Here is a 135199-nt window from a genome sequence, read left to right on the forward strand (position 1 = left end):
ACTGGAACTTTGACCAACACCCCTTGGCTGAAAGGTGGGAGCAGGATAAGGTGTTGGTCTAACAAAATGACACTCAGTGCGGTCAACAAAGCCAGGGTTCCTCGGCTGCCAAGCCCTCTGAACACAAGCACTCTCTTTCTCGGTCTCCTCAAGCTTCTTCGAATTCTACACCACCTGGGCATAGCTCTCAAGAGGGAGAACGGTGAAATATGCCTTGATTGCAGGCCGAAGACCTTTGAAGAACTTTTTCGCCTTAGCTTTATCAAGCTTGATAGAATCGGGGGTGAAGAAAAAGAGCTCTTCAAACTTCGCTGGTAGTCCCAAGCCAGACATCAAACCTTGAACAAGTGCCATGAACTCAGCCTCCTTGGTGTCCTTCACTGCCTCTGGGAAATAATTCTTACAGAAAGCCTCTTTGAACAAATTCCACGAGACAACACCGGCATACAAATCCTCAAGGATGGGCCGGGTAGAAGTCCACCATGCATCGGCTTCGTGCTGAAGCTTTTGCTCGGCAAATAGAACTTTTTGAGCATCTGAACATTGCAAATTCCTGAAGGCTTTCTCTAATTCCTGCAGCCATTTGTTGGGAAAAAGAGTATCCTTTGTGACACCTATGAAGGAAGGTACTTTCAATTTCAAGAAGCTTTCCATCAACCGGGTATGTGGGGTCCCAGTGAACCTCTCCGCATATGGGGCTGCTGTAGTAGGGTTCCCATGCGCGCCGTGGCGAGTCTCGTTATGGAGTGTCATGAAGCCAGACATCATTTGGTTAAACTGATTGCCCTGCTGCTGCATCATGTTACTTATGACACTGGCAATGTCTCGGAAGCTTCCAATATCTGGAGCACTAGGAATGTCATTGGTGGTATGACTATTCTCCTGAGTCTGCTGGTCAGAACCACCAATGGGCACTTCTTCATTTTTGGTACTTCTGGAGCCAATGAGACGATTTCTTAGGACAACCATTCTGCAAAACCAAAAGATAACAACACTAAAATTCGAAGATTCGTCAACAACCACTTGACCATATGATTAGAATGCTTATATCATACTTAGAATCATCAATATAGTAAGCAAACAATCAAACATTGGTCAAGAATCCAAAATTTCCACAAAAAACCAACCTTTCAAAATCAGTCAACAGCTAGTCAACTGGTCAGTCGACCAAGCTGTAACAGCATACAAAAATTGGTTTTAAAGCCTTATTTCACACCTCAAACTCATTTCTAACTCATTTCTCTTGAAAGAGGGCTCTGGAGAACAAACTTGCAAGAGTTTTTCAAGAAATTCCAAGTGGTTTAGAGCTTCAACAACACCAATACAACATACATTGATCATCAAAACAACGTAAACACTATTCATCATCTTCTCAAGTTGTGCTCTTCACTTAGATTTCTTGAAATACCAAGTTAAACTTGTTGTTCTAGGTTAGAAACATGATCATGCATGCTTTGCAACATATTCTCATAGTTTCCTTGCAAAAACAAACCTTAAACATCAAGTATAAACAAAAACCCAAACTTGCTTTTGCTAATGCAACTGAAATCCCCAAATTTAGTAAAATTTGATAACTCTCAAACCGCTAGGAATTTTAACACCAAATCAGTTGGTACATGCTAGAAACAATATGCCAGATGTACTCATGCAATTCGTTTCAATCAATTTTGACATTTCCAAATATCCAATTTTGGACCTAAATGCAAAAATCCCTCTTTCTAGCTTGCTGAATTTTTTGCTTTAGACCGGGATTTCAATGGTTTTTCTTCAAATAAACTTTGTAAGAATGCAATTCCAAGTATTATGCACATGCTACTATGTTCAATTTGAATTTCCCCCAAAATCAAAATTTTTCAAAAAATTACGAAAATGCCCTTCTTGCTAAACTTCTTTGGTAATTCTCTGACATTCGACTTGTTTCATCTTTTCTACAGATATTGACACCATTGCAAGGATAGGGAAGAGGACGAGGTCGGGGACAAGGTAGGCTAGTAGGAGCCAAGAGAGATGCGGGTCAGGTTCCTGTGCAGTCACGAGTGGAGATTATAGATCGACACCATTTCGTTACTCCACTGGCGGAGTTTCTGTGAAATCCCCTAGATTTCTACCCCTTTAACCTGTGGCTTCAAAACCGAGAAAATCGGGCCTAGAGTTGATGAAAAATGTGGGCCATTCAAGTGGATCCCGAAGGGTTGGAAATGGAACTAATGTTGGTGGATGACCCTTGTGATGACTCATCAACTCTTCTAAAGTTTAAGTGAAGAGAAAAGATTAATCGTGATGGTGTAAAAAGGGTGATTTTGGAACGTCCGTAGATCGGCGATGGAGAATCCGATTGATGCGAATAAGATATCAAATCGAAGACCGTCGAAATACCTTTCCAACAAGACAAAAATCACCAAAATCAGAGTCCATTTGAGGGGTCAACCAGGGTCCAGTTGAACGGCAGGTCGACCACCCCAACCCCCCACCCATTTTCCAGCTTCGGGGCAGAATCGGGTTTTTCATGTTTAAAACCCTATTTTGAATTTCTAACCTCTCATACTCACATTTTAGAAGGCTAGTACGACGCTGAGGCTAAAGGAGGGGGAGAAACCAAGGGAAAGGAAGGTTTCTAACTTTCGGAAGCGTGCCAACACCCGGATCTTTGCGGAATCGTTAGGAAAGGTAAGATTCATCAAACCCTCTTCTTTGGGCTTGGTTTTAGGAGTAGTTCTTCGCAATAAATGTTGGATTTGGGTAGTTGTTGCATGTTAGGTCTATTAAATGCTTGCAAATAGTTTTATTTATGTTTCCCTTTAGTTTGTGAGTGGTTTGTGCGGATCGTTGCAAACGATTTCGCGTTTTGACTCTTAGAGACACTCCCGGGCGACTCGCGAGAGCCAAATTTGGGGCTTTTTGATCCAGAACAAATTGGATCAAATTGAAGGTACCCTTAGGACCCTATTTCTGCCAATTAGACATTTCCAAAGTTTCGATTCTATTCGACTTTGAATCGATGGCGAAATAATGATTTTCGCCGAACCTAGGTTGAGAACGGTGGGTTCGAACCTAGTGGGTGGATTAGGCTTTTGTTGGGTGATTTTGGGAACTCTTTTAAAACCCAATTAACTTCTAATTTATATCTATTGATCTTCTTAAATTATTAGGTTTATTTTGATTATAATCACCAACTCGTGAGTGTGACTTTGTGGAACTTTGGAGAGCTTATGCTAACTAGAAAGGTGAGGAATATAACCTTATCTTGCATGTTTAATCATGTTAATTAAATTTCATTATTGATATCTTGCCTTGCTTTAGTATTTATTTTCTTGTGTTCATGTGTGGGACTTTGGACGAATGAAAGGTAAGAGAGTTTTTCAATATTCTTTGAAAATAATATGAGAATGTATGAGATGGATGAGATTGAATGGAGTGAGTTTTTCTTTTATTTTCAAATCCTAAATTTTTGATGTGAAGATATATGGATGATGTTGGATTAAATTAGTCTTTTTATTTTATGTTTCAAACTAGGGTTGTGGGTTCGTCCATTACCTTAGTGAATTTACATGAATATGTATCTAAAGCTAAGTACATGAATGCTAAGTGTCTAGAAGTGTTTGGCTAGGTAACCTCACGAGTACTACTACCCTTCCGACAGGGGTATTGAATCCGGTTAACCCGCGATGTTAGTGGCTGGGTCTTGAGGGTCAAGCAGGCCCACTATCATCATAAAGAGGTAGGGTTGCATATAATAGATAAGGGCTCCTGGGTGCTCAAGACCGGTGAAATGATCCGTGAGAGGACATGGAGAGCATCCTGTCCATTATATGTGGATGACCACTGGGTTAAGGAATGGGATCCAACAGATGCCTCCCGTTGAGGATTCCATTCATAGGTGGGAAGGTATCGAACCAAAAGAGCACTAGGCATGAGGGGAGATATCCGGACCATATGTAGTACGAGACCGTATGACTTTGCACTGGGCTAGGATTATCCTTGACACGCGCCAAATCTCATACCAAACGGTGATGTGAGAGAGTGGTGACCTATACCCCAACCATGGCTTGATAGGACTTTACCCAACAACAGCGGAGAACCCAATCGACGTCTCTTGTTGAGGGAGAGTGACTGAAACCGCCCAAAGGAAATTGGTGTATAAACTTAATGTGTGTCTACCATAGAGACCTCATGATAGAGTTAGGAGCATAATATCATAATCATTCATATATCATATCAATAATTATATTGTCGATACTTATGCTATATGTGTGGTGTGGAATCTTGTGAATGAGTGCACGGTGTGATGTGGAAATCTTGTGGATGAATGCATGATATGATGTTGAGTTGACCTCACTGAAATCTGTTGAACTCATTCCTCTTTATATGTCTATTTCTATTAGAATATATTGTAGGTTATGAGGACTCCTTCCAAGCGGAGGATTCGTCACCGACAGACTTTCTTGAAGGAGTGACTGAAGAAGATGTAAGTTCGCATGGAGCTTCATGCCCGTGCAAGTACCGTTCTTATGAGGTTGGATTCCATTAGGGAATCAGTTTAGTTTAATTTTTGCTGCAACAAACTATGCTGCCTTCAAACTCTGATGTCCATTTTGATTAAAACTTTAGATAATGGATGACTGTAACCTTTTGATCATTCAGATTTGATAATTGTATACTTGAACTTGATTTATTCTTGTCCTTTTAATTATGCTATATTATGTGTTGTATGGAATTGTCACTGAACCTAGGTCTTGCGGTGTATCACCCCGACGGGTATTCGGGTATGGCCGGATCTTTTAGGTGGGGTGTGACAGTTTTTTTTTTTTTTTTTTTTTTTTTTTGAGGTATACTTTGGACACTGCTGTATTGAGTACGGGTGACTACTGCAGTTATGAGAGTTGAGCACATTCAGTATTAGACGAAGATTTGATACGATGCGATGGACACACTTGTTTACAGAGGATTTACAAGTGTATCCCGAGTTAGTACGGCTGTTTTACAACAATTTGACATCGTTTGAGGAGGGTCAGGGAGGAGATCAGCTTCAGTTAGTGGTAGAGAGTCAAATCAGAGGGACATGGATCAGATTCACGACACGAACACTGGCAGAGATTTTCAAGGTACCTCATTACCCGCATGCATGTGTATGGATATTAGCAGGTGAGGAGTTTAGTAGGCATTTACTGTCACATCCACCCAGCCGGTACCCTATCTGGCATACCGGGATGTGATCCACGCCCAGCAGATCCATAGTTCGGGGACCACATAATCCACATCAACGATAATACAATCATGAACAGATAATAATCATAAACTAACAATGAATGATCATGGAATTCAAAAATAAGGTGTCAGACATAATCAGAGTGCGGAAATAAATATCAAATCGGATAACTTAAGAAGGGGGCGGAATCCACTCCTTCACCAAACGGAAGTGAGGTCAAAATTTAGTTAAGTACAAGTCTCAAGTTATGAAGATAAATTAAAGTTATTACAATTCTTCTAAGTTTAACTGTCACAAAAAGAAGTAGTAACTACTCAAAGTCTCCTCCACAATGGATATGTCCTCCTCAAAAGTGAGGACCATGGAGATCCAACATGACTGCTCCCATACAACTCCGGGGCTAACCCCGCACGCGGTGATCTTCTTCGGTATGGTCACCGAAGTCTTCGTGTAGCTAGCCTCCGGATAGTAGTATGAGGTATCCGGGTCCGTCTCAAGGGGTACCATCGGAGTAATCACCGAGAATAGCCTAACAAAATATTGCACGAGAAAAGGAATGAGTTCAAAAGAACCAGCAAGGAAGTTATCCCTACACACATAAACCACAAGATAATCATAAAATGATGCGAGATGATATGAGGCATATAATGCAATATGACTTTATTCTAAGTATGCTGGTCATCTATGGTAGACATGCTTTAAGTCATAGCACCATACTCTTTAGGTAGTCTCAGTCACTCATCAGGGTGAATTGGGTCCGCATCCCTCTCGGACAAATCCATGGTTGGGGGTTTCGGTCACCGCTCTCTCACATCACCGTTTGGTCTAAGTATTGGCGCATGTCGGGGTATAGCCTAGCCCAATGCAAGTCATCTACTTAATCATATCATGCCAGTTCCGAGATACTTCCATTCCTCCCCTCTCGGGATCCTTTCCGGTATCCTTCACACTAGAGTCACGGATATTACTCACCGGACTCATCAACCCTATTGGTCATCCACAAATGGTAAACGGGAAGCTCTCACGTCCCTCTCACGGATCATTTCACCGGTCTTGAGTGCCCGTGAGCCCAAGTCTAGCCATTTGTAACCCTACCAATAAATGGCCCCTTCGGGTAACGTAATGCAATTTATGTCCTCTCACGGAGTGGATACCGGTCTTGAGCGCCCACAAATCCACACTACTACCACGGGTTGTTCGGTCTCAATGCCCTTCGAATCGGGTCCGATATGATAGGGACATCCTAGCCATACATCTAGACAAATCCTATGCATGTCATTCAATAACCGGGAAAGCGTCAATGGAAACCTCGGAGAACATCCCATACTATTCCCTCCGATGTCCAAGGACGAAGCACAGTAGGGTACCCCTCAATCCCAAGTTATACAAGCAATCACATGCCCAAGTTCATCATATCAGTTCACAAGATACAACGCCATAATAAACATTCGATTCATGACATTGACATAAGTCATCATATATTGAAATTGATAAACATGATACAACATTGAAGTAATATAATGTAAACACAAAGCTACCGTAAAATACATATGTAGCAAGTCTAACATGATAAGGATATGAATTAGAAACTATATTTACTAGGATAGGAATACCAAGTCAAGACTTCCATATCCTAGGTAATTACATCGATAACTATCCTTACCGAATCGGAGAAGAGAATGGTCCAAGATCACAAGCAGGGCCCAAATAGTCTTAAAGTCCTAAACAAGCAATATGAAAGGTTAGAGAAGAAATCGGAACAATCGGAGATCAAACGAAATGGGCAAAAGTTGAAAAACTAGTCGATACATTGGTCGATAGTAACCAATAGTATGACCAATTCAAGACAACAAGCCGGCTTTCGGACGGGCTCGATGACATAAACTGGAGGATAGCTAGGCACAACATGGGGACACTAAATCAAGAAACCATAATCCAATGGTCCAGGAAATCCCCAAATTGACATATTAAGGTTAAGAGTGAGATCATAGCAGGCTATAACTCAAGCAAAAGGAAAAACAGGGGAAGGTAGGGAATCGAAAGAACATGAGCACATATGCAAGGTATAGATTAAGAAATCACGAGCCATCTGGGTAAAAAAGCAAGTTGGTAAGCAATAAATCAGGAAAGTGAGTCAATGATCATGAGGTGAATCAATCATAGTCAATCGGGAAAACATCAGTATGGGGAGAAGGCAGGCAAGGGATGCAAGGGCAGCACCTTGACCATGGTCCCAACAATAAAATAGAGAAAAGATGAGTGAGAAAGGATTAGGAGAGAGAGTCATACCAAAGTGGAACAAGAAGGTAGGAATAAGTGGTTGGCAATGATTGATGAAGAAGAGCCACCACTACCAAGGAGGAGCGGGAGGCTCTCTCAGCCAGTAAAGACCGAGGATAGGGCTCCAGTCTCGAGGAATAAATAAATAGAAAAGAATATCTAAGAACAAAGGGCTCAGAGACGGGATACATTGGTCGATGGTAACCAAAGTATGACCAAAAAAACGATACAGAAAGTACAGCAACAGGTGCGGACGGAGGGCAACAAGGTCAAAGCAGGGGCCTACAGCACCAAGAGGTCTAGCAGGAGTACCGGATAACACCGGAGTCCGGCAAAGTGCAGAGAACAACAAAGGAAGAAACACGAACAAACACAAGACCAACCCCCACCACACGGTCGACCACAAACAAACAAGACCGGGGAGAAAAGCTGGATTAATTTCCCATGAGTAAGCACACCGAGATGATCGTCGATGCTATCATCCACGGATCAATGGTGAGATGACTCCGTGGGTTATGGGCCGGATTGTGGGTAGGAACATCATATCGAGGGCAGGACATCATCATAAGGTGTCCGTGATAGATGCCTTGGTCATTTATCGGATCTACATGGGATTCGAGATAGATTTGGCCTACATCATACAAAATGTCATGATCGAGATCGTCGAGAACCCGAGTACTAGGAATCTTTTTTTTGGGCACCTATTGACACGCATCTTTAGGTACTTTGGGGTTAGGCTGGATGACACAGAGGTGACTACCACTAAGGATATGGGTTACCCCATCGGCACGAGGACCATTGGACTGATGCAGCTAGATGATGCTATGAGATCACCAGGTCCAGAGGATGAGTCGGAGTCAGAGTACGAGGATGATGCTATACTAGTGGATGAGGGACAAGATGATCCAGATTCAGATGATTAGGCTGGAGATGATTCGAAGATGTGTGATGCTAGTCCGGATGATCATGGGATTCTTGCACCACACTTCGAGGTCGGAGGTCCATCACATGTAGCTCCTGAGACACCGGACTTGTATGCCCATATGCTTTCCATGACTTCCATGCTAGAGAGGATGGAGGTTAGGCAGGAGCAGATGCTTGGGATGCATGAGAGTATGGAGGTGAGACAGGCACAGATAAGAGTCGAGACAGGAGCAGATGCAATCTCCGGTTCGCCAGATTTTCGATGATGTCAGGGCACTTAGAGATTAGAGGCAGTGATCTCCTAGATAGATAGATTGTACTAGGATTTCAGTTTACGCTTTTCAGATGTAACTCATTGTAAAACTTTCTTAACTTAATGAAGTTCACTTTGTTTCGCATTATTATTGTGTATTATGCACTTTCATTTTATTGCATTAAGTGATGTTTGTTAAATCAAAATTATGGTATATTATTCAATAAACAACTTATGCTTCATTAATTAAGTTTCTAGTCCAAGTTATCTATTATTCACATCTAAGAATTCAAGAGTCACATTTGGATCTATGACTCAGGAATGTTCCGTTATTGTTTCTGTGGTTGGGGTTTCACTTGAACTTGGACTCTAATACCACTCTATCACATCCACCCAGCCGGTACCCTACCTGGCATACCCAAGTATGTGATCCACAGCCCTGAAGATCAAGTATCGAGGAACCATGCCTCCCACATACACGATAACACAACCATGAACAATATAATCAAAGTAATGCCATATAAACAATAAGATCAAGACAAGATTAAAAGAGATAAAATAATCAGAGTGTGGAAGTAAAAGATACCAATGTCTATATAATCGAAAAAGAAGAGAGTGAGCGGAAATCACTCCCTAAGTTGCAGCGGAAAGTAGTTCGAAAATCATAAGGGTTTACAAACCAGATTTCAAAAGATAGAATAAAGAGTTAAACATCTAAATTAAGGTTTCTTTAGTTTTATACAAAATGTCATCATAAGTGTAAACAAAAGACACTAGGCACGGTCGCTCCCACTCCAGGGTAGAGCTAATCCTGGAACGTAGCATAATCACCCGCGGGATCTTCAGAGTAATCTCCGTAGTAGCAAACACCCGGAGGGTAGTATGCTCCATCAATGGTCTCCTCATAGTGGGGGCCATCAAATTCTTTGACACCTGTAGGATAGTCTAACAAAACATTGCACAAAAGGAGTGAGTTCAAAAGAACTCAGCAAGGCAAGTTATTCCATAATAACACAGATACATGATACAAAACATAGCATGATGCAAGATGATATGAAACAGATGATGCAAATATGAATCTAACTCTATGTATGCTAGTCTCTATGGTAGACATTCTTTAAGTCATAGCACCATACTTTTCTTGGGTAGGTCCGGTCACTCGACTCCAGTAGGCAATGGATCCTGCATCCCTCGGGACAATCCATGGCTAGGGTTTAAGTCACCACTCTCTCACATCACCATCTGGTATAAGTATTGGCGCATGTCAGGGTAAAGCCTAGCCCAATGAAAGTCATCTACTCAGTCATATGAAGTCAGATCCAGGAACTTCCATTCCTCGTCCCTGGCGATCTTTTCTGGTATCCTTCACACTAGAGTCAGCATAGTCCCTGACTACGGACTCATCAACCTTATTGGTCATCCACAAATAATATACGGGAAGCTCTCACGTCCTCTCACAGGTTGGTTATCGGTCTTGAGTGCCCGTGAGCCCAAGTCTAGCTATTTGCAACCCTAACAATAAATGGCCTCTAACGAGTACCACAATGTGATCTATGTCCTCTCACGGGTTGGTTACCGGTGTTGAGCACCCACAAATCCACATTACCACCACGGGTCGTTCGGTCTCAATGCCCTTCCGATTAGAGTCTGATACAACAAGGACATCCTAGCCAACACCGCTAGAAAAGTCCTACATATGACATCCAATAATCCGAGAAAGCGTCAATGGGCATCGTCGGAAACATCCCCTACTATTCCCTTCGATGTCCAAGGACAAAAATGTCAAAAGGACATTCCCCAATCCCAAATCATACTTATCCAATCACATTCTCAATTCCATCATACCATACATAAATGATATTTCATCATATGAAAAGAGATATAATGTAACATGATCAATCACATACTTAATTAACAAGAATAAATAATCATGATAATCAAAATGATATATAACATGGTACTACTGTCTTGAAGTATATACAACAGTCATATGATGTTAAGACTATAACAAGGAATGTAAATCTGCTAAGTTTCCAACATAGCGGCAAGATTCACATAATTTGTGTAATTATGATAATAACCGTCCTTACCTTAAATCGAATTGAAGCTAATCCAAAGATCAGTTAGTAGTCCCAAGTTCGGTACTTGCACCCTAGACAATCATATGTGCAATATCAGGAGAAGAATCAAGCAAATCGGAGGTCAAACGGATCAAATCGCAAAAATCATCAATCTGGGTTCAACTAGTCGACTGGCTTGGTTGACTAACTCAGTCAACCTAGCAGTCGACCAAGTGAACAGTGTCGGGGCCGAATAGTGATTTTTGGTCTGAAACCTATCTTCCGGAGCTTGGATCACTCCGAAATTTGGAGGGAATGTTAGGAATAGTAAATGGAGACTATCTAGCAAAGAATTATCATCAATCAATGGTCTAATTAACAATCCCCAATTTGAAACCCTAACATCTATATGCTAAACATCGTGTTCTATAATGAAATCGATTGCAATTGTAAGGAACTCTAGGGAATCAGCTAAGGGAATGATAAGAAATAGATTAGAATCATATACTAATAAGAAATCAGACTTAGCATACCATACAAATCAGTTTAGGATAAGAAATCAAGTTGCTATGAAGAGAATCATGGAAATGCAAGGTTGAGAATCAAAATGGGAGCATAGCATAGATGGATTGAAAGGGGTTTAAGCAAATGAAAAGGGGGAAACATATGAAGAGGTGGTTGCAAGGTTGCAACACCATCTTCATGGTTTCAATAGCAAGAAAGAAAAGAGGTGACAGTAGAATAGAGAGAGAATGAGAGAATACATACCTTGGTGAAGAGATTTGAGTAAAGAGAAAATGATTCTTGAAGGAATGCTTCACAACTACCAAGGAGATGTCTGGGGAGGCTCTCTCCATGTTCTTAGGAGGCTAAATGAATAGAATAGGGTTCTTACTACGAGGTGCCCTTATGTAGGCATAAAATAATCAAGAAAAATTGTAATTTTCGCATTTAATAAACTGTTGGTCGACTGGCCCAGTCGACCAAGCAAGAACAGCAACTTGGATCAGGGAATTGGAAGGCGAGATCAACTCAAATTCACTTGGGCTTTCTCCTATAAGTCAATCAACAAGTCTAGGTCAGAGTATTACCTTCGAAACAAGTCCAGAAGTGCATTCATTACTTCAACTAATCTTCCCCTCTTCTAGGTGCAGCTTCTCACTAAACACTGATAGTGCATCCAAGTAAGTGGCACCACCATCAATGTCCATAGGTTCAGAATCAAGCACCATGTCTTCAACTGAGAGGGCCCACAACTTTTTCTTCCAACACCTTGGGTCTTCAGACCTACAAACATCAAGGATTCCGAGTCAGGGTCAGGGTTAGGCTAGGGCTGGATTTCACATGATGAGTTCGTAGTCCGGGACTATGTTGACTCTAATGTGAAGGATACCGGAAAGGATCGCCCGGGGTGAGAAATAGACGTATCTGGATCTGAGTTGATATAACCAAGTAGATGACTTGCATTTGGCTAGGCTTTACCCTGACATGCGCCAATACTTAGACCAAGTGGTGATGTGAGAGAGAGGTGACCTAAACCCCAGCCATGGAATGTCCAAGAGGGATGCAAGACCCAACTACCACCGGTAGAGCCCAAGATGCCTAGATGGCTGAAGTGAATGACCTTCCCAGAGAAGTATGGTGCTATGACTTAAAGCATGTTCGCCTATAAAGACCAACATACATAGAGTTAGACTCATACATGCACTGTCCGTCTCATATCATATTGCTTCATGCTATGCTCTGCTATTATGTTATTTATATTGTTATGGAATAACTTGGCTTGCTAAGTTCTCTTGAACTTACTCCTTTTGTGCAAATATCCTTTATTAGATTATCCTACAGGTATAGATGATTATGAGGGCCAATACGAGGAAGCGCAAGCTGAAGAAGTGAACTACACGCAAGATGTTGGCAGTTGTGAAGATCTCAGTGATGATCCCTTGTCACATCCCGCCCAAATACACCCAGCCTATACCCTATCTGGGTTACCCGGGGGAGTGATCCACATCCCAAAAGATCAAGTTTAGGAACGATCATATCCATTTAGCACAATAACATAATCAAAAGCAAGAACAAATCATTGTATTCTAATAAGTTAATAGCAAAAGTCAAGAAAGGATCACAGAAGGATCACTAAAGAATATCAGAGTGCGGAATAACAAGATACCAAATCAAAAGACAACTGTAGAGTATAGCGGAAATATACCCCACAACATATGCGGAAGGTAGATCGAAATCTAAAGCAAGCTCTAAGCTAATACAAGTAAAATAAAAGTCTAGAAGAAACAAGAGGATCTAATCCACATCTTCAGTCTTCATCCTCTTCACTTTAGGGTCATGCTCTTGAAGCTTCAGATCAGCATCTAGTGCACGATCCCATCGGCGAATAAGACGATGACGGCTGCCATCAATGGGAGTCGTCAGTGCAGCCCAAATCCGAGTGTTGGCTGCCTCGCTGTTCATTACCTTGTCTAAGGACATCCGGAGCTATACCATGTACGGAAAGGTTCTCCGTGCTGGTGTACGGGTTCTCTTTCGTACCTGCAATGTCATCTAAAAACAAGTCCCCCGAAGGGTAAGCTCAAAAGAACTTAGCAAGTAATCCAAACACAATAAGCATCTTCACATGCATTCACAAACAAACATATATGCAATGATATGAAACATTATATGCAAATATGCTTCTAACTCTATATATGTATGCTGGTCTCTATTGGCAGACATGCTTTAAGTCATAGCACCATACTTCTTTGGGTAGGTCTCAATTCACTCATCCTCAGTTGGCAATGGGTCAGTACACCTTACGGACAACCTTGGCTGGGGTTTAAGTCACCGCTCTCTCACATAACCGTTTGGTCTAAGTATTGGCGCATGTTAGGATATAGCCTAGCCCAATACAAGTCTTCTACTTAGTCATATCAACTCAGATCCAGATACGTCCATTCCTCGCCCCTTGCGATCCTTTCCGGTATCCTTCACACTAGAGTCAGCATAGTCCCAGACTACAGACTCATCAACCCTATAGGTCATCCACATATAGTAAACGGGAAGCTCTCATGTCCTCTCACGGGTTGGTTACCGGTCTTAAGCGCCCATGAGCCCAAGTCTATCCATATGCAACCCTACCCATAAATGGCCCCCACAATGTGATTCATGTCCCCTCACGGGTTGGTTACCGGTCTTGAGCGCCCATGAATCCCCATTGCTACCACGGGTCGTTCGGTCTCAATACCCTTCCGGATCGGGTCTGATATAACAGGGAATATCCTAGCCAAACACTGCTAGACAAGTCCTAGGTATGACAACCAATAATCCGGGAAAATGTCAAAGGGCAACATTGGAAATATCCCATACTATCCCTAATGATGTCCAAGGACAGAAATGTCAAAAGGACATTCCCCAATCCCAAATCATACCTAAACAATCACAATCATAATTCAGTCATATCATCCACGACAGATATCTCATCAAATAGAAGAGTATAATAAGACAAGATTAAATGAATAAGAAACATACATGAATAAGTATTCATTCATGATCAAGTACATAAAGTAAATAAGGAAATAAGATCCTGTTGTACTTAGAGCATTCGTATCATAATGGAAACTAACATAACAGTAGCTAAATCATGCATTCATGTCATAATACATAAAGACATGTAAATAGGCATATTGTGAGTTGGAATACTCACCTCGTAATCCGAACTTATAGTCTTCAAATAAGAGATCAGAGAACCGATCCAAAATCACCTAAACAAGCTTGACAAAACATGTATAGGTCATAAGAAGTGATTCCAAAAGATTGGAGTAGAAATGGATCAAAAATAGAGTTGCTGTCACTGTGGGTTGATTGGCTGGGTTGAGTGCTCCAGTCGACCCAGGCAATCTGCCCAAGAGCAAATCCGAAAATAAAAAGAGAATCTTGATCCGAAACCTATGCTACACAAACCGGAATGCGACGAAACTTGGAGAGATTGTCTAACACAGTAGTCTAAGACTAAAAAACATAATTTAGACATCAAACCACCATTAAAACCATTACTTACTAATTTAGAATCATAGTTTCTATTTTGAAAAACAAGACTTTCTAATTTGGAAAACAACATGGTTTTCATTGAAAACAAACTATGAATGAAAGAGATGAACTAGAGATGATGAGACCTCATTCTAGTATATGAACACAGTAAATCAAGAGTAAGAATGATCATAGAGATGCATCTAATATGCTAGAAGAAATCGAAATAAGAACATGATCATAGTTTAAGAAGAAATCATGAAAATCATGTAGAGAATGAATATGAAATCATAGCATATAGAATGAGAAGAGATTGTAGAAGATATGATTGCAGAGATGCAATATCTTCCTCATAATCTCAGATCAGAGAAGAGAATGATCCTAGTAAGAATGAATCAATAGCATAATAGATTGAATACTAACCTTTGATTGAAGAACAAGAGAGAGAAAGCTTGAGAGTTGAATGTAGATCTTCTTCCACACCAAAGGAGGCTTGGAGATGAGTTCCCTTCGTTCTCTAGGTGTTTTGGAGGCCAGGGATACTAAAAACACGAAGTTATGAGGTATATATAGCAATATAACCCTATTTAGATGATTCTGCTGGAATTATGTTTGCTTGGGTCAAGTGGGTGGGTAGCATGGCCCAATCGACCCAGCTAGTCGACCCAGGCTGACAGATAGCCTAAAACAGGGATTTGAGGGCCTTTCTCTTATTGGAATCAAACGAAACTTTCTACACAACAACTATAACTTACCTAGCATAGGAAAATGGCTTTAAATCATATCTAACCATGCTCTAAGGTCATCAACCAATCTTCTCTTCATCAAGGTGCATTCTCTTTTCTAAATCAACCAAGCTCTTCAAGTAGGGAATTCCATCATCAACTTTGTCACATCCACCCAGCCGGTACCCCATTTGGAATACCCGGGATGTGATCCACAGTCCAAGGATCAATGATCTGAGGTCCATGCCTCCCACATTCACGGTAACATAATCATGAACAGTAATAATCAATGGTAAAAACAATTAATACTAAGTATCATGAATAAGATAAGATTAAATAAATCAGAGTGCGGAAGACCATAACAGTAAAGTATGAACATAATCATAAAGGTAAGAGAAGGTATGATAACCACTCTCTCAAAGCAGCGGAAAAGAAGTGTGATAACATTAATTACATGTCCAAGTATCAAAAGATAATCCCAAAGATAAGTTAGTTACAAGACCAAAGGTTCCATAAATACACCAGAGAAATGGGGCACTAAGCTAGGGTTTCTTCTATACTAATGGTAGTCTCCTCAACAGTACGGATGAAGTAAACCCAACGCTGCCGCTCCCGCACAACTGTGGGGCTAACCCTGGTGCAGATAGTAATCCTCCTCGGCTCCAATATACGGATCCTCACCAACGCCACTACCCGGAGGGTAGTATGTGGAATTATAGTCCGCCTCAAAGGAGGTGCCATCGTAGTCCTTAGTACCTGGAATATAATCTAAAAACATTTGCACAAAAAGGAATGAGTTCGAAGAACTCAGCAAGGCAGTTATTCCATAATTAGAAATCATACACATTCAGAACATAGTATAATGCAATGCGATATGGAACATATGATGCAAATATGAGTCTAACTCTATAAATGCTAGTCTCTAGGGTAGACATGCTTTAAGTCATAGCACCGTACTTCTCTGGGTCGTCAGTCACTCTCCCATTTCCATATCTTGGGAATGCCTGGGGAAGATCGGTAAAGTCATCAAAAAGCCGTGGTAAGTGGATCAGTCACCGCTCTCTCACATCACCATTTGGTCAAGTACTGGCGCATGTCATAGTAAAGCCTAGCCCAATGCAAGTCATCTACTCAGTCAATCAAGTCAGATTCAGATACATCCATTCCTCGCCCCCGGCGATCCTTTTCGGTATCCTTCACACTAGAGTCAACGAAATCCCGGGTTCCGGACTCATCAACCCTATTGGTCATCTACATATAGTAAACGGGAAGCTCTCATGTCCTCTTACGGATTGGTTACCGGTCTTGAGCGCCCGTGAGCCCAAGTCTATCCATATGCAACTCTACCAATAAATGGCCCCTTTGAGGTATCCGTAGCATGGTTTATGTCCCCTACCGGATTGGTTACCGGCCTAGAGCATCCATCCAACCATACACTACCACGGGTTGTTCGGTCTCAATGCCCTTCCGATTCGGGTCTGACACGACAAGGATAAACCTAGCCAACCAACTAGACAGTCCTATGTATGTCATCCAATAACCCGGGAGAGTGTCGATAGGCACCATCGGAGAACATCCCATACTATTCCCTCCGATGCCTAAGGACAGAAGTGTCAATAGAACACTCCCCAATCCCAAGTCAATACCTAAGAAATCACATATTCAAGTTCATCATCTTTCATGCATCCAATACATCTTATCATAAAGGTTAAAACATGATATTGAAATGAATCATCATAGACATAAGTAAACAAGAATAGTAATGTAACATGACAAGAGTATAAAGATGTCAATACTACTGTTCTAACACATATATAACAGTCTTATAAAGATTTAAAAGTAGTCAAAAGGTTCCATTCATAAACAAGAACATAAATCATAAGTTGATGATCTATATGTTTATGGAGATAACCATCCTTACCTTGGGTTGGATTGATGATGAATTGAGAGTACCAAGAAATAGTCCAAAATAATTGTTAAGGCCCTAAACAAACATCAATAATAAGTTAGAGAAGAAACTAGGAAGATTGGATATCAATTGGATCAAAATTGGCCAAGGTTGTTGTCAGCAACAACTTTGGTCGATGGTATCGACCAAAATTTCCTTCAGGACTGAATGATGGATTTTGGGTGTTTTCATCCTAACTTGGTTTTCCGGTGTTCGGATCAATCTAAAACTTGGGGAAACACTTAACAACAGTAGTAGGACACTATAAGTCAAGAAAATTACCCAATCCAATGGTCCAAACAAAAATCCCCAATTTGAGATAACAAGTTCAAGTGATAAACATCATGGCATGAGTTGGAATTGATTGCATTGATGAGGAATGGCATGTAATAGTTAGAGGAACTAATAGAAATCCAATTGGAATCATATAGAAGTAATAAACATGAACATAGCATGCCCTACAACTCAGTTTGGTATAAAATGACATGATGTTAATAGAAAAATAGAGGAATACATAAGCTAGGCATGAGGTGTAGGCATAGCACCAATGGATGGCTAAGAAACTCATAGGTTAATCATGTGTAAACACTTGGAGTGGTGGTTGCAAGGTTGCGGCACCATTTCCAATGTCTCACCAGCAAGAAAGGAAAAGAAAAGAGTAGAAAATGGTAGGGTAGAGAGTGGAATGGTGATTCATACCTTAGTGTGGAAGAAGTAAACAAGAATCAATAATAAACAATGAGTTTTTGATGATGTGCCCTTCACATTAGCCAAGGAGGTGCCTTGGGAAGCTCTCCCCACGATTTCAGGTGAGAAAAATGATTGCACAAGGGTCAAGGCTCGAGGTCATAATAAATAGAATAGGAATATTCCATGGAATCTTTAACTTGGCAGACTGGGAAACTTTGGACGATGGTATCAACCAAAAGGATCGACCAAAATATTTCTCAGCAGAAAAACAGGTTTAGTTCAGCAACTTCAAGTAGGGATTCGAAAGGCTATACAAGGTCAATTTGAGTGAGGTTTTCTTCCACAATTCAATCAAGAAGTCTAGTTTCGGGGAATACCTTAGGATTGTGCACAGGAGGTCAATAGGTACATCAACGAGATTAATCTTCTCCGATGCGCAAACTTTCCTTAAACACTGATAATGCATTTAAGCAAGGGGTATCATCATCAATGTCCATAGGCTCAGTCTCCGAATCATGATCATCAATTAGAATGGTCCATAGGTCTCTTCTACCACCGCTTCGGGTCTTCGGACCTGAATACAACAGTGGATCCGGGTTAGGGTCAGGGTTAGAATAGGGCTGGATATTACAAATTTTCTATAGGTTTTGGAACCACAAAAAAGGGGGGGCCCAACTTGACTTCCCAGGAAAAAAAAAAAAAAACAAAAAAAATAAAAGGGTTCAAGGTAAAGTTAAAAAAAAAAAAAGAGAGTCTTCTTCATCCAAAACAAATAGGGTGTCTAATTTAGGTTTTGGGCTGGATTTCACATCCCTCATGTGATCACGCTATGTACCATGATTAGCCCTACTGTGGAGTGGGAGCGTCCGAGCTTAATTTCTGAAGTCTATGTTTATGAAGACGTTCTTTATAAAGTAGAATAGACTCTAGTTAAGTTTGATTACTTCTTTCTTTCTTTTCTTTTGGAACCGGTTGTAAGCTTCTTTTGATCTTTGAACTACATTTCCACTGTATCCGTGGAGTGAGATTCCGTCTCACCCTACATTTTGATTATATGTATATATTGGTATCATTTCCGCACTCTAATGTTATTTCGTTACTTTGCTTTGATCTACTAATTAATATTGATGACATTGATTTAGACTTGTTCTAGATTATATTATTGTGAATGTGGGAGGTTGATTTCCTCGATACTGATCTTCGGGGCTGTGGATCACACACTCGGGTATGTGATATGGAGAGTTTATGATCAGGGGGGGCTACCCGTGCCCGGCCCGGGCCCGGGGGGGGGGGGCGGGCGGGACCCGCGGCCGCGCGGGCCCCCGGGCGATGGGGTGGGGGAGGAAGAAAAAGCCGGCGCCCCGCCCATTCATTGTGGGACCCCGATGACAAAGCAGACTCAAACTGACGGCTGCAGATAATCATCATCAAAGGGATAACTATCGCATAACCTAACGGTTATCTCAGGAGTCCTCTACTAGCCCAAACTAGTAGAAGTCTATCGCTCAACGGATCTTACTAATGAGATCCAACGACTACCCGAAGAAGGCTCGAGTGCATCCAACGAAGGAGATTCGAAGGTACACTCTATATAAACCTCACTACCATACAAGGTGAGGGACGGATCAATCGATCAAGGAGAATACTATCTCGAGACTCGAGTTTAGATACATACCGATAGACCTAAACTATCGCGTCCTCCGCTATCTAGATCACCTTTCCCGTTTCTTCATTCATTAGCTCGTGTTTCTAGCAGAGCCGTTTGTGATTAAGTTCATCAACCGACTTAGCCTTCGGAGGTGGACTCCCGACCCCGCCGGTCGGGCCACATCCGATGCTTTGCGTTTTGCAGACATCACGTGGAGATCCAAGGGCCGAGCAGATTTTGGACGCATCATTTGGCGCCGTCTGTGGGAAAGACTTGAAAAAGCCATGGTGACTAGATCAGCAGCAGCAGCGCACAACGCAATTCCGGTGTTCGGGATACACCCGGGGTGAATAATCCGGATATTCCCCAGAAAGCCAAAATCCTATCGAAGTGGATAAAGGGCAGTGGAGGACGTAATCTTCCTCATGATACAATCCAAGATCAATTGGATCAGGTAAAGATTCAACTCTTGGAGGTGAGCCAAGCACTCCGCTTGCTCACCGACGAGTGGTTTTACCACAAGAACCTGATCAACACGACTCAGGGAGACGTGCATTGCCACGTGACCAAAGAATGGCTGAAGATCGGAATGTCGATCAGAATTTCCGTGAAGAAGACCGAGGACTTCGGAGGACTGATGATCAACCAAGGCGAGGCGATCGGTTCGATAGACCGCAAGAGAGTACAACCGACTCAAATACAAGGTTGGATTCTGGGGTAAGAACTCATTCACCCACTGTCAGAAGAACCGTTCATGATGATCGAGGAGTTCGTGACGAGAGAAACATTCGTGAAGGATGGGCTGTTCGTGATGATAGAGTAGCACGTGATGATCGTGTTAATCGAGGTCGTGATCGTATTGCTGAAGATCACCCGACCGAGATTGGTCAAGAATTGGCCAACATCAATGAGAAGTTAGGGCAATTGGCTAAGGGAAGAATAATCGAGGATATTTACTCGTCATTTGGAAGACTCCTTTTGCTGAGCCAATTGCGGGATATTGGTTTCCCCATAACTTCCGTTTGCCTACCTTCTCAACATTCGATGGCTCCGGAGATCCAACAGCCCACATTGGTTATTACCAATGCACCATGGCAGTTTTGTGTAATTCGATGAAATTTTATGCTGGTTTTCGGATCATCTCTAATCGGAGCGGCACAAAAGTGGTTTTCTAACCTCCCCGGGAAGGATCAGAACTTTGATGAATTGGCACGCCAATTCATAGGACGATTCCAGAGTGGGATACAGGTCAAGAAAACGGAAGAAACCTTGTTTATCGTCAAACAGGAAAGAGCGAATCGATCGGAGAATTTTCGAAAAGATTCAACAAAGTGACGATGGAGATAGAAAACTTGGATGAACAGTAGCCGTAACCGCTCTATTCACAGGACTCACAAATCGGAAGCTCCCGGAGTTATTACTACAGGATATACCCACGACTTATGCCGAGTTGGTACAGAGATGCCGAAGCAGCTGAAGTCATGGAGATTCTAGATGCGCGCCAAGGAGATAATAAAGTCTCCAATAAGGAACAAAAGGCTCCCCGAAGCGTGTAAGCCAAAGAAGAATGTTCGTGATCGGGTTGGAAGATCCCAACCTTGGCGCCAAAGATCCCCCGGCAGAAGTGAGTACACTCCATTGAATGCTCCTCGGGCCGATATTTTGAATATCCTCAAAAGAAAAAATATTTTGAAGTGGCCGCCTAAAATTCTTTTGAAACCCGGAGAGCAGCAGGATCGGGAAAAGTATTGCCGATTCCACAAGGACTATGGTCATTACACTAATGATTGTCGTCATCTCAAGGCGTATATTGAGAGATTGATATCTCGGGGACATCCGTCCAGCTTTGTTAGCAGGAGAAGGGAGGAGCCACGCGGGCCACGTGCGGCTGCCTCCTAAAAGGAATCGTTCGGTTAGTTCGTAACGATCAAGGGAGGCCCCGAAGTCCAAAAAAGGCAAGGAGGTGATTGAAGCTCGCTACTCGGTCACCGATCCTTACCATCTTCGGGGGTCCAGAGCCCGAATCATTCCGGAGTTTAAAAACCAAATCCAAATTTGTTGGAGCCGGAGAGGCGCAGAAGCGGAAGAAGCTGAATGGTGAAGATTCTATCACCTTTAGCGAAGAAGATGAGAGAGATGTTTGTTTACCTCATGATGATGCTATAGTCATCAAGGTAGAGATTGCACGGCGGGAAGTACATAGAGTATTGATTGATACAGTGGTCTCGCAGCTGACCTAATTTCTTACGAAGTGTATCAAAAATTGAAGGTGGATCAAGATTTGATGAAACCTTCATCAACACACCTATATGGCTTTGCAGGTGGTCATCGCAGAGAGCGAAGGATCGGTTCAGCTTGGATCTTTCCATTGGAAGTTTTCCCAAAGAAACAACTGTCCGAATCAATTTTCTCGGGTGGTTCGAGAACTACCAGCCTATAATATGATTCTTGGGCGACCATCTTTATCCAAAATAGGTGCTATTGTTTCGACAAAGCACCCGAAGATAAAATTCCCGATCGATATGGGAATCGGTCAAGTCTCCTCCGACTCGTAAGATCTCGGCAAGTTGTTATGTTGCCTATTTAAAAGACAAGGAGGGTCCGAAGAAGGTTACCGCCCCCCCCATAGAAGTTCGAGATGATCGGGAAGAGACGGAGATGCAAAGGCCCGAACCAAAGGAGAAACGGAGCAAATCCAGCCGTGTACCGAGGATGCGAAAAAGATTACTTATGTCGGGTCCGAACAGCTGGAAGAGTTTAAAGATGAATTGAAGTTATTTCTTCAACAGAATAAGGATGTATTCGCATGGTCCGCCGAGGACATGCCGGGATCGATCGGGCCATTGCAGAGCACAAACTCGGATAGACCCTAAGGCGAAACCAAGGTGATACAGTAAAAGAAGAAATTTCTCTATTGAAAAGTATGAAGCCGTTCGGAACGAAGTTGAAAAACTTAAAAATTCTGGTTTCATAGAACCAATCGAGTGCCCAACTTGGTTGGCCAACGTGGTGATGGTGAAAAAGGCGAATGGGAAGTGGAGGATGTGTACAGACTACACGGATCTAAACAAAGCTTGCCCAAAAGATTGCTACCCGTTGCCTCGGATTGACCTCTTGATAGATGCTACTCGCAGGGTATGAAACTTTAAGTTTCATGGATGCCTACTCGGGTATAATCGGATCCTTATGAATAAGGAAGATGAGAAGTATACGGCTTTTATGACTGATCGTGAAAGCTATTATTACAAGGTCATGCCTTTTGGCCTCAAGAATGCAGGAGCAACATATCGAGGGCCGTCAACAAGATTTTCAAAGAGCCGATAGGAAAGAACGTTGAAGCATATGTTGACGACATGCCGGTGAAAAGCTTTACAAAAGCAAATCACATTGCAGATTTGATCGAGGTTTTCTCAAGATCGAGGAAACATCAAATGAAGTTGAACCCCGAAAAATGTGCCTTTGGAGTCTCCTCGGCAAATTCTTGGGTTTCATGGTATCACAGAGGGGAATTGAGGCAAATCCCGCCAAAATACAAGCTCGATTGATATGGAGGCTCCCAAAACCGTTCGGGATGTACAATGTTTGACAGGAGAGTTGTCGCCTTAAATCGATTTATCTCCAAGTCCTGGAGAAAATGTTTGCCTTTCTTCAAGGCACTTAAAGACCCGAAGGGCAGTAAGGAAGCAAAGTGGACCGAAGAGTGCCGTAAAGCTTTTGAGGAATTAAAAGAAGCACTTGGACAACCACCGATCCCGTCTGTGCCAGAGAAGGGGGAAATATTACAGCTATATCTAGCGACATCCCTTTCCGCGGTCGTGCAAGCAAAGATTTGTTCGGGAGAAAGATAAGAAACAAAGTGGCCGATTTACTATGTAAGCCACGTGTTGCTGGATGCGGAGACGAGATATTCGCAGATTGAGAAGCTGTGCTCTGCTCTCATGATGGCCGCCAGAAGCTAAGGCCATATTTTCGAGCTCATCCAATTGAGGTATTTACAACTTTTCCTCTTAGTAAAGTTCTTAACAAACCCGATTTGTCCGGAAGGATGGTATCCTGGTCGGTTGAGCTAAGTGAGTTCCAAGTGAGCTTTAAGCCCAGGATCTGCAATCAAGGCTCGTGCATTAGCCGACTTTGTAGTAGAAACTACTGCACCAGTGGAACCCACTATTGAGGATCCCATTATACCAACCACTTGGGAGGTATATGTCGATGGTTCGAGTAATAAAGATGGAGCAGGCGCTGGAATTCTATTAAAAAGTCCAGCAGGATTTATTATTCGATATGCTTTGAGATTCGCATTTGATGCAAGTAATAACGAAGCGGAGTATGAGGCCCTAATAGCAGGACTTCGGTTGTCAAAGGCATTAGCTATTGCAGATGTTACTATTTATAGTGACTCTCAGCTTATAGTCAACCAAGTCCAGGGGGAGTATGGCATTAAAGAACCACGCTTGCAAAAATATCGGGAGATAGTGCAGCATTTCAGTAACCAATTCCGAAATTTGAAGATATCTCAGATTTCGAGGAATGAAAATTCAGTGGCAGATGAGCTATCCCGACTAGCCAATGCCAAGGAAAAGAATCTAGACCCTTCGGTCTACATTGAAGAGGTAACTTTTCCAAGTTATCATGAGAAAGAAATTTCTTATATTGAAGCAGTAACGTTGTCGGATGGATCCAATAATTGAATATCTAAGAGATGACAAGTTACCCGAGGATCCAAGAGAAGCAAGGTTGATCAAGATTCGATCAGCTAGATTTGTCATTCGAATGGGAGACTATATAAAAGATCTTATGCTGGACCCCTTATGAGATGTATAGGCCCCGAGGAGCAAACTCAGCTTTGGCCGAGGTTCATGAAGGAATTTGTGGCGCTCACATGGGTGGCAGAGCCCCGGCCCACAAAATTTTAAGACCGGGGTTATATTGGCCTAAGATCCAAGAAGCCGCTATGGACTACGTTCGTCGATGTAGTAACTCGACAAATTCATGCTACAAGATCGAAGCGCCCGGCGGAAATTATGACTTCAATTCTAAATCCTATTCCCTTTGCAATGTGGGGAATTGATATCATGGGCAAATTCACCAAGGCATCGGGCGGACGGGAATATCTGATAGTAGCAATTGATTACTTCACAAAATGGGTAGAAGCTGCAGAATCGGCGACAATTACCACGAGAAAAAGTGGAGAAATTTGTGCTTGAATCAATCATATATCGCTTTGGGATTCCAAAAATAATTGTCACCGACCATGGTACTCGGGCTCGACCGTCCACAATTTGAGCAATTCTGTGGAACATATATGATCGAGCATCGTATGTCCTCAGTGGCATACCCCCAAAGCAATGGAAGGAATAAAGAGAAGACTCGAAGCTGACAAAGCTTCTTGGGTCGAAGAACTATATAATGTACTGTGGGCTTATAGAACTACGGTTCGAACACCTACAGGAGAAACTCCATTCAGGTTGGCATATGGATCCGAAGCATTGGCACCGGTGGAGATAATGGCGGGGACGTTACGGGATCGTGAGTTCGAGGAAAAAGCAAATGAACAAGGACTCGCTTGATAGTCTTGATTTGTTGGACGAAGTTCGGGCAAAGGCAATAGCACGAACTCAACATTATCAAAGAAGGATAGCGTCTCATTATAATACTCGAGTGAAGAATCGTCGGTACTTAGCCGGAGATTTGGTGTTGAGAAACACCCTAGCTTCCGACCCGCGTCACCAAAGAAAGTTGGACCCTTCCCGGGAAGGACCTTATATGGTTGTGAAACCGGTCGGTTCAGAGCTTACAAGCTGAAGAACATTGATTCCCATAAAGAATTGGATCGTTCGTGGAATGCTAGGCATCTCAAAAAGTTTTATCCTTGAAGATGATTTCAATTTTGTTCGTGATGTAATCATTTTCAACTCAATCAATGCAATTTTTGGTTTTCAACAAACTATCTTTTGATTGGGGGGCATCATACACCACATTCAAGAACACATTCAAGAACAAGATCCAACTATAAGGCATCGGATGAAAATTCGTGTGGGTCCTTCAACACTTCAACACTTATGGAAAATCTTTCGAACTTTCTTAAGTCGGGGCATCGGATGAAAATCCGAGTGAGTTCCTTTTGCAAGGCGTCGGTTTAATACCCGAGTGAGTTCCTTCGAGACTTATTGAATTTTTGAATTATCCTTAAGTATAAGGCATCGGTTTAAAACCCGAGTGAGCCCCCACTTATTGTATTTCTCCGGAAATCCTTAAGTATAAGGCATCGGTTTAAAACCCGAGTGAGTTCCTTCTCAGACTTATTGTATTTCTCCGGAAATCCTTAAGTATAAGGCATCGGTTTAAAACCCGAGTGAGTTCCTTCTCACACTTATTGTATTTCTCCGGAAATCCTTAAGTGTAGGCATTGTTTCGCATAACTAAGACCTAATGCAACGGCGATTCAAGTGGCTAGCAAAGTTCAAGATACAGTAATTTCTTATTTCTTCAGAAGATCCAAAGAGGCCAGTATCAAAACAATTACAAGAGCTGGATATAATCTCTGATCAAAGAAGAAAGTCATTACAGGTGACTGTTAACAAGTTATACAAGATCGACGCGACTTTGCTAGAACAAACATATGAGTCAACCATTGGTGAGGAAAAGAAGAAATGAGGATTACAAAAATATTTCAATATTCATAAAATCCTCTCGCAATTTCATACTCTTTGCCCAACTTGTCCAGAGAAGAATGGTCCTCGACCAAACTCGCATTCGGCACAAGCTCGTCATAATTGACTTCTTCCAGCGGAGAATAAACAGAGAATCTTCCAGATATTGCATAATATCCGGATCGGAAGGTGGAGGATCAATCTTATCCTTGGTCCAGCTGGGAGGAGGAATACCCGTGTTGGTAAATACTTCAGATGGCAAACAAGATTGTAGGGAGTCGTATCAAAATGAGGATCTTTCCTTAATATTGATTCCCATACTTCGTTCTCACCATCCCGGTACGCCCGCAAGTTATAAGCATTCAAGCATATCAACAAAAGGCTTACCGTGTAAATACTTGAAGACGCAGCTCGCGAACATCAGTTGGAAGGGATTCGGGCAAAGGAACGACAGCTTGCCTTTCGGGTAATGTTTCGGATCCTTTAGCTCCCGACTTTCCAACCGTCCGTTCCAGCCGCCGGATCTTCTCCCCGGCATCATCCAAATCTGACCGAAGACGACCAATCATCGAATTCTTTTCTCCCGCCACCTCCCAAGCTAGATTCCGAAGGCGAGCAATCTCAACATCTTTAGCTTCAGTAGATTCCCCGAAGCCTAGAAACTTCATTGCTCAACCCACCGAGTCTAGTAACCGCTTCCACTTGGTTGTGGAAGTTACCAAAGAAGACTCCCGCAAACAACTTTCGAGTTAGCGAGGAGCAGAAAAGTAATTTTTCAAAATCGAGGATAATGAAGAAAGACTTACATCACCAAAGTGACTTCGTAAAGACTTCATCCGGAAGTTTGGAAAGAACTCGCGCTCTCGTAAGTCATTCGAGCAGCAAGACACCATTCCAACGCTTTGTCAAACTCGTTTGACACTAATTCAAGCGAAGGATGAGAAGGATGAGCTACATCAAGAGAAGGATGAGCTGCATCACTTGTCACCCGACGGCGCTTCCTCGGTGGCAAAATCCTCCAACTCGAAGGAGAGGAGGAGGATGCCAAACAAGCACTAGAGTTAGAAATAGGAGCAGCACGACTGGGGCCACACCTTCATCGACGCCAACATAGTTGCCTCGTATGCCCGAAGAGTCTCCTTCGGGGGGGTGCACCGACAAGCTCACCAACACAAGCTCACCAGCAGGATTGCCGCCAAGACCATCGGCAACGGAGTGATCAAGATCTTCCCGGGAAAGACAAGCGGTCACTTCGGGCAAAGAAGGCGCAGGGACGGCATCAACGTAAGCTGCAGGAATCGACTTGAAGATTCACCGCCGCTAGCCGCCTTACGCTTGGAGGATTCACCCACCTGAAACCACCGCACTGGCCCCAATCACCACCGACGGAACGCTATTCTTGCGAGATTTTGCTCTGATAAAGTCTGGGTTGATCTTGGGAGCCACTATAAAAAAAAAAAAAAAACAGCCGTATCGACAGTAAATAAACGACAAAGAACAATGGGGAAACCCTAGTTTTCTAAAGCATCCGATGCACCAACAAACTAAACCCCAAGTATAACTACTGTGCAGTTTACTTTGGGGAGAAGAGGGGAAAGAGATGAGAAATCAAAAAACTCACTTGTTCGTAAATGGATAGAGTCGTTGCCGAAGTACGAGGAATACGGAGGCAGGCCGAAGGACGAAAGGTTGCTTTGGCACTTTAGCAAATCTATCTTGCAGAAGTCAGGATAGATGGAGAGTACCCACGAAGGCTTTAAATAGCCTCAGGTATAAGACGACGGTTGAAGGCTAAGGACAACCGACGACCCAGATCGAAACGACGCTTCGAAATCCGCAAAAAGCAAGATCAACGGTCGAAGGGATGCCACATGGAAACATGTGGAAGCGAGCACCTGATGCAGAGAAACCTCCAATCGTCGCACTGCCATTAAAATAATGGAGGTATTTCCGATTCATTGGAAACAGTGAATGGTACACAAAAGCAGGAAAACGTTTGAACTTCGCAGAAGGGAAACGTGCGGACTTTGCAATAAATGAAGAAGTGGGGAAGATTAACGCATCTTCCCGAAACGCATCTTCACAATATTTCTACAAGATCATTATTCGGCGAGGAATGAAGAGTTAAGTGATAAGTTTTATCATTAATACTTTGATATTCAAGGCAATACTTCGGCAAGAGATGGGGAAATTTTGAGGCCAACATGAATAAAGAAATGTCTATTCATTAAAATGAGGGTACATCTTTACAAAGGAACAACACCCTAAGCCTTTTCTTCATTGTTGCCCGAGGGACCCTGGTCGGGATGACTTTTCTCAGATCCCGAGAAGAGCCTTCCTCAAGAATGTCATCGGCTGAATCCTCTACAGCAACAACTTGAGACTCGGCTTGTGATTTCTCCTCTGGAAGTGCCGGCTCGTCATCTAGATATGCCTCATATTGAGGGTCAGCTGGAAAAGGATCATCTACTCCCCGGGGCCAGTCCTGGGAGATCCATACCAACTTTCCCGAAGACCTCCGGGTGGCATACCTCACGAAAAGGAGCAAGGTCGAAGTCGTGGATCGTTCCAAGGATCCGCTCCCAAACGTCGTTCGCCCCCATGCGATAAGCCCGAATGTTGTAGAAACCTAGCAATTCGGAGAAAGGTACGCTGTTCAGTGTATTTCCGGATGCACTCCTTCCGAAGGTTTGGCTTTATATGCTCAAAGCTTGCTAGGGATTGCCAACTTCGGATGTTCTTCGAGATCCCTACTCTTAATTTCAAGGTTGTCACCAAACAACGTGGCAGCTGCCTTTTGCTTCCCGGCCTCGCGCTCGGCAGCAGAGACACGAATTCTTGAAGCTTCAAGGGCTTCCTTGAGGGAGGTCACTTCTTCCTCATGCTTTTTCTCGCAGCTCCACAAGAGCCGCAAGTCACTGGTCTATTTCAGAATTGGCCTTGGCCAATTTCTCTTCACAAGTTTGCAGCAAGGAGCCGGTGCGACCAACACGGCTCAATGCTTCCATGTGTTGATAAAAAACTCAACACAAAGATTCCCGGGAAGATGGAAGACATCGAAGAAGTCATAAGAAATTATGAAAACATAAATAAGCAAGAAGACCGTTACCTTGTAGATTGACTCACAAGGGAGGTGTCATCCAGGGCTTCAAACTCCCGGCGATCGAAGGAGCAAGACCGAGAGAGCTCCACTCTGCAGCCTTTCTCAGATCCCGAGTGACCCCGTCGGTCATCTTCAGTGGTCCACCGGGGGAGGAAGACTTCCTCACCATCCGTCGAAGCTTTGGATTTTTTGTTGGAGGGAGCATCAATTGTGTCATGCCTCCTCTTGGTTCGGACGGAGGAGGAGACGGTGGCCCTCTCCACCATTGGTTTCTTCCCTTTACCCGAAGCATCAGCCGCAGCCCGATATTCCCGATACCCCCGTAAGAGGGGTCGGGAGAGGGAAGAGAAGCCTCTTGATCTACAGCCAAGACCCCGGGCGATCGTTGCTCGGCTGTCACAACGGCTCTAGCGGCCTTCACCCGCAGCAGCTGTGGTTCTGCTCGGGGAGGCACCGCAAAGAAGAAGGACAAGAATCAGAATTCAAGACATATCACTCACCAAATCAAAGGATGATGGTTAGAAGCTCACAATGAGCCAAGCCCCAAGATCAAGGATGGAGTTATACTCCATTTCATATCCATGTATCTCTTGATACCACGGAATGGATTTGATCTTCCCGATGGCCGCCTCGTCTTCTTTGGATAAGGGAAGGCCCCGGTTACTTTCGGACGAAGAAGTAAACCTCCTCCAGGTGGTCGGGAAGTTAAGATCCGATGGAGGCGCTCGACGTAAAAAAATATCGTTCGCGCCATCTTTTGTGGTTAGAAGGGCAAGTTCCTTTGGCAAGGATGCTGCCCCTCCAATCAAGTTCAGCCCTATTGCGTTTGGAAAGAAAGACCCATCCGGGAGGATGGGAGATAGAAAGAACATGAAAATGTACAAAAAGAGAAAGAGATGGCGTGATGCCAAGCTCAAAACACAAGCCCAAGAAGCCGACGATGAGACGCCAGCTATTGGGGAGGAGCATTCCGGGACAAATGTTCCAGTTGATTCAAAATCATGGAAAATAAAGGATTAAAAAAGGGAAAGCGAACCCCGCTTTCCAAGTGTATCTATGTACAGAGAAAATTCACCCGGAAGGGATGAATCAACCCTCTCATCAGGGTGGGGAGCCCTAACCTGATATGAGGAAGGAAGGTCAAAATCTTGGACAGCGGAAAGAAGAGTTTCTCCATTATAAATGGAGGGAACAGAGCCGTGCCCACCATTGGACCCGGAGGTTTGAGGTTGCCTAGAGGAATCAACGATCTTGGAAGATCCAGACTCGACAAGGACAGGAGAAGTTTCGGTTTTTCTTTCAAAACCTTTTGAGAAACTTCAGCGAACTCCTGCCAGAGGACGGTTAGGGTTTTGTTATCACTATCCGACTGTTCGGGAGTAGGAGAAGCAAAAGCATCATCGCTATCACCAACATGGGGTACTAAAGAAGCCCTATCGTCCGCCATTACTTGTTTCAAGAAACTACAAAAAGAAAAGACCAAGAAACTTACCGATTCAAGGAGACGGAAGCTTGAGAGCAGGAAGGCGCGAAGGCACGACAAAGGTTCAAATTCCAGACAGAAGAATGAAACCTACGAAGACAACGAACCGCTTTTAAAACTCCCGCACGAGTGTTCGGGAATCTGAACGATCGAGATTGATTCAAAATTGACGATCAAGATTCAAAGACGTTTTGAAAGTTTGAACTCACGAATCCGAAATAGGCGTTCGGAAACCGTCGCTTGGATGACGTGAGCCACGACAGATCAACTGCAACAAAGACATGTGGCCTTACACTCACAACGCTCGAGGAAAAGTGACCACCGCATTAAATGTGATATGACATTTAATGAAGCACGCAGAGATCATCACCTGACGACGAACCCAGTTAAAAACCAAGCCCTCGGGATCGACCGAACGCTTGGTCTGGGGGGCTCGTGATATGGAGAGTTTATGATCAGACCGGGTTCATACCTGGTCCGACCCCGACCCCGGTCGAGACGGAGAAAACCGAATCGCTCCCGAGCGAACCGGATCCAGAAGATGGCTTGCTGAAGAAGAAAGATTACTCGTCGCAAGCGTGCCCTAATCTTACTTATGGATTAGGGTAATCACCCTGATGACAGCAGACTCAAACTGACGGCTGCGGATAATCATCATCAAAGGGATAACTATCGCATAACCTAACGGTTATCTCAGGAGTCCTCTACTAGCCCAAACTAGTAGAAGTCTATCGCTCAACGGATCTTACTAATGAGATCCAACGACTACCCGAAGAAGGCTCGAGTGCATCCAACGAAGGAGATTTGAAGGTACACTCTATATAAACCTCACTACCATAAAAGGTGAGGGACGGATCAATCGATCAAGGAGAATACTATCTGAGACTCAGGTTCAGATACATACTGATAGACCTAAACTATCGGCGCCCCGGCAAAAAAAAAATACCTTTCCCGTTTCTTCATTCATTAGCTCTGTGTTTCTAGCAGAGCCGTTTGTGATTAAGTTCATCAACTGACTTAGCCTTCGGAGGTGGACTCCCGACCCCAGCGGTCGGGCCACATCTGACGCTTTCGTTTTGCAGGACATCACGTGGAGATCCAAGGGCTGAGAAAATTTTGGACGCATCAGTATGCCAGGTAGGGTACCGGCTGGGTGGATGTGACACTGAGAGAAAAGTGATTTAAGACATTGATAAGCATGCATTTATCATTATTTATTTGATTTAATTTCTCATACCTAGTTAATTAAAAGAGAGCTAATTGAGTAATTTTGTGTCTTTTTCAAGAATAAGGTGATTTTGGTTATTACAGATAATGTGGAGTAAAGTTAGCAAATATATTAGAGGATTTTAATTAAAATAAAATCACTGGTTTTTCTACCCAAGAAATCATGAATGCTGAGATCCAACTTAATTAATGCAAGGAGAGCACTAATCAACTGAGAGAAAAGTGACTTAAGACATTGATAAGCATGCATTTATCATTATTTATTTGATTTAATTTCCCATACCAAGTTAATTAAAAGAGAGCCAATTGAGTAATTTTGTGTCTTTTTCAAGAATAAGGTGATTTTGGTTATTACAGATAATGTGGAGTAAAGTTGACAAATATATTAGAGGATTTTAATTAAAATAAAATCACTAGATTCAATCTTGCTACCCAAGAAATCATGAATGTCGAGATCCAACTTAATTAATTCAAGGAGAGCACTAATCTGAGCCAAATTGGAGATAGGTGGAGGACCAAGGAACAAAATTGGTAATAAGATCTAAAAATCTGGTAAACAAACCCACCTTGAGTATTTTGGGCATATCTCTATTGTATGAACTCGGATTGTAGTGATTAATGATGCTATGGAAAGATAACGACAATATATACAATATTTTAGTTTGAGTTTTCCCAAAATCCGGAAAACTAAAGGTCGAATTGATGGGTAAAGAGGACGAATTCATTGTATGTGGGAGACAAAAAAGAGTAGTCAGCCATAGAGAAGAGGAAAGGACGGCGAACACGGATCTTGGCTCTCATCTCTCTCATTGCTCAAGAAGAAGACTACATCTCTCTCTTTCTCTCTAAATTTCATCTTTATTTGTTTTATGAATTTTTTGATAATGAGTAGCTAGTTCCTTTTCTTTGGGATGTAGATGAACCAATGCTTATTTCATTAATTTGAAGGTTATATATCTTCTAGTTGATTGTGTTTGAGTTTAGCCAAAGATGTTCTATAACTAAGCGTGCCAAGCTTCAGCGAAGGACGATAGTCTTGCAGAGATAGGGCATATCTAGGAAAGACCATCATATGCTTTGAAGCGTAGAATTATATCAATTAGTGAAAAGCATTGGGGATTCGAAATCCCAAAGATCTTGACGTATTCATAGTTTTTGCATTGATTAACAATTTTATTTCTTTGCGTTTTTCTAAAGTAGAATAAAAACGATTTAGATTTACTTTAATTTAGGTTCTGTTGAATTCAATCTTAGTAACTTAGCATTTTAGTTCCCCGTAGTTCGACCCCGTACTTCTTGCTAGCTAGATTAGTATAGGATTTTATTTTTGATTGGTTAGCGATACGTACTTTCTTCTTGTACTCCATTCTTCATGATCATCTTCATGTCCTTCTTGGCATGATCATCTTCATGTCCTTCTTGGCATGGTCATCTTGACTTAGACTTCATGTCCATCTTGTTATGATCTTGACTTGGGCTTGACTTGAGCATAAGCATATGGCTTTCACTTGGAGTTGGTCCACTTGTTCTCATCTTGAACTAAAACAACATAACTCAATATAGCCATTAATAATTCATGTTTGTGATCATCAAAATCAATGGAGGCTGATGTGGCAAATGCTGACATGGCATTTTCCAACAGTAAGTTTGAGGGGTGTTCTACACCTAGTCCCTTAAGGCCATCTAGTTTGAGTGCAGCTGACCCAACACTCGTTACATAGGCCATCTAGAAAGCTTAAGAGGCAAGACATTGCACGAATTAGAATTGTGTGCATTCAAGAAATAAGTGAATTAATGTGCTTATAAATGTGAAATGTCTAAGAAGGTCAATATTGCTTAGATCCTGAGTTCTTGGTATTGCTTGGTACCTAGATTAGTCTTATTTTAGGGTGAACTAGTGGGCTAAAGATAAGAGGAGACTTCTCGATTGAATTGTTTTCCTAGAGCTAAACTCAAGAGAGGGTGTAAAGAGCTGAAGTGTGAGGTGCCTATATTCCCTTCAATCTTTAATGGAGTGTCTTTGTCTTGGAATCTATCTTTTTACACTTACTATTGCCAAAATGATTAGAAAAGCACTTAAGAATTTTGTGTGTATATTCTCTGCAAACACTCACGAGACAACTCGTCCACTAGGATAACCTAGGGGTTTAAAGGCTTGTTGCACATGCTAAGTGCAACCGTGATTCCTACGAAAGTGAGGATTAGCAAACACTTAAGTGTGGGGGTATTTGATAAGCATGCATTTATCATTATTTATTTCATTTAATTTTTCATACTTAATTAATTAAAAGAGAGCTAATTGAGTCATTTTGTGTCTTTTTCAGGAATAAGGTTATTATAGATAATGTGGAGTAAAGTTGGCAAATATATTAGAGGATTTTAATTAATACAATCAATGGATGCAATCTTGCTACCCAATAAATCATGAATGCTGAGATCCAACTTAATTAATGCAAGGAGAGCACTAATCTGAGCCAAATTGGAAACAAGTGGAGGTCCAAGGAACAAAATTGGTAATAAGATCTGAAAGTCGGGTAAACAGACTCACCTTGAGTATTTTGGACATATCTCTCTCATATGAACTCGGATTGTAGTGATTCAAGATGCTATGGAAAGATAATGACAAAATCTAAAACTTATTGGCTTTGAGTTTTCTCATAATCCGAACGAATAAAGGTCAAATTGATGGGTAAAAGGGACGAATTAATTGTATGCGGGAGACATAAAAGAGTAGCCAGCCACAAAGAAGAGGAGTGGACGGCGAACACGGATCTTGGATCTCATCTCTCTCATTGCTCAAGAAGAAGACCAAATCTCTTTCTCTCTCTCTAAATTTCATCTTTATTTGTTTTATGAACTTTGTGATAATGAGAAGCTAGTTCCTTTTTTTTGGGATGTAGATGAACCAATGCTTGTTTCATTAATTTGAATGTTCTATATCTTCTAGTTGATTGTGTTTGAGTCTAGCTAAAGATGTTCTATAGCTAAGCAAACTAAGTGTGCCAAGCTTCGGCAGAGGACGATAGTCTTGCAAAGATAGGGCATATCTAGGAAAAACCATCATATGCTTTGAAGCATAGAATTATATCAGTTAGTGAAAAGCATTGGGGATTCGAAATCCCAAAGATCTTCATGTATTCATAGTTTTTGCATTGATTAACAATTTTATTTCTTTGTGTTTTTCTTAAGTAGAATAAAAACGATTTAGATTTACTTTAATTTAGGTTCTGTTGAATTCAATCTTAGTAACTTAGCCTTTTAGTTCCCAGTAGTTCGACCCCATACTTTCTGCTAGCTAGATTAGTATAGGATTTTATTTTTGATTGGTTAGCAAAATGATCAGACATTGACAAAAAGAGAATGTAAGGGAAGACGTAACCCCCGATGAAGGCATCGTAATACAACGGGTCAAAGCCCCTCGGGTGCTATTCACCCAATCATCTTCACCAGGGAGACAAACTTCATACCCATCAGGAAAATGAAAGTACGTAAGAAATTTGCTAAGATCGGACAAAGTAAGAGAACACGGGTAAAACTCAGGACCTGAGGTTGCCAGCACGAAATCCACGTGCCAAGGCGTCCATTGCTCGACTTGAGACCGAGCCAAAGAACGGGCATCTAACTTCTTTCATCAAGCTTACGAGGGACGGGACCACGAAACCCAATCGGGCACTGGAAAGGAGGACAGGGAATGGAAACCCTAGACCGGGAAGGACCAGCCTGAGAAGAAGATACAGACCTCGCACGGGAAGAAACACCCGTCGGATCAGCATGAAAAGGAACATATGGGTAGAAATAGAAAGAGTGGCGGACCCATCCTCAGAACCAGAATCACCCCGAGAAACAACGTTAAGATCCTCTACATTCGGGACAGAGGATGGACCCGCCTGTTCACCCAACGCAGCAACGGAACATGCCAACCCAAGGACCTCCTCAAAAACCCTCGGATCGTCATCAACGGGGCTTTCACTAGAGGAACGACCAGATGCATCCTCTGAGATTGCTTGTGCAAGTCCTTCAGACGACCTCCTGCGAGGTTAACAGCTCCCGTCTGGTCGTTGTCACCCTCGCTGGCATAGCCCCCTCGGGTGGGACCTTTTTTCTCTAGATCCTTAGGCACAAGGACATTAGGTGTAAATCTAAAACCATCCCTCAGAAGCATGATCGGGAGCAAACTTACTGATCAAGAAGACAAACAAGAGAACTGAAAGATGAAGACCGATCAGGAACCTAGTCAAGAGCGATGAAAGTGATGTGATCACAAACGACAATGGAAGGGGGTATTTATACCTCCAAAAGAGGGGGAGATAACCTCAATCGAATGGCTAAAAAGCAACGAGATCGACGGTCCAAGTTGTTAGACGTTTGAGCTTCCCCGAAGATGTCATTATGACCAACCACCCTGACAAGTGACGTGGCGACACCAAACTGGGGCTAACGCCTAGGGAAACTCAATAGTCGAATCTGACAATTCTAGTTGGGAGTAATGGGAAAACACACCACAGCAACCCGGGTCCTAACACTCTCTACCCCGTCTGATGATGTCAACCATCGCACGGGCTAGGGGGCTAGTGATACGGGTAGAATGTACCAGATTGTACCACAACCCAACCCGAGTGTTGGGCCAACTATTGGGTCGGGACATGCACCGATCGTGCATCACATATGGAAGGCACCATCCACACTAGGTCAATAAGGCAACATCGTCGTAAATGGAAGGTCAACCCCAGAGACGATTAGGCGGGGCTTCCGCCAGGAGATCCTGTCGGTCCCCAAAAAGGTAACATGCATACTATGTAACGAAGACTCACCCCTTCGGTAAGGCACAAACACTTTCTTAGTGAATTCCTGTGTAGCACTTGCACGGGATCTTAATATGATCACCGACTGACTTAGCCAACGGAGGTGGCTGCCCGGCACCTTAGCCAGCCCGCATCTAGCCTTTCTTGCATGTTTCATCATCCTCGTATCCGGAAAGGCAATCGAGAGTCAGCCCGGCTAAGTCGGAACCTTGATCAGATCTGAGACACAACAGGAAGAAAACCCTGATCATGGCACTTGTATGATTAGAGGCCAAGGAAGAGAAGTTTCAACCCCAAAAAATAGTAGAGCGAGAGTTCATGATGTAAATGTAGTTCCATTACACGATCACATCACCAACTAACAAGGAATTTTCCTTGCCCTCCAATATATGAATACAATGTAACTACTTGAAGAAAATTGTTTGCCACTACCTACAAGGATAAGAATCCAGGAATCTAGCAAGAAACTGTCATACAACTGCCTATGATTGTTGCTTCACCATCCCTCTTTGGTCAGCTTTCACGATGCAACTTAGTCTGGGCCAACTCTGACCGGTTCCTATTCATGGCATTTATTTGATTAGGTTCATTATTGAACCGAGCTAAAGTTAGTAATTTTTTTGGAAACAAACACACACAGACAGTTGTTGGCAGTCTTATTAGAATAGTTGTGTTGTTTTTCCATATATAAGTACCCTCCCCATTGTATCGAACAGGACACACAATTCAAAATACTCAACATTAAACTTACTCTGCAATCGCAGACTTACCTTTTGCCCGTTCATAGTTTTAGTCTTTAGTTCTGAGTCTTAGTGAATGTTAAGGATGGTTCATGTCTGCCAATAAGAAACTCCACGAGTTTTGTAGTCTTCTCTAAAATAATTTTTGAAGTCCCTGATTCGCCAAGGTAGGAGAGAACCCGTCACAGCTGATCCAAAAACCTCGAGTCAACCGAGATTCTAGCACGCCTGGGCATCTAAAATTGTTGATGTGTCCTATTCAAGAGTAAAAACACTCTTTTTGAGGAAATAGGCTTTGAGCAGTTGAGCCCCATACTAATTTTGGAATGAAATCCATTTTGCCCAGGAAAAAAAAAACAATAATAATAAACGACGTTCCCCAACAATCTCTTCAGACCATCCAACCCCAAAGAAATCCATGGAGATTTTACATGAATTAAATCATTGGTTCTCCATGTGTTGCCTATATAAGTGGAAAATAACTTTGCAAATTTCTTCTCATTAATGGTCATTAGTCTGATTACAACAACTCCTCTATTTTCTTCTCATTTGTCTTAAATAGGTAAAGAGGATCATTACTCACTACTACATGCTTCTGTGGGATTTCCACCTGGAAAGAAATCAGTTCATCAACCATAAATTTCATTTTCATTTTGTATCGGGAGGATGTGAGCAGTGGGAAAAAATGGTGAGATGAAATATCAGAACCATTACACAAGCATCAACCTCTTTCTCTCCTATCAGGCATCTTTCATTAGCATTTTCTCTTTTCAGGGGGCAGAGTAATTGATGTGTTCTACAATGGAGCTCTCCCCCAACCCCAGACCCAATGACCCATCACTAGATCATCTGGCATTCAGATGAGATGCCACTGGAAGTGGTTGACAAATTTCCTCATTTCCAGAACGGATTTAACCTGGACACGTGACACCAAAGCACCTTCTTCTGTTATTAGACTTGGTTTAGATAAATCAACGTTTTTACCTACTGCAAATACTCCCCCCTTCGAAACCTTTCAAAGTCAACATTAGTACATAAGTATACATACACAAAGCAAGAGAAAGTAAGTTGCTTTCCAACACGTATCTTGGGATCAGTCAATTGAATACATGAACAATCAGTCACTATAAGCATATAATCTGATGAGGGAAGACAGAAGGGATTAACAATTTTTACCACAATACTCTTTTATTTTTTCTACATTCCACTTCTGTTTGTGGCTCTACTAATACTAGCAGCATTTCCTGCCAACAAATGTTTTGGGTAGGTCAATCACCAGTCAACCGAAGAATATACACACCACCAGCCATGGAGGGGCTTCTGTTGGTCAAAATAAACAAATTTACGGAAATTCACCCCTGCAATACATGTTCCTAGTTCTTGCAAAAAGTTGGCGTAGGAACGAAAATTTCCCTCTTGCCCGTCCAGAGGACTCCATGATTGCACCATTGTGACTAGGTGCTGCAACGTTGGGCTTTTCTGGTTCTGGCTTGGGAGGTGTAAGTGAGAAAACAAATGCGTTTAGCATGCGAACAATCTGGCTGAAGCTGGGTCGAACATTGGGGTCCTCCACCCAACATGATTGTATGATGAAAGCAAGATCTGGAGGTAAGTCATCAGGTAAAGTTGGCCTCACTTGCTGCTCTTCCAAATGACAGAACATAGTCAACTTGTTAGATATGAAAGGATGATGCAACCACACTAACTACTACAAGAGAACTCAGCTCCCAATTGCTCACCTATCACAATCCTCCAATCCCCACCCCCCAACTCTTTTTTCCTTTTTCCCCCCTCCCTATGCCTAAAAAGAAATAAAAAGGAAAAAAAATAGTTCATCTAAACTGGAACCCCTTCTGGAGGCAAGGTGCAGAACAGTGACTGCAAGTTTCCAGTGCATGCGCAGTCACCTACAAGTTTCAAAATGAAAATGGCTCCCATGCTTACAGTCATAAAAGATCCTTCTGTTTTTGGGCTAATTTGCAATAATTTCCAAGCTACAACATGTTAAGAAATAGTGGCAACACTAGGGGTATAATTGTCCTAGTGTCGCATTAGGTAATATGTTGTTTTTAGTGTTGGTTTATTGCATAGTCTGCTGCCAGATTAAGGGGCAATTATGACTTTTGTTACTTAAACATTTCCTGCTACCGCACTTCTTGTTCTCTCTTCCCTCTGGTTCTTAGGCAGGTTATAAGGTTCTATTTTCTAAGATGGTATCAGAGCATTAATCTGATTCCTGGGTTGCTATTTTTCGGTTGCTGTTGTGAGAGCCGTTCAAAGCTTCTAATTTGAAGAAAAAATTCCTATCTGTTGCTGTCTAGGTTCTTAATTATTCAAACAGACTAGACCTTTGTTTTATCAAGCCTAGAAGGATTATGATGGATTAAAGTATTTTCAGGTTGAGTTTGTAATGAACTTGCCCACAGAGGTGTCTTACAAAATTTCTTAGTTTTTAAGGGTCAGAAAATATGAATTGGCCCACTTTTCCTCTCGTTCATTTTGGCTCTATCAACTATATAACACATTATCAGGTTTTGATTGCTTCACCACACTCTGTTTTTTTATCTGATTCTTGAGCCATGGCTAGAATTACTGAATTAGTACTTGTTCTTTTGTTGATGAGGCTTTCGCCTTGGCAAAGAATCAGGCAGTTCAAGAATCTGATGTTGATATTTTTGAATCAACACTGATTCTTTCTCTACTGTTGCTTTTTGTTGTTACTTCACTTGACATCTGATATTGTCAGTTGGTACCTTCATTGCAGTCTAATTCTTTACTTCTCTTTTCTATTTTTCCCTTGCTGCTTGCAAGTGCAGGTTAAAGATACAGGTTTGTTTCGCAAGTTCTGGTTTCACAAAATCTTCTTTCTGAAGTTTCCCAAGGCTTTCGCCTCCAGTTTTCACACCAGAGATGAGAACTCTTCTCTTTGTTGCTTTGAGTCTAGAGGTTTGGAGACGATGGGTTTCTCCTAGTTCTCTAGTTTCTATTTTGTTGGATGCATCTTTCAAGAAGTGTGAGCTGTCACATTACCTAAAGTTACCTGATTTGACTTGCTCTTCCTTCCTTTTTACCTTTAACCTAATTGGTATTTAATATATGGGAATCCCATCTCTAATTATTACACATACCTTTCACGTTATTTACATGTTGCCATTAAAATTTTTCCCCTTCCAAGTTTACCCTTTGTCTTGTGTTTCCTTTTGAGATTTCTCCTAATTACATTCATGCTATTCCCTTTTTAGTTTTGCAATATTTACATAGTTGTCATTCTTTTCTTTATTTACCAACAATCACTTGAAAAAATCTGGTTTATTACAAGTATTGCCATTTGTTGATGAGACTATCTTAGTTGGCCAAGATCTCCATGAAATATTGGTCAACTAAGGTGTGAGAGTTGCCTAGTATAATATATGGTCACCTTCTATTTTGGTGACTTTCTATTTTTCTTGTTACTTTATATTTTCTCATTGATTGATTAACAAGTAATCTCCCTAGATAGTTTGCATTTTTTGTAAATTTGGGAGATTCTATGAAATATGTATTTTTCCCTTTTATTGCAACCCAGTTTAGGAAAGTTCTCTTGAACTGAGGTTGGATTTAGACTAAAAACAAAGTAAATAGGGGAGAGCCAAACATATGCAAACTCTCTCCCCTTCGCGTTCTTCTCCTTCAACTGAGGAGTTTAGAACAACAGGAATAAGAAGACGAGAAGAAGGAGAAGGTGAAAGGGAGAGAGCTTGCATATGGCTGGTTCTCCCCTATTTACTTTATTTATAATCTAAATCCAATCTCAATTTAGGAGAACTTTCCTAAATTGAGCTACAGTAAAAATGAAAAAACATGTTGCATAGGATATCCTAAATCTACAAAGAAGGAAACTATCCTAGGGAGATTACTTGTCGGTCAAGCAACGACAAAAATAAGTGACATGAAAAATAGAACATCACCAAAATAGAAGGTGACCATATATTATACTAAGCAACTCCCACACCTTAGTTAACCAAGATTTTGTGGAGATCCTGGCCAACTAAGATAATCTTGTCAACACCATTACTTCTCTAAGTTGGACCAACTTGCTGATTTTGTAAGCCCATGAGTTATCAAAATGGGTCTGGAACCCCAGATTTAAAAATATTTGATGTGTTTGCTTGGACTCAACCATGGATCAAGTTGGGATTCATGGGTTAATTATTAAGTTGCCACTATCTTACCTTAGTGGACAATGGACCACATCATTTGGAATTTTCTTTTTCTTTGTACTGGGAGATTAAAGATATATCATGTTTTATAAGCTGGCTCATTTGAAGATCCACATATAAATCTATGCGAGGGGGAGATTAAAGACTTACTTTCTATCTACTCAAGAATTCTTTATGGTGAAATACTACACTACCTACTACTCACTTTCATGTGAAGGGCTCTTGTGCGGACATTAAAGCTGCATTTTACCTACCTGTATGGATCTGCAGTTTTTGCCTACTTGTGCAGACATTGGAGCTGCAACTTACCTGCTTTTGTGGACAATGGAGCTGCATTTTAGTTACTTGTGTGGATATGGGAGTTGCACTGTTTACCTACTTGTGCGAGCATTGGAGCTGCACTGTTTACATACTCGTGTGGACATTGGAGCTGCATTTTTATTTACTAGTGGAGTTGCACATTTTATCTTCTTTTGTGGAGATTCCTCCCTATTACAGGCATTATTTGGATAGTGTTTGATGTTATTGTTGCAGCCATACTTTCGGATATGGTTCATCATCAATGCTGCCTATCGTTCACATTGTTGGATGATTTGTTCGACATGTAGATTGTTTATTCAACTTGCTGATGATTATCGCCTAGTGAAGTTCTTTCGGTGTTTATTGGCATATCTACTATTGCTGCTTATGCTGAAGATTGATGAAGTTTATTGATCTATGTTCCTGTTATTCCAAGCTAAAACCCTTGACTTGTATGCTCCAAGTTGAGGAGCATCAAGAAATAGCAGCGACAATAGCAAGATAATTGTCCTAGTGTCGCATTAGGTTAAGTATTGTTTTTCCCTTTGGTTTATTGTATAGTCTGCGACTCTGCGCCAGATGGGGCAATTCTGATTTTTTGTTAATTTAACACATTATAAATAAACCAGGACTGCAATTGGAAAAATAAACACAATCGCAGGCCCTCTTTCCTGCTATTGTACTTCTTCTTCTTCTCTGATTCTTTCTTCCCTCTGGCTTTTAGGCCAGTCATAGGGTTCTACCTCTAACACAACAAAATCTAAAAAGCATGCCTCTGAAAGTTATAATTGGGCATGCAGTCCAGTGCTCTACAAATTTCCCGGTAGGAAGTCTTCACAAAGAGGCTATATGTAAGAACCAATAAAAATAGGACAAATTTTCACAACCCAAATTCCAGTTATAAATGACAGTCAACGATCCATCAATGTTGGCTCATATACAACAGTGCAAATGATTGAGAAAGCTTCTCAGTGTACAAAATAACGACTTGACAGAGCTTCTCGTTGTTGGACAGTATTATTCCAACTCTCCACAACTGTGTCCTTACAGATTACAAGGCACCATAACGGTTTATATCTGAGGTTTCCACATCAATAGTCCTTTTGATATCATAATAAGGAAAAACAATATATGTCATCGCATGCATATATCAGATGTAAAAAAGCATTACTTTTTACCGATCATACGAATTTCAGACAAAAGGAATAATTCAGTTACAGCGTGATGTAATACGAACAAACAATATTCTCAGAATTTTGGGCATATACACCATTATTGACAAGAGTCAATAATTCAAAATGAGCTGGAACACAACATCTACAATATTTGATCCCAAGAACTGAAGAATTCTGGCACATGACCTATATACTCCAAGTACCAGTTGACCCATAATTCAAAATTCCTAGGAGATAGCACAAGACTACCATTCCCACCATTTTACTCTCTAACTAGCTAGAAACATTTTCCTGAAGAATTTGCAATGATCAAAGTTCAGATAAGAGGACCAAGTAAACTGTAACCTACCTATACAAAGGTAATTTCATGCATCAAGTACAAAGGTAAGTTTTATGCATCAAGTAAAGTGAATAATCAGATCAGACTTCCAAATCCTTCAAAAGATCATAGCAATAATTGCAATAACTGATAAGAGGACCAAGTAAACCGCAACCGACCTTCACAAAGGTAGGAAGGAAAACAAAGATTAATTTCCTAACCTTGAAAGCAGCAGCATAAGCAGCCTGCAAATTTGACATCCCTTCAAATGGCATTCGGTTGGTCAATAACTCCCACAAGACAATTCCAAAACTATATACGTCAACCTTGTTGTTGTAATGCTTCTTATCTCCCTGGCACAAAGTCACAGTGCTGTACAACTGCAAGGAAGAGTCAAATTCCCGGTAAAAATGGTATTTCTGGCAATTAAAGAGGAAACAGAACACATTCTGGAGCAAATTCATACTGCTGTTTATATGTTTTACTTTTCATCTAAAAGAAAGTTAAGAGTAGTTCGTATCCTAATGTTTAAAATAGCATTGCCAGACTGGTCGAATTAGGATTTCATCACCAAACCCAATTTGTTTAAATCAATACCAGTGGAAACCATTGCTGTCCAGCACATGATATTTAAATCCTTGTAGAATCATAATTAATTTCAAGTTCCTTTACCCTAGTGAAGGTTACTCCATTGGCTTCTCAGGATAGGTGTACTTTAACAGGGATCTTCCACAGAGGCAAGAGGATGATGTGGATTGAGTCTATTCCTAATTTTAGCCATGTGATTGGAGCCTCATCAACCCAAAGGAAGACGTTGAGAGTTGCAACAATACAGAACAAAGTCTCACTTCATAACTTCACAAGTCAGCAAACTGAAAGTCTCATTCCAATTCTAATTTATGCAGGGACTTCTAAGTACGAACTGAGAAGGGCATCATAGGTGTACAGCATTTTTTTCAAAAGGAACTTTCTTGTTACAGCTATGGTACATTGGGAACAAAGGATCCAGAGGTACCATTGCATGGTGCATCACAGACATACTAGATCAGGCTAATCACCTTAAGTCAAACATCCAAGAAATTTGGCATACGAAAGGCAATTTTTTTTTATCTTATTCCAGCTCCCCTCAACCAAGTTTTACCTCTATAATTAGTTCCAATCCTCTGAAAATACATCAAACTACTAACAAGTGTGTACTTGAAACTCTATGGATCCTCTTTTTCTTTTAATTCCCTTACCTAGTACTTTATGGCTGAATGAGCAAATAGTACCTTTTTTAATGTGTATGTGTAATGGAATGGCTCATGAAATTTCTTATCTAACCATGAAAAATAAAATCAGAATTTAAGAATATTTGTGATGCTAGTTAACTACGGTTGGTGGCCACAGCTGTAGCCCCGAGGTCAAGGCATCGAAACAGCCTCCCAGCAAAAATTGTTGGGGTAAGACTGCATAGAAAAACAGCCCCCCCCCCCCACCCACCCAGCGGGATCTGCTTGCGCAGAAGCCTTTGGCACCGGGTTTGCCCTTTTTAAGATGCTAGCTAAATACTATATCAATCCTAGTTCAAAACTCTGTGAGATTTCCAATATCTTGACTTGCCCCAGAGAAACAACATACGAAATATGACACATGCAAAGTCTCAATGAAAATGGTGGCCATGAACATCGGAGGTGCAGTCCCAAATTGGATGGGTGTGACAAGGAACCCAGTGGCTTTGAGCAAAGTGGTTGAAGCTCCAGGGACCATCCCACTGAAACAATATAAAGCCTTAACTAAAATAAGGCAATAATATGCAAAGTACGTTTGAAACTTCAACAAAACTCAAAAAAATTCATGGGTTCCAGCCAATTGATGAGACCACAGCTGTGGAGGACATTTCTTGTTTCTTTGAAAACACTATGATGTGGCATTTGTATGTTATGCAGATTGAAGAAAATGCATGTTGGCTCTATTGGACAATGATTGGATTTAATCCAACATGTAATAGTTCATATCAGTAGATAAAGAAATACTCAAATGTATTGTGTTGTTGGGACATGGAAGACAAGGGTGTCTATCACATATATGTTGTTCACACTTCACAGTACCACATGTAACGGTTCATATCAGTAGACAAACAAATACTCAATGTGCTGTGTTGTTGGGACATGGAAGACAAGGGTGTCTATCACATATATGTTGTTCACACTTCACAGTACCTGGGTGTCTATGTAATATGTATTGTTCACTGTACTTTGTAGTTACTATATTACGTCTTTAACGATTTCTTAAAGAATTCTCAGTAATATGTATCTTCATTGTTGAGAAGTGCGTGAGATATGGATACAGCTGCAGTTAGATAGGAGATCCAAATCCTCTGTAGCTACAATTTTAGTGTGGCAGTTTCTATTCTTCTGTAGTTTTCTTTATCTCTTGCTTTCTACTTTTATGTGAATAGAATATTTGACTGAATAATCTGTAACATTTGTTTCTACTTTTCGTGGAGAGAACATTCTGCCCTAGTAGATTGTAATTGCTGATTATAGCCCATAAATAAAGTGGCTTACAATTCTAGGAGATCTATCTAGAATCGCAGGGAGTTGTCCCCCACCCCTGGTTTCTTCTTATTCTTCTTCCTTGCTTCTTTATTCATTCTAAAATCTGGTTTGATTTTTAGAGTTTGGATTCTGACATGGTATCAGAGCATTAATCTGAAACCTGGGTTGCTGGTTTCACCTGCTGGTTTGAAAGTTGGTTCAAAGTTTTCCTATTTGTGGTGAAACCCAAGTTCATATAAGAAGAGTAACTAGGGTTTCGATGAAGATTTGATGAATTTAGATAATGAATTGTGGCTGATTTCAGCACATCCTGTCTTACAGAGTCAATGGCTGCTCTTATTTTTTTTCTTCACATTTGGATCTCGACTTGCTGAATCAGTCCCTGGATTGAAGGATCTAGGTTCTCAATCAATTAATTCTAGTATTTAATCTGCTATTGGGGTTCCACACCATTGATAGCATAACAGCTGCTATTGGTTTCGACATCAGTCCAAGGGTTGAGGACGCGATTATTGCATTTTCAGATTTGGCCGACATATAATTTCTTTCAGGATTTTTCGTTCAACCTTACTCTGCTGATCGTCTCTTGAATTCAAGAGGGGGTTGGATTGCAATTATCCATCATAAAAGTTCTGGTGACTGGGGATCAAATGGGGAAGTTCTCTCACTATATATTAGTTGTTGGTTCTAAGACATCTTCTGGTTTACTGGTTTGATACAGTGGTTCCTCATACCAAGAGTAAATCAAATCTCATCAATATCCCTAAAACTGTTTTTTCCCCATAACTGCTGCTGGTTTTGATTGCTGCCTGCCTTTCTTTTTTAGTTGATGCATCTAGCCTGCAAAGCAACAACGCATCCTAGCTGTAATATTCTCCTCCATAATTCTCTGCTTTGATTTTCCTTTCATGGGTTGTTTGCCTTCCTAATTGAGGTTTGACGACAATCACATTACCTACATATTTGATTTCAGTTTCCTTTTCACTTAATTACCACAATTCCCTTCCTTCATTCAGAATTCCCTCATATCCCATGACATTCTTTCATTTTATTTGGATCCCTAATTACTTCCAAATTTGTTTTTCATTATTACTCCTCCATACAGCCCCTCTTTCCATTATTATACTCACCTATTGCCCTTCTTTCCAACATTAGTTCTCTTTATTTCTTTATTCAATATATTTATCATGACTTGGTCACCGCTTATGTCATGCTAATTGTCTCTCTTTATTCAGATTCCTTTTTATTTTGATTATTCCTTATTTGGAGACAGGGCAAAGAGTTACAGAATTGCCGTTGGGCTTATTTGCATAGTGGATCCTCCTTTGTGGTCAGAAACAGAATTGCCATTGGGCTAATTTGCATGGTGGATTCCTCTTTGTGGTCAGAACTTACAGAATTGCCATTGGGCTTATGTAAACCATTTTATTTGGTGGACTCTTATTCCATCAGCTTGTAAATCCAATTTTTTTAAGATTGGCACTTTTACGACCATTATTTCTATCATGAGAGGTGCACTGGTAGTTATTGGAATCTGGTCATAGTGCTATTTTTGGTTATTATTTTGTCTAGTTCACGTGTAATGCTACACGTGAGGGGGAGATTATTGAAGACTTATTCAATACCTACTCAAGATTTGTTGAAGTCTATTATTTGTGAAAATCTAAAATCTTCCTAAGTGGTATTCTATAGCAACACCTATCTACTTGGTTTCCTTTATCTACCTACTGAGCCCATAGTAACCTAACAACCTTTTTATCTACCTACTTGGTCTATAGTAACCCATATTGTCTTTTGTCTACCTACTTGGTCCACAATAACCCATAATACATTTATCCACCTACTTAGTTTGTAGTAACTCATACTACCTTTATCTACCCCCTTAGTCCGCGATAATTCATATTATCTTTCACCTACCTACTTGGTGCGTAGTAACCCATACTGCCCTTTACCTACCTACATGGCCTACAATAACCTATATTGTCTTTTAACTACAACTTGCCTTCTCGCACAGAGCTTATATGCAACATTGGAGCTACACTTTTCACCTACCTATGTGGACATTGGAGCTACACAATTTCATTGTTTGATGGCTCGTTCAATACGAAGATTGCTTCTTCTTTTTTCTTCCTTTTTTTTTTTTTTTTTTTTTTAAATTAAGTTGTTGTTGATTATCTCTTAGTGAAGTTTTCTCCATGCTTATCGGCGTCTACTTTTGCTAATGGTGCTCAAGATTGATGAAGTTTTTAATATATCTTCTTGTTATTCTAAGCTAGGGCCTTTGACTTGTATGCTCCAGGTTGAGGGGGAGTGTCAAGATTTGCACGAGATATGGATACAGCTGCAAATAGATTGGAGATCCGAATCCTCTGTAGTTACTATTTTGGTGTTGCAATTTCTATTCTTCTGTAGTTTCCTTCTTTTCTTGGTTTCTCTTTTTATGTGGACAAATATTTGACTCAATATTCTGCAATATCTATTTCTACTTTTGGACTAAATATTTTGTAATATTTGTTTCTACTCTTAGTGGAGAGAATATTCTGTCCTAGTAGATTGCAATTGCTGATTGCAGCCAATAAATAAAGTGGCCTGCGATTCAAGGAGATTTATCCAGAATTGTAGGGATTCTTCTTCTTCTTCTTCTTCACCTCTTTATTCATTCTAAAATCTGGTTTGATTTTTAAAGTTTGGTTTCTGACATTCAGAATTTATTTGTCAAACAATATTTGATCCTTTATCAAATATCACAAGGGGGTAACTGTCAATTACCCAAAAGGGGAAAAAATAAAAAAATAAAAACTCGAACTTAGTTTCAGCCTGTTCTGAAACTCCTAGATCATCCAAACATCACCCAATATAAGAAACAACACCCCCACCCCTAAAAAAGAATAGCCAGCAAAATCTAACCAACCCACCCAAACTGAAACCAGTTGAAGCCATCCACCTTAGCATCTCCATCACTAGCCAAAAACCAAAGCCTATTTGAACCACACCACAAAACCCTTCCCATGCACAACAATCGAACTAACCCAGTCACCCTAATTGGCCTTGGAATTGGATTTTAATCAAGAACTTAGCTTAAATGGTCCTCATGGTCCTCACCCTGGTGATGCTACATCAATACTGTTGAGTGTTGAGGTTTTTTTAAGGATCTTCCATCCTGCTTGATGGCTGGAATTAATATCTCACAAATTTCACTCAGGAAAACTAGTGGCTGCTCCATCTCTTCTTAGTTTTCTCGCAGTTTTTCTCAGACCTGCAAACCGATAACTGTTCTGTCCAGCCAAAAATCACCAACTTATGGGATCTTCATCCCCTTACCACATCTAGGTCATTTAATTACATTTCAGGTCATTTTGAACTGCTGATATCAGATAGACTAAAATCACCCAATTCTTAAAGCATACGAATGTCTAATACCCACCATTGCTCTGCTTCTATGGTCAAATATATCTGCTGCTTCCTCATTGTTTTTGATTATCTGTAGCTGACATATTGCATCTCCTTGTTGGCCATATTTTGCATAACCTTCCAATTTTCCAAAAAATTCAACCTATACCATTAATACTTGGCGTCGGACTATATTTACCATTAAACCTTATCATACATAATACATTTACCAATTACCATATTACATCATATGTAACCATTATGTCTTACCACTTGGGAGCTAGGAAATTACTTCTTGGGAACTTACTTAAATAGAGATTATTGTCCATCATTTAAGATGCTAATTGTTGGTGTAAGACTGCACAGGAAAACTGCTTCCCTGGACTCTATTTGTGCAGAAACCTTTGGCACTAAGTTCACCCTTTTATTTGAGATGCTAATTACTAACGATCATATTCATCCACGTGTTCCCGACACATGAGGGGGGAGAGTGAAGACTTATTCACTTATTGTTGTATCTCATAAGTTGAGTTCAATTAGGACTTTGGAGTCCAATTTGGTATATTAGAGTTTATTGTTTATGTTTTAGTCCCACATCGGGAAACATTGTACTTGCTCATTCATAACTGTTAGGAAAGGGCAATTTGGGAAAGGACAGATAGGAAAAAGAGGCGGTAATTAAGAGTTTTATACCAATCGAAATTGGTTGATGCTTTCCTATATAGAATAGACTTGTAAATTAGCCTATATATAGTGAAGTTATTTTGAGGAGTGCTCACGAGTTCAATCTGAGCCTCCACAACTAAATCGTGGCTTCCATCTTCTCTTCTCCCTCATTCTTCACCTTATTCTTTCTCAAACTAACATGGTATCAGAGCTGTAGGTCCTCTTATTCCTTTCGATTCTAAGAATTACTAGTACAAACAGTTGATTCTATAGAAGGGAAAGAAACTGTAACTGGTGTGAGAGTCATTTCCAGAAATTAAAGGGATGCAGCACCTCACGCTGCACTTGTTGGTGATTTTTATTTGAAGATTGATGCAGCTTCTTATGCTGCCATTACTTTGGTGATTGGTATTGAAGATTGGTGCAAGAGAATGCCCAGCTTGGTGTCAGATCTGCATTTTTTCAGGTACGAATAAACTGCGATTGATTGAGATATTTTTTGTTTTGTGATTTGGGGCTGAGGAAGAGTGTTTGTAGTCCTCCTCACTCTCGATCTGTTTAGAGTTGAGAGAATAACCATTCTTAGGAGAAGAAGCAGCCACCAGAGTAGTCGCTGGTGTTGTGATTTTTTGCTTCCGACGCTGTTTTAGATCGAGAGAGAGAGAGAGAGAGCGAGAGAGAAAGAGAAGAGTGACCTACGACGCTGCTTTAGATCAGAAACTGGTGCTTTGATTTTTTGTTTCCGATCGCTGCTTTAGATCAGAAAGAGAGAGTGAGAGTGAGAGAGAGAGAGAGAGAGTCTTCGAGAAAGAGAAGAGTAACCTGCGGTGAGACGTGGTTAAGAGAGACTTCGTGAGCAAGTTTTGTGATTTTAAGATTGCTTTTAACTTGTTTTCTGGTTCGGTTGGTTCAAGTGGTCCAAGTTGGATTGGTTTTAACTTGTTTTCTAGTTCGGTTGGTTCAAGTGGTCCAAGTTGGTTTATTTATGGTTATGAGATTAATCTGATTCTGGGATTAATCTGGGAATAATTCTGATTCTGGAATTTATTTTGATTCTAATTCTGATTTCTGATTCTGATTTATGGGATTTGATTTTAATTGTGTTGGATATGGGAGAAACTTCAAGTAAAAATACCATGACTGAAATTATTTCTTCATCCTCTCATCGGTTAACTGAGAAGAAATTGGAGGGTGTATCAAATTTCCACCAATGGAGGGCTATAGTTAAAATTGTTCTTACTGGACGGGGACAAATAGATCATTTGATTAAGACCATACCTAAAGATGATGATACTTGGGCAATTGTTGATGCACGAATACTTGGGCAGATATTTAATTCCTTGGCCGATAATATTATAGATTTGGTTACTCACTTACAAAGTGTGAAAGAATTATGGGAGTATTTGAATGTGTTGTATTCTGGTCAGAATAATCTGGCTAGAATCTGCGAATAGTCCCAGGAATTTTATCGAGTAGATAGGAAAGGTAGAGATATTACCCAATATTTTGCAGATTTTAAAAGAATGTATGAATAACTAAACTCTATTCTACCTATCTCCTCTGATATCAAAACTATGCAAAATCAAAGAGAGCAATTAGATGTTATGGGTTTCTTGGGAGGTCTTGGAAAAGAGTTTGAGGCAGTTAGAGCACAAATTCTTGGTAGTGATCATGTACCACGTTAGCTGGCACATTTTCAAGAGTTCTTCGTGTTGCAAGGGAGAGTACCAATAACTCTACAGAAAATTCAGCTTCGGCAACAGTTTCTCGAGGCACTTCTGGAGGACATGCCCCTGGTGGACATAATATAGGACGAACTCGAGGAAATAATACTGGAAAATATTCAGGTTCACACAACTCTACTGACAGTATAGGACAAGTTAAGACTTGTCATCATTGTGGTCGTCCAAGATATATTCAACGATATTGTTGGAAGCTTCATGGGAAGCCCCCACACACGGCGAATGCAATCATCACCTCTGAATCATCATCTCCAACGACTAACGTTCATCCTGAGGGTAAGACTGTAAAGATGACTGAGGCAGATTATATTCGTTTCACTTAGTTTCAGGCCACTCAACCACAATCAGCCGCTGCCACCCTTGTTCAGACAGGTAATTCTACTACTTGCCTTTCAACCACATCTCGCCCATGGATCATTGATTCAGGAGCTTCTAATCATATGACCGGGGCTACAGGTATATTTTCCTCTTTTGTTCCATCATCCTCTTTGGTTACACTTGTTGATGGCTCTCATATCAATATTAAAGGAGTGGGTACAGTTCAACTCACTCCATCCATTACCCTACCCTTAGTTCTTTACGTACCTAATTTGCCATTTAACTTATTATCTGTTCATAAATTTACCTCCACTAATAACTGTTTGGTGAAATTCTTTCCTGGATATTGTTTATTTCAGGATCTTACGACGAAGAAGATGCTTGGTAGAGGCCGTATGTCTGGGGGGTTGTATCTATTCGAGGAGATATCTTCTACTGCTTGTTATAGTATTTCCATCCCCCATCAAATACATTGTCGGTTGGGGCATCCCTCTTTGGAAAACCTAAAATTGATAGATAAAAGTTTTCATTCTCTTTCTAAGTTGGACTGTGAGTCTTTCCAATTTGGAAAACTTCATCGTGTGAGTTTTCCTCCTCGTATAAATAACAGATGAGATCACCCTTTCTCTCTAGTTCATTCTGATGTGTGGGGACCCCCGTCTGTTATCGTTAGTTCTACTTCGAGTTCTGAGATACTTTGTTACATTTGTGGATGACTTTTCAAAAGTCACTTGGCTTTATTTAATAAAAAATCGTTCAGAATTATTTGACATATTTTGCAATTTTGTTATTGAAATTCGTACTCAATTTGGTGTTCCTATTCGTACTTTTCGTAGTGATAATGCCAAAGAATATTTCTCTGATCCTTTTTGTAAATTTATGGCTTCTAATGGGATTATTCACCAATCCTCCTGTGTCGATACTCCTCAACAAAATGGGGTTGCAGAAAGAAAAAATAGACACTTATTGGAGGTCACCCGTTCTCTCTTATTTGAGATGAAGGTTCCTAAATCCTTTTGGGCTGATGCAGTTTCAACTTTCAACTGCTTGTTATCTTATTAACAGGATGCCTTCATCTATCTTAAAATGTGGCATTCCTCATTCTCTCTTATTTCCTTCATCTCCTTTATTTACTTTGCCTCCTCGCGTATTTGGTTGTGTATGTACTAGATTTGCTTTCTAAAACAGGAATGTTGGGATCAAAACCCATAGACGCTCCCATGGAATGTAACTTAAAGTTAATGCCAGAAGATGGAACCATTCTTGATGATCCAGAGAAGTACAGAAGGCTTGTTGGAAAGCTAAATTATCTGACTATGACTAGACCTGACATTGCCTTTCTAGTTAGTGTTGTGAGTCAATTTTTGTCTGCCCCACGAACATCACATTGGGATGCAGTTATACGAATTCTGAGGTATCTTAAGAAAGCACCAGGACATGGACTTCTTTACACTAATCATGGGCATAGAAATGTTTAAGGATTCTCTAATGCTGATTGGGCTGGATCACCTATTGATAGAAGATTGACTACAGGCTACTGCACATTCGTTGGAGGAAATCTTGTATCATGGAAAAGTAAAAAACAAACTGTGGTAGCAAGATCAAGTGCAGAATCTGAGTATCGTGCTATGGCACAGGTAACATGCAAGATGGTATGGATAAAACAATTACTCCAGGAATTAGGAATTATTGATGACACACCAATGAAGTTATGGTGTGATAATCAAGTTGCGGTTCATATAGCATCAAATCCAGTTTTTCATAAACGTACCAAGCATATTGAAGTTGATTGCCACTTTGTTCGTGAGAAGTTACTACAAGGCATAATATCCCCCAAGCATGTGAGGACTGGAGAACAACTCGCAAATTTATTCACCAAAGCTCTAAGGAATACAAGAGTTACCTATATTTGTAACAAGCTGGGCATGAGTAATATATATGCTCCAGCTTGAGGGGGAGTGTTTGGAAAGGGCAATTTGGGAAAGGACAGATCCATCGAGAGGAAAAAGAGGCGGTAATTAAGAGTTTTATACCAATCGAAATTGGTTGATGCTTTCCTATATATAATAGACTTGTAAATTAGCCTATATATAGTGAAGTTATTTTGAGGAGTGCTCACAAGTTCAATCTGAGCCTCCACAACTAAATCGTGGCTTCCATCTTCTCTTCTCCCTCATTCTTCACCTTATTCTTTCTCAAACTAACAATAACTATTATTATAAATAAAGCCCTGCTATGTCACACCAGACAAAAGTTAGAATTCTCTCAAGATTTCAACATGGTATCAAAGCAAAGTTAAAATCCCAATCCCCATCGCCTCCATCATTCTAAACCTAGCCACCATCCTAGTCCACATCCAGACCTGATCGAAGCCTCTTTTCAGCCCAGCGATAGAGCCTAGAAGAGTCATTGCATATCGGTGACTCTTCTAGGGTCATCCCTTGTCCCACTCCTCTACAAAAAAATCCTAGGATGACCTAAACTCCCAAAATATATATATACACACTAGATTCAGCCCTGAGACAGTGTTTGGCAAGCCTCCAGATGTCTTTAGAGCCTTCAAAGAAGCTTAAGAGTGGTTCTAGGTACATCAGTACATCACAGGTTCATATATATACTAGATTCAGCCCTAAGACAGTGTTTGGCAAGCCTCCAGATGTCTCTAGAGCCTTCAAAGAAGCTTAAAAGTGGTTTTAGGTACATCAATACATCACAGGTTCAGCAAACGTTTTCTGAGATTGCAAGGACCTGTTTTGTGAATTCAAATAGTTCTAGCGATTTGTTTTGGGAATTCAAATAATTCCAGAGATCTGTTTTGCAAATTCAAATAGTTCTAGGGGACTATTTGTAAATTTTTTTTTTTTAATATTTTCCAAGGGTTATTTTGTAAATTCAAATAGTTCCATAGAACTATTTGTAAATCTTGATATTTCCAAGGTTGTTTTGTAAATTCTAATAGTTTCGGGGATTTGTTCGTAAATTCGAATGGTTCCATAAAGTTGTTTGTAATTTTTGAGTTTCTTCCTGCAATGACCAATCCCACATCTCCCTTGTATGGTACATCTGAAGAGTCTCCCATGTCTTCCATTTATACGGATCGTGAGTTTTCTCCACTTCAGATGACCACTGTAAAACTCAATAGGATAAATTATCTTAGATGGTCTCATTCAGTTTCCCTTGCTATTGGAGCTCATGGTTTTACTAGCCATCTTGATGGGACTTCTACCAAACCTTCCACACCTGGTCCACAACTTTCCAAGTGGTACACACATGAATGCTTAGTCATGGATTTTCTCATCAACTAAATTGAATCAAGCATAACAGACAATTATCTCCTCCTTCCTGATGCGGCAACTATTTGGAAAGTTGCTAAAGACAATGATTCACAGTGCTTTGAATTTGACGAAAATCAATCAGGTGCAATAGAAGGACCTTACTCTTTCTCAGTACTATAACACTCTTCGGGAATATTATCAAACTTTAGATTTCTATGAGAAGTTCAAGAATGCTAAAGACACTATTGCCTATCAACAGTGGGAAGACAATTAGAGAGTTTATGATTTTTTAGCAGGATTGAATATAGAATTTGATCAAATTTTCTCACAAATCCTTTTTAGAGGCATTTCCCTTCTCTGGCTTAAGCCTATGCCTTGGTAGATCCAGAGGACAGTCGACAGATAACTATAGTACAAACACAGACTCCTGATGGGTCTGCGTTAGCTGCTGGTTATGGTAATCCTAAGCCTAGTTTTGGCAACTCTCGACCTCCTGTGAAGCGTGAGTATTGTGGGAAGGAACGCCATACAAAAGATAAATGTTGGAAACTACATGGACGTCCAACCAGTTCTCGTGGAGGAGGAAAGAGTTGTAGTAGGGCAGCAATCAGGTATCTACAAATCAGGCTATTAGTACTCCAACACCTACTTCCGTAGACGAGATCCAGAACTTTTTTGTCAATTGATGACCAGACTTCACAGATCCTCTTCCACTTTGACTCCCAGTGTTGCATCTATCGTTGCCTCCACCTCTAGTTCCCAGCATCCTACAAGTATTTTTTGTTGTCACAGTGTCAATTCTATAAATCCCTCTAGGATACATGACTCTAGGGCAACCGACCACATGGTAGGCTCATCTTCTTTATTCCACACTTATTCTTCTATTCCACCTATTCAGAACTTTCGAACAACTGATGGATCTCTATCCCCTATTTTTGGAAACGGCTCCATCATCTATTCACCTAACCTCACCCTTTCCTTTGTTTTGCATGTTCCTAAATTTTCAGCTAATTTATTATCCATTAGTAGCCTAACCCATGATATGAGCTGCAAAATAACATTCTTTTCATCTCACTATGCTTTTCAAGACCTAGAGACAGGGCATACGATTAGTAGTGGCAAACATAAGGAGGCGCTCTACCTATTGGATGGTTTTAATTCTCCATCAGCTCTTTTTACAGTTTCAGCATCATCCTCTCCTGATTTGGTTAAAAAGTGTCATTTGAATGATTTTCGCTGTTATACTTGTATTTTGGCCAAGCAAACAAGACATATTTATCCCATTTCCGATAATAGAAGTAAAGTTTTTTTTTTCTGTTATTCCCTCTGATGTATGGGGTCCTTCTCGAACTATGTCTATATCTGGCTATCGTTGGTTTGTTACATTCATTAATTGTTGCACCCGCACTACTTGCCCGCACTACTTGGGTTTATCTCTTGCATAAAAAAAGTGATGTGTTCTCTTGTTTCCAAAATTTCCACAATATGGTTAAGTCCAAGTTTGGGGTTGTACTAAAAATCCTTAGGACAGATAATGGGACTGAATATTCGGGTGGCAATTTTCCCTTTTACCATTCAGATCATTGGATTATCCATCAAACCAGTTGTGTTGATATACCTCCTCAAAATGGGGTTGCAGAACGAAAAAATAGGCATCTCTTAGAAGTGGCACAGTCCCTATGTTTACCATGCATGTGCCATCTCGATTCTGGGGTGATGCAGTTCAAACTACCACCTATCTCATCAATAGGATGTCTTCACGTGTCTTAGATCATCGTTATCCTCTTGAAGTTCTCCTAGGTGCAACCAATTTTACTATACCCCCTTAAGATCTTTGGATGTATTGCATTTGTTCATGACCATGAAGTCATGGTAAGCTTGACCCAAAGGGTTATGGGGTATATTCTTGGGCTATCCCCCTACACAAAAAGGTTATAAATGTTAACCATCCTAGATCTCATTGATTTTTTGCGTTTATGAATGTTGTTTTTCAGGAACAGGTTCCCTTTTTTTCTCATCTTCTTTAGGGGGAGAGTCTTAGTGAAGAAGCCCTGATTTTCCTCAAGCACCTGAAGTTCCTACTGTTGAGTCTCCTTTGGAAAATTTCCTATTGTAAGATGGAGTGATTGGACAAGAACAGTTGGTGGATGATGTGCAAGGGGAGGCTAGACCTCCTCTAAAGACCTACCAAAGGAAGCAGAAGCCCTCCTCTAAGCCACGGCAATTGGAAGCACCAGATCCTAGTCCTGAAGCAACCAATCCTCCTGGTGAGTCTATCTCTGATCTTGATATGCCCATTGCACTAAGAAAACAGCCACGCACTTGCACCAAACACCCTATTTCTAACCATGTATCATATAATTCCCTATCCCTAGAATTACAAAGCTTTATTTCCTCTTTGTCTTCCACCTCTATCCCTAATTCACGGCAAAACACAATGTCTCACTCAGACTAGAAGCTATGGATGAGGAAATGCAAGCCCTCGTAAAAAATAAGACATGGGATCTAGTATCCTTGCCTGCAGGGAAGAAGACTATTGGATGCAAATGGGTGTTTGTAATAAAACACAAAGCAGATGGGACCACTGAGAGATATAAAGCAAGACTGGTAGCCAAGGGCTTCACTCAAACCTATGGCATTGACTACCAAGAGACATTTGCTACTGTTGCCAAGATGAATATTATTCAGGCTGTTCTCCTATGTGTTGTAAACCAAGGGTGGAGTCTTCAACAATTAGATGCGAAGAATGCTTTCCTACATAGGGAGCTAAAGGAAGAAGTATATATGGATGTGTCCCCTGGTTATTCTAGTTCAAAGATCCATGGGAAGGTGTATAGGTTAAAGAGAGCTCTAATTGGTCTAAAGCAATCTCCTAGGGCATGGTTTGGAAGATTTCACAAGGCAATGATCTCTTATGGCTACAGGCAAAGTAATGCAGACCATACCCTATTTATCAGGCGAGATAAATGTCATACTACAGTACTCCTTGTATATGTGGATGATATTATCATCACAAGAAACAGTGAAGAGGAAATTACAGCCTTGAAACATTATTGGGGACAGAGTTTAAAATAAAATATATGGGCAAACTCAGGTACTTTCTCGGGTTAGATTTGGTCTACTATGCTGCTGGTGTCACTCTCTCAGAGAAAGTACCCCTCGGACCTTTAGAAGAGACTGGAATGCTAAGTGTAGACCTGCAGAGACCCCAATGGAGCCTAATCAGCACTTGAAACCTAAGGAAGGAGAACCAGTTGACATAACCAGCTACCAAAAATTAGTTATGAAGTTGATTTATTTGTCACGTACTAGGTCAAATATCACCTTTGCAGTCAGCATTGTAAATCAGTACATGCATGATCCTTATTCTTCACATCTTAATGCAGTATATCGTATCTTGAGGTATTTGAGGGTGTCTCCAGGGAAAGGTATTTTAATCTCTTTTCAAGGACATTTTAGAGTTTAAGCATACACTAATGCAGATTGGGCTAGATGTCCGGATGACAGAAGGTCTACCTCTACCTATTCTACTATTGTGGGAGGTAACTTGGTGTCCTAGAGGAGCAAAAAACAAGCTGTAGTGGCTCGGTCAAGTGCTGAAGCAGAGTTTAAAGCCTTACCTCAAGGTATTTGTGAAGTGTTATGGTTGAAGGGTCCTCTTCAAGAACTTGGAGCAGATCTAGAAGGACATAAGGCTATATTCTGACAGCAAATCAGCCATCAGCATCGCCCATAATCCAATTCAGTATGATAGGACCAAACATGTGGAAATTGATAGACATTTTATTAAAGAAAAGGTTGAGTCTTTTGTTACCTCGACAACCAACGTGCCTGACATATTCACAAAAAGTTTTGAGTGTCAAGTTATTTAGTAGTATTGTTAGCAATTTGGGCATGATGGATATCCATGCACCAACTTGAGGGGGAGTGATGTAAGTCAAAAGTTGAGTTCAGTTAGGAGTTTGAGTCCAGTTGGGAGTTTGGTCTATGAGAGTCTTTATTGTATATGTTTTTTAGTCCCACATTAGGGAACAGTATACTTGCTCATTCATAACTATAATTATAAATAAAGCCCTACTATGTTACACAGGACATAAGTCAAGATTCTCTCAAGATTTCAACACTTATATGCTCAACTATAATCTAAAAACAATATACAATAAGAATATCAAACTGGTCCGCAATAACCGATATTACCTATTTGGTCTACAGCATGATATCTAGATATTTGGTTCCCACTACCCATACTGTCTATTTGGTTCAGTAACCTATACCTACTTATCAATGGAGACCTTTGTTTTGAGGCTTATCTCTGGCTTTCTTGAGAAAAATAAATGCTTACTACTTGCCTTCTTTGCGAAGGGCTTATGTGTAGCTACTGGAGCTGCACTTTTATCTTTCTTGTGGGGAGCATTGCCTATTAGTTGTGTCTTGTGATGTAACCGTTGGAAAAGCTACATGATGCAGAATTGACAGCATATACAAGGAAGAGAAAAGCCCAATGGTCAAGCCCATTAAAGCCTAAGGATATGATCCAAAACAGCCCATGGCTTGCATAGGATAGGACTACTGTAGTGGGATAAAATGAGCCCATGGTTTCATGGGCTTGGATTACTTTAGTGGGAGAATATCAGCCCACTATTTTGAACTAAGCCCAAGTCTAGCTTTGAAAAGTCAACAAAAGGAGCTAGTAGGTGGTGTTGGTTAATGGTGGGGTATAGTAGTTGTATGTTTCCATTATTGTTTTGACTAGTGGTGTTGGGTAGTAGTTGGATGTTTCCATTAATATTTGTAGTAGGTTGTGTTAGCTAGTTGTTGGATGTTACCATTAATGTTTATGTCTCTTTAGAATGCTATATAAAGAGACTTATGTAAGTGTTGAAAAAACAACTCATGAATTGAAATCAAATTGCTTACTAGCATTCCTCCTCTTTGGAGAACCCTTGTGTTTGATCAAGGTAGGTTGGTGTTCGATCCAATCGATCCACCTTGCGGTGTGAAGCCCGGGTGTTAAGACTCCTTGTGTTTGATCAAGGTAGGTTGATGTTCGATCCAATCGATCCACCTTGCGGTGTGAAGCCCGGGTGTTAAGACTCCTTGTGTTTGATCAAGGAAGGTTGATGTTTGATCCAATCGATCCACCTTGCAGTGTGAAGTCCAGATGTAACATGTTACATTGTTATTATCACTTTCTTCATTATAGTTCTGCCCCTATTTGAAGATCTATTCAGTTCGTCTTGTTATGCTATTATTCTTATAATACCACTCTAGTTTCAGCCCTCTTTCACATCTAAATTTTGTTTCATCTCAAGTCTATCATATTTGAAATTGATTCCCTGTGAAAGGTCCTATTTGGCTACTGTTTTGATCAATCAAATACAGTACTACATTATTTGGTATCAGAGCCATGACAAGGAGTAAAACTTCTGGATTGGATACTGACCTTATGACACAAATGATGGGGATGTTGCAACAATTGAGCAACCAACTCACTTCAAGTCACAAGCACGAGAAAGAGAGGCGCTCAGCAATGGAGGCTAGAGTTGTTGCCTCTATTCATGCTCCACACCCTCCACCCATCAAAGAGTTACCTAAATTCAATGAGCATGCTGGTGATTCTCAAAAGGTAAAGCTTGAACACCAGGAGTTCATTCACACTAGCCATAACACAGGGCTGGTATTGGCTCCTGTTACGAGAGAAGTTACCCCTCAACCTAAGGTGACATTCCCTCCACTTATCAAACAGTAACCTTCTGATTGTCTTAAGGTGGTTCCTAATGAGTTGCCTAATGAGCTACCTCTTATGCATGATATTCTGCATGCCACTGATTTGGTATCGGGTGTTCTTGTTACGAGAGAAGTTACCCCTCAGCCTAAGGTGACATTCCCTCCACTTATCCAAGAGTTACCTTTCGATTTTCCTGAGGTGGTTCCTGATGAGTTGCCTATTGAGCTACCTCTTATGCCCGATATTCTCCATGCCATTGATTTGGTATCGGGTTCGGTGTACCAAACCTACCGACTTGTCACCTCAGCCTAGCGGAGCACAATGACTTCAAACGACAGGTGGATGAGTCACTACATAAAGGATTCATTCAATAGAGCTTAAGTCCATGTGTTGTACCATCATTACTCACTCCAAAGAAGGACAGCTCATGGTGACCACTCTGATGATGGAGACACTGAACAAACGTTGAGGCTGCCCTAACTCAAACCACCAATCACTGACATCATTGAGGAGGTTTTGGATGACTCTTACAAAACCACTCGTCGTGGCACTGGATACCATGTTTTCCTCGTAAAATGGAAGAATCGTCCACGACATGATAGTACTTGGATTCATGTTGACAATCTCGAGAAACTCGATCCCAATTGGTATGAGCGTTACATATCATTCATCCATTCGTCAGAAACGAATGTTTTCAAGCCAGGGAGAGTTGATGCAGAATTAACAGCATATACAAGGAAGAGAAAAGCCCAATGGTCAAGCCCATCAAAGCCTAAGGATATGATCCAAAACAGCCCATGGCTTGCAAGGGCTAGGACTATTGTAGTGGGATAAAATGAGCCCATGGTTTCATGGGCTTGGATTACTTTAGTGGGAGAATATCAGCCCACTATTTTGAACCCAGCCCAAGTCTAGCTTTGAAACGTCAACAAAAGGAGCTAGTAGGTGGTGTTGGTTAGTGGTGGGGTATATTAGTTGGATGTTTCCATTATTGTTTTGACTAGTGGTGTTGGGTAGTAGTTGGATGTTTCCATTAATATTTGTAGTAGGTTGTGTTTAGCTAGTGGTTGAATGTTACCATTAATGTTTATGTCTCTTTAGAATGCTATATAAAGAGACTTATGTAAGTGGTGAAAAAACAACTCATGAATTGAAATCAAATTGCTTGCTAGCATTCCTCCTCTTTGGAGAACCCTTGTGTTTGATCAAGTTAGTTTGGTGTTCGATCCAATCGATCCACTTTGCGGTGTGAAGCCCGGGTGTTAAGACTCCTTGTGTTTGATCAAGGAAGGTTGGTGTTTGATCCAATCAATCCACCTTGCGGTGTGAAGTCCGGATGTTACGTGTTACATTGTTATTGTCACTTTCTTCATTATAGTTCTGCCCCTATTTGAAGATCTGTTGAGCTCGTCTTGTTATGCTATTATCCTTATAATACCACTCTAGTTTGAGCCCTCTTTCACATCTAAATTTTGTTTCATCTCAAGTCTATCAAATTTAAAATTGATTCCCTGTGAAAGGTCCTATTTGGCTACTGTTTTGATCAATCAAATATAGTACTACATTACTACACTTTTGAGAAGATGATTACCTACTAGTTACCACAACCGGCATTATTCAATAGCACCTCTGATATTCTTGTTGCTGCTAGGCTTGTGGATGTGAATTTTGTTCACTACCGCATATGTTTCTTGTTGTTGGCTGTTTTGTTCAACATGAAGATTATTTATTGATGTTGTTGATGATTATCCCTGGGGTGAAGTTATCTCATTGCTTACTGACGTTGCCTGCTTCTTAAGGGGCCTTTTTAATATATATTAAGGAGAAGGGGTGAGACCATCACTAATGAGACTCTTCCTCAAGAAAGCTTCTCCTGCAGTTCTCTTCTCTTCTAGTACTCCATGTTATATTTTGTTTGTCAAGTTCTAATTGTTGCAACAATATTTTTTGTAAAGAAAAAGGAAGAAGTGGAACAGGAGGAGGAAATTCAAAGTAAGAGGACAAAAGATAACCAAAACAATTAGGGAAGAATTTCAAGTAGCTCGTGTAGACAACTAGGATCCTGACCTTCCTATAGGTCTATCTGGGGTCATACTTTACTCAAAACCAGGGCCATGCATGTTACTTTTCACAACCTCTCCTAAGGCCATTTCAGGCCTGCCCCCTTATTTTGCTCCTTCAATCTGCAAATGTTTACCCCTCCATACTGAGGAGTTCCTAGGCCTAAGTTGGACATGCCTGTACCATCTCAAACAACATTCTCAAAGCTTTTAACTAATCAGGACAACTCCCCCATCAGCTCTAACACATTCATTCCCTACTTTATACTTCTTAGTATCGTCACAAATCCATCTTATCACCCACATCTCTACAGACTACAATACAAAGTTTCAGTATGTGACAGCTCTTAACTGCCAAACATTCATCCTATACTTCATAGCTGGTCACAGAACAGTACACAGTTGTCACAGTGTCTAGGCATTAAGGTGCCCCAGGGGTAACGCCACACCAGCTAGGCAACAACACATTGCTAAGTGTCCAGGCACTGCACTGGTGCCTAACCTTAACAACTAGCTAACAATACTGTAGAACTTTCCTTCAAACTTTACAAAAATATGTCACTCACACAGTACTCCTAGTCACACGTCTCCAGTTTACTTACCCCACTACAATTCTAAGTGACTTATCTACATCACAACCATACTTGGGCTAAAACTAATGATTTTTACAAGTCAGAGAGGCACAAACCTCAGGAGCCATCCAACGGTATGTTCCTGTTTCTGCAGTCATCATCTCAGTAACAGATTCTTCTCTTGCAAGACCAAAATCAGCAAGTTTCACAGACTTTTGATTCTCCGTAAGTAGCAAATTGTCTGCACCATCATTTTTTTGCACACATAATTAGTAAAGGTCATCAAAATATATCCAATAAAACATACAATTTTACTTACTAATTTTCTCTTGCATGACTCAGGCAACACAACTCAACATCTCACAACTACCTACTTGGAATGTTCAAAGATAATCAATACATCTACATTTTGCTAACAAGATCAGACACCATTTAACCAGGAAACTTACATTCTCTTTTATTAAATTAGAATTCCAATATAATCAGTTATATATACTCTAATTTCCTTTTTCTAGTGTAAAAAGCATCTCCTTCACACATAAGCTACACCTAATTGACACATGGACAACAAACTTGTCCAAATTACAATTCAATAAAGTTAAGATAACAACAAATTGAATGAATTATTATTTCATTACAATCAGAGTTAGAGTCCATCGGCTAGAATTTCAGTTGATTGACCAAGATGGTTTAAATATCTAGAAATAAAGTAATGCACCATTAGCCAGAATCTTTTAGTAGCCATATACAATGTTTGAAGCATATTAAAGCTTTAACATGAATATTTTGCACTTATCCGGAATGTTGCAAAAGTTAAGTGTGGTATTAACCCATAAAATGAAAATGTAAAGAAAAAAAAGTTTAGTGGTGTTCCTCCCTCATTATCCATGCAATAGCATCCCCAGTGAACCAAAGGGGGATGCCTACAATTTTAGTAGGCCAACAAGCATAGCCTGGGTTTTCAGCAAGGAATTGGCTCAAAATTTTGTCCAGCCTCGCAAAAGTAATTTTAAAATTTTTAAGTCATGAAATCATAATGTCATGAGTGGTTTGTGCATTAATTATTCCTTCAATAGTGTGTTAGCGAAAAGACAAATTACACTTAATTTGTGCCTCAGTTTTATTTTGGTTCACCACCCATAAGCCATCTATCCCAATTAAAACCCTAAGCTAATTTCAAGGTAGAATAAATAAATACCTTAAGAAACATAATCAATAGAAATAAAAGAAATTCAACAATTATCACTACCACCCCCTAAGTTACCCCTTAGTATCAATGCCACCCAAAAACAAATCGAGATATCAGTCAAACCCCCTACTGTTCATAAATCCCTGTTAACTATTGATGTCAGGGGGTTACCTTTTCAGAAGAAAAATAAAATAAAATAAAATACCCCTCATCAAAAGAATACCATTCCTCTCAAACCACAAAAAAGTGGGACCCACCTATTAATACTTTTTTACCTTGCTCGTCATATTTTCTACACCCCCCCCGTCTACTGCCCTTTCTTCTTCATCTTCCACATCTTCTCTTGTGACTTCTCTTTTACTAGTTCTTCTTCTTATACTTTTAGCTTTCTTGTTTACAGATGATTGATGGCTGGAAATTAGTAAGATTCACATAGGTATGTTTATTAAACTATTTTTGAGAAGCTACCAATAGATACTCCTGCCCAGATAAAATCACAATTTTCCTCCACGGTACATTAGTGTAATTAATTGGTATGTTTGCTCTTCTTTCCTTTTGTCCTGTCCCAGTGGTTCTTCTGTTATTTCCAAGATGGGATTGGTTTTCTTTCCAACCATCACTTTTGGTCATCAGCTCCTGTTACGTTCTGTTCCTATCTCAAACAGCAACAGAAAAGAGAAGAAGAAACCTTGTAGCCTTGTAGGCTCATTTGACAATGAAAAGTTGTTTGTATCAATTTTATTGCAGTTTGAAATGCTTCAAAGAGAATATCCAAGCCTAATGAACCCGATTGACTGATTTTTTCAATTTGTTTTTGGGGTGGCGCAGATAATTTCCCAAAGAAATAACATTATTATATTAACCAAGCAAACTTGAGCACCTAAGAACTTTAGTTCAACATGTCATGCTTACCAGGCTTAAGATCTCGGTGTATAATCCCATTGGCATGTAGACAATCCATGGCCCGAGCAATATCAAGGGCAAAACTTATCACTACCTGAAGATCTAATAGTTTTGGACGGATACTGAGCAAATACTTGCGAAGTGACATTCCTGGCAATAGTTCTGTAGCTATCACCATTAAAGGATCCTTGCATGCTCCAATGAACTGCAAAGAGGGCGGGGGGTATGGTACTGACGTGATTAAGAGAAATTGAAACACGATAAAAGTGAGAAGAGGAGCAAATGAGTAAAACCCATCACATTATCTTCCGTAAAAAGATACAACCATCAACACACAAGGTTGGAACAGCTGAACCAACCTCAAAAACAAGTATCTACATTCTAAAAAGCATCAGTCAAAGTGGGAAGAGAGGAGAAACTGAGTAATATCCATGACATCATCCTCCAAGGGTGCATGGTCCTACCATTAATAAAGAAAGTTACAACAGCTGAATCAACTGAAGATGTATGTATTAAAATTCTTAAAAACTAAACATTCAAAGCTAAGAATATCACCTTGACAAGGTTCTCATGTTTTACTCTAGACATCATTGTGACTTCTCGGATAAAACGTCCTTCGAGTTTAGCCCTTTCTTCTGGGGTACTTCCACGATTGAGAACTTTGACAGCAATAATTTGATCACTATATCTGAATTAAAAAATAAAAGGATTACATAAAAATAAATGTAAAAAGAATAGCACCTTTAGAAAAGCAAATTATAGGCCAAAGTTATGTGCGAAATCCAGGTCGTACTGTTTTAGAAGCCAGTGGATTGCCAGTTGGCAAATTGATAGAGGCAACATTTCTCAGATGAAAATGCAAACTAATGATTTTGTGAACCTCAATTATGTAAGTATATCAAAATTACAATATAAAGCTACACATTGAATATAATTCATATAACTCTGTGTATGTGTGTGTGCTGTTCTCTTTTATTTTATTTTATTTTATTTTGGTTGGCAGTGGGAGGGAATTCAGAGGGAGATTGTGGAGGGTGGAGAAAAGCATAAGATAGCAGGGGAGTACACAGAAGAGAAAATTGAGATTTGGTAGCCCATCGTCAAAGGTTACAGTCAAGCCAAACCTGGGAGATGATATTTCTGAAGATCAGTATACCAAATTGTGTTTGTGAGTATTTAACCATGCCTAGCTATATAAAAGTAATATTTTCTCTGAAAATTAAGCACATTTTCATCTATGCATCGCATCGATCATGTTGAATAAAGCCATATATCATTCTATATCCATATGCATAAATACCTAACATGTTTGTCGAGTTGTTCGTTTGTAAACTGGAGAGGAAGGATGGAACCAAACACAAAAAGGTTTGTCCTGAACTCAAAAGAGTAAAAGAAGCTTGCACCATCCAATAATGTAAGTTAAAAATGTCCATATTCAGACAATGGAGTGCCTTCTGGGTAAGCAAGCAATATTACCATAGTTAGCATAAAAAAATATCATCAGGGACAGAATCCTAATATAAATTTGAGAAAGCCCATGAATGAGAAAGATAATGAGAGGTATGTGAATTGTGATTGACCAATGGTTTTAGCCATTGAGTGATGAAAGCAACTAATAGCAGATACAAACAGCACCACAAGTAAAAGCCAGAATTTACCTTCCTTTATAAACTTTCCCATGGGCACCCTCTCCGATTTTGGACCCAACAAATAGTAATTTTGGGTCTATCAGCAGTTTCTCATCAATCTGGAACTCTGCGGTTGCGATCAACCCATTGGGTATGTCTGATTGTTTCTCTAGGAGACCACCACAATCAACAGAGTTCTCCCTCACGGCGGTCCTCTTATGTTCCCCTTCGTCTCCACCTTCTCTGCTCTCCTCTCCACAACTCATTCTGCACTCTCAATTGACTCCCAAGCACTTCATTTATCTTGTCCCCCTACTCCAACACCTGTATGCTCCTCCTGCTCAGCCGTCGCAACTTGCAGGAATTTATTTGTTGAAATTATCACCATCCATCAAGCATCAGACGAGGACATTAACCCTCCAAAGCTTCTTAGCTTTTTCTTGACACAAAATTAACTATTCAGACCAGAAAGGGAAATCCTTCCACAGACACAACAGAAATCCACTGCTAGAATTCCACTTAACTCTCAAAGAACTCCCCTAAACCCGTAAAAACCCAAACAAGCATTTTAACCTCGGGTACAATAACTGAAGCTGTCACGAAATCCATACACAGTGGCCATAAATATCAGGAAACCCCATAAAAGATTACAAAAGAGTTCGCATCCCCCGCCGCCGCTGCTGACTGTGTTTTAGATCAAAATCCACAATCAACTTGAAGAATGAAAAGGAAAAACGCAGATAGAAAATCTGGAGAGCTGGATACGCTTTCAATTGATGTTGCAATTGGGAAATTCTCTGCAACTGGACTCTCACTTGATAATATTTAACAACTAGCCCTAAGAATTTCTTTCGCTTATTCTTACTTCGTGTCGGTCTTAAAAAGTCATGCTTTCTGAGTCGGTACTGGTGAAAGTAAGCGTCTCCGTGAAGATATTCCCTGTGATGTGTTTCTTCCCTCTGCACTGGTCAGGCTTTTAATGGCTTTGGAAAACTTGAAGGGCGAGTTGAGACCTGAGAGTGGAGGAGCATGGAGAGGGTCGCCAATGAGGAAACAAGGCTAGTGACTACTGGTTAAACCAAGTAGCTTATGCAGAAAAGACACGTGTAGAGTAGCTAGAAAATTCAGGTCAATATAAAGTCCACACGAGCTTCTATCATGAGAGAACAACGTGCTCCTTTGTTGGTTTTGAACCACACACTAAGGAATAGGTCCCACATGGGACCACTAACATTTTTATTTTAAATTTTTTAATATATATAATTTATAAATGAATCTTACATTTTTACTGTAGGATTGAAAATCATTTTCAGAGCACATTCATCCATTCTCATAAAAATATGGTCTCATCATATAAATGGGCAAAGGATTAGCTGCTGGTTTTTAGTTTTGATCCTTTTTTTTCCTTTTTTCATTTTTTCTATTTTTCATTTTTTCTTTATTTTATTTTGGTTAAAATGTTGTCAATTGTTTGGGCTGGTGCTTTTGATTACGTTTTATGCTCATATTTCTTTGTGGTTCACATTTCCTTTTTCTCCTGTTTTTTCTCCTTTTGTATCTATGATGATAGACTTTAGTCAACTTTCCACACTACGTCTATTCACCTGCAAAGTATGAAAAGAGAGTCTGTTGACCAAAAAAAAAAAAAATGAAAAGAAAGTCGAATGAGACTTGGCCCGGAGGTGGTGAGTGAACTTTGATACACATTTGCAAAACCCAACTCCAAGAGATGGTCCTTGAAACACTATGAGAAACAAGCTAACAGTATATGGTTCACCACTGTTTACCTCTTCAGGGTCCAAATGTATAGGTAGAACCGTAGAACTTCAACCTCAACATTCTCTACTCTCACTAGGTGTTTCCTATGTCAAGCTAAGTAATGTTGCATCTCAAGTGCATGTTCTTTGGTTTGACTTGAGGTACATTACAGACAGATGCAAAGTTAATGAATTGCCTGTCATTCATGGTTGGTCGCTTGGTGATACAAAGAAAATTGTGCTGAACCCATCGGACCGGGTTCACTGTCCACATCCCGGTCAGACCATGGCTGGGACCTACCAAAACCTAATGAATCAATCATGAGGGTGCCGTATTCCAGTTACCAATCCGGTATGGCCTCCCGAACTTTGCGGTAGATGAAGCTGACTTGTAGAAGGACTCTAATAGTAAAGCGGTGAAAGAATCATGCTAAGACTAGGTAACTGGTTGCATCCCCGAGTATCTAGGGAAAACCCTAAGATCGGACGACCACCGAAGGAGATCGAGAATTCATTCGACGGACGAAGATCAGAGGTAAAATCTATATAAACCAAGAACGTACAACCTCTCAGGTATCTGAATCGTTTCCCAATTATGTATTCACTGTTCTTTTGCTCTACAATTAGCCAAAGCCTTTGTGATCAGTCCAGTTACTGACTTAAGCTTCGGAGGTGGCCTCCTGACCCCACGGTCGGACCACGTCTAACTCTTTCTTGCAGGATTACGTCAAGGAGTCCGGCGGCTTAACAGAATTTGGAAGCATCATCTGGCGCCATCTGTGGGAAACGCTTCGAGAAGTCATGGTGACTAGATTAGTAGCAGCAGCAGCGGCTTTACAAGAAATAAATGTTCGTCCTCAGGTAGGAGATATTCCGGTTGTTAGACCTGAAGGAAGCAGACTCCCAGAGGTCCAAGAGGAAGGAAGGGAAGAAAATCAAGACTCTCCCAATCCTCTCCAACAACAAATGGAGCAGTTACAGATCCAGTTCTTGGAGATGCAGCAAACACTCCGTGTGTTGGCAAGACAGGTGATTGCACCTCAAGCACCTGATCAAATAGAGGCGAGAGGACGTGCACGAGAGGCAGTCTTGGTTCCACCATTAATTCAGGTACCAACACTTTCTCGTCATGTAGATGGACAGCAAGGTGAAGGCCAGAATTATGGTCAGAACCATCAAAAAGATCGTCAAGATCGAATCTGAGAAGTGAGAGCCGGCAAACCACCCGGAAGAGATGATCGGCACGATAGGCCGCAGGCAAGCCGAATGGGAATAGCGACGAGGCAGCGAAGGGGAGTCCGCACCCACTCACCAACCTCAAGACGTATGGGAAGAGGAACTATCCGGATGGAAGATGGACGATCACTACATATTGGCCGAGAGCTCGCCAATATAAACCAAAGATTGGAGCAACTCTCTCGAGGAAGAAAGGCCGATGATATTTGTGAAACCCGGCTCTACCTTAACCCGGATACTCTATTGTCTGTAGGTCTGAAGACCCGAAGTAGAAGTGAAAGTCAACTATGGGCCATATCAGTAGAAGACATAGTGTTCGACTCTGAACCTATGGAGATTGACGATGATGCCCCATACTTGAAGACAGTGTTGGATTTAGAAAAGAGACTATGTGAAACCCAGCCCTAACCTTGACCCGGAAACCTTGTTATTTGTAGGTCCGATGACCCGAAGTAAAGTAAGAAGTCAGCTTTGGGCCATCCCAGGAGAGGACTTGGTGTCTGGCTTTGAATCCATGAAGGTTGATGATGAGGTTCTATTTATGGAAACAGAATCCTGATGAAGATCTAATTAGTTGATGGACTTGGAGTGATCTCTATCTTGGTTTGAAGGCATTTCTACCTACTAGGTGAGTCACTTGACTTGTGTGCAAAACCTCTTTAGGTTTGGATTTGATCTGGGCCTTCAATTCCCTGTTTTGGCCTTCTTGTCTGCATTGGTCGACTGATTGGTCGGCGGGCGATCGACCAATCCACTCGACCAATGGGTCTTGTCTTTGGCAATTAGGTTGATTCTTGCTCTATTTAAGTCTAACCTCGAGTCCACTTCGTATTTGCTGCCTCCAAACCCTCCGGAATGAACCAAAGACCTCCGCAAGTCATCTCTCTTGCATCCTTGGAGTTTTCTTGGCGGATCTTCGTCGGAACTCTTCTTTTTGCATCAAAAGGTATGTCTACTCTCTCTTCTTCTCCTCCATCTTTGTTTTTCTTTCCTTTTGAGTTGAGACAGTAGAAGAGATGCTGCATCCTCCGTTGCAAACATCTCCGAACATGTTCTCATGATCATCCTAAGGATTTAAGGCTAGAACAATGATCTTAACCATGATCATTGCAAGCTTTTGAAGGATTCATGATCAAACCATGATTTAATCTCGTTAATTTCCTAATCGAATTCCGATCTCTTTGGATCTTCTTTCATTGATCATGTTAGTGGTTAATGGTTGTGTGTTCTTTCTATGATCCATAATCCATAGAATTCTAGTTGTTCTCTTCTACCTTACTATGTGTTCTTCATGATGCATGATAGTACATATATGGTAGGTTTATTTCCTATTTAGATTTATGCTCTAAGCCTTATTCCATGAAGACCTATGCATGTTTTCATGTTTTCATTACCAAAGCAATGATCCATCCTCCTATTGTTCTTGTCCTTGTTTTCTATTTCAAAATTCATCAAGATCCATGTTTGATTTATTTATGGTAAGTTTTGTTTCCTAATTTGGATCTTGATACCTTGATTTGATTAGTGTTTTGAGGTCCCCTATATGCTAGAATACTACTGATGTAGTCTACCCCTTGATTAGTACCCTTTGAACCACCAAATTCGGATTTCATATCTCAAAACTCCGATTTTATAAGCTCTCATGCATTGGTGACCGATTGGTCGCTGGACCATCGACCAATCCACTCGACCAATGAGTACAGCAACTCAGAATGGCATTTCGGATGTTTTGCTATATTTTCGTTAGGGATCTTTCCTAATATGTTGTATATACTTGTTTAGGACCTTCTTCTCAAGTTTGCCAAGATCTTACTTGATTTCTTAGGATTCTTTGCGAGTTATAAAAGGTAAGGATGGTTATTTCCTTAATTACATAGATAGCATGAATCTAGTTTCTATATTTGAATATCATTAATATGTTTCTTAAATTAGATTCTTACAATGATATACTACTGTTGCATAACTTTGATTACGGTAGCATTACTTATTCATATTGAATTGATTCATGTATGATTTACTTACCAATGTTATACAAATGATTGTAAATATTGATTTCTTCCAATATGGAGTTACCATATATGTGATGATATGAATTGATGCATGTGTATGCTACGTATGGTTTGGAAAGGAGAGGTGTCCTTGACATCGTCCTTGGACTACTACGGGAATATTATGGGATGTTTCCGGAGATGCCCTCCGGACACCTTCCTAAAGCTGTTGGATGACATATATAGGATTGTCTAGTAGTGTTTGGCTAGGATGTCTGTTATGTCAGACCCTAATCGGAGGGGTATTGAGACCGAACGACCCGTGGTAGCAATGGGGATTCATGGGCGCTCAAGACCGGTAACCAACCCGTGAGAGGACAGGAATCACATTGTGGGGGCCATTATTGGTAGGGTTGCATATGGTTAGACTTGGGCTCACGGGCGCTAAGACCGGTAACCAACCCGTGAAAGGACGTGAGAGCTTCCCATTACCATATGTGGATGATCGATAGGGTTGGTGAGTCCGTAGTCGGGGACTATGAGGACTCTAGTGTGAAGGATACCGGAAAGGATCGTCGGGGACGAGGAATGGAAGATATCGGATCGACTTGATGTAACCAAGTAGAAGACTTGCATTTGGCTAGGTATTACCACGACATGCGCCGCACTATACCAAATGGTTGTGAGAGAGTGTGTTGACTAACCCCCGCCAAGGTTTGTCCGAGGGATGAAGGACCCATTACCAATCGGTCGCCCGAGATATCTTAAATGGTTGGAGGGAATCCAAGATATCTTAAATGGTTGAGGATGTGAGTGGACTTTCCTAAAGAAGTACGGTGCATGACTTAAAGCATGTCCGCCAATAGAGACCAGCATACATAGAGTTAGAATCATTCATTCATTGTTTGTCTCATATCATATTGCATTATGTTTGTTGGAACTGCCATTATGTTATTATGGATTTTAACGCCTCGAGTTTCTTTGAAACTCATTCCTATTGTACAATGTTGTTAGACTATCCTGCAGGCACGGAATACTATGACGGTCCCTATGAGGAAGCCAAGGCGAAGAGACATATCTCCGGAAGGTGATTGCGGTTACCACAATTACTCAAGATCCCACGGGTGGTTATGCTCCGTACGATGCAGTCCGACCATTGAGTGGAAGCGCCTTGTGCTAATGAGATCTACACCTACAAGGATGTCGCTATAAAGTGGAGAATAATTTAGTTACCCAATGTACTGCTCGGGATTAGCTATCTAGTTTATTCTTTCGAGCTACCACGGATGAAAGTGGGATTTTGCTCACTTACACGTGACACTCGATTATATCTATTATTCCGTTTGTTACGATTCATTCTTTCTTATTGAATCTATGATTTATCCTCCGCACTCTTGTTATGGTTGTTCATAATTATGTTATTGTTTATGTGGGAGGTTGATCACTCGATACCTGATCTTCGGGCTGTGGATCACACTCTCGGGTATGCCAGATAGGGTACCGGCTGGGAGGGCGTGACAGACTACGCCTTGATGAAGAGAAGATTGGTTGATGACCATAGAGCTTGGTTGGATATGATTTGAAGCCATTTTTTTATGCTAGGTAAGTTATAGTTTATGTGTTTAAAGTTTCGTTTGATTCCGAGTAGTGAAAGGCCCTCAAATTCCTGTTTCAGACTAAGTTGACAGTCTGGGTCGACTGGGCCAGTCTACCCAGCCAATCGACCCAAGGTTGCTGAACTCGAGTAGAATCTTCTGTTTAGGTTATCTTGCTATATATACCTCATAACTTCGTGATTTTAGTATTCCTAGCCTCCAAAACACTTAGAGAACGAATGGAACTCATCTCCAAGCCTCCAAAAGTGTTGAAGAATACCAAACCTTGCAAACTTGCAAGTTCTCTCTCTTGTTCTTCAATCAAAGGTTAGTAATCTTACTTCTATGATATTGATTTATTCTTTCCATGATCTTTCTCTTCTCTAATCTGAGATTATGAAGAAGACGTTGAATCTCTGCAATTGTATCTTCTACAATCTCCATTCATTCTCATATTATGATCATCATAATCAATTCTGTTGGTGCAACCTAGAGGGGGGGTGATTAGGTTGCAACTAGTGGATTGTCCCAATTTTTCAGTTTGTGCGGAAATACACGGTAAATTGAAAATTCAAATGAAACTAAACAATACAAGCAACCACAACACGAGATTTATAGTGGTTCGACTATACAAGTCTACGTCCACTCCTCTTTGGCCTCAAGAGAGTATTCCACTATTGATTCTCTTTCAATACAATGGGTAGAGATCAAACCCTTACAATAATCTTTGTTGCGGGGCAAGAGAACCCTTTACAATATTTGTTTAACAAGCAGGGCAAGAGCACCCCTTAACAATCTTTGTTTACGGGCAAGAGCACCCAAGCAATCTTTGTTCACGGGCAAGAGCACCCAATGACCAATTCTAATCTACCAACCTAGACTAGAATTGAAACAGTTACAAAGGAAGGATGTTACCTTAAGAGGTGTGACACTTTACCTCTTGTGTGAATGTGATGCAATGTGAGTTGTATGCTCAAATGGAAATGTATGCACCACCGACGCCTTCAATCACCTCAAGCTTGGCTTCCACAAACTTAGAAACACCTTGGTATATTTCTTCAAGGTTGGGAGAAGGTGAAAGGCAAAGCACAAGGCTTTCTTGCAATGTGAGAGCTTTTGGATCACTTGGGGAGTGGGTGATCAAGTGTAAGTGTTGTTACACTCAAATGAGGTGAATTGGGTTTATATAGAGCACCTTTGAGTGCCAAAATCCAATCCCCAACGGATAGAAAACGGACACATTTTTGTCCTGTTTTTCAGCCCAGACGGACGTCCGTCTGGTCAGACGGTCATCCATCTCAAAAGTATCCGTTGCAAATAGCTGTAGAGGATATATTCTCTTTAAACTAGCCGTTATAGTCAAATCTGGGCCAGACGGACGTCCGTCTGGCCTGGATTGGCAGACGGACATCCGTCTCGCCAGATGATCATCCGTCGGCCTGGACTGGCTCAGACGGACATCCGTCTGCCAGACAGAAATTCCGTCTGGCCTTCTGTTGTTTTCTGAGAAACAGAGTTATCAATACAGACGGACATCCGTCTGCTCAGACGGCTGTCCGTCTGAACTCTATTTTGCTGACTTAAGTTGGGGCTGGGACATGGCTTGGGTTTTTGGACTTTTTGGTCAACCCTAAGCATTGTACACCTCACTAACATGTCCTAGGTCACTCTAGTAAAATGAATTACATATAATTAATGCATTTATATGAATGTGTATGCGAGAGTGTCCTAAGCCCTAATTCAACCTAAGTCTTGATCTTCGACTTAATCTTCGACTTGATTTTGTGCAACGGTCTTCATGTCCATCTTGGTATGGTCATCTTGACTTAGACTTCATGTCCATCTTCATGTCTATCTTGGCATGATCTTGGCTTTGACTTGCATATGGCTTTGACTTGGAGTTGGTCCACTTGTTCTCATTTTGAATTAAAACATCATAACTCAATATAGCCATTAGTAATTCATGCTTATTATCATCAAAACCAATAGAGGCTGATGTGGCAAATGCTGGCATGGCATTTCCCAACAAATTCTTACCATGATTCTTATGTTTTCTACATGCATCTATGATCATATTCTTATTTTGATTTCTTCTAGCATTACAGATGCCTCTCCATGATTATTCATACCTCTGATTTATTGTATTCATGTACTAGAATGAGATCTCATCATCTCTAGTTCATCTCTTTCATTCATAGCATGTTTTCAATGAAAACCATGATTTTTACCAAAATAGAAAGTATGATTTCAAATTAGTAAGTAATGGTTTTAATCGTTGTTTGATGTCTAAAATATGCTTTTTAGTCTTAGACTACTGTGTTAGACATTCTCTCCAAGTTTCATAGCATTCCGGATTGTATAGAATAGGTTTCGGATCAAAATACTGTTTTTGGACTCGGATTATTCTCTGGGCAGATTGCTTGGGTCGACTGAACCAGTCAACCTAGCCAATCAACCCGCAGTGACAGAATTAGATTTCTCCGTCCATTTCACTTCGATTGATGCTCATTCTTTTAGGACTACTTCCTAATGACTGTATGATGCTATTCTAGGGTTTGTTTGCTAACTTTGGATTCATCCTCTTGTCCGTTCGGAATATATTTGAGTCTATTTAAGGTAAGGACAGTTGTTACCATATTAACATAGATTGCATAGATTTAGTTTCTAGTTTGGGAACTACTTAGATTTGTTACTGTTATGATAGTTTCTATTATGATATGAATGCTGTAAGTACAGTAGGATCTTATTTCCTTATTTACTTTATGTACTTGATCATCTATGAATACATACTCATGTATGTTGTATGTTCATTTGATCTTGTCTTATTATACTCTTTCATTTGATGAGATATCTGTCGTGGATGATATGACTGAATTATGATTGTGATTGTTTAGGTATGATTTGGGATTGGGGAATGTCCTTTCGACATTTCTGTCCTTGGACATCAGTGGGAATAGTATGGGATATTTCCAATGTTGCCCTTTTACGCTTTCCCAGATTATTAAATGTCATACCTAGGATTTGTCTAGCAGCGTATGGCTAGGATATTCCTTGTTATATCAGACCCTATTCGGAAGGGTATTGAGACCAAGTAACCCGTGGTAGCAGTGGGGGTTTATGGGCGCTCAAGATCGGTAACCAATCCGTGAGGGGACATAGATCACATTGTGGATACTTGTGAGAGGCCATTTATTGGTAGGGTCGCATTTAGTAGACTTGGGCTCATAGGCGTTCAAGACCGGTAGTCAACCCGTGAGAAGACATGAGAGCTTCCCGTCTATTACTTGTGGATGACCAATAGGGTTAATGAGTCCGTAGTCCGAGTTGGTTGTAGCCATAGGATACGCTGACTCTAGTGTGAAGGATACTGGAAAGGATCACCAGGGGCGAGGAATGGACGTATATGGATCTGAGTTGATATAACTAAGTAGATGACTTGCATTTGGCTCGGTTTTACCCTGACATGCGCCAATACTTAGACCAAACGGTGATGTGAGAGAGAGGTGACCTAAACCCCAGCCATGGATTGTCCAAGATGGATGAAGGCCCCTTTGCCAACCGAGGATGAGTGAATTGAGACCTACCCAAAGAAGTATGGTGCTATGACCCGAGGGATGTCAGACCCACTACCAAACGATGTTGTGTGATTGAGACCTTCCCAAAGAAGTATGGTGCTATGACTTAAAGCATGTCTGCCTATAGAGACCAGTATACATAGAGTTAGATTCATACATTCATTGTCTGTTTCATATCACATTGCATCATGCTATGTTCTGCAATCATGTTATTTACATTGTTGTGGATTAACTTGCCTTGCTGAGTTCTTTTGAAATCACCCCTTTTTGTGCAATATCTTTTGTTAGATTACTCTACAGGTACTGAGTGTCACATCCACCCAGCCGGTACCCTATCTGGCATACCCGGGATGTGATCCACAGCCCCAAAGATCCTTAGTCCAGGGACCATACCACCCACATCGACGATAACACAATCATGAACAATCAATATCAAGCTAAGCAATTGATAATAATAGAATTCGGAAATGAGATACCAAAATAAATCAGAGTGCTGAAATAAATATCTTATCAGATAAGATAAAAAGGCAGTGGGCGGAATCCACTCCTTCAATCAAACGGAAAGTGTGGTCAAATCTAGTTAATTACAATCCCAATTTATAAGGATAAATCAAAAGTTATTACAAATTCTCCAAGTTTAACAGACACAAAAGAAAGGGGGTGGGCATCTACTCATAAGTCTCCTCTACAACATATAAGTTCTCTTCAAAAGTGAAGACCATAGAGATCCAACATGGCTGCTCCCAAACTATCCAAGGGCTAACCCTGATACGCCGAAGGATCTTCTTCGGTACCGTCACCAAAGTCTTCATTGTAGCTAGCCTCCGGATAGTGGTATGGGGTATCCGGGTCCGCCTCGGGGAACATACCATCTGAATAATCACCTGTAGAGTAGTCTAACAAAACATTGCAACATAAAAGGAATGAGTTCAAAAGAACTCAGCAAGGTAGTTATTCCACAACACATAAGCCACATGATAACAATAATAAAATAATGCAGATGATATGAGACATATGAATGCAATATGATTCTAACTCTAAGTATGCTGGTCATCTAGAGTAGACATGCTTTAAGTCATAGCACCATACTTCTTTAGGTCGTATGTCACTCCCCCTCAATCATACAAGATATCTTGGGTCTGCCAAGGTAATTAGGTAAAGTCCTCTCAAACCATGGTAGGGGATTTGGTCACCACTCTCTCTCATCACCGTTTGGTCTAAGTATTGGCGCATGTCAAGGTGAAGCCTAGCCCAATGCAAGCCATCTACTTAGTCATGCCAAGTCAGGTTCAGATACTTCCATTCCTCCCCCTCCAAGGATCCTTTTCAGTATCCTTCACACTAGAGTCACGGATATTACTCGCCGGACTCACCAACCCTATTGGTCATCTGCATATAGTAAACGGGAAGCTCTCATGTCCTCTCACGGGTTGGTTACCGGTCTTGAGGGCCCATGAGCCCAAGTCTATCCATATGCAACCCTACCAATAAATGGCCCCTTTCGGGTATCCGTAGCATGATTTATGTACTCTCAAGGATCATCTCACCGGTGTCGATCCCATCAAATCATACACTACCACGGGTCGTTCGGTCTCAATGCCCTTTTGATTCGGGTCTGACATGACAGGGACATCCTAGCCAACACCACTAGACAAGTCCTAAGTATGTCATTCAATAACCCGGGAAAGCGTCGATGGGCATCTTCGGAGAACATCCCATACTATTCCTGTAAAATCCAGCTCAAACCTAATCAGGACACCCTATTTATTTTGGGATAAAGAAAGACTCGTTTGATGTTAGACCTTAAAGTTGGACCTTGATTTCATTATTTTTATCTTTGAAAGCCTTAGTAAGTTATGCCAGACCTTTCCCTGAGGGTAGATCTGTAATATCCGGCCTTATCCTAACCTTGACCCGGCCCGGAATCTGTTATGTTTGTAGATCCAATGACCCAAAGTGGTGGGAGAAGTCCTTGTGGACCCTTTTGGTTGATGATTTGGTGTCGGAGCCCAAGCCCTTGGACATTGACGATGATGCCCCTCACTTGAGAGCATTGTCAGTGTTAGTTTTGAATCTGCGCACCGAAGAGGGGTGAATTAGTTGAAATACCTAATGAACTCCTGTGCTCAATCCAAATATATTTCCCGAAACTAGACTTCTTGATGAACTTGTAGGAGAAAATCCCACTCAATTTGACCCCATATAGCCCTCCAAATCCCTGTCCGAAGTTGCTGAACTATGTCTGGCAGATTCTGCTAGCGCATCGAAGAAGGTGAGCTTAGTTTGTGGACCTAATGAACTCCCATGCTTTATCCAAAGGTATTTCTGGAAACTAGACTTCTTTATTGACTTGTAGGAGAAAACCGCACTCAATTTGACCTTGTATAGCCCTCCGAATCCACATCCGAAGTTGCTGAACTATTCCTGAAAATTCTGTTGAAACTACTGTTGGTTGATACTGTTGGTCGATACCATCAACCCAAGGTATCGACCCAACAAGCCCATATTCGAATAAAAAGGTGCTTTTTGGATATTCCTTCCTCCTTTTAAGTGAAAACTCGAACCTAAAACATTATTTCACTCTTTTCAACATTTGAGAAAGTGGGAAAGCTCCTCTAAGCCTCCTCCTTGGCTTGGGTGTTGATCTTCTTCAAGAATCCATTGTCTCTCTTCTCTAATCTCTTCTAAAAGGTATGACTCTCTCTCCTAGTCTCTTTCTCACTCATCTTTACTCTCATTTCTGATGTTGGGAACATGGCCAAGGTGCTGCAACCTTGCAAACACCTTGCCATGAGTCTTCTTTACCTCATACATTAATGTTTTCAACCATCTTGCTATGTCCCACTTACCTCTTGATCAATTAATATACATTTCCATGATTTGTTGCTTACCAACTTACTTTATTTACCAAAATTGAGATGAAGCCTATGATTAACCTAATCTATACCTTGCATATGATTTCAATATTGCTCCTAAGTTAGTCCCTACCTAATCCACTATGTTTTCCCCCAATTTGCATTAAGAAATAGCCAATGCCATGATTAACAACTCTTGAACTTGATATGCCAATTTGGGGATTTCTAATTGGACCATTGGATTATGTTAATTCTTTGATAATTAGTGTCTCTATATTGTGTTTGAACTGTTCCCCAAGTTTCGTATCGATCCGAGACCCAAAAGACCAATTTTGAGCCAAAACCCAAAAATCCAACTTGCTGTCCAAGACTCTTTGGGTCGATACTTGTTGGTCGATACCATCGACCCAAGGTATCGACCAACAAGGTTGTTGTCAGCAACTTTTGCCCAGTTTTGATCCATTCGATCTCCGATTGTTTTGATTTCTTCTCTAATCCTTCATGTATGTTTGTTTAGGGCTTTAAGACTATAATTGGACCATTCTCTTGTGACTTCGGATCATCTTCTTCACAATTTGAGGTAAGGACGGTTATTGCCATATAACATAGACTGTATGACTTTTACACTGTTGTTGGTAACTTAGTAGACTTAACTTATTAATTGATTTTAGACATCATATGACTACTGTAGTTACCTTATGACAGTAGTACCATGCTTAATTTCTTGGTTTATCATGTTTACATATTCTTGTCATTTATTTATACACTGTATCATGAGATGTTATGACATGTTTTCAATATGATAATGTATTGTTGATATGTAATGGATGGAAATAAGCATGTGATTGCTTAGGTATGATTTGGGATTGGGGAGTGCCCTATTGGTACTTCTGTCCTTGGACATCGGAGGAAATAGTATGGGATGTTCTCCGAAGATGCCCATCGACGCTTTCTTGGATCATTGGATGACATACATAGGACTTGTCTAGTGGTGTTCGGCTAGGATGTCCTTATCATATCATACCCGAATCGGAAGGGCATTGAGACTGAATGACCTGTGGTAGTAGTGTGGATTTGTGGGCGCTCAAAACCGGTAACCATCCCGTGAGAGGACATAAATTGCATTGCGGATACCGGAAATGGACCATTTATTGGTAGGGTTGCAAATGGCTAGACTTGGGCTCACGGGCACTCAAGACCGGTGAAATGATCCGTGATGGGACGTGAGAGCTTCCCGTCTACTATTTTTGGATGACCAATAGGGTTGATGAATCCGGTGGGTAATATCCGTGACTCTAGTGTGAAGGATACCGGAAAGGATCCCGAGAGGGGAGGAATGGACGTATCTGGAACTGACATGATATGACTAAGTAGATGACTTGCATTGGGCTAGGCTTTACCTTGACATGTGCCAATACTTAGACCAAATGGTGATGTGAGAGAGTGGTGACCGAAACCCCCAACCATGGATTTGTCCGAGAGGGATGCAGGACCCAATTTCCCCCGGTGATGAGTGACTGAGACTACCTAAAGAAGTTTGGTGCTACGACTTAAAGCATGTCTACAATAGATGACCAGCATACTTAGAGTTAGAATCATATTTGCATCTTATGTCTTATATCATATTGCATCATGCTATGATGTGCATCATATGATTTATGTTATTATGGAATAACTTTCCTTGCTGAGTTCTTTTGAACTCACTCCTTTTTGCAACATATTTTGTTAGACTTTTCTGCAGGTACTACTACTGTTGGCTGTGACGGTCAACACTTTGGGGACTAAGTTGGTGACTCATACCACTTTGGCTATGGTGACTACCTCTGTGAAGGCTATTAGTTCAAGACTCATATTTGTCAGGAGTAGATCCGGCATGGCTTAGTTTCTTATGATTATGTTATTGAGGAGACATTGTATAAGTTAGAAGAAACTGTAACTTAGTTGCTTACATTTTTATTTCCCTTCTTTGGAGATCTGATTGTAACCTTTACTTTATTTCGACCTACCTTCCGCTGTTATTGTATAATGGGTTTCCCCCCTTCTTTTCACACATTGACTATTTATGTTATTGGTATCATTTTTCCGCACTCTGATGTTCTTTGTGATCCTTTTGAGATCCTTTCTTGACTTTTATCATTAAATTAGTTAAATATAATGATTTGTTCTTGCTTTTGATTATATTATTGTGCTAAGTGGCTATGATTGTTCCTAAACTTGATCGGCAGGACCCTGATTCACTCCCCGAGTAATCCAGATAGGGTACCCCCTTGGTGGATTTAGGGCGGGATGTGACAATTCCCTCCGATGTCCAACGACGAAGCACCCAGTAGGGCACTCCTCAATCCCAAGTTATACTTAGACAATCACATGCCCAAGTCCATCATATCAATTCATAAGATACATCATCAAAGTAGAAATCAAATTCATAACATTGACATAGTTCATCATATATTGAAATTGATAAACATAATAAGGCATTGTAATGGAACTAATGTAAACACATTGTTACTGTCGTAAGACATATGCAGCAATTCTAAAATAGTAAGAATATGAGATAAAGACTATGTTCATTAGATTAGGAACATCAGGCCAAAATCACACATCCTATGTAATTATGGTGATAACTATCCTTACCTTGAGTTGGAGAAGAAGATGGTCCAAGATCACAAACAAGTGGCCCAATTAGTCTTAGAACCCTAAACAAACATATATGAAGGATTAGAGAAGAAATCAAAACAATCGGAGATTGAACGAATCAAAACTAGGCAAAAGTTGCTGACAGCAACACTGTTGGTCGACATCTTGGGTCGATGGTATCGACCCACTGTATCAACCCAAAGGGTCTTGGACAACAAGTTGGGTTTTTGGCTCAAAGTTGGTCTTCTGGGTCTCGGATCGATACGAAACTTGGGGAACAGTTCAAACACAATATAGAGACACTAATTATCAAAGAATTAACATCATCCAATGGTCAAATTAGAAATCCCCAAATGAGCATATCAAGTTCAAGAGTTGTTAATCATGGCATTGGCTATTTCTTAATGCAAATTGGGGGAAAACATAGTGGATTAGGTAGGGAATAACTTAGGAGCAATATTGAAATCATATGCAAGGTATAGATTAGGTTAATCATAGGCTTCATCTCAGTTTTGGTAAATAAAGTAAGTTGGTAAGCAACAAATCATGGAAATGTATATTAATTGATCAAGAGGTAAGTGGGACATAGCAAGATGGTTGAAAACATTAATGTATGAGGTAAAGAAGACTCATGGCAAGGTGTTTGCAAGGTTGCAGCACCTTGGCCATGGTCCCAACATCAGAAATGAGAGTAAAAGATGAGTGAGAAAGAAGACTAGGAGAGAGACTCATACCTTGAGAGTAGAGCAAGAGAGTGGAAGTGAGTAGTTGGCAATGATTAATGGGGAAGATGCTTCACCATTACCAAGGAGGTGTTCTTGAGAGGCTCTTCCACGTTCTCAAGAGTTGCAATCATTGGAATAGGGCTCTAACCACGAGGAATGATTAAATAGAGTGAAGAATATTCCAGAGAATCTTTAAATTTGGGGCCAGCATGTGTTGGTCGATACATTGGGTCGATGGTACCGACCCACAGTATCGACCCAAACATGTTTTAGCAGAATTTTTCAGAATAGTTCAGCAACTTAAGGTGTGGACTTGGAGGTCTATACAAGGTCAAATTGCATGGGATTTTCTCCTATAGTTCACTCAAGAAGTCTAGTTTAGGAGAATACCTTCGGATTGTGCACAGGAGTCCGTTTGATATCTCAATTGTCTCACTCTTCAACAATGCGCAGATTCTAACTTAACATTGATAATGTGCTCAAGGAAGGAGCAACATCATCAATGTCCATAGAATGGAGTTCCGACACCACTTCATCAACTAGTAGGGTCCACAAGTCTCTTCTACCACCACGTCGAGTCTTCGGATGTAACAACCCCCGTATTTCTAACCTGAGATCCGTATTTCAGGTCCGAGAACCCGAAGGTCTAGTCGGGTAAGTTTGTGGAGTGTTCGGATAGAAGTCCATGATCCATACCCTAAACCCATGGATCTGGACCCTTTGTCTGAAGAGCCTGCCTTGCTTGGTAGTTGGTCTTTTGGACGACAAGTGTTGTTCGGAGATGTTCGGAATGAAGGTAAGATCTCCCCCATCTCTTCTTTTGGGCTAGGCTCTACTTGGATATCAACCCCCTAGCAAAAGAACCCTTGTATGGCAAATTACATGGGGGCGATTGCTAGTGGCGGTCGATCAAACCAAGCGATCGCCTGGAGCGACCGGCCGGTCTGTTTTCTGAGTTTTTGCCCTATTTTGCCCCCTGACTTCTATAAAAGGTAACCCTCGTCCAAGTAACGAATATTTTATTCGTGGTTGCTAATTTTGGAGGTTAGACGGCTGCGAAGAAGTGCCGAAAGTGGATCTGAAGTGCTGGCAGTGATCTGGAGATCAGTCCTTCCCTTTTTCTGGGCTTTTGAAGTGAGGTAATGGATTCACCCTTCACCCTTTACCTCCTTTGTCTTTTATTTTAATGTTAACCCATCCCCTCATCATGGTGGTTACCCTCTTTGATCATTGTGACTCTCTTTCCAATCTACTTGAGGTGGTTTATCCGAAAACGAAACCCTGCTTTCGTGAAAAGGATAATCCAGTCAAGGGGAGAGTTCTGGGTAACCCAATGATGGTAATTGTTAGGATTTCCTTCACCCTTTGGCTTTGGGAGTATTAGATTTGAGACTTAGGCCATGATCACTCGAAATCCGGATTGAAAACGGGTGATCAGAAGCCTGAGTTTCGGATTGAAACTCTCTATTTTTTGGGCTGTCACTGGTGGCGGTCGCTCAACCTAAGCGACCGGCCCGAGCTATCGGCTTGTAAACAGTGACCAAATGACTTTTGATTCTGATTCACTTTGATTCAATTAACTTATATAATATTGTAACACTATGTTTAGGTATACTCTGTTTGAAAAGAAAGTCTTGTAATAGTTAACGGATCTCTTTTTACGGACAATTTACTTATATGCAGGTAAGGACATTCAATCCTATCCTTATGAATAGACTTGAACATGCTAGTCCAGTATCTGTTAGCAATAGCCTTTCATTATGTATATTGCTGTAGTCATATTTTATATACTGATCTTGTTGTACTACTGTTGTTTGTCTTGATTACATATATACTTTGCTGATTATGAATGTTATGTATTGTTAATGATTAGTATATGGTTCTTATAGATGAGGTATTCCTTTGGGATATCTTAGCTTGGGATATCAGAAGGCTGTGGAAGGGGCACATGCCTACTGATGTCTCCAGACCTGTCATGACTGTTTGATGACATTCTTAGGAAGAGTCTAGAAGTGCATGGCTAGGTACCCCACATGCTACTACCCTTTCGGTAGGGGGATTGAAACCGAGTGACCTGTGATGACAGTGATGTGACGTTGGTCCACTGTTAGTCATATAAATGGTAGGGTTGCATATGTTAGGGTTGGGCTCATGGACGTCCAAGGAACGGACCGGGTGTCGTGAGGAGTCATGAGAGCATCCGCCCCAATAATATGTGGATGACCATAGGGTTAAGGAGTGGAGTCCAACAGGGATAGCCAGTCCATGAGGATTCTCTCTCCTAGGTTGCGAAGGATATTGAACCGAGTTGGTTAGTGCCATAGGGGATGTATCTGGACTTCATGTAGACATGTAACCAGTATGACCTTGCATTGGATTAGAAACCCCGACATGCACCAGTACTCATTACCAATGGTCGTGGTAAGAGAGTGTTGACTTAACCCCAGCCATGGAAATGAGAGCCAAGTGTGGAATTTTCCTTTTTCCCAGGATCCCTACAGAGGTAACCAGTCCTTGCCGGATCAGAGTGATTAGACCTACCCAGAGGAGGGCTGGTGTATATCTCAAAGGATGTCAACTGTTAGAGACCTGCATAGTTAGAAATCCTAGTATCATTCATACTTTGCGTTCATTCATATTATTTGTGCATTTTAACATTGTTGGATAATTGATGGGAATTATGATTGTTTCTTACTGAGTTCTCTAGAACTCACTCCTTTGTTGTGTATATGTTTATTAGCCTACACAGAATAAGGAATTGTACAGGAAGATGGACTGGTTTCCTATGAAGGAACCATCCCGTATGAAGAGGATGTGGCACCATTAGTGGGAAATGGAGATAGCCTGTGCGGGAGCTCTTGCAGGTGCATGGAGTGCGCTTATCGCACCTATTGATGGTCAGAGGCGACTAGTAGCCAGGCAGTTCGCTCAGAGATTAGAGAAGAATTGGAGGACTCCTTATCTTGATAAACTTGAGTCTAAGTTTATAACTTTAGAAAAAGAAACCGGAAAGAAGATAATATAACTCTTTTGTTTATTTCTGCTGAACTCGTATTCATTTTTATTCATTATTCTCTCATTTATTATTGTTATTGGAGTATTTGTGTGAAATCCAGCCCAAACCTAGCCAGGTCACCCTATCTGTTTTGGGTAAAGAAGGGTTAGTTTAAATGTTGACTTTGAAGTTGGACCGTGATTTCAGTTTTGTTTAAATATTGATTTGAAGTTTGACCGTGATTTCAGTTTTACTATCTTTGAAAATCTTAGGTAGCCATGTCAGACCTTTCTCTTAGGGTTGATCCAATGTCCCAAAATGAGGGATGATGTCTTTGTGGGCCATCTCAGTAGAAGATATGGTGTTTGACCCAAAACCCATGGATATTGATGATGGTGTTTCCTTATGGAAACCAATTGATTTGGTATTGAACTACCAGGGAAGAAGAACTTGGTTAATGGACCTAAAGCTTAGTTGGACCTGGTTTGAAGACATCCCTCCATACTAGGTAAGTAGTATGATGCGTTGAAAGAAGCCCATCCAAAAATATTGAAGTTAGGCCCATTAAATCCCTATTTTTGAACAAGGTCCAAGCAGTGGCATTTAGTAATTTTCTGTTTTTAAGGTTTTTAAAAGCTTTATTTCTTTTAATTTCGTGGTAAACATTCCCACTAGGTTTCTAACTCTCTATGGAACGTGGAAAGGACCTTAGATCTTCCTCTTTGGCAACCAATCAATCAGAAGGGTCAATTTGGTCAGTTTGGTGAAATCCTAGTAATTCTTGGACTCTTTGTGCTATTTAAAAGGGGGAACTCCATGTTTTTCACTCTCAATCTGTTCTAAACCTTTGGAGAACGTGGGAAGAGCCCTAGATCCTCTCCTTCGAAGCCAAGGAAGACCCTCAAGCATCGTCGATTTCTTCACGGTTTCTCTTCTAAAAGGTTAATATTCAATTTGCTTCTTCTTTAATTCATTCTTTCTTCTCTACTCGATATTCTGATTATGAGAAGCGTATTACACGCTGTAATGACCTCTTCTCTAATTCTTTTAGCCCAGAGTGAATCCCCCAATTCACTCTATGTTCTTGAAGCCATATGGCGATGATTCTTGAATTTGATTCCACCAACAATCTTGATGATACTTTCCATGAATTTTCTACCTATCTTTATGATTGTGGGGAAGGTCTCATACTATTACCATGGCCTTCCCTTGTGTCCTCATGATTGAGGAGTTGATCCTTGTTTTCCTTGAACCAATTGGCAACCCTTCTATTTTCTATTAATTCATTGGATCCTCCCAAGACTTTTTATTATGATTTCTTTATCTTTATTCCCTAGGGTGAATCCTTATTCTCCCTAGTCTTCCCATGGGATATTAGGATTTCTTTCCTTTGAATTTATTTACATTCTTCCTCTCATTGGTAGACCCTTCCAAATTCCATTCTGATTTTGAAATATTAATGAGATGTTCCTTTATCTATCTTGGGTTGTTTTTGTAAGAGTTAATTATGGGTAACTCTCATGGGAGGTAACCAACTCTTATGAGAGGTAACCAACTCTTATGAGAGGTAACCATATCTGAGACCCTAATGTTCTTTTATCTGTTGGAAACTTCCCAACACCTTCAGATTGTGCATTCTTGTCTCTCTTTCCTAGGGTGAATCTGATTACCCCAGCCTTTCCATGAGAGCCATCAGTTTGTTTTGAATCGCGCACCGATGAGGGGTGAATTAGTTGAAATACCTAATGAACTCCTGGCTCAATCCGATTATATTTTCTGAAACTAGACTCTAATGGACTTCTAGGAGAAAACCCCACTCAATTGACCCCATATAACCTTCCAAATCCCCGTCCGAGTTGCTGAACTATGTCGTCAAATCCTGCATGCGCATCAAAGAAGATGAGCATTTGGTAAACCTAATGAACTCCAACTTTATCTAAAAGTATTCTGGAAACTAGACTCTGATTGACTGTAGAAGAAAACTCACTCAATTTGACCCGATAGCCCTCCAAATCCTGTTTGAACCTGCGTCGATTGGTGATTCATTGGTGATTGGACCAACAAACCAATCAATTGACCAATGGTGTCGAATTTACCAATTTGGTCCGTCTCTTCTATTTAAGTCTAATCTGGGAATACTCCGCCTCCTAGGCCTCCTAAGCCTCGGAATGAGTTAGAACCCTAATCTAATCAATCCCTTGCATCCTTGGTGATCTCTCACAAGACTTGAAGTAATCTTCTCCTCTCGCATCAAAGGTATGTCTACTCTCTTTTATTTCTTCTCCATCTCTGATTTTCTTCTTTAATCTATTCTTAATGAGATCAGGAAGAAGATGATGCACTCTTGCAACCATCCACTCCATTATCTCATCTTGTTCCTTGAGATCTATGATCATCATCATGATCTCAACCCCAGCCAGTTGAATTCTAAACCCTAACCTTGAAACCCTAACCTTGTGTGATCATCCGGAGAACCTTGCTAACCTCCCATGTGAGGGAAACCTCATGGGTAATGTGGAGGTTGATCTAAATTCAATATTCTTTAATTCTTCTTGTTGTAATTGGCCAATCATCAATTCCCCCTCTGTGATCTTAACCTTTTATGGGAACCATAAGGTTGAAACCTAGTTTCTTGGGTCAAATAAAGAACCCATATTTTGACCATGACTTGATGATTTTATCTTCCCATATGATTCTAATACATCCTAGGAAGTTCCCTTCGAATTTGGATCAATCCGACTTCAAACGAAGAAGTTATGGCCAAAATAGTTTTCACTATTCCGATCGACTCGATTGGTGACCATGGTCGACCGGGTCGAAGACAAGGCAATCGACCAATGAAGTCGAGCTTAATTTGCGATTGATTGTTGCTCTCGATCTTTTAGGTATCTTTCCTAATGTTGTATCTATGCTTGTTAGGGGTTTATTTGCCATGTTTGGTGTCTTCTGATCTTGGATTATCTCGTGATAATCAAGGTAAGGACAAAATCCAACTATATAGATTGCTTGTTCGGCTACCTATGAAACATGAGATTACCAGTATTGTAAACGACTCCACGGGAACAGAGCACTGTTATATCATCTTCATTATTATGTATATGAATTACTATTACGCTTAATTTGATGTTGCAATCTCATATGATGAACTACGGTGTGTATGTCATGACCGAGAATGTGTTTGCTAAGTTGGTTTGGGATTGGGAAGTGTCCTGACACTGCGGACATATCGGAAATAGTATGGGATGCGGGTTGCCACGACACCCGAACAATGGTTGTCAACCAGGGATGTCTAGTGGGTTGGCTAGGATAACCCGATATCAACCGATTCGGAAGGGTATGAGACCGAACGACCCGTGGTAGCAATGGGATTCACGGGCACCAAGACCGGTGAGTATATCCGTGAGAGGACGGAATCACATTGTGGGGCCATATTGGAGGGGCAATGGCAGACTTGGGCCAGGGCCGAGACCGGTGAGTATATCCGGAGAGGACAGAGAGCTCCGACCATAGTGGATAACCAAAGGGTTGATGAGTCCGGTGAGTAATATCCATGACTAGTGGAAAGGATACGGAAAGGACGAGAGGGAGGAATGGAAGATCGGACCGACGATGAACCGAGAGATGACGCATGGGCAGGCCCCGACATGCCCGGACTATGCCAAATGGTTGTGAGAGAGTGTGTGAAACCCCTACCATGGGCGAGAGGGATGCCCGGACCCACTACCAACAGAGAGGACCTCCCAAAGAAGTACGGTGGTAGACTAAAGCATGACCATAGAGACCAAACAAGAGTTAGATGCATACAACATGTTTGTTCATAGCAGCACGATGGTGCCATGTAAGGTATGGATACTGCCGAGCAAATAGACAACGTGAGACCACAAGTGGACGAGGCCCGATGAGGAAGCGAAGGTAAGAAGATGAAGACCGAAGAGCAAGAAGAGCAGAAGATGTGGATAGATTGTAGACAACACGAGCAGAGCATAGACGAACCCGCAGGGAGGGAATCCGAACAAGGCGATTGTAGCGTATGCACTCGAACTAAGTGACAAATCCTTCTTGACTTTTATTATAAATTACTTGAACATATGATTTGTTTGCTTTGATTATGTTATGTGCGAAATGGATATGATCGTTCCTAAACTTGATCTTTTGGGCTGTGGATCACACTCTCGGGTATGCCAGCTAGGTACCGGCTGGGAGGATGTGACAATTTGGACTCTTGTAATTCCTTTGATTCATTTATTGAACATTTATTGCTCTTGATTATCTTCATTTGTATTTAATATTGTTGATAGGCTAAAACCGTGGATCCTATGAAGGATCACTCCCACGGGTTGTCAGGGCGGGTAACCGAGACCGGCGGGTGGGGTGTGACATCGGACCTACAAACACAACAATTTCCGGGTCGGGTCAAGGTTAGGTAAAAGCTGGATTTTACACTGAGTATTATGAAGGCCAATATGAGGAAGCGCAAGCTGAAGAAGCATACTACACGCAAGGTGTTGGCAACTATGAAGATCATGTTGGTGATTCCTTGTGTGATCATGTTACGTACCATGATTAACCCTACCGTGGAGTGGAAACGTTTGTGCTTGGTTGATGAAGTCTATGTTTATGAAGACGTTCTTTATAAAGTAGAAGACTCTTTAGTTTAGTTTGATTATCATTTCCTTACTTTCCTTTGAGAACAATTGTATTTTCTCTTTGATTTATGAGCTACATTCCGCTGTAACTGTGGAGTGAGATTCTGCCTCACTCTACTCCTTTTTGATTATATATACATTTGGTATCATTTCCGCACTCTGATTACATTGTCATTTCTTTCCTTATTTGGATCTCTTGTTTATATCATTATACATTGATTATATTTTGTTCATGATTATGTTATTGCGTATGTGGGAGGATGATTTCCTCGATACTTGTTCTTCGGAGTTGTGGATCACACACTCAGGTATGCCAGATAGGATACCGGCTGGGTGGACACCTATGGTCGATTGGCTCAGTCGACCAATCAATCGACCAAGCAAGAATAGCAAGCTTGATCCAGAGAATTGAAAGGCTAGAACAACTCAAATTGAAGTGGGTTTTCTCCTACAAGTCAATCAACGAGTCTAGATTAGAGTAATACCTTCAAATCGAGTCCGGAAGTGCATTAGGTACTTCAAATAGACTTCCCCTCTTCTAGGTGCAGCTTCTCACCGAACACTGACAGTGCATCCAAGTAAGGGGCACCATCGTCAATGTAACAACCCCCGTATTTCTAACCCAAGATCCGTATTGCAGGTCCGAGAACCCGAAGGTCTAGTCGGGTAAATTTGTGGAGTGTCCGGATAGAAGTCCATGATCCATACCCTGAACCCATGGATCTGGATCCTTTGTCTGAGGAGCTTGCCTTGCTTGGTAGTTGGTCTTCTAGAAGACAAGTGTTGTTCGGAGATGATCGAAATGAAGGTAAGATCTTCCCCATCTCTTCTTTAGGGCTAGGTTGTACTTGGATATCAACCCCCTAGCAAAAGCACGCTTGTATGGCAAAATACATGGGGGCGGTTGCTAGTGGCGGTCGATCAAACCAAGCGACCGCCCGGTCTGTTTTCCGGGTTTTGCCCTATTTTGCCCCCTGACTTCTATAAAAGGTAACCCTCGTCCAATTTACGAATATTTTATTCATGGTTACCATTTTTGGAGGTTAGACGGCTGCGAAGAAGTGCCGAAAGCGGATTTGAAGTGCTAGCAGTGATCTGGAGATCAATCCTTCCCTGTTTCAGGTATTCGGAGTGAGGTAATGGATTCACCCTTCATCCTTTATCTCCTTTGTCTTTCAATTCCGTGTTAACCCATCCCCTCATCATGGTGGTTACCCTTTTGGTCAATTGTAACTCTCTTTCCAATCTTCTTGATGTGATTCATCCGAAAACGAAACCCTGCTTTCGTGAAAAGGATAGATCCAATCAAGGGGAGAGTTCTGGGTAATCTATTTATGGTGTTTGTTAGGTTTCTTGTCACCCAGTGGTTGTGGGAGTGTTAGATTCGGGGTTTAGGCCATGATCACTCGAAATTCGGATTGAAAACGGGTGATCAAAAGCCTGAGTTTCGGATTGAAACTCTCTGTTTTTGGGGCGGTCACTAGTGGCGGTTGCTCAACCTAAGCGACCGGCACGAGCGACCTGCTAGTAAATAGTGACCAACTGACTTTTGGTTTTGATCCACTTTGATTCAATTAACTTATACATTATTATAACCCTGTGTTTAGGTGTTCTCTGTTTGAAGAGAAAGTCTTGTAATAGTTTACGGATTCTATTTTACAGACATTTTACTTATATGCAGGTAAGGACATTCAATCCTATTTATGAATAGACTTGAACATGCTAGTCCAGTGTCTGTTAGCATTAGCCTTTCATTATATATATTGCTATAGTCATGTTTTATATACTGATCTTGTTATACTACTGCTGTTTGTCTTGTTTACATATATACTTTGTTGATTATGAATGATATGTACTGATGATGGTTAGTGTCACATCCTCCCAGAGTGTGATCCACAGCCCGAAGATCAGGTATCGAGTAATCAACCTCCCACATGAACAATAACATAATCATGAACAATAATAATAAAAGTGCGGAAGATAAACCATAGATCCAAATAAGGAAAGAATGAACCATATATAAATCAGAGTACTAGATATAATCAGAGTGTCTAAATCAGATAAGTAAAGTGAGGCGAAATCCCACTCTACAACCAGCGGAAAAGTAGTTCTAAAAGAGAATAAACAAGATAGAATCTAATCCCAATAGCAGGTACAATAGGTAACTAAATTGTTCTCAACTTTATAGACAACATCCCTATAAGTATAAATCTCATAAACAGCACAAGGGCGCTTCCACTCTATGGTCGGACTAAGCATCGACGGAGCATAACCACTCGCGGAATCTTCGGTGTAATTGTTGTAACCGCAACACCTCCGGAGATATGCCTCTCTCCTGCGCCTCATACGGCCGTCATGATATCGAACCGAGAATAGTCTAACAAACATTGTACAATAAAGGAATGAGTTTCAAAGAAACTCAGTAAGGCAGTTAAATCCATAATAACATAAATGGCAGGATTACAAAACAAACATAGATGCAATATGGTATGAGACAAACTATGAATGTATGAATCTAACTCATATATGGTGGTCTCATTGGCGACATGCTTAAGTCATAGCATCGACTTCTTTAGGAAAGTCTCAATCACCATCATCAGTTGGTAATGGGTCCGGCACCCTCGGGACATTCCATGGCGGGGTATAGGTCACCACTCTCTCACATAACCATTGGTCTAAGTACCGGCGCATGTCGGGTAAAGCCTAGCCAAATGCAAGTCTCTACTTAGTTACATCAAGTCGATCCAGAACGCCATTCCTCGTCCCCGACGACCTCCGGATCCTCACACTAGAGTCCCATAGTCCCATGACTACGGACTCATCAACCCACCGGTTATCCACATATGGTAAACGGAAGCTCTCACGCCCTCACGGGTTGGTTACGGTCTGAGTGCCCGTGAGCCCAAGTCTATCCATATGCAACCCTCCAATAAATGGCCCCCACAAGTGATTCCTGCCTCCACGGGTTGGTTACCGGCTTGAGCGCCCATGAATCCCCATTGCTACCACAGGTCGTCGGCTCAATACCCCTTCGATTAGGGTCGACATAACGGGACATCCTAGCCAAACACTACTAGACAGCCTAAATATGTCATCCAACGGTTAGGAAGGTGTCCAGAGGGCATCTCCGGAAACATCCCATAATATTCCCGTAGTTGTCCAAGGACAGAAGTGTCAAAAGGACACCTCTCATTCCAAACCATACTTAAACATACACAAGCATCAATCATAACATCACATATATGGTAACTTCATATATGGAAAGAAATCAATAATTACAATCACTTTGTATATAACTGGTAAGTAAATCATACATGAGTCAATTCAATATAAATAAGTAATGCTACGATATCAAGACAAGACCACAGTAGTATAACATTATAAGAATCTAATTAAAGAAATAACTAACAAGATTCAAATATAGAAACTAGGATATGCAATTTATGTTGTTAAAGAAGTAACCATCCTTACCTTTATAACTTGCAAAGGAATCCTAAGAAATCAAGTAAGATCTTGACAAACTTGAGAAGAAGGTCCTAAACAAGTGTATACAACATATTAGGAAAGATCCCTAACAGAAAAGATACCAAAACATCCAAAACAGACCAACGGAGTTGCGACTCATTGGTGAGTGGATTGGTCGAGTCCACGACCAATCGACGACCAATGCAGACGAAGCCTATAAAATCAGAGTTTTGAGATATAAAATCCGAATTTGGTGGTTCAAAAGGGTACTAATCAAGGGGTAAACTACATTAGTAGTATCCTAACATATAGGGAATCTCAAAACACTAATCAACTCAAGTCATCAAGATACAAATTAGGAAACAAAAAGTTACCATAATTAGATCAATCATGGTTCTTGAAGAATTCAAGATAGAAATCAAAGGCAAGAACAATAGGAGAATGAATTATTGATTCAGGTAAAGGTATCATGAAAAGCATACTTAGATCATCAAGAAAAATAGACCTAAGAGCATATATCTAAATAAGGAAACAAAACCTACCATATATATAACTATCATGATTCATGAAGAAAACATGGTATGGTAGAAGAGAAACAACTAGAGATTGATAGATCATGGATCATGAAAGAAAACACAACAATTGACTACTAACATGATCAATATAGTAGATCTAAGGAGATCAGAATTCAAATCAAAAGATAAACAAAGACTAGATCATGATTTGACATGATTCCTCAAAGCTGCAATGATCATGGTTAAGATCATTGCATTAGCCATTAATCCTTAGGAAAATCATGAGAGACAAGTCAGAGATGTGCAACAGAGAATGCAGATCTCCTCACGCTCAACCAAAAAGGAAAGAAAAATAGAGATGGAGGAGAAGAAGAGAGTGTAGACATACCTTTGATGCAAAAGGAAGAGTTTACGAAGATCCCAAGAAAAACACCAAGGATGCAAGGGAGATGACGCAGAGGTCTTGCGCCAAAGAGTTTGGAGGCAAAAATACAAAGTAGACTCGAGATTGGACTAAATAGAGCAAGCAAGACCAAGCCAAAACAGACACCCATGGGAGGGATTGCGAGGTCAACCAACACACAAAAAATCAAAACGGGAATTGAAGACCCATATCAAATCCAACCTAAAGGGGTTTGACACATATCAAGTGACTTACCTAATAGGTAGAAATGCTTCAAACCATGATAGAGAGCACTCCAAGTCCATCAACTAATCCGATCTTCATCAAGATTCAGGTTCCATAAATAGAACTTCATCATCAACTCTCATGGATTCAAAGCCAGACACCAAGTCCTCCACTGGGATGGCCCAAAGCTGACTTCTTACTTTACTTGGGTCACTAGACCTACAAATAACAAGGTTTCCGGGTCAAGGTTAGGGCTGGGTTTTACAGTTAGTATGTGGTTCTGATGGATGAGGTATTCCTTAGGGATATCTTAGCTTGGGATATCAGAAGGCTGTGGAATGGGACACATGCCTGTTGATGTCTCCAGCACGGTCATGACTATTGGATGACATTCTTAGGTTGAATCTAAAATTGCATGGCTAGGTACCCCACATGCTACTACCCTTTCGGTAGGGGGATTGAAATCGGATGACCCGTGATGACAGTGATGTGACGTTGGTCCATTGTTAGTCATATAAATGGTAGGGTTGCATATGTTAGGATTGGGCTCATGGACGTCCAAGGAACGGACCGGGTGTCGTGAGGAGTCATGAGAGCATCCGCCCCAATAATATGTGTATGACCATAGGGTTAAGGGGTGGAGTCCAACAGCGGTAGCCAGTCCGTGAGGATTCTCATTCCTAGGTTACGAAGGATACTGAACCGAGTTGGTTAGTGCCATAGGGGATGTATCTGGACTTCATGTAGACATGTAACCAGTATGACCTTGCATTGGATTAGAAACCCCGACATGCACCAGTACTCATTACCAATGGTCGTGGTGAGAGAGTGTTGACTTAACCCCAGCCATGGTTTGAGAGCCAGGTGTGGACTTTCCCTTTTACCCAGGATTCCTATAGAGGAAACCAGTCCTTGCCGGATCAGAGTGACTAGACTTACCTAGAGGAGGGCTGGTGTATATCTTAAAGCATGTCAGCTGTTAGAGACTTGCATAGTTAAAAATCATAGTATCATTCATACTTTGCACTCATTCATATCATTTATGCATTTCTGATTTATTGGATGTTTTGATGGGAATTGTAATTGTTCTTACTGAGTTCTCCAGAACTCACTCCTTTATTTGTATATGTTTATTAGCCTGCATAGAAGGAGGAAATGTATTGGAAGATGGACTGGTTTCCTATGAAGGAACCATCTCGTATGAAGAGGATGTGGCGCCAACAGTGGGAAATGGAGATAGCCTGTGCGGGAGCTCCTGCGAGTGCATGGAGTGCACTTATCGCACCTATTGATGGATAGAGACTGAGAGTTGTTAGACAGTTCGCTCAGCAAATGGAGAAGATCTGGAGAATGCCTTTTCTTGAGATTCATGAAAAACATTATTTAGCCTTAGAAAAGGAATCTGGAAAGAAAATAATATAACTCTTTTTATTGCTTCCGCTGAACTCGTATTCATTTTTATTCATTATTCTTTCATTTATTATTTTTATTGGAGTATTTGGGCTTCTGTATTTCTTTAATTCATTTATTGAACATTTATTGCTCTTGATTGTCTTTATTTGTATTTATTATTGTTGATAGACTAAAACCGTGGATCCTGTGACGGATCACTCCCACGGGTTGTCGAGCGGGTAACCGAGACCGGTGGGTGGGGTGTGACAGTCAATGTCCATGGGCTCCGAATCAAACACCAAGTCTTCAACTGAGAGGGCCCACAAGTCTCTCCTTCTTCCACTCCGATTCTTCGGACCTACAAACATCAAGGGTTCTGGGTCAGGGTTAGGGTTATGATAGGGCTGGATTTCACATTTGATCCTTATCTCTCCCAATCTTTCGATTTTTTTTTGAGAGATCTCTTCTTTTAGCTCTCACTGAATTACCGTATACCCCAGTGAAATAAAATCCAACCGAATTTTGGGGTTGATAGAAGGTATCTATGAAGTTTTGGGAATTGCTCGATTTATCAACTTCAAATTCCTTCTTCCATAACAGGCACAAACCCCCAACCAACCCTATAGGATCCACTACCATCATACCATCCATCTTTAACTTCCTCCAAAGGTTTTCTAGGATCTTCCTCTGTGCTTTGGTTTCCATTAGGAAAATGATGTCAGCCTCACTCTTCCTCTAGAGATTATAGAGGTTACGAACTGTGAGAGGTCCCCCGATGCCTCTATAGTTCCATGTCAATATCTTCATTGTCTCTCGAGGAGATGACTGCTTACATCCTCTATGGGAGTAAGAGAAAAAAAATGCTCACCTGCACTGATCATACTACTTCTAAGCTTCTCCACACTTTTGAGTTTTTTTGCCTTTGCTTTTGCCTTAGACTTTGAACTGTCTTTTGTTTGGTTTGTTTAGTCTCCTCAGTGATTGCTGGTGGGTTCAGTTCACCCCTTAAACAGCTACTCTCTTTTGAGACACTTTGAGTCACTGTCGGTGATATTGGAGCTAACCACCTGTCTTTCGATTGTTTGTGATTGTTGGTGGTTTCAGTATTTAATGAGTATAGGTGGTTACATATTGTGGAAGAGAGCGGGACGAGTCCAATTGTGGTCTAGAGGGGCTCACAGGTGAGTGAAGACAAGGAGATGGGTGTTGATCAGAGTGAAATTATCAAAGGAATTTGGCATGGAGGGGTTTGGTTTTGGTAACTGGTCTTGGGGAGAAGGGAGAAAAGGTGTTACCATTGATGTTTCCTGAGGTTCGCATCTGTGTGTGTGTGTTTGAATCCTAGTTTCTCAAGCTGAGAGAAGGACTCGGTGGTACAGAATGGTGCATAGATTTCTCCTGTAGGCAAGTGTTTTTCGAGGATAGTGAGGCTAGGTGAGATATCCACATGTGTGGTGGGGTCCCGAAAGGTGGGCAGGAGAGATAAGGTCCCTTGATTAATAGAGAAGGTGGAAAGATGGGGAATGATGGACAATAAAAGACTCTAGAGTTCATGTTGAGATGCCATGTGTAATTGGTGGGGAATGGGTGAGGAGGAATTAAGTAAATGGGTGATTAAGGCATGATTTATTTATGGGGATTGGGTTTCTGTACTGTGCTTGTCAGGTGGGGTTGAGGAGGTAGTACCTATTTGGCATGGCAATGTGGAATCATGCGTTACAGGCTGTTGTGTAGATGATGCCTGTGCTCTGGTAGAGGAACCTTCACATCCCGTACGCGTGCTTTGTTGTAGGCGTCGCAGAGTACTCTCCAATGGAATGACAGTGAGGTCAGTCTGGTACATGACGTCCTGTAATCCCAAATTCATCTTCCTCATTGCCGGTTAATCTTCTCGACATGGTAGGTCGGAATTCCTGACACGGACTTTGGCTACAAAGCTCAAGCTCAATGTGTCTATCTTGGTAGGTGAATTTCTCCTCTTGCTTGAGCAGCCTTCCATCGGGAGCTATTCCTCGCAGATAAGCCGAATACTTTCTATCAAGAAGTAGCTCCTCCAATTCCCAATCATACCCTTCAAATGCTCTCCGATCATATATAGTTGTACACCTAGATTCATCATGGCCTAATAGACCACACAAATATAAAAATAATGGGAGTCGTTCATATTTCACTGAGACATCCAGTTTCCTTCCACCAATATTTACCGATATCCAAAGTTTCAGGGGCTTTGTAGTGTTTATTTGGACTCTACAGCAGCAATACTTAATTTGTTTTCCTAATTGCAGTCCTTCAATAAACATACCTTTTATCGGTTCCCCCATTTTCTTGAGAATCTGAGAAAATTCTCTAGTGTAGCATATTCAGAAGGTAGATGGTGTAATTGAATCCAAACATCAATCTCAGTGAACACCCACTTTTCATCTCTCGCCATCTTTCTAGAAGCATTAAGGTGCCTGATACCATCCAAGGTCCTTCCACCAAAACATTTTGTAAGTCTGCTGGGTGCTTGAACCAAAATAGAAATAGCTCCTCCTCATTTTGAATAACTTCTACAGGGAACCTGGTATTCCAAGCTCTAGGCATAGCTTCAAATATAGCTTGCCTTCTATAGGGCTTCCCTGGCAGTACCTTACCTACCAATGTGTTTTCAAGTGAGTTCCTTATGTCCTCTGTATGTCTTGCCGTTAAATGAACTTCGCCTCATCGTCTTGAGTCTCGAGCACTACTCAGATGCTTTACATTTGGGTGGCTTTGTTGGTGAGTCTGGACTGGGTTCCATTGGCGTTGATGAGGATTATTAAATTGCTCTTGTTGGGCGAGTCTCGTCAGAGACCGCAAATGTCCTGGCAACCTACCGCCTCATGAGGATCTCCCACCTCTAATCATAGGATGGACCATCGGGTGAGCTGCCGAACAAACCTGAAGAGAGTCACTGACATGGAGGATGAAAAAACTCAGGCACTCACAAGGAGGAAAAGGATTAATGGAACCTCCCTTGTGGGAACGAGTTTTTTAATTTGAAATGTATGTGTCTTTGTATATACCAAGGTGTTGGAAAATGACATGTCAGCATTTTGCCACATCGGCTTCCATTGATTTTGATGATAACAAACATGCAACTTGAATTCACCATGTTTTGATGATAACAAACATGAATTAGAATTCACCATGGAAAAACATGTATATGAATGAGTGTTTATCTGATATTAATTATCATTCATATCTTCCAATCATTCATGTGTTTATCATCATCAAAAAGGGGGAGATTGTTGGGAAATGCCATGTCAGCATTTGCCACATCAGCCTCTATTGGTTTTGATGATAATAAGCATGAATTACTAATGGCTATATTGAGTTATGATGATTTAGTTCAAGATGAGAACAAGTGGACCAACTCCAAGTCAAAGCCATATGCTCAAGTCAAAGCCAAGATCATGCCAAGATAGACATGAAGTCTAAGTCAAGATGACCATGCCAAGATGGACATGAAGACCGTTGCACAAAATCAAGTCGAAGATCAAGACTTAGGTTGAATTAGGGCTTAGGACACTCTCGCATACACATTCATGCAAATGCATCAATTATATGTAATTCATATTACTAGAGTGACCTAGGACATGTTAGTGAGATATACAATGCTTAGGGTTGACCAAAAAGTCCAAAAACCCAAGCCATGTCCCAGCCCCAACTTAAGTTAGCAAAACAGAGTTCAGATGGGCAGGCGTCTGAGCAGACGGATGTCCGTCTGTACTGATAACTCTGTTTCTCAGAAAACAACAGAAGGCCAGACGGATGTCCGTCAGAGCCAATCCAGGCCAGACGGATGACCGTCTGGGCAGACGGACGTCCGTCTGGCCCAGATTTGACTATAACGGCTAGTTTAAAGAGAATATCCTCTACAGCTGTTTGCAACGGATACTTTTGAGACGGATGACCGTCTGACCAGACGGACGTCCATCTGGGCTGAAAAACAGGACAAAAATGTGTCCATTTTCTATCAGTTGGGGATTGGGTTTTGGCACTCAAAGGTGCTCTATATAAACCCAATTCACCTCATTTGAGAGTAAGAACACACACACTTGATCACCCACTCTCCAAGTGATTCTAAGCTCTCAAATTGCAAGAAAGCCTTGTGCTTTGCCTTTCACCTTCTCCCCAACCTTGAAGAACATTCCAAGGTATTAAGCAAGCTTGTGGAAGCCAAGCTTGAGTAGATTAAAGGCGTCGGTGGTGCATACATTTCCATTTGAGCATACAACTCACATTGCATCACATTCACACAAGAGGTAAAGTGTCACACCTCTTGTAAGGTAACATCCTTCCTTTGTAACTGTTTCAATTCTAGTCTAGGTTGGTAGATTAGAATTGGTCATTGGGTGCTCTTGCCCGTGAACAAAGATTGCTTGGGTGCTTTTGCCCATAAACAAAGATTGTTAAGGGGTGCTCTTGCCCTGCTTGCTAAACAAAGATTGTAAAGGGTTCTCTTGCCCTGTGGCAAAGATTATTGTAAGGGTTTAATCTCTACCCATTGTATTGAAAGAGAATCAATAGTGTAATACTCTCTTGAGGCCAAGAGAGGAGTGGACGTAGACTGGCAAAGTCGAACCACTATAAAATACTTGTCTTGTGGTTGATTGTATTGTTTAATTTCATTTGAATTTTCAATTTACCCTATATTTCCGCACAAACCAAAAAATTGGGACAATCCACTAGTTGCAACCTAATCACCCCCTCTAGGTTGCACCAACACAAGGGTTTATAATTACTTTGTAGACGCTTTGGCAAGGAAGACACTGTCGGTTTCGGGTACAACAGCATGCTCACATTCAAGGATAAAACCAGAAGTCAACATTAGGGGGCCGAATAATGAAAGTCCAGATAACCTTTTTGTCGAGGAAGCACTAATGCTTTTTCGCCACACATATTGTGTAGGCCTTTATAAGACCCATTTGAGGTCCCACCTTTGAATTATTTTATTACATAAAGGCATAGGCCCATACATATTTGAAAGAAAAAAAAAAGGTAAATTATTGATAATGATATTTTTTTTTTGGACAAAATATAGATAAATAAAGCCCCAAAAAAAAAAAAAACACGATTTCAACCCTAAAAAGTTAGATGCAAGCCAAAATTTCTTTGGTAGGAAATGCAAACCAAATTTTTTTTTGGGGTAGAAGATGCAAACCAATGGTCCTTAGTTACCTTAGTAACTATAGACATTTTATTCACTATATAAAATAAAATAACAAAAATTGCAGTTGAAATAAAAAAAGCAAAGAATATAAAATCAAATAAAAAGAATAACAAAAGAAAATGAGAAAAAAAAAAGATAAATAAATTGAGAAAGAGAAAGAGTACCTAATTGTGGAGAAGATTTTTTTTTTCTTTCTAAATTTTCTTTAACCCACTCTTATAGAAAGGGAAGAGAATAAATAAGAAAAAAAGAAAAGAGAGGAGAGAATAAATAGGGATTGAGGAGTTAGTTTCAAAATGGCATTTTAAATACCTAATAAGATTTTTTTCTAAAATATCCCACGTTTATAAAAAGAGAAGAGAAAAAGTAGGAAGAAAATATGAGAGAGAAGAGGGGGAGAATAAATAGGGATTGAGGAGTTAGGAGTTAGTATTTGATTTCACACACACAAAAAAAGGGTTAGTATTTGGTTAAGAATTTATACCCATTAGGGGAGGCAAATAGTGATACTCACATGTAAGAGAGAAAAACCTAGAAAAATTAAAGAAATTAATCAAAATACAGATCGGATATGGCAAATGAAAACCATGGTATCTCCCCTAGTAACTATGTTAACGATAAGGGTGTCAATTGCATATTGAAACCTTTTAACCGTGTCGTTTAAAGTTCAATTAAAACACTTTACCATTTACTTTTTTTTTTTTTTTTTTGGGTATTGGTGCTTTTTTAAATACTAGAAACATAATGCCGTTCACAAGGTTCGAACCCAAGACCTCTCTACTAAAAAGTATGGGTCTTTACCATAGAACCAACCCTGCATTGGCTTCTTAGATTTACTTGCTTTCTCTTTGTTAATATTAGATTCTATCAATTGTTGGTTCTCAATTTTATTAGAATCTTGGTAAATTAATAACAAAAGTAGCATGGTAGTTTTGTGCCAAAATTGTATCGCACTAGATACTTTGTTTAAATTATTTTTCTGTAATGGTTTAAAATCAAAATCGTATCGTTTTTAGCATATACCGAAATCGTACTGTATCCGAACCGAGTTACCGAAACCGTACCGATTTACACCACTTAACGGGAATGGCTTGCTTTTGGCCAGCAACTGGTGGATAAGCCGCGGGGGACGCGAAAGAGATTTCCTCAGTCGAAGCAACCAAAACAGTGCAACCTCCATTGATTTCAAGTTCCTTGAAACCCACTTCGTAGTTCTCGCTTTCCTGCTTGAACAGAAACACAGGTACTTAATTTAATTCTGGATGCTTAGAGCAAAGCGGTCTCTTAGTTTGATTAGTGGAATTCAAGTAATTCTTTTGGTCTTTTCTGGTATAGAATCATGACTTTGTTTTCCATTATTCCCGCTTGTGGTGGTTCGGGGATTCAAAGCTTTTGTTTTAAACAATCAGCATTTTTCCTCGGCAGAGACAGTCTCAGTTTTAGAATTCATGTTGGAAAAAACAAGCTCTCTGAAACATATAAATGTCTTTCTGCTTCAGCTTTTCTTTCTTGTTCAAGTTCTTCAGCATTGATATCTTCATTTGGCTATCACTACTGTTGTAATTCTCGAAATGGGTTGCCATGGAAAAATGGAATTAGGTCTGCTGTTAATAGAAGCAGTGGAAAGGAGGATAATCTTGTTGGTCAGAAAGAGAAGTACTGCATTAAAAGACGATTTTCCTTGAGATTGCGCCCAAGATTGCGTTTGTTATCAATGAGAATAAAGAAAATTTCATTCCGGGCAATGCTACTAGCATTTGGGACTTTCTTGCGTAAAAATTTGAGAAAGCTAACCCTCTCCACTTTTATTTCCATTGTGTTGGGGCTGTGCTACTTCTTTCTTAGATTAACAGCTACACCATCTCAAAAGATTGTTCCTTACTCAGACTTGATAATGAATCTTCAGAGTGGGTCTGTCTCGAACGTTATGTTTGAAGAGGGTTCCCGGCGTATATTCTATAACATCAAAACTCAGGTTCCTGAGAGTACTCAGTTGGGAACTCAATCTCCTTCAGGGGATATGCCTAGTGTTACTGATTCTGATTTGGTTGTAAATGACGATGCTGAAGCTAGAACGTTGAAAGGTGAGAATTTTCTGACACGATTTTCAAGGACCAAATCTTCTATTCCAGAGTGGCAATGTTCGACTAGGAAAATTGATCATGATGAGAATTTTCTCTTAAGTTTGATGAGAGAGAAAGGAATTGCATACAGCTCAGCTCCTCAATCAGTGCTTATGTCAATGAGGAGCATATTAATAACTGTGTTGTCTTTGTGGATCCCTTTAACACCTTTAATGTGGTTATTGTATCGTCAACTCTCTTCTACCAATAGTCCTGCAAAGAAGCGGAGGCCCAGTAATCAGACTGTCAGCTTTGAAGATGTTGAAGGTGTTGATGCTGCTAAACTGGAGCTAATGGAGGTAAACCCACTATTTTTTTTTTTTTTACTTTAATTCAAAAGCAAACAGCCCATGCCCCCCCTCCCTTTCCCCCACACACAAGGAAGAAAGGAAAAAAAGAAAAATATGGTATATTACACCCAAGTGGACTTTGAAAGGAAATCAATGCTATGGGTTCATCTTCAGCAGAAAAAGTAGATCAGCTAATTAGTGTTGTTCAAATTACAATGCTTGAAGATTGTCACTAAACAATTCATAGCCTTAAAAATTTATATTTTGGCACCATCATGAAGAATGAAGATTGAATCACACAAGAAGTTAGAATGACTTAAAAAGTCTGGAGTTGATTAACTTCTAGGGATTACTGAAGTTAGGGTCTAGGAGCTTGATCGTTGATGTAGCCCAAAAGGAGAGTGAATTGGAATTGCAGTGTTGATGCATGATAATTTAGAGGATGCTGTGTTAGTGGCTTAAGGTAATGGTATTTTTGTAAATGCCTAATTGAATCTTCAAATTGTTCCAGGCCTTTCACTAAGGTGTAGCTTCTGCTGAGCTAACCAATTGTTGAGTCCCCGTTTTGTTCTGGTGCGGTGGCACTGTTCTCTTTTCTGGTTGATGACCAAATCCAGGTACTTTAATCCACCCCATACCTTACCAAATTTCCTGCTCCTAGTTGAGAATCACCCAGTCATTCTTCTGGCTGAAACCAAGCCCAAGGCGTTTCAAAGGTGCAAACCTGACCTTCGGCATGGGGTTTTGTGAATTTTGTAATTCAAGGAATTTATGCCTCTCTATAGGCATACTGATCAATCCACAGATGTATGTGTCTTAGTAGGTCAATCTACAAGCCTAGAGGCTTGTGATAGATGTAATGAGGCCCATATATGTAGGCCAATCCATAACAGTGAGAAATCATTTCTGAATGTTTTCCCTCACTGTTGGACCTTGTCCAGATGACTGTCAATATGCCCAGTCTATCGTCAAACCAGCCGTTTATGGTCATTTTGTTCCAACAAACAAACCTTTTTGTAACTGGTACATTTAAATGGCTCCATATCACCTGTCATCAATAAGAGCAAATATTCGACCTTGCATGTCTTTGTTCTTAGTGCACAAAACTCACAAAATACTTGCTCTTCCAGAATGATTTTTTGACAGAGAAGCTGTTTCCTGATCAACCATATAAGGGCCCCGTCATCTGTCTGCCAAGGGATGTCCAGTTGCATCATGTGATGCATAGTGTTAACTGGATAGTCATCATCCAACTGATGCCAGTTTATTGTCCTCTTTTTTTTTTTTTTTTTTAAGTGTGGGGGGGGGGGTGGTTTGAATAAAAATATATATACCTGTACCTCAGAAAACAGAGCTAAAAGAACCCCCGGGGGGGGGACAGTTGAAGCCCCTTGTTCAATTGAAATTTCCCCAACCCAGAAACTTCAAATCTGAATTCCAGCCATTCTAACCATTACTTCAGGTTTTAGATGCTTTAATCTGATTTTCTTTTTCTTCTTATTGTGTATGTTACCATTTCTTTTGTGTCTTTAACTCTTTGTAGATAGTTTTGTGTCTGCAAGGGGCTATCAACTATAGCAAATTAGGAGCAAAGTTACCTAGAGGAATCCTGCTTGTAGGGCCTCCAGGAACAGGAAAAACATTACTTGCTCGTGCGGTGGCTGGAGAAGCCGGGGTGCCATTCTTTACAGTTTCTGCAAGTGAATTTGTAGAATTATTTGTTGGAAGAGGGGCAGCACGCATTAGAGACCTTTTCAACATGGCAAGGAAATGTGCACCGTCAATAATATTTATTGATGAACTTGATGCAGTGGGAGGAAAGCGTGGTCGTAGCTTTAATGATGAACGGGACCAAACTTTAAACCAGGCAATTTTCATCATTACTTATAATCATTCTCTTATATTGATAATCTTTGGCAATTCATTTCCAAATCTGACAGGGGAAAAATTGTTTCCTTTGCAGCTGCTGACTGAGATGGATGGATTTGAATCAGACATGAAAGTCATAGTTATTGCAGCAACTAATAGACCGGATGCATTAGATCCGGCTCTCTGTCGTCCTGGACGCTTCTCCCGAAAATTATATGTGGGGGAACCAGATGAAGACGGGAGGAAAAAGATTCTTGCTATACATCTGAAGGAAGTTCCTTTGGAGGAAGACAGAGATCTTATTTGCTGTTTAGTGGCATCACTTACGGAAGGCTTTGTTGGTGCTGATTTGGCAAACATTGTAAATGAAGCTGCTCTGCTTGCTGCCCGCAGAGGTGAGTTAAAGGATTATCTATAGTTTCATACATTCACCAGGGCCATTGTTAGTAGAGTGCAAGTAATTCCTGTCATTGTTGCTCGTAGTCAAGAGTGATTATCCTGGTGAATATATTGTCAGCGTCACCTTGCATAGAAGGATTTGCAACTTAAAACTGGTCAGCATCAATTGAAATTATTGCCTCTGGGAAGAAAAAGCTGGCAATCTGTAGAATTTCTTGCACAAACTTTTAGTCCTTCCTGACAATTTTAGATATGTTCTGCTTGGCTATATGTATTCGACAACCAATTGCCAATGTTTTTGAAATCCATTCCAGATGATGCTTTTCATTTGATCTGTACCTTTTCAGTGACTTGGCTGGTTTCCTAGACATTGCTTCCCTCTCCTCCTACACCCATTGAACATAACTACTTCGAATAAAAAAATATGCTATGTGCTTTTAATGACATCAATCATTCAGAATTTTTTGGGTACTTATCCCTTGATGTGAACAGAAAAAGGGGTCCAGCAAAAGCTGCAAGAGGGCCTAGTGGTGCTAGGCCCATGCGCACCCTCCTTAGGGGTATTATGTCCTTCTAGGTCTTATTTATTTTATTTAATTAAGTGTTTTAGGTGGGTTTCTAATCTGATTACAGAATCCCAATTGGCTTCTTAGTTCAGTTAGAGTTGTCTAATCCAGCAAGCAGTCCAAGTCTAAGTCAGTTAGGTCTCTTTTGAAGTTTGTTTTATTTTGGAGTCCTGTAGAGGCTATATATTCTCATGCCTATTACAGAAGAAATCAGTTTTGTTGAATGAAATTATTGAAAATAATGCAGCCAAAGAGGTATTGGCTGGGTTCCTTTGAGGGTGACCCTGCGTTGTCTGAGTTTCTATTTTTCGAAGCTTCTAACTTCAGTTCTGCAGTTTCAGCAAGCATCTTCAGCTTTCAAGCAACAATACCAGCAAGCTTCTTCAGTCCCTAGCCAGTAAATATCATCTCAGATCTTTCCCAGGTAAGACCATCCCTTCCCAACCCATCACAACCTTCCCTTCCCCTCTTTTCTGCTCTTGCACAACCCAATAATCCCCTCCCTCAGCTATCGCAGACCCTCTAATCCCTCCCCTGTGTAGCACAGGTGATGTAACCAGCCAAGGACAGCCCAAGAAGGGCCCAAGGAGGCCAAGCTCACTCAAGTCCTGAAGCAAGCCCTGGGGGGCTGAACCAACACAGGGGCAATCTGGTCATTTTCCACCCCTGGATCGAGTCCTAATTAGCTGGGATAAATCCAGTTATTTTTCAGAGTCTTCTTCTTTCTTTCTTTCTTCTTCTTTCTTTCTTTCTTTCTTTCTTTCTTTCTTTTTTTATTTTTATTTTTTATTTATTTGCAGCCCCAGTTTGAGAGTTAGTTTGAGTAGAAGTTAGTTAGTGTCGATAAGATTCCTTATCCAAAAGGATTCTTATCTTTTAGGAGTTTGTTTTGATTTAAAGTTGTTGCTTGAGTCCTAAGTTATTCTTAATTAGTATGTGTTTTTAAGTTAACTTAAAAGTGTGTTTTAGAAAGATTCCAATCTAAGGGTTAAGGTCTTGTAATAATTTGATTCCTTTTTAAAGTGTGTTGGTCAAGAGGTGGGATCCTTGTCCATTAGGGACTCCCAACCCAAGTCAAAGTCTTTTGTTTAAAGCTATAAATAGCCCATTTATGCAATGTAAATTTCAGTCTTTGATGAATGAAATTTGATTTGAGAAAATAAACTTGAAAGAAGTTGTGGGATCCCAAGGTGGGTAACCTGCGTCTGGAATTGTGCTAGTGTTTCTGCAATTTTGAAAGTTCTTTTGCTCCTTCAAGCTTCAGCTGCAGCTTGCTATAGTTTCCCCTCCAAGTAAGTGCAGCCCTACCCCTCCCCATGGCAACCATAGCCTCTTCCCCCCTTTTCCCTTCTTCCTGTGCTAGCACTAGCAGCAGCCCTTTCCCCTTGTGAGCCCCAACTCCCCAGCCCCTTTAGACCCCTTTCACCTTCCCCTAGGATCACACAAAACCTTAGAGCCTGCTCCTGCACTTATTTTCCTAATCCAGTCTATTTCCCCTAACCCAGGAATCTTCTGCACTTCATCTTCTACATTGGGTGGATCCTGCAGAACTTTTAAAATCTTGGAAAACCCTAAATTTAGGCAACCAGACCTCCCTTAAACCCTCTAAATCCTTGAAACCAGTTCTGAATTTACAGAACCCACAATACAGACCCCAAACCCATCTGGGCCAAAACCTATCCTTAACCCTAGTTCCACTTTAAATTTGAATTTCAGATGTGGAAATTTAACTACATGAACTTCAGTTCTGACTCTCAGTTACAGAAAGCCCTAGAAAACCCTACAACCTAGGAAACATCCTTCCCCCTTTTGCTGGAAATCTTGGGCAACCCTAAGAATCTACAGAAATGACCAAATTACCCTTGGCCCTAGATTTGGGGTTACATCAGGAACCGGTATTTATCATGGGTGGATCAATGGGATGGTGTTTCATTGGTCACAAGATAATTAATATTATCTATATTTCCAAGGTTCCATGTTAACTGACATCAATTACTCATCTGGAAATGTCTCTACTATTTGACTCTATTTCCTTCTAGCAATAGCAATAGGAAGCAGGACAAATGGTTAGCGACAAAAAATTTCAGTTCCCTTTTTGTCCCAAATTTCTTGGTCAAATTCTTGAAGTAGCAAGACCCAACGAATGAGTCAAGATTTTGCATCCTTCTTGTCTAACAAATATTTAATAGCTAAGGGATCAGTGTCAACAATGACATGACTACCTATTAAATATGAGTGAAACTTCTCTAATTCAAACACAACAACCAAAAATTCTTTTTCAGCCATTGTATGATTGAGTTTTGCATCATTAAGGGTTTGACTTGCATAAAAAATGATAGTAGGCATCTTATTTAGCCTTTGACCTAAAACTACTCCTAAAGTATAGTCAAAAGCATCACACATTAACTTAAATGGTTTTAACTAATTTGTTGCTTGTATTATGGGAGTGGTAGAGAGCTTCTCTTTTTAACTATTCAAAACTCAAGTGGATACTTCTTTCCGCGGTTCGATCCCCCATATTCGGTAAGCACTCAGAGGTGAAATCAAATGGGACATCTTTAGCAAGTAGTGAAGTTGACAGTCTAGCTATCTTACTTGATAAAACAGCGATAAAAACCAGTAAGACCTAGTATGACCTAATATCCTTTACACTTTTAGGTGGTGGTAAATTAGAACTAAGATAACCCTTGTCCTTATCAACCATAATTCCCTCCTTAGAAACAACATGACCTAAAACTATTCCACTCTTCACCATAAAGTGACATTTCTCCCAATTAAGAACCAAATTATTGGCTCTACTACATTCAAGAACTAAGCGAAGATGGTGAAGGCAATTAGAAAAGGTAGACCAATGGACTAAAAATTCATTTATAAGTATGTCCAAATAATCCTCTACCATATCTAGAAATATGCTCAGCATGCATCGTTGGAACATGGCAGGAGCATTGCATAACCCAAATGGCATGCGTCGATAGACGTATGTTCCATATAGGCATGTGAATTTGGTTTTTCTGGTCTTTAGGTCCTATAGGGATTTGATTATAGCTAGAATAACCATCAAGGAAACAATAATAAGCACATTTGGCCAAATGCTCTAACATTTGATTAATGAAGGGCAATGGAAAACGATCTTTTAGTGGTTGTATTAAGTTTTTGGTAATCTATACAAACACGTTAACCAGTTTTGGCACAAATTGGGATGAACTCATTGTTAGTGGATGTAACCACAGTGACTCTGGACTTCTTAGGAACAACTTGGACATGATTAACCCACTTACTATTTAATATTGGATAGATAATCGCATTATCCATGCATTTTGACACTTCTTTTCAAATGGCTTCTTTCATCATAGGATTAGCCTTCCTCTAAGGTTTCCTAAAGGGTTTGGATCAATCAATCAAATTTATATGATGCTGAACTATTGAGGGACTAATTCCTTTAATGTCGGCTAGTTGTCAACCTATTGTCTCTTTATTGTCTCACAGCAAACTAAGAAGCTCATCCTCTTGGTCTATGGTAAGATCAGAAGTAATGATTACAAGAAGAGTTTCATTAAGGCCTAGAAAAGCATATCGAAGAGTCGAAGGAAAATGTTTCAATTCAATTTTTTTTTTTGGGGTGGGGGTGGGGGTGGGGCTTAACCATAGAAGGGATAAGAAGAGTTCTAGAGAAATTACCAAGTGGCTCTCTAAATTGTTGCAAGCTCATATATCAAAAAAGAAATCACTCTCTAAGTCCTTTAGTTCTTCCAAACAATTGTAGAAGTCATCATCAAAATTCTTCTCAAAGGAGAAATCAATATCCTTAGAAATGCTTTGCAACATACTAACAATCTCAGATTAATTTGGTTGTTTCCCTAGCCTAAAGACATTGAACTCCACAGATGTATTCCTAGAAGATAACCTCAAAAAACCATATCAACAATTAATAAGGGCATTGCTTGTAGCTAAAAATGGTCTCTTTAAGATCACAGGAATTTGGTATTTAAGGTTAGTAACTGGATGTGTGTCTAAGACAATGAAATCAACAGGGAAAACAAATTCTCCTACTCGGATTAACACATCTTCAATTATGCCATGGGGTGTTTTAATAGATTTATTGGCTAACTGGAGAGTAACTGATGTAAGTTTGAGTTCCCTAAGATCTAATGGTTTATAAACAATGTATGACAATAAATTAACATTAGCTCTTATGTCTAGTAAAGTGCTCTTTTTTATTTTTTATCGCCAATAATATATGGATTTGTTGGACATCTTGTGTCTATGCGCTTAACTGGGACTTGTTTTGAGAGGATCGTACTCACATTCACCATTAGAAAGACCTTTTTTAGGACATTTATGGTTCTCTTTTAAATACACAAGTCCTAAGCACTTTAGTATAAAAAGGGACTTGAGAAATAGCATCCAAAAGTGGAATGTTGGCACTCACATTTTTGAAAACTTCCAGAATTTTGTCAACATTTGCATTTCTTTTATTGCTTGCTAATCAGCTAGGAAAAGGGACTTCAGGTACATAAGATCTCTTTTTTGAAGTTTGCTCTCTTCTAAGACTTTCAGATAGTGGTTCAGCAAACTTAGGAACTTCTAAAGCAATTGGCTCATCCTCAACTTCTGTGGATTTCTTTGACAAACCCTCATTGGGAGACACTTGAACATTTTCCTCATCACGATAGTCACTAATCTTGATCTCCTGATTAACATGTGACTCACCTGTTAAATGCCCTTTCTCACTTCTTAATGCATACATAGAATTATCTAAGGTAAAGGGATGAGAAAATTCCGGAGTATTATTTCCTCTATTGAAACCAGATGGTGACTGATATTTTGCAATGAGAGTCTTACAAGGCATAATAAGTGGATTGCAGGCCTAGTTAATTCTAAAAATTAAGGGCTTGAGGGAGTTGGACATTCTGATTTTGAGAAAATTGAGCACTTTATTTTTAAGGAGTAGTAAATTGATTTTTTGTGGAATAATTGTTAAATCCATTTGGTTTTGCCCTTGAGATCATGACAAGTTAGGATGATTTCTCCACCTAGGATTATACCTGCTACCAAGGTTTAAAGTATCGGTATCGAGTATCGTATCAGTCAGGTGATTTTAAGAGACGTATCATTCCATATTGAGTATTGTATCGCTCTGGCTAATGTATTTTAGCGTAGATCAATAGAGAGACGTATCGAGATGTATCGTGTCGCTTGGGTCAAATATGGATACGTATCGGCTAGTATCGTATGGTATCGTGGGATACTTTGAACCTTGCCTACTATTGTACTGGTTTGGAAAGATCGTACTGATATTTTCTTGTTGGCCTCCAAAATAGATAAGGCATTTCTCAATCACGTGTAGGAGACTGACACCATGCACATATAGCAATAGATTTGTCAATAAAATGCGCTTGACTTGGTTGTAGTGGTGCAACTTTTACTACTAGAGTAACTTTTTCAAATTAAGAATCAAATTCAAAAGATTAAGACTAGTGACCATCGTGATGAGGAGAATGTTCAAGTGTCTCCTAATGAGGGTTAGTCTGAGGAACCCATAGAAGTTAAGGATGAGCCAATGGCTTTAGAGGTACCTAAGTTCGCCGAACCACTTTTTGAAAATCTTAGAAAAGAGCAAACTTCAAAAGAGAGATCTTATGTACCTAAGGCCCCTTTCCTTAGCCGGTTAGCAAGTAACAAAGGGAATGAAATGTTGACAAAAATTTGGAAGTTCTAAAAAATGTTAGTTCCAACATCCCACTTTTGAATGCTATTTCTCAAATCCCTTCTTATACTAAAGTGCTTAAGGACTTGTGTACTTAAAAGAGAACCACAAATGTCCCAAAGAAGGCCCTTCTAATGGTGAATATGAGTTCAATCCTTTGAGAACAAGTTTTAATTAAGAATAGAGATCCAGGCTGTCCAACAATTCCATGTGTCATTGGTGATTAAAAAAAGAGAGTGCTTTATTAGACTTGGGAGCTAGTGTTAATTTATTGTGATACACCTTTTACAAAAAATTGGGTCTCGGGGAGCTCAAAACTACGTCGGCTACTCTCCAGTTAACCAATAGGTTTGTTAAAAACCCATGGCATAATTGAAGATATGTTAATCCGAGTAGGAGAATTTGTTTCCCATAATGATTTCATTGTTTTAGACAGAGATCCAGTTACTAACCTTAAAAACCATATTCTTTTGATCTTAGGGAGACCATTTTTAGCTACATGCAATACCCTCATCAATTGTCAAAATGGTCTTTGGAGGTTATTTTTTGGGAATACATCTATGGAGTTCAATGTCTTTAGGCTATGGAAACAACCAAATTTTTTTGAGATTGTTAGTATATTGCAAAGCATTTATGAGGATATTGATTTTTCCCTTAAGAAGAGTTTTGATGATGATTTCTACAATTGTTTGGATGAACTAGAGGACTTAGGGAGTGATTTCTTTTCTAATATGATAAGCTTGCAACAATTTAGTGGGCCACTTGGTAATTTGGCTAGAACTCTTCTTGTCTTGTCTGTGGTTGATGCCCCCAAACTTGAATTGAAACATTTCCCTAAAACATGCTTTTTCTAGACCCTAATGAAACTCTTCTTGTAATCATTGCTTCTGATCTTATTATAGGCCAAGTAGATGAGCTTCTTAGTTTGTTTAGAGGCATTAGGTTGGCAAATGACCGACATTAAAGGAATTAGTCCCTCAATAGTCCAATATCATATAAATTTGGTTGATGGATGCAAACCCTCTGGGGAACCCCAGAGGAGGGTTAATCCTGTGATAAAAGTTGCCATTTGCAAAGAAGTGTTCAAATGTATAGATAATTGGGTTATCTATCTAATATCAAATAGCTAGTGGGTTAGTCTTGTCCAAGTTGTTCCTAAGAAGTTCGGAGTTGTTGTGGTTACATCCGCTTAGAACAAGCTCATCTTGAGCTGTGTCCAAACTGGTTGGTGTGTTTGTATAGATTACCAAAAGCTTAATGTAACTACTCATAAGGGTCATTTTCCCTTGCCCTTCATCGATCAAAAGTTAGAGCATTTAGCCGGCCGTGCTTATTATTGTTTCCTTGATGGTTATTTTGGCAATAACCAAATCCCTATAACACCTGAAGACGAAGACAAAACCATATTCACATACCCAAGTGGAATGTAAGCCTATTGATGTATGCCCTTTGGGTTATGCAATGCTCATGTAATGTTCCAAGGATGTATGATGAGCATATTTTCATATATGGTAGAGGATTATTTGGGAGTATTTATGGTTGATTTTTCAGTTCATCATGGGTTTACCTTTTCTGATTGCCTTCACCTTCTCTGATTAGTTCTTGTATGTAGTAGAGTCAAGAGTTTGGTTCTTAATTGGTAGAAATGTCACTTCATGGTGAAGAGTCGAATAATTGTAGGTCATTTTGTTTCTAAGGAGGGAATTATGGTTGACAAGGCTAAGGTTGATCTTATTTCTAATTTTCCACCACCTAGATTGTAGAGGATATTAGATCATTTTTGGGCCATGCTAGTTTTAATCACAATTTTATCAAGGACTTTAGTAATATAGCTAGACTGTTAACTTCTTTGCTTGCTAAAGATGTCCCATTTGATTTCAACCCTGAGTGCTTATTGAGTTTTGAACAGTTGAAAGAGAAGCTCTCCACCGCTTCTATAATACAAGTACAAAATTGGTTAGAACCATTTGAGTTAGTATGTGATGCTTTTAACTATTTTAGAGCATTTCTAGGTCTAAAGGTTAAATAAGATGCTTACTGTAATTTTTAATGCAAGTCGAACCCTTTATAATGCACAACTTAATTATACAATGACCGAAAAAGATTTTTTGGCTATTGTGTTTGCATTAAAGAAGTTTCGCTCATATTTGTTAGGTAGTCATTGTTTACATTGATCACTCAACTATCAAATATTTGTTAGACAAGAAGGATGCAACATCTTGACTCATTCGTTAGGTCACAAGGTTGGCAAGGCGACCAAAATGATTGGGGCTGATTAGGCGATTGAGCGATTAAGCGACAAAGTGGTTGGGTCAAAAATTTTCAATACAACTACTTTTAATACTAATACCTTCTATAATAAGCTAAATAAACATTCAATAGTCACATTCATCCAAAAAAGAAAGCATTCAAGAATCTTAATTATGAAAAATTATCCAAAAAAGAACACAAACATAGGTTAATCTCATCAAGCATCATAACAATGATTATGTACTAACAGGGCCAACACGATAAATTAATAGATCTCATCATTCCGATTTCCAAGTGATTGTCTGGTTAATGATTCATTGATGCTCGATGTTGAGAATAACTCATGCTTCACATTCTATTGCTGACAGGCACATGGGTCCTTTGCAATTTAGGCCTTGATTATGAAATGACTAAGCTATTCAATTTATATATGACTTTGTAAAATAAATATTATGTACAAAATGTCAAAAAAAGCGGTTGATTTAGCATAAAGGCGCACAAGGTGACAAAGAGGTAGCAGTTAGGCGAAAAAGGGGGGGGGGGAAGTGTTAATTGAGCGGTTCAAAACAAGGCGGTTGAAAAACAGCTTTGCCGCCTAGGCGGACGCTTTGACAACACTATTAGGTCACGCTACTTTAAGAATTTGACATAAAATTAGGGACAAAAAGGGAATTGAAAATTTGGTTGTAGGCCATTTGTCTTGCCTTCGTAATGCCAAGTGGGAAGAGAGAGTAATACTAGAGACTTGCAGATGAGCAACTAATGTCGGTGAACATTGAACCTTGGTATGGAGATATTGTTAATTATCATAAACATGGAATTTATCCTCCCATTTATGAGAAGTAGTAACATCAGTGTTGTTAAATAAATATAAATACAACAAGCGCACAGATCATGCAGCAAATGAGTCAATCACATGTAGGAAGTTTTAAATCTTGTTCCTTCAACTAATGCAAGATGTGATATGTTCTTGGAGTAATTTGAATAAACGAAAATTGCTACGCTTAAACTAGAATATTCTAACTACTCCAGTCCTTGTCACTAGGATTGGAATATTTAGAGCAGAAATTTTCTCAAGAGAGAGAGGGAAGGAGATGAGAAGGATGAGAATTGATAATAACAACTTTATTTAACAGAAAGAAAAAATACAACACATGAAAGAAAAATCTTATCTATTTGACCAGGGGGAAAAAATTGAACCTAAACATAAAATTGATAGGAAAGCAAAGATGCTTACTTGAAGATTAAAATATACTAAAAGTTTGCTGGCTCCCTGAAAGAGCCAACTGAGGAGATTCTACTTAGGAAGATGGGCTTTGAGTAGTTTTTGTGTCTATAGGGAAGTGGGGCTAGGCTTTATGTAAGGTGAAGATTGAGGGAAAAACTTCAATTGTTCCATATGTGATTAAATAGTAAAGGAGAATATTCCTAAACAAAAATGGGGTATACATGAGGAATGGAAAAAATAAATAAAAAACAAAATCCCCTTATTCTTCTTTAAAAATGACTTCATATCTTATCATCCAGGCTCCAAAATGGTTTGATCCATAAGAAAAAATTTATCCTGGCTTTAGATATCCTCCAAAATGTTTCCCTTTCATGCCTTTTAGCTCAACATTCACCCTTTTGCCTTTTGTTAGAAATACCCTGCAAATACGAAACTAGAAAATACTTCAAGGTAGCTTGTCTAAAATGTGTAAAAATGTATGCTTTATGCCCTAAGATTTTGCACATAAATGTGCTCATCAGTTAGCTTCATAGGTGGAAGTAACTTCCCATAGAAGTCCAAAATTTGATAGTACCTACACAGAGTGTTATAATACTAAGGGAGGGCAAGATCCTTTTGCTTCAATTGATGGATCTTTCAAAGAATATCTAGACACCGAGCATCATTACCAACCTTTGAATACGTCGTTTTCACGACTTTCTAGATGACTACATTCTCAAGAAGGAGGCATTTCTCGACAATAACAGGTTCGATCGAGTTAAGCAGGTAGCCATCACAAGGCATTTTTCAGTTTCCCATTTGTCTTCAGCCAGAGTAGGAGTTTTAGGTTTTACAAAAGTGCCATGAAGATGGCCAGCAAGACCACGTGAACCGACTGCATGTGTAACAGATCGAGATCACTGCAGGTAACTGGTTTTGTTAAGCTTGACAAAGTTGATTTGTAAAGAGGGAAAATCACACTCACATGTAACTGGAGCCTCCTCTACTTCAGACAAACCAATAGATCCAGTAGACATAGTTGCTGATCTGAGAATATGGGAAACCAAAAGAAAAAAGTTTACAGATGCTTCATCAAGGAAGGATGTATACAACGGATGGGTGAAAAAGAACCCTGGTGGGAGAAAAAGTGCTCACCACCAACGGGAATGAACCATAGAGGGTATCCAAAGGCTTAGAAGAGTTGATGGAAGAGAGGCAGAAGAGAAGAGGCCTCACAGGAGGGAGGTGGATGCTTTGGTGGTGTTGCGACAGGGTGGCGGTGCTGTGGTGTTGACGCAGAGGTGGTGATGGTGGTGGTTTGGCAGTGAGTGAGAGAGAGAGAGGGAGAGAGGCGGATGCTTTGTTGGTGTTGTGATAGGGTGGCGGTGCTGTGGTGTTGACGCAGAAGTGGTGGCGTTGGTGGTTTGGCAGAGAGGTGATTAGATTTTGGGCAGTTTGTTTCTCAGACATCTTCAGATTTCGGCAGTTTGCTTCTCAGACATCTTCAATATTGTCCTAAAATCATCGGGTTTCATACCATGATGAATATTGACTTTAAGAGAGACATAGCCATCCTTTATTTATATTAACTGATGAGTACAAAAAAGTAGAAATACCCAGAGTCGCAACAGTTTCGATAGATGGGAAATTTGAGATCAGCTTTTAAAGAAACAATACGTAAGATTATTGGTTCTCAACAAAACAAAAACTAGTTAAGAGCATCATTTCAGTCATGCTTGCTGAAAACTTGAACTTATTCAAGAATAAAGTATTTCTCAAGGATGAAATATTAGGTTTAGGTTTTTTTCTATGTTTTCTACCCTTATATTTGATATATTTCCTTCTCCCTTGACTTTTCAAAGTTATTTAGATTCAAATTAGAGAATGTATTGCATTGGATTGACTAGTTCATCTGGGGTGCTTCTGGCTTGAGGAATAGGCCCCTTGTAAATATCTAGAGTCTAGAAACTTTGGTTAGAAGTATCTAGGACTCCTTTGAAAATATCTTTTAGCTAGAAAGTTCTCCACCATTGGTGGAGAACACTTGTATAATTCTTAACTGTTCATTGTACATTATGGTGCCTATAAATAGAGGCTTCCATTGTAGAAGTACATTGGAAGTCCAGAGATGTGAATTCACAAGAGTTTTGGACTTTTGGTCTCCTTCGGAAGATCTACGTTAAAGGTATGTGTTTGAATTGGTCACCTCCGTGTTTAACGGAGTTTTGTCATCTTCCGTTGATTATTGTATTATTAATTTTGTTATGCAATCTTGATGTGAACCAGAATCAGGGCCAAAATAAGGCCTAGGGTAATGGCCCCATACCCTGCAGCCCTCTGGTACAACCAGCAGTATTTTGGTGATGTTGCAATATTTCAATTGAGTCAACTTAGGATTTCATTGGGTTCAGTATGTTTGTGGGACTGATGATCTACTTTTAATTTTAAATTTGAGTCCTTGTTTATCAAGATATTGAAGAGTCCTAGTTACGTTGGGATTCCCAAGTAATAAGGGATTTCCATAGTTACCATCTACTTCCTACAGGGAGTCCATATCTACTTCTGTTTTTCAAATTGAGTCCATCTAGAATAAGATATGATAGTCCTTGTATGAGGATGAGTCCTTAGTCCAAGGAGTCCTAGTTTGAGTTATTTTCTGAAGTTGAGTCCTTGTGTGAGTTCCTTTTTTTTTTGGTAATTTGTGAGTTCCTATCTAAAAGCTATAAATAAGCCTCTCTAAGTTGTAAAATTCAGATTACGTTTATGAATAAAATTTGAGAATTGAAGGAGAAAAAGCTTGGAGTCATGGGTTCTCTTGGAGGGAAATTGCAGCTGACGTTGTGTGAAGATTCTGCTAAAGGAACAAGACACCCACCCCTAATCCTGTCATTTTCCCTCTTTTTCCTTCCATCCCCCCAACCCTAATTCTGTAGTTACAGCCCCTTCTTCCCATCCCAAGTCAACCCTCCCCCTTCCCCTAAACTGCGGCAGCAACCCTGTACCTCCCCCACCCTATTTACCCTAGTACAAGACACCCCCACCCCTAACCCTGCCCTTTTCCCTCTTATTCCTCCCTTCCTCCCTAACCCTAATTCTGTAGGTACAGCCCCCTCCCCCCATCACAAATCACCTCTCCCCTCCCCTACACCGTGGCAGCAACCTTGTACCTTCCCAACCCTATTTTCCCTTACCCCATCCCTTCCCCGGCTCTAGATCATCAACCGCAACCCCTCTCTTCTCTTCTTCTCCCCCCCCTTTCTTACTTAGCGGTAACTTAGAATTTCCCAGCAAATTAAAACCAAAATTTTACTTAGCCTAAAACCTACACTTTGCTAACCCCTTATTGAATACCCATCCCTTTTTGGAACTAGACTCCCCTCCGCCTACCCTAGCTTCGATCCCCAAATCAGCCCCTCCGTTCCCCCTAAACTCTAGTAAACATAATCATCATCATCAAAAAACCCTAAACCCCAAAAACGTTAAAATGCTAATTTTCCTTAACCTCTCATCCAAACCCTAAGCCCTTTTAGGATAATCTTCCCTCAACCCTAACCTTAACCTTAGGTCAACCCCTTGAAGCCCTAGCATTTAAGAAACCCTAATTTTCTAAACCCTAAACTTGGAATTCAGTTCTGAAATTAAAAATACGGTGACATTTCAGGCTTGAATTTCATTACGTTGACATATAAACCCTAGCTGAACCTAACCTACCCCATTCCCAACCGTAGAACCCCTTACCCAGTCCTATTTCCTCAACCATAGGGCATTACAACCCTAGTTGACTGCTTATTCACTTGAAGAGGATCTTGAGGGACCTTGATCTGGGGCTCACATCAATCAATTAAACTCTATACCTGGTTCACATAAAATATCTTTGGATATTTTCTCAGTTTAGAAATCAATTCATTGTCTTAGTTTTATCAAGTATTCTTTAGAAGAAATATGGCTTCAAATTTTTATGATTCTCAATGAGGCTTATTGTTATTGAGAAAAGAGGCTTTAGGAGTTATTTCATGAAACAACTCATAGTTGTGACATTTTTATTATATTTTCTTCTTCTTCTTTTGTGTGTATTATATTGCCTAATTAGTATTGGCTTATGAGATAGATACTAAGTCTGGAGTGACTCAACCAAAGGAACGAGGATTAATAGCTGAGAATAGAGAAGAAAGAAGAAAAGAAGAGAAAGGGCTGTAAAATTGTGGTGGTTTACTTGAGAGCAAAACTCAGTTGTGGTGGTTTGCTTGAGAGAAACACTCACCTATATGATTCGTTGCCAACATTCTTGGAGTTACAACTGAACTCCCTCAGGTGGTAAAGGTAAACTAGAACAAGAGAGAATCACAACTTACTAAGACTCACAGTAATTTGTGACTAATGTGCCCTTAATATGTAAGCTCTTAAAACTTAACCTCCCGCTGGAGAATAAGATGTTGTACATTCCCAGCTTGTACCGGAGGATCCTGAGCTGGTTAGGAAACCTTTGGTGAAGATATCTATAACTTGATTACTTGCCTTTATAAAGGGAGTAAAATGTCACGAAAGTCCAAATTTTCTTTGATGAAGTGTCTATTAACCTCAGTGTTCTTTGTTCTGTCGTATTGAATACAATTTTGAGCCATACCTCTGGGGGCGTTGTTATCAAAATAAAGCTGCATAGTCCCTCAACGTCGAATCCCAAATTTTGAGTCAACCTCAACCTTATATGAGTGCTCAACTCCTATGAGCTGTGGCTCTAAGCTGTGCTTCTGCATTAGAGCTAGACAACTGGTTGTTCTTACTTCTTCATGTTACCAGAAGCTCAATCCACGTCAGTGTAGTGACTGTAGTCTTCTATCTTCAAATGGTTGTGCCGGGCATATTGAAGATCTTCCCTGGGAGAAGACTGAAGAGTATGTAATGATGCAGTGCACATCATAAGTACCCACTTTTGGGACACGCATAAATTGGCTCATCACCCTGTTGCATGGATAATGTCTAGCTAAGACAAAGCAAGATAATACTATTTTTCAACCAAGTATCAGATACTTCGTTGCATCTATAATCTTAACTAAGCTTGTGGTTTTGATCACTTGGAGAGTTTGCTAGTTTACAATCCAACATTTTTGTTTTTATTGACCAGTTCTGTACAAAATTCCTTTGGCAAATATTGATTCCTTTCTTTGATCAATATGATACGATACCCGATGTGAGTACTCTAGAACCTTGTAGACTATGGTAAAGAAGATTGCACACAGGATCAGTTAGTTTGCTTATTTTATGATGATTTGAATTAGTCCAATTGAACTAATTTTATATGTTCAGGAGCGTTTCTATAAGTCCAGTCCTACTTGTGACTTTCTGAGTCTATTTCTTAGTAAGTTTAGGTTACTTAATTGGTTGAGGATCACTTTATGCCTTCCTTTTAATGTAGGATTCTATTTTTGATTCCTTAATATAAGTACATAAGAGAGATAGCGAGGGTGAGGAGGGTTGTGGGCAAGCAATGAACAAAGCTTTCAATAATGAAAAAGTTTTTTGCTGGTCTATTCCATTGAAGATTTGTCTTGTGTTTGATCAAGATTGGAGAAAATGGTGTTTGATCCGATTCACACCTTCTGATTTGAAGCCTGGGATTGTTTGAAGGAATTGGTGTGTGATCAAATAGATACCTTGCAGTGTGAAGCCTAGTCGGTTCGTTTTGGATAGTATTGAAGCTCTACCTTGATGTTCTATTCGAGTTTGACGTTATGGTTGAGGTTAGACTTTAGAGGTTTTCTGGTGTTCATCAAGAAGATTTTTGGTTCTCCCCAAGTCCCCAAGCCCCCTAGTCATTCTTCTTCCAATCCACTCCAAACCAAACCCTACACCCCCCTTTTCATCTTTAACCTTTTTCCAACGAACATCGTACCTACCCAAACCAACCAATCCATATGAATAGCCCTGTGATGAGATTGGAATGAGATGGTTATAGCAATCTTGTCCGAAGGGCAAATAAGCACGCATTTTTTAGATCCCCGATAGTGATGCACATACCCATAATTACTAACAATTCATGCGAGAGATTTGGATGCTGTCAGATAGTTTTCGGAGAGAGATTGAGGTTGTTAGGAGCAGCAATGGCATCTGTGTTTCTCAGAGGAATTGTGTACTAGATCTTCTGACTTATACTTCTATGTTAGCATCCAGACCTGTGTCCATATTGGAAGTCTAGGGCTAACAATGATGAGGAGCAGTGGAACAAATATCAGTACATGAAGCTGGTGGATAACCTTATTTATCATACTGTGTCTGGACCTGAAATTCATTTGCAAGAGGAGTCACAAGTCAGTTTATGGAGACAGTCAAGCAAGCTCACTGGGAGGTTGTCTGCTGAATTTCATGATATATTAAGGGTAGCCCATGGTGAGTCTTATATATGGAAAATAAAATATTGAGTACTGACTTTTAAGGTATTATCATGTGTTTAGGCTGGTGTTGCAGGATAGAAGGTCTACTGCTGTCTATTGTACATTTCCTGGTGAAATTTGTCACTTGTGGGAGTAAGAAACAGACACAGTGACCAGGTCTAATGCTGAAACCCATCATGGACCCATGGTTTATATTGCAGATGGGTTGATGTCATTGAAGTCTCTTCTTCAGGAGCATGGTTTTCCTGTTACCATGCCTATTGATATGATTTGTGATAATCAGGCAACTACCTATATTGCTGAAAATCCTGTCTTCCTTTGAGGCAACCAAGCACGTCAGTGTTTGTTATCAGTTTATGAGGGATGCTGAAACGCAGAAGTTGACTGCCACTCTATTTGTCAATCATGGACTTTTGGGAGTTAACTGGCTGACTTCTCATGACTGAATTTTTTCACTTTATGAGGGATGCTGAAATGACTTGATTGCCACTCCATTTGTATGTTACGGACTTTTGAGAGTTAACAGGCTGAAATAGTTACCAATTAGTGGTTTAAATACTAGCCATACTGTACATTCTATTTTGGAGACACTTAGGCAAGCTTTCTAGGAGGTAGCCCATTGAATTTTGTGATATCTTACGGGTTTGTTTGGTTGCCAGAAGTGAAGGGAAGGGAAGGGAAGTGAATTTTGTTTTTTTTAAACAAAAACAAACAAACTTTTGTAATCACGACCCCATGTGATTACATTTAAGCTTTATTTACTAGTTAAATTAAAATTAAAATGAATGTAAAGTGAAATTTGATGACCAAATATGTAATTATTTGGAGTTAGTCATGTAATTGCATAAAGGAATAAATACAAATTAATCCCCCCCCCAAAAAAAAAAAAAAAAAAAAAAAATAGTAGCCATAAGCTGTGATATGGTTATATTTATGCTCCAGCTTGAGGGAGCATTCATTGCTATGTTTCTGTTTTATTTTTGGTTAAAATGACATCTATAATACCTGACGTTTTAAGAAATTATGGTTAATGTACCCAATGTTGCGATATGATGTCCGGCAAACCTAAACTAGAATTACACTAAATACTTATTAAGGATTTTTTTTTTTAAACTTCAGGTTTACACTTTTACCCTTATCAAATCAAGGGAAAGAATCACGATCCCTCCTCCATACCCACCCTTCACCTTTATATATCACCTCCCCAAAAAATAATAATAAATCACATCCAATCTTTTGTTACCCAATAAACACATTCTCTTCCTTTTCCATGGTCCTTGCTATCATCTTTCTCTACTCATTTTGGATCTCGTTTCATCTCTCGTCTTCATGTCCCATCCCCTAACAAGTCACTTCTTATTTCTCATGGTTCCACTTTTCATATATTTTTTTTCTTGGCTCCATCTATCGGCTCTCTTCCACATCACACCCCTGTCCCACTCACATCTCCACCTGCTGTTCCTCATCACATTGTCAACACCATCAAAACAAACAATTTTAATAGATGAACAGTGAAGCAAGTAGTTCAAATCGTATTTACCTGATGATGAGCGGTAACCGTAGGAGGAGGTGTTCCAATTCCCTTTTGTCTCCCTTCCCCCCCCCCCCCCCCCCCTTCCCAAAAGAAACAAAAAAAATTGTTTTTTCATATAATTTTTCACAGTTCTTTACTTAGTTGGTGCTTATCTAATAACTCAAAAGTCCAAGTCCAATTACTCATTAGTGGTTGATAAGGTTGACAGATTCACCCTCTGAAACAAGAAGTTCTAGTCTTGATTTGAAGGTAAAATATCAACTACTTGGCGTCCATCCAATTTATCTGTTATAGTTATTTCATATTTCCTAAGTTGGTTTCGGTACTATTTTGCTGACTACGACTCCAGCTGTAATAAATTGTCTTTTCACTCTTGCTTCTATTGGACTAATTCGACCCTTTCCCCTGTAAGTCCTAGTGGCTATGTACTGCAACCCCACTTTTGGCCCTCTCTCAGTTGGACATCACCTGCCAGTGATCAGTCTTTGTGATTGACTTTTCACACATTGATTTCAAATCATCAGAGTTTACAGAATTTTTTGAGCGATGTACATCGTTCTTAGTAGTGGAAAAGCCTTCTGCTTTTTAAACATTGCCAGTTCACAGTTTGGAGGTATTATATTCTCCACTGTAATTCAGTTTTTTATTTTATTCTCCTTGGTTTCTCCTACACAGGTACCCTTTCTTCCTGTCTTTGACTCTGTCAAAGCTGTCAAGGTGTTGTGGCCCCCTCTAATGCCTTGGGTTGCCTAGGAGCTTGACAGCTATGCAACAACTTGTACTCAATTAATCTCCTTGTGCATCGGTATAACTCCCAGTCTTGATGAATGTTACATGTAATTTGGTGCAGTCAGAACTTCCCCAACCGACATTTACACGTTTATTCAGTAGATAATGTTATAATGGGAATATAAATCAGCAGATACTGGCAACCATACTGAGAAGTGGGAATCTCAACTTCTGTTCTTTGCTAGATGGAAGCCTCTATTTGTCTAGTTGATGTTTAATTTGACTTCATACATCATTTGTTTGTAAGCATTTGATTTGCAGTACTTCTAAACTTTGAGACTGGTTTCTTGTTATTGCAGGTGGTGACACTGTAACAAGGGAAGATATCATGGAGGCTATAGAAAGGGCGAAGTTTGGGATAAATGATAGGCAGCCATCTCCTAGCACCTTTAGCAAGGAACTTGGTAAATTGTTTCCATGGATGCCATCTCTAATAAGAAGGAATGACATGAGAGAGAATGGGTTGCAAGGTCCTCTTGGCTACCAAACACTCAGCTAATGGGTATGTCCATTTCACTGATGAGCACATACTTGTCATTTCCAGTATTCATGAAGAGTTTCACATGGAGAATATTTTGATTGCAAACTTAATATCGTCACAAACAGATTATTTTTTAGAAAACAAGCTTAGCAACATTTCCAGTTGTGGGCATCAAAATTTTGTTCTTAGTTGCTTAAGCATTACTTTTTTTAGGTTTCCTGCCTACAAAGGGATCATAAAAGTTTTGTTGGAGGATATATTGTTTGATTGGCTATTAATCACAGTTTACCGTCCAATTAAATCAAATTCTGAACTAACTGAAGTTTTGGCCATTTGTTTGCCGATAAATATAACTTTTGTAGTTATTTATGGTCGTTCATAAATCTTTTATGTTGGTTGTATTGTTTGCACAAGTGGTAGACGATGTTATTCTCCTAGTTTAAAGGAACAACTGAATCCCTTCTTTCTTACTTTTAAATTTTTTGGGTACAGAAACAAATTTATCATATTTCTTAAATTTTGTTGGACTAGTAAATGCCCTTGTTATTTGAATTCTTAGGTCACTTGAGAGCTCCATTAGCACATTATTTTTGTAAAATACACCAAGGTAAGCTCAGTAAACCAGTTCATTTTGGTTATTGGACAGATCCATTGGTCTAGTTATTATTACACCATCAGAAAAGAAGAAAAGTGGATAATTGGGTCTATGGTAGAATAAGGGATGGATTTTGAAATACGGTCCTATTGTGTTTGCCAAAACTAATATTACTTCTCCCCCTTCCCCCTCCAGGTGAACCAGAATCTCAGCCAATTTTTTTTAGGTTGTTGTTGATTTAAAAAATCTGTAAGATATGTATGTATGATGTGTGTATAAATCAATCCTAATAAAAGTGTTTAATGTTAAGAAAACTGCATTCATTTATTATGGCAGTTAATGTCACAAGGTTTTCCCTCAAGGCGTTTACACCTAAGACACAACTGGTAATCCTTTGGGAATGTGATTCCAAGATAACACATGAATTTTCATATTGCATCTGTATGAAACTAAATCATCTGAGAGTCTTGCAAAGACTACTGTTAGTTGTTGTGTGTAATAAGATTCTGTGTGACAGTTGTTGGTTACTACGAGGTCATCACTGGTGCAGTTGTACATTGTACATTTTAGTGTACTAGAGGTTGATGCATATGTTGGCTGTAGTGTTTCACACATGGAGTGTTTTTGAATGGAAGCATGGAACCCATTTGCTTACTAGGGTGAATATCTTGAGAGGATGGTCCAATCTGTCACTGTTTCAAATTGTTGCATGTTTTTGAATGTTTTTGGTAATTCATTTCATTTTCATGGTGCTAGTACTACCCATGTAGACTTAAGTGTTTCTGTTGGGTTGTCTACCTGATCATCAATTCCCATGTTTCAATAGAATGAATTGAGATGCATCATTAGATAGTTGTGTTCATTATCCTCTGCAGTTCTGTTTGTTTACTTATCACCTTGTGTTCCAAGGAGAAAAAAAACTTTATTGATATATCTTACATCTATTTTTAGGTCTCATAGTGTGCAGGATAGCTTGTGACAAAAAATTACATTTCAATTGAGATCAAAAGCCTGGTGTAAGTCATTTAACTTGGAAAGCATTAAAATCATGATGGATAATAGTGAGTAAAGAGCTCTAAGAGACCGTTTGATGGAATAAAATAAGTTGGACAGCAAAGGGTGGGAAAATGTAGATATCTCCAATGAAATTTTAAAAGTTGAGTTTGCTTGGTTCACTGGGGGTGGGAGAATGAACAAACAAGTTTTCTTAAAGAGTTTTTTTTACATGTGGGACCCTTTAGTGGACCACAAACTAATGTTAGGTCCCCTTAGTATAATATATCACGTGTGGGTCCTAACAAGACCATCATCGTCGTCGTTAAGTATATTCAAATTTTAAATGTTGAGGGAATAAAATGTACTCAGATTATTTAATATATTGTGTTATTATAATATTTTTTTTCTTTTTTTTGGATTCTATATTTTTTTAACCATATAATTAATGCTTAATAACTAATTATCTCTTTTTAAAACCATTTATTAATACAATGTATTAAATAATTGAAGGGCACTTTGGTCCTTTTACATTTGGAATTTGAATACACTTAATAGTGTTAGTCTGCTTGGGACTCACATGTAATATATTGCATTAAGAGGATCCAACATTTAATATATGGTCCACTAAAGGGACCCTGCACGTAAAAGACTCTTACTCATTCTTAAATTAAGGAGCCTATTGGTCATCCATAAATAGTAAATGGGAAGTTCTCATGTCCTCTCATAGGTTGGTTACCGGTCTTGAGAGCCCATGAGCCCAAATCTACTATTGCAACCCTACTAATGAATGATCCCCACAATGTGATTCATGTCCTCTCAAGGGTTGGTTACTGGTCTTGAACACCCACAAATTCCCACTGCTGCCACGGGTCACTTGGTTTCAATTTCCCTTCTAATATGGTCAAATATGACAGGGGTTTCTTAGCCAAACACTTCTAGACATGCCCTAGGTATGTCAACCAGTAGTTCAAGGAAAGAGTCAAGGGGCACCATAGGAAAGCGTACCATACCACATTCACTAGTGTCCAAAGACAGAAACGTCAGAAGGGCATTCCCTATTCTACAACTACAACATAGGCATTCAAATCATATCATGATTCCATACATGTCACATCATAGTCCAAATCATATTCACACCATTCAATAATCAATTCCGATATGTAAATCACAAGATGAACATGCTATTGTAATTATAGATTAATACAATGTTAAGAAAGTAAAACAACAGTAGCTAACTCATGCATTCGAATCATATCATAACAAGCATGTAAATATGCATATTGTGAGTGAACGTACTCACCTTCTATTCCGAATCTATAACCTTCAAGTGAGAGATCAGAGAACAAATCCAAAATCACCTAAACAAGCTTAAACAAACATGTATTGAACATAAGGAACAAATCCAAAAGGTTGGAGTCGAAACGAGCAAAACAGAGTAAAAATTCAGCTACTGTCACTGTGGGCTGATTGGCCCAGTCGACCCAGTGAACAGTACAGACAGAAAAACCCTAAATCGGTCATAACTTCTTCGTTTGAAGTCCGATTACTCCAAAATTTGAAGGGGAATTCCCCAGAAACATACTAAGACTATCTAAGATGACATCAAATGTCATTGGAAAATAATTCTAATCAAACCATACAAATTAGGATTTTATCAAAGAGAGTTCGTGTATCTCACGGAAAGACTAAAGAGAATGGGGATTCACTTTAGGAAAGAAAGAACAGTATTTCAAAATCAAGAAATGGCATTGGGAAGAGTCTAATCATGAAAAAGAAATCAAGGTCTTCGAATGGATACCCATTCTTGAAGGTTACCCTAAAATTTCCCTTCAAAATCAACCAACAACAGATTCTCGAAGTAAAAAAGGGAAAAGGGATTCACCCAAAAATTATGGGAATAGAAGGAAAGGTTGTAAAAATGGCATGAGACCTTTCTCACAATCACAAAGGTAGGTAGAAAACAAAGATAGAGTAACTCATGGTTTCATGCCAGATCAAAAACATGGAACATCACCATATGGCTTCAAGGGAGAACATATAGTGAATGGGGATTCACTCTAAGATTATGAGGATCAAAGGATATGCTATTACAGAAGTGTAATATCTTCCTCACAATCAAAACAATTAAAAGAAATAGAAGAGAGAGTAAATCTATAGAAAAACAGATCGATTACTAACCTTGTAAAATTCGATGAAGAAACTCTAACAGATGCTTAAGATCTTCCTTGGCTTCGAAGAGGAGGTTCTAAGGTCATTCCCACGTTCTCCAGAGGCTTAGGAACATAATGGGGTTGAAAAACACGGAGTTCTAATATATAGAGCATCAAAAACCCTAAAAAAACAGAGTTTTACACAAAAGCCTCTATCACTGGGTAGCTTGGCCCAGTCGACCCAGGTTGACAGCAAGCCCAAACTTAGGGATTTCAAGCTCTAAACCTCAAAATTTTCAATGGGGCTTTTTCTAACTCAACAAGCAACTTACCTAGCATTGAGGGACCTTCCAAAACATGTCCAACTAGGCCTCAAGTCCATCAGCCAAGCTCTTCAACTTCAAGGTCAAACATCAATCAAGCTCTTCTTCATCCAAAACAGATAGGGTTTCCAGGTTAGGGTTAGGTGGGATTTCACAGATATGATATGGGTAATCATTGATAGGTTGACCAAATTAGCCCATTTTATTCCTATGAAGATCACTCATACTATGGATAAGCTAGCTAGGCTTTATGTGGACAATGTGGTTCGTCTGCACGAAGTGCTTGTGAGTATTGTTTTTGACAAGAATCCTAGGTTCACCTCGAGCTTTTGGAATAGTTTGCAAAAAGCTTTAGGAACCCAGTTAAACTTAAGTATTGTTCATCCCCACAAACTGATGAACAATTTGAGCGAACAATTCAGATTTTGGAAGATATGCTTAGATATTGCCTTGTGGATATGTGTGGCTACTGGGATGAACACATCGCTTTGGTTGAGTTTGCCTATAATAATAGTTATCAAGCAACTATAGACATGGCTCCATTCAAGGCTTTGTATGGAAACACTTGTAGGACACCCTTGTATTGGACTGAGACTGGTGAAAGGAAAGTGTTCGGTTCGGAAATGATTAAAGCTACAAGTGTAATGGTGGACATGATAAGAGAAAGGAATCCTTGTCCAAAGTTGCTAAATTGTGCTTTGGTCGACTGGCCAGTCAACTAGCCAGTCGACTGGCCAGTCAACCAGCCAGTCCACCAGCAGTAATGAAATTCGAAAATTTACAAAATTACTTCCCATTTTGACCCTACCTTTTTGGAACTCGTGAATAAAGGTCTACCCCAATCATTGGTACTCCAGAGAACGAAAAGTGTCACTCTCTTGGGCTTTCCTTGGTGTTTGTGAAGATCCTTGACTCCAATCATTAGTTTACACCTCAATCATCAACTCAAGGTATGATTCCTCTTATTATTCTTCTAATCTATTCATTTTTCTATCAATTTATGATCTTAAGACTATGGTTGAAGTGCTGCAACCTTGCAAACACTTAACCATGAGTTTCCCCCTTTCAATTCCATGATTATCACCCAACTTTTGCTATGTTATGCTCCTATTAGGATTGCTTACATTTTATTGCTTTGATTCCTTTCATTTCAACATATTCTTGATTCAAAACTGATATGTAGATGCATGTTAGGTCTAGATTATTATGAATTCATGATTCTAATTTAATTCTTAACATTCACTTGATTGATTCCCATCATTCTTTACAATTTCAATAAATTCCAATTCGATTCTTGATATTTATCATATAGAACATAGGGCTTTGATTTGGGTATTTATAATTGGACCGTTGGATCGTCATGAAATTTAGTGTGTAGTGTCCTCATATCGTTATAATCATGCCCTCCAAATTTCGTGTCGATTGGAGCACCGGAAGATCGGTTTGGGCCAAATCTTCAATTCTGTCCATTGTTAACAAGTCTTGGTCGACTGCCTTGGTCGACTGTCAGTCGACCAAGCCAGTCAACCAAGAGATGTTAACATCCCTGTACTTGGCCGAATTGCTTCGTTTGACCTCCGATTCGATTGTTTTCTTCTCTGATGTTACTTGTATGTTGTCTAGGGTACCAACACTGACTTTTTGGCTATTCTTGGTGATTATTGGTATTATTTCTGACTCGATTAAGGTAAGGATGGTTATTGCCATAAATACATAGGCTATGTGCTTATGCCTTGCATTTCATAACTTGGTGAACATGGTCTCTTTATTACTTTTGAACATCATAGGACTGTTATACATGCTTTAGAACAGTAGTATTGTAATTTCATATATTCTTGTTATAATGATTAATTATTATTGTCACTTATACTTATGATGAATCATTTCAATATTATGACTGAATATCTGTTATGATGATGTATCAAATGTATGTGAGATGTTGGACTTGAGTATGTGGTTGCTTAGGTATAACTTGGGATTGGGGAGTGTTCTATTGACGCTTCTGTCCTTGGGCATCGGAGGGAATAGTATGGGATGTTCTCCGAAGGTGCCCATCGACACTTTCCCGGGTTATTGGATGACATATATAGGATTGTTTAGTTATATGGCTAGGATTATCCTTGTATCAGACCCGAATCGGAAGGACATTGAGACCACCCGGGAGGGATGGTTGATGGGCGCCAAGACCGGAACCACCGTGGTAGGGTATGGTATTGGTGGGGTAAATAGCTTGGGCGCACGGGCCTCAAGACCGGTAACCACCCAGTGAGAGGACATGAGAGCTTCCCGTTTACTATTTGTGGATGGCCAATAGGGTTGATGAGTCCGTAATCTGGGATTACGCTGACTCTAGTGTGAATGATACTGGAAAGGATCGCCGGGGGCGAGGAATTGACGTATCTGGATCTGACATGATATGACTGAATAGAAGACTTGCATTGGGCTAGGCTTTACCTTGACATGCACCAATACTTAGACCAAATGGTGATGTGAGAGAGCGGTGACCGAAACCCCAGCCAAGGTTATCTGTAAGGTTTCAGGACCCAATTCCCACCGGCTTGAGTGATTGAGACCTACCCAAAGAAGTATGGTGCTATGACTTAAAACATGTCTACCTTAGAGACCAGCATTCATAGAGTTAGAACCATACTTGCATCATGTGTTTCATATCATATTGCATCATGTTATGGCTTGTATCATATGGCTTATGTTTTATGGAATGACTACCTTGCTTGAGTTCTTTTGAATTCACTCATTTTTGCAACATATTTTGTTAGACTTTTCTGCAGGTACTACTACTGTTGACTGTGACAGTCAACACTCTGAAGACCAAGTTGGTGACTCGTACCACACTGGTGGTGGTGAACATGTTGACAAAGATTAGCAATCCGAGACTGATATTTGTCAGGAGCAGATGCGGACTTGGCTTAGTTTCTTATAATTTTGTTATTTAGAAAACATTGTATAAGTTAGAAGAAACTGTAATTTAGTTGTGTACCTTTCCTTTCCCTTCTTTAAAGAACTGGTTGTAACCTGCACCTTATCTCGATCTACCTTCTGTTGTTATTGTAGAATGGGTTTCCGCCTCATTGCACTTTTCGATTAATTATTTTATTAGTATCTTTCCGCACTCTGATGCTCTTTGTGATTCTTCTGAGATTCTTCCTTGACTTTTATTATTAAGTTATTTAAAAATTTTGATTTGTTCTTGTTTTTGATTAAATTATTGTGCTAAATGGATATGATTGTTCCCAAACTTGATCTTTTGGGCTGTGGATCACTCCACTGGGTAATCCAGATAGGGTACCCTTAGGGTGGATGTGACAGACCAGGCCTGGATTTTATACTGTTGCAGGTCCGAAGACCTGAAGTGGAGGTAAAAGAGACTTGTGGGCCATCGTAGTTGAAGATTCGATGCTTGATCCAGAGTCCATGGATATTGGCAATGATGCCCTTTACTTGAGCACATTGTCAGTGTTTAGTGAAAATCTGCGCATCGAAGAAGATTGAATTAGTTGAAGCACCTATTGAACCCTCGTGCTCAATTCGAAGGTATTTCTTAAAACTAGACTTGTTGATTGACTTGTAAGAGAAAACCCAACTCAATTCGGATCTGTCTGGCCTTCCAATTCCCTGTTCTAAGTTGCGGTCAAGCCTTGGTCGACTGCTTGGTCGACCAGTAGTAATGAATTTCGAAAATTTACAAAATTACTTCCCATTTTGACCCTACCTTTTTGGAACTCGTGAATGAGGACCTAAACTAATCATTGGCACTGCAGAGCACGAGGTTTGATACTCTCTTGGGCTTTTCTTGGCGTTTGTGAAGATCCTTGACTCCAATCATTAGTTTTACACCTCAATCATTAACTCAATGTATGATTCCTCTTATTCTTCTTCTAATCTATTCATTTTTCTATAAATTTATGATCTTAAGACCATGGTTGAAGTGCTGCAACCTTGCAAACACTTAACAATGAGTTTCCCCCTTTCAATTCCATGATTATCACCCCACTCTTGCTATGTTATGCTCCTATTAGGATTGCTTACATTTCATTGCTTTGATTCCTTTCATTTCAACCTATTCTTGATTCAAAACTAATATGTAGATGCATGTTAAGTCTAGATTATTATGAATTCATGATTCTAATTTAATTCTTAACATTCATTTGATTGATTCCCATCATTCTTTACAATTTCAATAAATTCCAATTTGATTATTGATATTTATCATATAGAACATAGGGTTCGATTTGGGTATTTATAATTGGACTGTTGGATCGTCATGAAATTTAGTTTGTAGTGTCCTCACATTGTTATAATCACGCCCTCCAAATTTCGTGTCGATTGGAGCAACAGAAGGTCGGGCCAAATCTTCAATTCTCCCATTGTAAACAAGTCTTGGTCGACTGACAGTCGACCAAGCCAGTCAACCAAGAGATGTTAACATCCTTGTACTTGGCCGAATTTCTTCGTTTGACCTCCGATTCGATTGTTTTCTTCTCTAATGTTACTTGTATGCTATCTAGGGTACCAACACTGACTTTTGGGACTATTCTTGGTGATCATTG

The 135199-nt window shown here is 40.1% G+C and overlaps 2 protein-coding genes across 5 annotated transcripts; one reads left to right on the forward strand and one right to left on the reverse strand.

Moving 5' to 3' along the window:
* Positions 1–37512: 37512 nt before the first annotated feature.
* LOC149022409 (serine/threonine-protein kinase STY13-like) lies at positions 37513–68843 on the reverse strand. Its single transcript, XM_089150526.1, has 6 exons — positions 67791–68843; positions 66688–66820; positions 66142–66337; positions 64157–64281; positions 43971–44129; positions 37513–39395 (listed from the first exon to the last, which is right to left on the reverse strand). The coding sequence occupies exons 1-6, from the start codon at positions 68024–68026 to the stop codon at positions 39099–39101; spliced, it is 1146 nt and encodes a 381-aa protein (XP_089006652.1). The 5' UTR covers positions 68027–68843; the 3' UTR covers positions 37513–39098.
* A 35241-nt stretch (positions 68844–104084) lies between these two features.
* Positions 104085–133734, forward strand: LOC149022410 (putative inactive ATP-dependent zinc metalloprotease FTSHI 3, chloroplastic). Of its 4 annotated transcripts, none has more exons than XM_089150528.1 (5): positions 104085–105385; positions 106920–107243; positions 107340–107640; positions 126386–126588; positions 133409–133734. In XM_089150528.1, exons 1-4 carry the CDS (start codon positions 104303–104305, stop codon positions 126583–126585), a joined length of 1908 nt encoding a protein of 635 aa, XP_089006654.1. In that variant the 5' UTR covers positions 104085–104302; the 3' UTR covers positions 126586–126588; positions 133409–133734. The 4 variants fall into 4 exon arrangements, with proteins under 4 accessions (XP_089006654.1, XP_089006656.1, XP_089006655.1 ...); XM_089150530.1 differs by having other exon boundaries at positions 133421–133734; XM_089150529.1 differs by lacking the exon at positions 133409–133734 and adding an exon at positions 127358–128498.
* The last annotated feature ends 1465 nt before the right edge of the window (positions 133735–135199 follow it).

Source organism: Hakea prostrata, chromosome 3, assembly GCF_041222555.1.
Source record: "Hakea prostrata isolate BN-2017 chromosome 3, UWA_Hpros_2, whole genome shotgun sequence".
NCBI classification, from domain to species: Eukaryota; Viridiplantae; Streptophyta; class Magnoliopsida; order Proteales; family Proteaceae; genus Hakea; species Hakea prostrata.

Bases quoted from the DNA above. Each gene is read 5' to 3' on its own strand.
- LOC149022409 (XM_089150526.1), bottom strand. From the start codon at position 68,026: ATGAGTTGTGGAGAGGAGAGCAGAGAAGGTGGAGACGAAGGGGAACAT. The intron at 66,338-66,687 runs GTGATATTCTTA...CCCTCTTTGCAG, and splicing joins AACATGAGAACCTTGTCAAG to TTCATTGGAGCATGCAAGGA. The intron at 64,282-66,141 runs GTAAGCATGACA...ATGATGGTGCAG, and splicing joins ACACCGAGATCTTAAGCCTG to ACAATTTGCTACTTACGGAG.
- LOC149022410 (XM_089150528.1), top strand. From the start codon at position 104,303: ATGACTTTGTTTTCCATTATTCCCGCTTGTGGTGGTTCGGGGATTCAA. The intron at 105,386-106,919 runs GTAAACCCACTA...AACTCTTTGTAG, and splicing joins CTAAACTGGAGCTAATGGAG to ATAGTTTTGTGTCTGCAAGG. The intron at 107,244-107,339 runs GCAATTTTCATC...TTTCCTTTGCAG, and splicing joins GGGACCAAACTTTAAACCAG to CTGCTGACTGAGATGGATGG.